Source organism: Rhizophagus irregularis, chromosome 22, assembly GCF_026210795.1.
Source record: "Rhizophagus irregularis chromosome 22, complete sequence".
Classification (NCBI taxonomy): domain Eukaryota; kingdom Fungi; phylum Glomeromycota; class Glomeromycetes; order Glomerales; family Glomeraceae; genus Rhizophagus; species Rhizophagus irregularis.
Window position 1 is genome coordinate 989988 of NC_089450.1, and position 117371 is coordinate 1107358.

Genomic DNA, 117371 nt, shown 5'->3' on the forward strand with positions numbered 1-117371 from the left:
TTCTACAGTCAGAATTTCTTCAATACATTAATGTTAATGTTAATGTTAATGTTACAAAAATTAGATTTCAAACAGTTTTCTTTTCAGGATTCCCACTACCCATTTTGGCATCAATTCACCTAATCTAAGTATCGACCTTTCCTTTTATATTTTTAACCTTTCCATTTTTTTAATATAAATAAACAATTAGGTAATCTTTTAATGGTTTAAACTTAGAAGATTGTGGGTGAACTTAACTTAGATAATAGGCATATTTAAAAATCAATTTAAATGGTTGACGACAATTAGGAATGGGAGATGAAGATGCAGGTAGAGCACATGATAGCAAGATTTTGATTTTTTATTTAATCATAACTTCTCAACACTTTTTTATGGTGATATCATACTAATACTGACATATATATGTCACCATAATATAATTGGTTAACCAGCTGTTTATCAGGAAAGTTTTTCTGATCTTTTTTTTTTAAATACTCAAGCGAATTTCTTTCCTCTACTGTACAATATCATAGTTTGAAGATGGAGGACAACTTTGACGAAGTTTTAACCACTTTTTCGCAAGTAAGTCATGTTATGTTATATGGTAAAAGGTCTCTATTCTTATGAAAAACATTTAACTAATACATTTTTTACTATTTATCCAGTAAAAATATTGAATGGATGTTATGTTCGTTTAACCTTAAACCACTGGAATTTTATCAACATCTGAATCGTAAAACAAAAAGTGTCACCACAAGCACATATTCTAGTACTCATAAAATGTTAATGTTTTAGAAAATTCAGGAAAAATGGAAGGTGAGAATGTGGATATACATAAATTACCTCTTATAATATGAATTTTAATACATTTATTTTATGCAGAATGGGGTTTTTAATAAAGATTGGAATATGTGTTGCAGAAAAATCAGCTTCAATATCCGTAATAGCATGTTTTAATGTCCAAAGAAGTTATAATTATGAGATTTCTTCTCACCTCTTAGTAAGTATGTTCCTAAATATCTGTATTATTGTTAAATTCTATTATTAATAATTTGCCATCATTATAATCAGAAACATAAGTGTAATTACCCAACAACACCAAACAAACCGATTATCCTATCAGACATGAAAAAAAGATATCCGCAAGTGCTTTTTACGAAGAAAGCAAGATTGTTACTTTTGAAGATAAGTCAAAAGAATCAGATTTAGGTCAAAAATCTGAGATTACTTCTATAAATAAGTTCAAAGATTCAGAAAAAGATGGTCAAAAAGTTGAGGTTACCTTTAAAGATGAGTTCAAAGGTTCAAAGAAAGATGATCAGGCTACTTTTGAGGATGGGTCAGAAGGTTTAGAGAAAAATGATCATAATAATCAAAGTCCATTTATATCTATAGATTGGCATGAGTGGTTAATAGAAAGAATTCTAGAAGTCAGTAAAGAGCTATCTATTTATAAGAAATAACTGTTGAATTATCGTTTATAAGCTGAGCTTTGTTATTATTTTTTTCTATTGTTTTTTTGTAGTTTCTGATTGAGATTCGAAGAAATTAAGAAATTATGATAAAGTATATCAGAAAAGTACTTATGGACTTGAAGTCATTTTTGTTTTTTAAACATGTAGTATGTACTTTAATCCATAAAATGTTGGTTTAAACAAAATAATTGATATTTCCAGTCATGTAATGACCATTGACGAAGCTGAAAGAAATTGGATTGTCATGTAAGCGATATTTGTAAATAAAGTTAAATTCCACTGATGAGTACTGTTCTTTTTTGAACTCATAAACTTATTTGTTAACTACTTACAAATTAATTTTATATTACCATAGGGTTGAATATGATATTGAACCATCATATAAATGACTTATAGCTAAAGGTAATACTACAAATAAAGACTGAATGAAAGCAGATATAATTGGAATACAGTTTCCAGCAGACAGGTTGTCTTTTTGGTGAGTAGTGTATCAACTGATTTTTTAAAGGTGATCCCAATTGGAAATACATATAATATGTGGAATTCTATACATTCCCATATATCCTACATGGATTTACATAGAATATTTGGAAAATATTGAAACTATTCAGATTTCTACATAATTCCACAATATTTGATGTGAATTTTCATATAGATTTTACATAAAAAAAATTTCTTGATAATGCTATAAAAGTGAATTAAATCTCTAAATTCAATGCTTTTAAATTATTTGAATTATGATGTAAGATTCATGGGAAGAATTTGTTCATTAACTATTCAAGGAATAAGTGAGTACTTTTTCTGCAAACTGCTATTTAGATCAAAAGACAAACTTTCATTTATTTGTTTTTAACTATTGTATCATAGCCTCATAGAAGATTAATTAATTCTTAGAACAATATTTTTAAGAGGAAAAGATGACTATAAGGTGTTCTGGTGCTATACTTCAAGAACTTTACCTGGATAATTATATCTTTAATATGGTATATACTGAATATTTAAGTTACTATAATATCAACATTTGAAATGATTAGTGTTAGTTAGGGTTAAGGTTAGAGTTAGGGTTAGGGTTAGCACTTTGTTATTGCACTTATAATGCTTGATAAGAAAAAATTTTCTGCAACTTTTCCACTTAGTTAGCTAGGATTTTTGGTTCTAATTCATTGAAATATTTGAATTGATAGAGTTTATAATCATAGAATATCCAGATGTCATAAGAGAACTAATTAAGCATTCAGCAACTTTCAATCCAAAACTATATTTCATAAATATAATAATTTTTGCAATCTTGAAATCTAAAATTCCTTCTAATTAAAGTATTTTATAATATTATAATATTAATTATTAATTTTAATTTGTAAATATAGTTTTTTGAATATATTTAATATAATTTTTTTTAAATTTATAATAATTTATTAGAAAACAAAAGTTTTACAATATATGATAATATTTTGATATAAAATAAAAAATAAATTTTTTAAAAGATAAATACCATCATTAAATATTATCTGTTATGAATCTATTTATTAATATTAATATTTTGCAAAAATTCTTTTTGTGTCTACACTCTTATAAAAATAATGTTAATGTTTTTAATTTTCAGATCAAGAAAAGAATATTTGCAATACATAATCATATATATTTTAACTGAATCAAGAAAGTAATATGAGAAGGTGATTTTGAAGTGAAGAAGGTAAAAAGAGCAGACAATTATTACATAACATTTCTTTTATTGTAGGAATAATAGATTTTTATAAAATCATTATTATGTCTTTCATGTTTTTTACCATTTTGTAATAATTTTTTTGATGGATCATAAGATCTTATAAAATCAGACTTTCTATAATATTTCTGATTATTCATATTTGATATTTGATAAAAGTTCAAAATACAATAAAATTTACCCTAATAATAAATATATCAAGTAAAAAATATTTATAAAATGAGTTAATGAAAAAGAAATTATATGTTAATAAATATTTTATAAAAAAATAACACCTAAGAAATCCATTTAGATTGAGATTTTAGAGACAAAAATCTCACAACACATGGTGAATTAAGTAATTGTAAATATAGTGAAAGACAACAAAGTATTAAAGTTTTTTTTAAACCTAAAAAAAAATAGAAGTGAAGAAGAAAAACTGCCAAAAAAATCACATGTAAAAAAGAAAAGTATCAAAAATATGTGATATGAGCATTCATTCGTAAAATTGTAAAGAGCATCCTCCACAACCTTTTCCATAGAAAAAACCCATTTTTAACTATTCTGAAACTTTAATAAGTATTGTTGCCACTTTTATTTTTATTTCTTCTCGATGTTTAATGACTATTACTGAGAGAGACTTTTCAAGTTCATCATCAGTCTGGCCTAAATCTTGATGGTCATAGTTTTCAGCATGAAAATTATTATTTCCTTCAGAGTCTGAATTATCAACCTCGCTCTGATTGTATTGCAAATAGTGATTAATTAGTTTTGATTTGTTAGTGTTTAAGTTGAAATCATATCCCAGCAATAATAAAACCAAATACCTTATTAGTTCTGGTACGTTTTGCCGTTTTTTCGTTGTCATCATCATAGAATCTTTTCGTGATGCCGGTGTTTGTTGATCTGGCATATTGTTGAATTTGTTCTATCGCCACTGTGGTAATGGTTACATGCTGATTCGCCTATGTATATAGAAGTAGGTCAAATGTAAATATCCCGGTCTAGCACGTTAGATGGTGGGAAAATTAATGATATACCTGCAATTTTAGAACTTTCGCCTTTGCCTTTTTCTCTTTTAACTTACTCCTCACCACAATACTTTGACTCTCAACTTGAAGTTTCCAAAAAACATTTACTACTGTCGACTGTTTACTTAACTACCAATGATAATATGTAAGTACACGTTCTAGATTTTGTTTGATAGTCATCTCACCCTATACAAGTAAGAATAGAAGACATCCCGAACAAGCAAGCACCCAGATTGTACATTATCTTTCGCGAGCATCATCGGTCTCAAAGTCCATGGAATATAGCTCACCAACAGACAAGCAGTCGTTCCCACTACAAGCGCGCGGGGTAGTTGGTGTACTCGTCTCCTGAACATTAGTATTTCCTGTCCAGGTTCGGACACTTCAGCATAGAATTTGCTGGTCTCATCAAGTTCTTTCTTGTAACGATTGTATTCAGTTTCTCTTATCCGTTAAATCGCCAGCCAAAAGTCGAAAATCTAAGAAATTCTTGAGCGAAGGCTCGTCCGTGCTTTCCCAAAAGACTACATAATCACAAGTATAAGTTATGAAATAAATATCACAAAAAAACATCGGCACAGTCTATCTTATCGCGGTACTTTACAGCGTTAAGACATTCAGGGAGAAGTTGCATTTTTTGTCTGTGTCTGACATTCAGGGAGAAAGTTTTTTTTGTCTGTCTTTTCAGCGCGACAAGATTTAAAATGATAATCAGCTGGTTAACCTGATTAACCAATCATATTATGGTGACGTATATATATCACTATTTTATTAGACATAGACTGGGCTGTAAGTTATTACCGTATGCAAACAGTGTGTGAATGATGAGGTGTTCTTCTAAAATAAACGTCCGGGTCGTTTATGATAGCTTGATCTTTCGAGGAAATAACATATCGCGCATTCGCGTTAGCTTTAAGGGTAACGTCTTCCATGATGCGGATTTCTTGTCGTTGTAAATAAAAGTTTCTGAGTCTGACAGCTTGTGCGTAACCGTAATTGTATTTGGGAATAGAGTTGACGTCGAAACGACGTCGAATTTTATAATCGAGCAGATTGATGTTGTAGGTAATTTTGTAGTAGATACGTGGATCACCCGGTGTACCAGGCGGTCGGTAAAGGAGGTAGTTTTCTTTTTCTTGTTGATTCTGATTCCAAGTATAATATCACTGATGAAAAGTTACAATCACGTGACTTTTATCCTACCAACTTACAATTTATTACAGATTTTAAATACATAACGTAACTAATAAAATTATTAAAATTATAAGGAATTAGCCTATTATACTGGATACTTTCTTAATTAATGGAATTAATTGAAATTAATTGAATAAACAAGCAATTAATTTTTAAAAAATTGAAATTCTCAAATTAGAATAGAATAAAGGAATATTTACATAACAGATGTCTAAATCAAAAAATAAAATATATTAAAAAATTTTTATAAAAAAAATTTTTATAGTGCCACTATTTAAATTTTTAACCAAGTTCATTAAGAACCAATCATTTATAAGAAACCGGATTCTTGTAATAAACGAGCTATCTTTTCATCTTCACGTTCCCTATTTATTTAAAATAAAAAAATTGATCAATTGATTTTTCTTTTGCAATCAAAAAATATAAAAAATAAGCAATTTACCTTGGCTCTAAAGCAAGACTCTGCTCATATAAATCCTTAACATCTTTACTTTCTTTTAAATGAAAATCTATAAACATTTGAATTTCTTGAACAGAACTAAGATTATAAGGTACATTTTGATATTGTTTTATTTCACGTATAACATCAGCCGTTTTCATACGTTTTGAAAAGTTTATTAATTTATTGGAACTTTTAAGAAAATCAGGATTACCATCTTCAATAAATGTAAGATCAGTCAAATATAAACCTAAATAAACAAATTAATATTATTATTATATTAAAGTAAATAAAATAAGATTTCTTTTTATTTCTTACCAAAGAATGGTACACATGGAGGATTTATACTATGTAACATCTCTCTATATTCAGCAAAATTCTTTGTTGAATTCATAATTTTACTGAGAGTCTCAAGTGTTTGTACGGTTTTTGAATTAACCATTTCCCAAGTGCGCTTCAGACGATGAATTGGTGCAGAATACAATCCAGAAATAATGGCCGTAAGCGAATTGAAGTTATTTAAACATCTACACTTATCGGCTATTCCAACAAAATGTTTAATATACATACATCTCTTTCTAATTTCTTTCTGATTTAACACTGATTCGGCAACCCATCCCGTTATCTAATAAATTATTTTAGTTAGTTGAAAGGAAATATACATATTTCCATGAAATTTTATTTTACTTGCCTTATTACTGTTGAAAATCATGGCCTTAACATTTACTGCAATATTATCACCCTCACTTTGACTCCAAGCTTTACCTAGGCATTCAACAGCCTTAATATTATTATATAGTTTACTTTCCATTAAAGTCAATTGTCTAGCAATTTCCAAGGGATCTATGTCTAAAAATTTGAGTTTCTTCATGTTCTTTGGTAAGATTGATGCCGGAGGTGCTGAAGCATTTGTTGCAATCAACTCTCTAAATTTAGCATCTTTTCGTTGATGTTGCTGCAATTAGAAAATAATTAGATTACTATTTTGGAAAAATTATGCAATTTACGTATAAGAAATACATACTCTTTTCTCAATCACTTTTGTTAAACTCACAGAAGCAAAGGCCATATGTTCATACATGGTTGTTCTTGCAAACTCTCTCATTTTTTCTAAACAAAGTAAATCTTCTTTATCATCTATATAATAAGTTTCTAACCAAGATTTCATGATATTAAAAACTCTCAGCCTAACAGGTGTCTGTTTCTTTTCTTGCCAAACCTCTAATTCTTCGTTAGTTAAACCTTCAGGAGGTTGAATCATAAATCTTTTAACTAACATATCAAAGAAATCATCCGTTGTACAGAAAGATCTATATGTCAACAAGAATGTTGCAATAAAATTATAATCCAATATATCATGCATAGTTAATCTTTCAACCAAAGCGGTAAGGGTTCCTCCCTTTACAGTAATTTCCTTATTAAATACTATCTCTGAAGTATCATAATCATAATTAAGGAACCAGGGTTTATCCTCTTTCAGTTTTTGCGATTGAGTGATATTAGGTGAACCATCTTCTTTCGTAACCTTAGATCGTACATTTGTTCCTACTGTATTACTTCCACTTATAACTTGAGAAGTTAAAGGATTTTCAGCTGAAGGGTGAGTATATGATCGTTGTAATTTGCCAGTAATTCTACTAGTTGAATTAGGTGGATCATCATCATTATTAAAATTACGATTATTACTACTAATCGTATCATCATTTGTCACGACACAATTCTCAGGTACAGTTTGTAATGATTTGGAACTTGTAGTATCTAATGAAGAAATTGTGGATTGATTTTCTGCAGAGTGTTCTGTATTATTCCCATTAATTTGATCCAGAGAATTAGAATCATTTGAGATAAATTGCGAAACTTCAAAATTTTCAACAACACTAGAACGCATTTCTTGAATTTTCAAAACTAGAGATTTTGTTATAATAATAATGTCTTTAACAGACTTATCAACCACATTTGCGCAACCTATAATTTGATCCATAGCATTTAAAGGAAATAAGGGATCAGAAGCCATTTGAATACACATAACTAATCCTGCTATATTATTATACAATGATTGTTTAGAAACATTGAATTCATTTATATTAACAAAACTAGATTCATCCAAGTCTTTCAGATTAATATTTTCAGTAATAAATAAAAATTGTCCAACTTGAGTAAGAATCTCCCTGGTTTGTGAAATAAGTTGAGGAGAAAAATAGCGTGGTGTAAAAGAATTAGGAGCATCAATTACTTTCCTAACATCATTAAGGAGCAATGTAATGGACTGAGTTACAATGCAAGAAATTTTATCCAACGAGCTAATGAGATCAGACGTTAAATGATATAATGGATTATTTGTAGAAGAAGTTGAAACACTAGTATCCTCTAGATTTATACTGGGTAATGTTGATTTATTTCCATTTGTTTGTGTTTGTATTAAATTGTTTCCATGCCATGAACCACCGGTAGCACTTTCGATAATTTTTGGGTCAACTCTTCTAATATCAACAGTTTTTTGAGCAATTAGAATAAATCCACGAACTGCGTCTAAAACTTCATTGACATCACTTTTCATTTTTAGAGTAGCATCTGGTGGAGACCATGTACTTGCAGCTACTTTTGTAGAAAGAGTTAGCTTTGAGAGCGAAGTCATAATATTTCTATGATGATTTTTAAGATTCCTATTTTTCTTAATTGCAACTGAGTCTTTTTCAACAGTACCAGTAGCGTAAAGCATAATCCTAACATTCCCAACAATTGTACTAGTACATTCTGGATAATCCTGCCTCATGTTTTCTTGAATTGCTACATTAAGGTTATGGATAGACAGATCAATACTCTGTGATAAAGTGTCCCAAGTAAGGTATTCATGTGCATTTTGTAACATAAGTATCGAGGACCCCGAGAATCTGATCGATTTGTTTGGTGTTATAACTGTAGGAGTTTGAGGTAATAGTTCGTTTGGTATTTCATCATCTGATCTGCTCTTTTCGTTATTTTCAGTTTTTATCTAAAATTGTATGATTTTAATTAGAAATCTTTAATTGATTCCTTTTTATATGAAATATGAAATAACTTACTAATTGACCATTAGCATTAATATTATCAAGACTCCAAGTTGTCTCATTTGTTAATTTATTGCAATAATATACTCTCCCCTGAGCTGTAGTTTTCACATTCCAATTTGGTGGAAGCTAAGTGTGAAAAACGGTTAATAAATAATTATGATTAAAAATAAGTCATAATGAAAATTTAATAGTTACGTTGTCAATAGATTGACTTTGTTGTAGATTTTTTTGTTGAATAACGTCAATTGAAGCTGTGTTTAATTGATTATCTATTGAACTTGTAATATTTGCTTTGTTGGCAGGATCAAATTTCTCTAAATCGTCTTCTACAAGAGCAGTAACATGTGAATCAAGTTCTTCGTCATCAATATAACTTGAGACAGGACCTTCAGAAAAAGTCCAATTAATTTTCTTAGTTTTTTTAGCATTAAAATAAAAATAAGTATTACCATTTTTAGTTGGTTCTTGATTTTTTGGAAACTGTTTTGACAGTTTTGACAACGAACTAGTGCAACTTGTCGTATCTCTTGCTGCAGGAGATTCATAATTAACAGGTACTTTCCAAGATGATTCACCTGTCTTTATGTTATAATAAAATATCTCTCCATCTAGTGTCTGCTGAAGAATCCAGTCATATAACTATAAATAGATAAACTATGTATTTAGCACATATACCAACAATTATTTTAAAATTATTTAATACTTACTTTTTCATCTTCATTTATCAATTTACCCTCTTTGTCAAATACGGTAACATAATTACTAGGAAACCAGCCGCGTTCACCATTACATAGTCCATCCCACCAGCCAGACTCTAATTGCATAAGCACTTGTATGATATCATTCGTTTTGAAGGACAAACTCGAAGCATCATTTGATTCAAAATCATACAATGCTCTTACAAATAAGACTGGTGACATCTCATTTTTTTCTTTTTCTAAATTCATGAAGAATTAATAAACTGGATAATAAATAAGAAAGGGGGGTAGCATGCTATTAAATTGTTAGGTTTCTAGACCTTTATTAAATACTGTATAAAGTTAAATATTTGGGGTTTCATAGGTTTCATAGGAGTTGTAAAGAAATATGTGATATTTTTTTTAAGGAGGAAAAAGAATTTTTTTTGGGTATAACTATTATTAAGCTCAGTTGCACAATCACACATACTCCTTAATTATTGTTAATTATGTAAACCATAAAAGACAATTTTTAAAAATTTTCAATCGATCATTGGTATTTTGTGTATTGAAAAATTTCCGAATTTGTGCTTAGAATGAGTTTAGAATGCAAATTTTGTGTTACTTTTCGATCCAATCAATACAATAAAATATCAATGTCACGTTTGTTGAATTTCGTTACGGACTGTACTGCCGGTAATAAAATTTTTCCCAATGTTTCCAGTTTGATGTTAATCGGTTCACGTTTTCACATGTCCACTTATATGGTTTTCCTAGACCCCTTGGGGCATGGGCCAGTTACGTATTTACGTTTTAGCTTCTTTAGCTTCTTTCTCATGTGTCAGAGTTATGTAGAGGTATTTCTTCGAATGATCTAAGCACTTGAACATGAATTTTAGATACACGTTAAAAATCCGGGTATAGCGAATCTATATTGCAAGATCAAAAGCAAATCAAAGCAAAAAAACACCCGATTTTTTTAATATTATTCAATATTAATGATTATTCAGCTATATCAATTTCCCATTAGATGAATGCCTTATATTTTATCAATGGATGGAATTTTTTTTGGATATAGCATTTTAGGTTTCCGAGAAATTTATAAATACCGGCAAAATTCATTAGTTCTAGTTTATATATTCTTCCAGAACCAAATTTTTTCCGAGATTTTTTAAGTGCTGATTATAAAAGGTAAATGATTTTTTATCTTCATTGTTCGAGTTATATTAGTTATATTTTAATATTAATTTAAAAAACAATTACAAATTGAAATTGTACATTTATTTATTTCCAAAAAAGTGAAATAATGTATTTTTTTTGATTCTAAAATTATATTTCTATAAAAGGAAAATAATTATAACTAAATTATTCTACTATGAAAAAGAATATTTGATAACATATCTCCCGCGGTGACCAATAGGAATTAATGCTACTAATAATTGGCCGATGTCTCAAAAATATCGGTCATTAAAATCCCAATCGACTGAACAATATTTTTTATAATATAAACATTTTAATATAGCCTATTGTAAATAAAGAAATAAAAATGATAGATATATAATTTTATTTAATAATATTAAATAAAGATGATAGAAATGTAATTTTATTTAATAATGTGAAAGATATATAACTAATTTCTCTTTTTTCAAAATTAGTAACTGATAAGTGTGAAGAGTAGGGAGGCGCAGTGATTAGGCGATGATTTCCCCTGCGTACCCTTCAAAAAATGTCACGAAAATTCACGTGACGTTTTTTTGTCACATCCGTCACACCCTTCCTTGTTTCCATTTTTCATAAGTATCTGAGGGACTTAGTTTTTTTCGAGTAAGTAAAACCCTATTCGTCACACCCTTATTCGTCACTGTTTATTTTCACGTGTTAGTGCATAACGCCGTAATGCCGGCCGTTTCGTGACATTTTTGAAGGGTACGCAGGGGTAGTCTTAGGTGATTGTGCAATTGCTGATGACAGGCCTGTGAAACAGAATAATTTCTCACTATTCTTTTTTACTCTTGTCATCAATATCATCAGAAGCAAATTCACCCGTAAATCAAGTTTTCTCAGCTCATCGGATAGGCGTAATAAATTACAAAAGCAGATGTAATAATATTCATTAAATAAATACACTTATATTTTAAAGATCAAATCAAATGAATTCTTTATTATATTTTTTCATGAAGTAATACATGAGAAAGGGCCAGCCGGCTAAATAAAAAATGCGTATATATTGTGAAATTATAACCATACATATTTAGATTATATTACAAACATGGAAAAACTTCAGCAAGTATGAACAGGTGATCACAGTTGAGTAAAATTTGATATACTCCAAAATCGGGAAAAATTTCAGTAGCTGTTCATACGAGTAAAATTTGGCGCAGTAAATCCAGCCAGAAAAATCTTTAAAGAACTAAGTTTCATAAATCTTTTTGGGATATTCACCCTTTAATTTATAACTATGCTCTCAATAGATAAATATTGTATCTATGAAATTGTGATCGGTACCTAACGAGAGAGGGATTATCAGATAAGGGAGTACTGTTTTTTTCTCTAGGCGTCTTGAGCGGTTCTGAAATCAGCTCGTTATTTTGTTCAGAATCCATCATATTGCTCTCTGGGCAATAGGTTTCGAAAAAAGATACTGTCCTGTTTTTATATCACTTGTAAATTTCGCAGGAGAAAACATTCCCAGATTTTCACTGCAATTACGCACTGCATTTCGTCATTACGCTATCTCCCTGCAATAGGAATTGGAATCGATTCCCATTATTGGAATTGATTTTAAAATTGATTAATCATAATTAATCATTTCACAAATATTGATTTTAAGATTCGATTTTCAATTTTTGATAATCGAAACTAATCGAATTTATATTTTACAAAAAATACAAATTATGGTGCAAATTTATAATTATACTTAAAAGATTATTTATAATAATAGAATTTTTATATTTTAATGAATTTATTCAATTAAAAGTAATATAATTTGAGAATGTCAAATTCACTGATTACACCCACATTTTTGATTGGTTATGCGATTACGTTATCATCAATAAATGTTTATTTGTTTATTATTTCTAGTACTTTCCCAACTTTAAACCCTTCGCTCAGCTGGTATATTTTTCTTTTTTTTTCTTTTATTGTTTTTATATTTTATTTCTTGCTAACTTTATTTTATTCTCTTTAAGTTCTTACTCCTTTCAGTCTTTTGCTCTTTGCAATTAAGGTGTGTTTAGTATTACAGTCAACTCTCTTTATAGTCACACATTTGGGACAGTCCATATTTGGTGATTATAAAGAGATGTGACTATATAAAAAATTTCTTATATTAGTATATCATAATTCCGGCCAAAAATTAACATAATTTTGGCCAAAATTATACTTAAAACTTTATTGTATCGTAACTCCTCCAATATTAATCATAGAAAGATGATCTTACCGCCATTCGATTCGTCTTGATGAGACGGTTCTAATGGTATAAAATACATCGAAATCCAATTACTAGATTAATTTCCGAAATTAAAAAAATATCAATGGTTTTTGTGTAATAACTCTGCCAATATTGATCCTAGAGAGACGATCTTACTACCATTCGATTCGTCTTGATGCGACGAATCTAATGGAATAAAATACATCGAAATCCAATCACTAGATCAATTTCCGAAATTAAAAAATATTAAATAGTTTTTAAGTAGTAACTCCGTCAATATTGATCATAGAGAGATGAGCTTACCACCATTCGATTCGTCTTGATGAGGCGATTCCAACGAGCTATTAATCGTCTTTTTACAATCACTAGGTACCGAGATATTTAGCAAAATGTTAAATGGCGCAGTAAACGTAAATCAAGGAATATAATAATGCCGATGCTTAACATTTTGTTGAATAACTCATCAGCCAGTGATCGTAAAAGGATAAAACTACCACCATTCGATTCGTCTCAGTGAGACGATTCTAACAAGCTATGGTACATCTTTGTACGATTATTAGATGCCAAGTTATTTAATATATTCTTTATATAACTGTGATTATAAACGGTTCTTTTTAATATAAGATTTTTGATGATAGGTGTGATAGTGACTATAGATAGATTGTGACTATATAGGATAGATTTTAATAATAAAGTGTTTTGAACATTCAACTGGTGTGACTATATAGTAGAATGTGACTATAACGGGAGTGACTATAGAGGGAGTTGACTGTACATAGTCACAATTTTTTAAAGTTTTTATTTTTTTTTATTTTGGTTCTTACACTTCGTTTCTTATATTTTGTTCCTTACATTTCCTTTCTAACTTTATTTTGTTTTCTTTTAGGTTCTTAGTTCTTCTCGGTGTATTCTTTCTTTTATTTTTTTTTATTTTTTTTATTTTGTCTATCATATTTCGTTTATTTTATGGTTTTTATTTGGTCAGTTGGTTTCCTTCATTTTTTTATTCCCTACTATTTTTTTATCTTTTGTTTCCATTGTTACTTTTATTTCCTTAATTTTTCATTCCTTTTTCACTCCACTTCATTTTTTTTCATTCCTTTTCGCTCATCCCTCGTTTTTTTCACTCCTTTTCATTTCCCGTATTTTATATCGCATATGCAAATGATTAGAAATTGACAGAGAAGTTGGCAAATTTTTTTCTGTCTTTAAGTGGGCTGAAAATATGTTATAAAGGCCTTCATTTTCTTTTTTTTCTTTCGCTTTCCTTCGTTTTTTTCATTCCTTTTTACTCCTTTATTTTTTTCGTTCCTTTTTATCCCCTTCGTTTTTTTTATCACTTTTTCACCTCTCTTTTGCTTTTTTCATTTTTTTTACTCCACCTTTGTTTCTTTCATTACTTTTTATTCCTCTTCATTTATTTTGTTCTTCCCTTCACTTCTTTTATTGATCTTCATTTATTATTTTTTTCATTATATTTTGTTTCTTACTCTTCTTTTTGTTATTGCACATTCTCTTCATTATTTCTGTTATTTCCATAAATAAATAAATAAATAAAAATTGTTAATATTTATATTTTTAATCAATAAAACGTATCTTTAATTGGTTATGGGTCAAAAGACCGACAAACAAAAGACCGATACTACATAATCCCGATCTACAAAATCGCGAAACTACAAAATTTCAACTAGGATAAAATATCGACTAGTTCAAAATCCCGAAATACAAAATCGTCTAATACAATAAATATTTTATAGATTGTAATTAATAGAATTGTTACAATTGTACAAACATATATTTACTATTATAGTTAAAGAACAAATAAATCAATATAATTGCATAATTATTATTTATAGTATATCGTGTAAATCATTTAATGTACATACAAATTAGTTAATATTCCATGTTCTCATGTTCTAACTTGCTTAGTAAATATAGCATATTGAAAATTCATATGAAAATTTTTTTATGGTTATGTAATTATTCTGATTAACAAATTGCGCGTTGCATATTATTATTTGACAAATTTGATTTACGCGTAATTATAAATATTTACTTCATTTCAATAAAAGCTTAACTTTTTTTTCTAGCCAAGAAACCTATCTTAAAAATGGATGAAGTCTGTGAGATTATACAATCACAAAAAGGAAATAATAAAATAAATGTTCGTGGTTATTTAATGATAAAAGAACGAACAAAAGGAAATACGTATTATTGGTGCTGTGAAAAAAAAAGACTGGAGAAATATAAAGGTTGAGCAACAACAATATTTCTTGATGGTAAACATTATCTTAAAAACTTTGTTGGCTATCATCACTCACCTCAAGCTAGTAAAGTGAAAGTTGCAAAAACTGTTGCTCAAATCAAACAACAAGCACGTGAAACAAGAGACAAGCCAGTACAAATAATTCAAAATAATATCATTAATATGTCACAAGATGATCACCCTTACATGCCATCTAAAAATGCTCTTAGGACAACAATTAAACGTGTGAGAAAAGCAGAATTGCCTCCACAACCACAAAACATTGGAGAACTTAATGTTTCAAATCCACTTTGTTTAACATTGAATGGTGATCCCTTTCTAGTCAAAGACTTGATGGTTGGTACTGATCGAATTTTATTATTTACCACACAAATGAATATTCAACGCCTGTCTCAAGTTCAATTTTGGTTGATGGATGGTACTTTTCGAACAGTCCCAACAATATTTTGTCAACTATATACAATACACACACCTGTTGGTTCAACAAATTCAAGGATTCTTCCTCTCATATATGCACTAATAACAAGCAAGACAGAACAAATCTATAGATGTTTGTTTGAAGAGATAGTTGACTTTGCAGCAGAACATAATATAATCTTACAACCTTCAACCATTCTAACTGACTTTGAACAAGCATCAATTTATGCTTCTCGTTATGTATTTCCTAATGCCAGAAATAAGGGATGTTTTTTTCATTTGGGACAGTCTGGGTGGAAAAAAATTCAATCATGTGGACTTGCCATTAGATATGGCAATGATGAACAGTTTAGTTTGATGTTGAGACATTTGTTTGCCTTAGCATTTTTGCCATCACAGGAAATCCCTGATGCCTTTGATACACTAAAACTTGTAATGCCACAAGAAGCAAATGTAGTTACTCAGTGGTTTGAAAAAAACTATGTACGTGGAAAGATACGTCGGCATCTTCGAAATGGTAGCACTACTCGGTCAGCTCCTTTATTTCCACCAAGTTTATGATCAGTATATGATTCAATGGAAACAGGTGTACCACACATACAAAATGTTGCTGAAGCTTGACATCATCGGTGGAATACATTAGTTGGGCAAAGTCATGCTGGCATTTACACAATAATAAAAGAGCTGCAAAAGGAACAACAAAATGTTGATTTTCAAATTGAATGTATTGTACGTGGTGAACAGCAACCAAAAAAAAAGTCCTTAATTGACAGAGAAAAAAGAATCATGACGATCATCAGTGATAAAGAAAACCGTTCAGTGATGGAGTAACTTCGTGGCATTGCTCATAATCTTACATTATAAGTAAATTTACAAAAATCTAGTTCTTTTATCTAGTTCTTTTATAAATTATAAATAAAATAAATGATATACAATATTTTGCGCAATTTACTTTTTTAATGTCTAAAGAATAAAAGATTTCCAAATAATTTTTACTCAATAATATATAAATAATATAAATATTCTAAATATTCTATTAAATTATTTTGCAAAAGACAGATTGAAACAAATTATTAATAGTATCTAATCTGTTGAGATTTTGAATCGTCAAAATTTTATATTTCAGGATTTTGAACTAGTTGATATTTTGTTCTAGTCGGGATTTTGTAGTTTTGCGATTTTGTAGATTGGGATTATGTGGTGTCGGGATTCTGGATTTCGCGATTTTGGACGGATCCCCTTTAATTAATAAATTATTATTAATATCATTATAAACGTGTAAATATTTAGTTTGCAAATAAAAATTTCATTACATTTTAAAAGTTACTCTAAAAAAATTTTTTGATATTTTGATTACAAATGATGTAATACATATTATTCTAACAAAGAGTTCGTCTGCTTCATCGCATGTCTGAAATATGTGCCAGGTTAGCGGTGCAGCTGCAGCTCCACAGCCACAATCACGTGATACAGTCAACTCTCTTTATAGTCACACATTTGGGACAGTCCATATTTGGTGATTATAAGCAAAAAGTCTTATGACTTTATCTTTTATTTTAATTTTTAAACGAAAAGTACAATAATCAAATTGAACAATATTACAAATAACAAATATAGAAAATAAACATAAAAAATAAAAAGAACTAGCTTCACAAATCATACAAGTAAAGAAATCTAAACAAAATAAAATTAAGTAAAAAAAAACTAAACTATTACAGAAACGCATACCCCAACTTTACCCGAAAGCCAGTGTGAGTCAACTATCCAGCATGTCCTAAGATCCAATCCGTTACCAAAAAGAAATCCTAAGTAGAGGCTGAACTGTTAAGCGGTGCCAAAAATCCAAGTGCGAAATCCAAGATCCCCTACGGCGGATTACATAAGAGGAAACCCAAGAAACTCAGGAATCCAAGGAAACTGTTACCAGGAAAGGTGTCGAAAAATCAGGAGAAATTTATGAGGAAGGATGAAAAATAGGAGAAGGTCCAATTAAAGATGTGATATGTAATTATTTTTAAAAGGTTGTAAGGTTGCAACTATTACAACATATATACAACACTTTTGTTGTAATTGCAATACAATATTATAATTATTATATAGTATTATAATACTATTAAAATTGTAATTATTATATAGTGTTGTAATTATTTTTAATTATACAAATATGTATTATAATATATTAATTATTTCTTTTTATAATGATATTTATTCTATAAAAACTTATTTTTGTAATTTTTATTTTTCAAAAAGAAAATTTTTGAATAATCATAAGTGTTGTAATATTACAACACTTTAACTTTAAAAGTAGTAATAGATTGCAACCCTTACTATTACAACATAAGGTAGTAATTATCAATTACATACTACATCTTTAGGTCCAATAGCGGACAATTTCATTTTATTAGTAATACCTTGAGCTGATTCTCAATGATGAAAGAAAACAGAACGGCATAACCAGATTTGAACATAAAGATCAAAATGAAAGTTGTGTAAAGGTGTATCAAAAATAGACCAAATAATGGATGGTGAAAAATAGGTTCCAAGAAAACTTGTAAGAGTAGTGTTTGGAATCGAATATATTCAAATATACTCGAGTATTCATTTAAATTTATAAAGTGTATTCGAATAATATTCGAATAAGTTAAATTTCCTTTTATAGTAATGATTTATATAATTTTTAGCCTGAATTATGATTTTAATTCAGTTAAATTTAAGGATTTAATGCCCAATTAGAATTTTAACTATACTATATCTGGCTTAATGAATACTCAAATAACCACTATGCTTATTCGAATACTCGAATATATTCGAGTTATTCGAATAACTGTTACATGCTTCCAAACACTATGTAAGAGACATCAGTATAAGTCCACGTGTGAGTCGCAGACAGGAATTTACATTTCCAACAATCAATAGCCATAAATTTCGCAACAAAGGAGTCCGGTAAAAGTTGCAAAAGAGTTGCGGAAAGAAAGTTCTCAAGACAAACAGTTTTAAGGTCCAGCAGAAGTGTTTTGAAGGTATTAATATAAAAGGACTAAATTCAGGTAAAATATAAGGACAAGTCCATAAGTGGTCTAAAGTTTTAGGAGAGGAGTTGCACTGAGGACAGGGCCAACTCGGATCATAGATATGAGCCTTTCGTTTTTGAAGAGTTGTGAGTATTGGAAGCATATTCAATAAAATCTTGATACAGAAGACACAAAATTCAGAGCGGCCATTTCGATGGGAAATTTGTAATTGTTTATTATTAAAACAAAATTTGGTACATATACAAGCCCAATCAATATCTGAAATAGAGGAATTAAGATTGAATCTTGGTAATAAAGCACGAGTCAAAAGAGTCTTGGCATTAAAAATTTCTCTAATGAATTTCCGGATATTCATATCCACTGGTAAAAAATTAAATTGTAAAATACAAGGAGCCAAAAGTGCAGGTGACTGAAGGGAAAGACGCGAGTCCGTATGAGCAGCTTTCGCTAAATTATCAACGTGATTATTCAAAGAATCGTCAGCGTGAGCAGGAACCTTGATTAAAGTAACTTCCAGATTCTTTTGTAAAATAATAGCTCATACCGAAGACTATAAAAGATAGTTAGATTCTTTAAGCATTCAAGGAATGAAGGGAGCGTCCACATACGTAAACCATAAGGAAATTAATTGAGTACAATCAGTGGCGACAGTAATGTTGAAATTCCGAGGGAGGGAATCCAATCCATGCAATAAGGCAAAAATTTCAGAACGCAATGCAGAAGGAAAAAAAGAAGGAATGGTATTATAATGAAATTCAAGAATAAATCCATCAGAATCGATAGCAGTCCATACATAAGCCATCGAAGGTATCGAATAACTAGAAAAAGGAAGGAAAGAACCATCGATGTAGAGTGTAGACACCGAAGAAGGAAGTTGGATATCGGAAATCTTAGACACTTGGTTGTTCATAGGAAGTGGTTGAACCAGAGCAAAAAGATGAAATAATAATAGAGATTTGGCATAGCCTAACGAGGCGGAAAGTAAAACTGAACGAGTATCCGCATGTATATATGTATGAGGCTTCGTAGGGTAACGGATAAGATTTGATAGAGGCACATAAGAGAAGCACTTTTCAGAGAGACATTGTTTAATCAATGTTTTGGAGGTAGAGGATCGCGGAATAGCAGAAGTACAACTTTGGTATGCAGTAAATTCGGATAATAAGTCATCGACAGATAACGCAATCCAATGTGAAATAAGAGCTTCATTTCGTGGAGCAGGATAGATAATGATCACACGGCCAACAAGGAAAGAGTTAGTATTACGATTAAAAGAAATAGCCCATTGAAGATTAAACAAATAATTTTGACTAATTAGAAAAAATAGAAGCTACAGTATAGGAATTAGGTATTCTAAATTGCGGTAAAACAAAAAAGGAAGAAGAATTAGGAATAACAACAAAATTAAATAAATAAGTAAACCAAGCAGGCACAGATCCTTTGTTTGAAACTTGTTTAAAAAAACGTAAATCTTTCCATGAGAGAAGTCAAGAGCCATACGGAATAACCAATTGTGCAAGGAAACGAGTACAAAAATTTTTTTGAATGTTTTTCATAGAAATAAATAATTCTTTGGGTAATATAGACCGGAGTGGAATCGCCAGATGTAGATCTTTTCTCGGAGGTCAGAATAATAAAGACCACATAATATTCAATCGAGAAGAGAACAATAAAGAATTAAATAAAGAATGTGTTCGAAGAGAAAAGGTATGAGACCATGGTTCTAAATCAATAGTAGAAGGACAGGCATCACAATCTAGAAAGCCTTAGAGATAAGTAATCATATAATTGGCAAAAATTTTGTATAAAGGGTGAGAAAAAATTCTTTGCTATGAAGCCACATGAAATGATAAAAAGCGACCAAATGCTTGTTGGATTGAAAATGGCAACAATGTGAAAAGCGCAGAAAGAGGAGTGACTGAAGTAAAACCAGCCTTCTGTCGAATAAGGGAAAGCATTGGAGAAACCATGCGATTAATGGTAGATTCAGCAAATAATGTGGTTTGTAGGCGAAATTCTAGTCTCGGAAGTAAGACAATATTATAAAGATAAGCCACATGTTGTGCCAAAAGTTTTTTAGGACTAAGTAAAGCAGCCATATCTTTGACCATAGAAGTACATTGATCGTGAACAAAATGAGAGGAAGCCGAAAGGCAAAACTAAACACCTAAAAAATGGAAAGACTTAGATAAAGCTAACGCCTTTAAAGTAAGGGAACAAATTGGGATTAAGGGAGATGGAAAAAAATCAAACACCATAGTTTGAGAAAATTGTTCAGAAGAAAGAAGGATATATTTAGCGAAATTTGCTTGAGTATTATTTAAAGTATAAAATTCAGCAGTAATGGAAAGGTGATCTTCAATTCCTCGTTTAGATGAAGCAATCAAAGTAGAATCATCCATAAATGTAATATGTGAAACAGGAAGATTATGTTGTTCATATTCAATCGGAGAATAATCCAATAATGCAGAGGATTTCAAAATAAAAGAATCACAAGCTTCTTGATTAAGTGTTATAAGCAAAGGATCTAAATAAATCACCCATAATAACGGGGAAATAATTTCACTCTGGTCAATACCTATTCTAACTTTGTAACCAGAAGTATCACCATAATGGGTAAGAATTTTGTTATTGCGTCTTGTAAAAAGATTAATGATAAATTTGATCAACAAAGGTGGGATATGTAAACGCATTAAAGCCAATTTAAGCATATTTAGGTCAATCAAATCAAAGGCCTTTGAAATGTCTTGGGAAACAATCCATAACTCTTGGTCATCAGTTTTATCAAAGCGGCGTTGATGAATAATAACATCAAGCATTTTAATAGGAATGTTAGTGGAACCGCCAGGTAATCCAACAAAATTACCACCTTGCAATACTTGGTTATCAGCTAGGATTTTTGAAAGACGAGTTGTAACGACCTTAACCACACATTTTTGTACAGTTTCTAATAAAGTAATAGGTCATGTATTCTTTAACTGGACGTCAAATTCATGAGGCTTGGGAATGGGATAAACAAGCGCTTCACGCCAATCGGCAGGAATATTTTCATGAATAAGGTAGGCATTGGCTAATACAAGGGACAAGTTGAAAGCTTCTCCAGTTAAATGTTTGAGCATCTCATAAGAGATCTTAGAAGGACCAGAGGCTTTGTTATTAGGCATAGACTGGATAGTAATCTTCCATTCTTCATCCAGAATAGGAGACATGACTGAGCTATATAAAGACGAGTCAATATCAGAAATAGGAGTATATGCTCTTTGCCAACATGGAGGAAATTCATCAATAGAAGAATATTGGACTAAAGGAGGAGTAACAACCGATTGGAAATGTTTAATGGCAGCTTGTTTGATGTCTGAAGGTTCAGTAAGTAATGTGGGTTTGGAGTCAATTACAACCAAGACTCTATCAAGAACGATAGAGCGATGTTCCATCAACAGAGCTGAAGAAATAAAAGAACCTGGTGACGTAGAGAAATGCTCGTCTCTAAGAGCAGTATAATATTCAATGGAATCCACACGATGTTGATGAAATTGCGTAGAAAGAAAGGCGGAGATCAAAGCTTTTTGTAAACACAAAAATTTGACAAAAGCAGGAAGTGGTGTTGTACTATAATCAGGTATAGTATAATCTGTAAAAAGAGATTTCAAAAGAATCAATTGTGTAGGTAAAGAATTAATCTTTGCAAAATTTGAGCGGGATGACTAATCCTAGATGTGGTCAATTTAAACAATAATCTGTCCAAGAATTTGTTGATAGCAATAAGCATTGTAAGATCGGGAGGATATTTATGGTGATGAGTATTGAAATGGTAGAGAATCAATGGCACCACCAAGAATAGAACATTTAAGAGCAGGGTTGGGATTCGTGCTGTACTGTACCAGTACATTTTGTACAGTATGTACAATACTGTACTGTACTAAAACTTTTTAGTACAGTACATTTTCATATATATGCAATATATTATATATGTAACTTATTAATTAATATTTATACAAGTTATGTAAATTTATTTATTATATATTATAAAAGAAAATTATACATTAAAAGGATTACACAAATTATCTTCAAACATAAATTCTAATTTCCATTTAGCATCAATATTTTCTGCTGGATGCTCAATATCTTCAACATTTATATCACTAAAATCTTTTTCACTTTCACTATATTCATCATGTTCACCATCATATTCATCATTTTCCTCTTGCTGTAGTTCTTCTAACCATTCGTTTAAATGATCGTTAAATTGAGAATTTAAATTTTCTTTTAAATCCATGCTACCTTGATCATTATTAAGATCATTATCATTTAATTCTTCATTTTGTAAATATCTTTCATTTTCATTTTCATCTCTGATTTCATTTTCATTATCATTTTTATTTTTATTTTTATTTTTGGTCATAGTATTATTAGCAGATTTTTGTTGATCATTACGTCGATTATAGTTAATATCAGCTCGTAATTTAGCCATTTCTAATACTTGAGTAAACTACATAATTAATATAAATATATAAAAAGATTATTAATTTAGTATTAATTAATTTAATGTAATTACGATATAATATAAATTTACCTTTAATCTATTTCTATTTTTTGTATGAAAGAATCCTATACTACTCCATAATCGCTCTACTGATGCTGCATTAACACAAATGCCAAACATATGCGCCACGACAGTTCCAATTTCTGGGTAAGTATCACGAACCCAACACCAATATTTGTGAATATTACCTTTAAATTGAGCAACAGATGCTTCATCAAAAGGATATTTAATTCCTTGCGAAAAATCATCAAATTCTGTAAGAATAGATTCAGGATTATGACCAATTTAAGCTTTATAATAGTAAACTAGCCATTTTTCCATGTGTAAATAACTAATTTTTGATTTTGAGGGCATTAGAAAATATTTCATTTTGTATGTAGGATGAAGTAACCAGAATAGTATGAAAATTGGTTGCTCCCACATCTCCCATCTTTTCTGTAATCGTAATAGAATTTCATCAGCCATATCATCATCTGGAAATTCTTTCCAAAATTGATATAAATAAATAAGCAAAACAATGCAAAACTTCATGTAATCTTGCTTTATCAGTTTGCAAGATATTAAGGACATGACAATAAGGATCTAAAAGAAATTCTAAAGTTGTTAACAATTCCCAAAAAGTGTCATCCATAATTATAGAATAAATTTCTCGTGATATTGCTAATGGCTCAGTTGCTCGATGTCGTTTTGAAGAAATAGATGGCTCAAATTTTGCAGCTAAAGACTATAAATAAAAAATTATTTAATATAAATAATATATATTATATTACTAGTAAAGATTTATTAAAAAAGAAAATTTCTTACACGCAAAGCTTCCTTAGTTGAAATTAAACTTTGACAGCAATTAAGATAACTGTTCCACCTGGTATCTCCAGGAATTGCAGGCTGAATGTATTTTCCATATATTTCCTTTTGAATGTTTCGAAGTTGACCTATAAAATATTTGTGATTTGCATTTTTAAAATAAGCCGCTAACTTTAGTGCTTGATCCGATGTTAATTTAAAATCTGGTAATGCCTTAAAGATATCCCCAACACACAAATTTATCTGATGAGCGAAACAAGGCAAAAAAACAATATTATGATATTGAATTCAAAGTCTTTTTCTAAAATTTTAATTTAATAAAATTAGTAAAATATAGTAAAGCATTTAAAAGTATTTATTAATTAAATAATTATTTACGTACCGTGCAGCATTATAAGCAGGTGCACTATCTGTAACAATAGCTAAAAGTGTTATTTTCATCTTGTTTATTTCAGATATCATTCCTTCAGTTTTAGACATAACTTCAGTAGTTGTTGCACGCTCACAACTTATATCTTTAGCTTGCCATGCAAAAGGTTGCCCATCAGATGTTACGAGCATAGTTCCCATCAATTCCTGTTCACGAACATTTGTCCAACCATCAAAAGACATCGTAACTCCTATCCGATCTAATTTCAATTTTTCTAGCATTGTCTTATCAAGCTCTTCAACTGCATCACCCAAAATTTTATTAGATAAAGTTTTTCAATCTGGTAATTTGATTTCTGGATTAAGAAATTTAAATAATTCAATAACTTCTGAATTATTTACCCAATTCAACGGAAATCCACAAGAAATAGTAACTTGTAATATCAGATGATGGAATTTTTGATTTTCTGCAGTTGAAAGAGGCCGGCAAATCCATTTATCTAAAGGTCCATGATTTGACTATTGGGATGGAAGGGAAGATAAAGAAGAGCGGGATGAAACTGAATCTCTTTGTAATAATAGTTGTTGATTGGATGAATCATTCGTATTTACTTCCATTAAATTACTCTTTTTCATGGCAAGAGCAAATACTTTACTTTTTTCATCATTATCATACGCATCATGAAAATTTCTACAATTTTTGAAATGAGTAATCAACCTTTCAGTTTTATCTATAATTGTTTTTAGCTTCAAACTATTTTTGCCAAGCTTTGTAAAACATGCTTTACAATAACATAAATTGTTGTTTCCGCTCTTTTTATTTGTTTTAACGATATAATTTTTCAAGCTTTGAACCATTACGAAAGTTAAAAAAAAGATGTAAATCATGATTATCGTCATATATAAAATAATGCGTATTACCATAAATAGTATGATACATGAGATACGATAAATAAATATATGCATTCTTATCATTTATTACTTTGCGTCTTGCATCTTTGGTTCAAATAAAAAAAATCATTTAAATTTTTTTTTTTCAAGATACTTCATTCAAATGAACAATCTTAAATTTCATCCCATCTGTTACTAAAAAAAATGAAAAAAACCGTTCAGTATTATTTTTTAATTTAATATTAAAAAAAGTATTCTTCCACGTCTAAATGGCCCAACCTATTACAATTTACCTTCAAACATCCACATATATCTCAGAATCTGAGAGCTAGTATAATAACATTAAACAATAATTAATGCAATTTCTTTAAATAAATATTAAAGAAATATATAAGTAATATAACTTTGCACTCCATCATTCGTATTTACCTTAGAATTATATCTCACCTATTATAACATTGGATTTTCTTAAACCAAATGAATAAATAATATTAGTGAGCTGAACTTTATTTTTTTATTTCATAAGCAGTCAGTTCTTCAGATCTTTAGAGGCAAGTATCAATTAATTTTTTTTTAATTCATCTTCTTAATAAATGGTAGTTAATATGGCTAATTTGTTATCTCACGTTCTTAAAAAAGAAAAAGAAATGACATTAATATAATTTCTTTAATAATTATTAAAAAAATAAAATCTAACTCAAAAATTACCTTCAGTTACAACTTATGAAATATATCATTAATATATTTTGAACAATTAGAATAATTATATTTTTTCTTTCTTATTTAAACTTTTTAAATAGCAGCAAAGATAATTAATTTATTATGTTAAAACAGATAGTACAAAAATAAAATATAGTTCATTATTGATACGGGAATAATAAAAAAATAGTTAGAAAAAAATAAAATAAAATAGTAGTTTGGAAAATCAGAGATAAAATATAATAAACAAAAAAAAAAATTCTGTATGAATATACGAAAATTGTACGAAGTACATTCGTACAGTGTACAACCTCATCAAAATGCAACTGTACTAAATTGTACTGAGTACATCGTACAATGTACGAGTACTGTACTTGTATGAAGATTTGGCTCGTACACCACATTTGGACAACTCTGTTTAAGAGCGTGCCAAAGTTTGTCCAATGAAAGAGCTGAAAGTGAAGATATGGAAGGATGGTGTGTAGCCAAATACAACTAAAGACGTGAGCTTACTTCATTGGAAAATGTGTCCCAAGTATCTTCTTTTAAATTCTTGTACAGAAAAATGGTGCGTTGTTCACTTTTCTGCTTTAATCTAACTTTGGCTAAGGTAGCAAAACAAAAGCTAAAGTCGAAGGCCGTAAAAAGAACATGGTAATCAGTAAATTAATTATCATTCAACTTAGGACAAGATTCAACATGAGAGAAAAGACCGGGAGCAGGAAATCCAGAGGATGACCAAATATAATCAAGTCTGGAAGAACCATTCTGATAATAAAAAGTAGGACTAGGATCTGAAATTGAAGAAGTATGGGATTGATGATCTGTAAAATATCGAAAAGAAAGTGATCGCAAAATTTTCAAATGATGTTGAAGAAGATGTGAATGTGAAAGTTCATCTGCATTAAAGTCACCAAGGATGACTACATGATAATTATTAGAACGGGCTTTATCAAGCCATAAATTAAATTGTGCAAAAATAGCATCCCGTTCTTTATAATGAATAGAATGATAAGGAGGAATATAGACAAAAATGATGGAAATTTTTGTTTGATGGAAAAAAAGATCCAATTTTAAAAGACGACCTTTCCAAAGATCAATCTTTTGAACATGTTTATGTAAAGGATGGTGAAGTAAAAGACCAACACCATCATGTGGTCGTGAATTAGAAGGGGAAGGAGCCCAATAGGACTTAAAATTATGTTGAAAATGTTCATTTTGATAAATAAATTTAGCACTAGAAGAAGTAAGACGAGTATCATTTAAAGATAAAACGCTGAAAGAAGAATGAAGAAAATAATTTAACAAATGCAATTGTAGAACGGGGGAGCACAAACCATTAACATTGATTTGTCTAAAGTTAATAAGAGGGGAAGAAAAAGAAGGAGAAGACGGATTGTTAGGACTATTATTATTAGATATCGTACTATTAGGGGGGTGAAATCCCTGTGATGCACCCGATATAAATTGGTGTTCAATCATTAGAAGGGGAAAGTTTTGAGAAAGAGAAGGAGTCCAATTTTTCCATAATCGAACCAAGTTGGGCAGAAAGATTCTTTTGTACATTAGTGACACTAGAAATTTCCAATTGCAGACAGGAAGCAATAGCATCGGAGTAATGATAGTAGGCGGGAGTTAGGTAATGGGACATATCTGCGTGATAAGACGGAGTTAGGATCTAGAGTTGAGAAGGAGGCATCAGGAGAAGTGTCCATAAGAGAAGGGGAAGTATGGGAAGAAAGATTGAATCCAGAAGTCATGTCTTGGGTTGGGGCATCATCCCATCCATTATCATAAGAATGATTTTGATTTTCATGATCATCACGAGGCAGATACAAATCAGAGTCACCAGGGGTGTTATAATTCATCATTGATTCAAGCTCAGAATGCCTATACTCATGGGCCATGATGGTATCATTCATCCAAGAGACAGTTTCCTCTAAAGTATTGAGGGTGTTAGCAATCTTTTCGATTTGCGCCTTTAACTCATCAATGATGTGTTGAGAAAGCGTACAATTAGGTTGTTACTTGGAGAAGTAGATGTAGAACTATTAGAATGAAGAGTGTACGGAAATTGGGTAGAACTAACAGAATTTGCATTGTTCCTAGAATTGGTATTATTGTTACTGGACTGATTGTTACAGTTAGGAACATTGGAACGGGAAGTATTAATGTTATTATTGTTATTGTTAGATCTGGATGAGGACGAATTATTACGGGATCTAGAGGTGGATCTTGATCTTGAGCGGGAAGTGGATTTATTACGTGATTGGCGTGAATTCTGATGACCACGTCGAGGACCAGCATTAAAGCGTGAATAGAGTTTGTTAAGGCGATCATCTACTTTACATGTGGGACGAGGGTTACATACAGAAGGGGAGCAGCCCAAACGTCCGCAAACATAACATAAAGTGTGAGCTTCATTAGGAAAGTGCCATGTTAAACCTTTACCGCGGAAAGCCACGGATAATTCTTTCGTGGCCTCAAGGGTATCAAAAGAGGAGAAGTTTAAATATACATAAGGTTTGGGCTTGTAAGAATTGATAGAAAGGGGAACATTAAGAGCTTTAGCGTTAACTTGAGTAGCAATTTCTAAAAGGTCAGCTTCTTTGATATTTTTTGGGATACCGGCAAGGATGGCGACATGTTCTCTTCGGCTGTTGTGTTGGGATTTCGAGAAAGATGTCAGACAGACACGTAAAGAATTACCTAGGCAAATAATCGCCCAGATATCGTTGAATTGGGTAATTGCATCTGCGGAAGAAAATTGGATATGACTATTATAATAATGTTTTTTAGGGGTGAGTTTGCACTTGATCACAGTGCCATATCGGGAAAATGCCTGGCGGACTTGCATCTCGTTTAGGAAAAGTGGGATGTCGGTGACAAACAAAGACTTCGCTTCATCACTGAGTTTAGCACAGCGCGGAAAAAAACCTTGGAAAAATTTCAGAAAAATTCCGGTTAAATATAAAAATTCTGGAAATTTATTTTTTCAACCGGTATGGAATTATGGAATTAAAAAAAAATTCCGGTTTTAGATGGTATTACCAAATATATAATAATCTTTTCTTTTTTTTATTCGTGCATATACAATATGGAGTAACCAGAAAAGACGTACTGGCTTTAAATAATCATATTGTAATAAACTACTGAAATAATAAATAATAAAATTAAAGATAAAAACTTTTTTGCGATATAAATTTATTAAATGAAATTTCCGGTATTTACAAAATATTCCGGAAATCTGCTACGCCACGACCGGAACAATTCCGGGATTATAAGATTTTACCGGTTTTATCAGAAATTTACCGGAAAAACCGGTTAAATTATAATGGATTTTCCGCGCTGGTTTAGCATCTGCAGGGAAGTAATGAGTAAAGATTAAATTGAGAAGATCTGCACGTGAGGAGCTGACACAATCGGTAAAATCATGCTGATCATTGAAGACGACAAGAATCTTTTTGTTATTGCCTGATCCATCGCAGCATGCGCGGGCACCATAGGAGGAATATCGGGAGAGTGAACAATCCACTTCGTCACACATAGAGCGATTGGTGATGAATTTAGCTTTGAACGCGTTAGGCGTATTACGTAAATAGGCTGCAGCATGATAACGAGATGGTGCGGATTTTATAGCGGCAGCATTACCATCGGAGAATGGCCGGCGTTCAGGAACATCGAAGGCAACAGATTTACCTTTGTCATTAAGGGAAGGGTTTGTAGAAACAGGAAGGGGTGGGCATATATAGAAGATTCTAAAGACGTATCAGCAGAAGGAGGTTAAGTTATAACAGGAACTTTATTAACGGGAAGTCCAGAAAAAATGGTGAAAATGTGGGTGGGAGCAGGAGCAGAGGGTGAAGTTATATTAACATTCATAGCGTCATCAAAGACAATACACGAACATTTGTTAGGCGCGCCAGCGGTATTGGTAGGAGACAAAGGTCGGTCTCCAGACGGAGCAGAAGTATCAGGACGTGGTGGCGGCAGAATATCTGGGTTAATAACAGAAAGAGCTAGAGGTATAGTCATAGTTTAAAGCTCAGTAAAGAGGAAGGCAACTGGGAAATTATTAGTGTTATGAACGAGCACTTAGAAATTTTCGAACGAAAATTTCAAAAATAAATTTTTTATTAGTATTTTCAAGTTTTCAGCAATGATTCTCCATATTTGGTGATTATGAGCAAACAGTCTTATGACTTTATCTTTTATTATAAATTTTAAACGAAAAGTACAAGAATCAAATCGAACAATATTACAAAATATAGAAAATTAAACAAAAAATAAAAAGAACTAGCTTCACGATTCATACAAGTAAAGAAATCTAAACAAAATAAAATTAAGTAAAGAAAAACTAAACTATTACAGAAACGCATACCTCATCTTTACCCGAAGGCCAGTGTGAATATTTGGTGATTATTTTACAAGTGTTTTGTAAGTTTAGTGGCCACTACTTTCCGCATTCTCTATTGAAGGCTATGGAGGTAGGTCGTTCATTGCATCATCCTCACTAAGCCATGATGTAACCATCCCCGCCAATATTTGGTGATTATAAAGAGATATGACTATATAAAAAATTTCTTATATTTGTATATCATAATTCCGGCCAAAAATTAATATAATTTTAGCCAGAATTATACTTAAAACTTTATTGTATCGTAACTTCGCCAATATTAATCATAGAGAGATGATCTTACCGCAATTCGATTCGTCTTAATGAGACGGTTCTAATGGTATAAAATACGTTGAAATCCAATCACTAGATTAATTTCTGAAATTAAAAAAATATTAATGGTTTTTGTGTAATAACTCTGCCAATATTGATTCTAGAAAGACGATCCTACTACCATTCGATTCGTCTTGATGAGACGAATCTAATGGTATAAGATGCATCGAAATCTAATCACTAGATCAATTTCTAAAATTAAAAAATATTAAATGGTTTTTAAGTAATAACTCCGTCAATATTAATCACAGAGAAATGAGCTTACCACCATTCGATTCGTCTCGATGAGGCGATTCCAACGAGCTATAAATCGTCATTTTACAATCACTAGGTACTGAGAAATCTAGCAAAATGTTAAATGGCGCAGTAAACGTAAATCAAGAAATATTATAATGCCGATGTTTAACATTTTGTTGAATAACTCGTCAGCCAGTGATAGGAAAAGGATAAAACAAAAACTAAAAAGGATAAAACTAACTCTCTCCCGTTGCCCTCACGACATTATTTACATAAAAATAAAAAATTTTTTTTTCAAAGTTTTTTATTACTTTTTCTTTTATTTTTATCTTTTCTATTCTTATTCTGGCCTATGGCCTCTTCTCACGACTTCTCAACCTTGAGTTGGGATGAAGTTCTTTCCAAACTTCGCGAAGTTGAAGACCTTTGCGCTAAGTGCGCCCTTAAACAAGAAACTCTTTTTGCTTGTTACAACTCTCTTCCTGATAACTCTTCCGCCAAGTCACTTGCTTACCTCGCTTTTGGCCCCCTCCGCCTTCTAGACGACTCTCTTTCTGAACAAAAACGCCTTTTACACTTGCGTTTGGACTCTCTTTCGTCTACTGCGGATTCAGAAAAGGATTTCGCTATCCCCCCTGTTGACGATCATCTATCACATGATGATCCAATGAATGATGATCCACCTCCTCTTCCATTAGCTATTTGGGCTTCTAAACACGAGGCTGATCCTAATAGTATCTTAGATTTATGCACCCCTTCTACACGACGCACCAATCATTTACGCCCTTCACGGCGTATTCCTAGATTTCTTTGTAAACGCGTATCCTCTATGATTTCCCCTGCATCTTTTAAACGCGCACAGAAAATTAAGACAAAATTGTCTTTTACGCGTCTGGTTTTATCCCCTTCTACAATACGTTTACTGGTTCCACCTTTATTACGTTCTTCCGAACCTAAAAGTTCCTTTCAAGATGATCTCCCGGACTCCTCTTTCATTACTCCCCAAATTTCAGCTCTAGTAGATACTGTTGAGTATGACAATAATGTTCCTTCTCCGGCCCTTTCTTTAAATAGTACTCCTGCGGAAATTTTTCCTGCAACTTCTGCTTCAGCCCTCCCTCTTGATCACACACGGTGTTCATCTTACATTTTTACAATACGTACCATTCTGGATGGACGGATACGTCCTGTTCGAAATGTTGGCTCTAACCGTTTATATTCTATTCGACGAGGCAACTGTTACTTCCTTTTGGACCCCACTCCTGATTCGGATAGTTGTTATTCGATTCATACCAATTCTCCTCTTCTTTCATCTACTGATCCATTTCAATTTACATCTGATCGTCCTTCTCCTAACTTAAAATTTATCTTATCCAAATTTTTAACCTTTTTCTTTTATCGACAAAACCGTATTCCCTCTCATGCTCGACGAAAATATTTCAATAGGTTACGCCAGCTTTTATTAACACAACGTGTTACCTCTCTTGCCCGTTGGTCATCTTCTCATCGTAATAATAGACGTACTCGTACCTTTATTCAATTTCGATATCATCAATCTTGCTTTTACCTTGGCCTTTATTTTGGTTGCCCGTTTTGCAAGACTCCTGCTGCCTATGTTATGTCTCAATTTCGTCATGCTTGTCATCTTCATGACAAACAACTTGTTCATACACCTCCCCCTCCTACTTCTCCTCCTTTCACTTTACCTTGTAACCGTGTGTCTAAACGACACGCTGATGGTTTTTATAAAGATGTAACTTCCCGACGTCTAGGACTTTCTTACCGCAAATCTTATGCTTTTCATCATCTTCTTGAAGACAATAATGGTTCACTTTCTGCACGAACTCTTGTCTCATATTCTGCTCACACTTCCATCTCCCACCCTACGAAGAAACAACTTGCTCGTCAAGCACGCCATAAAGACCTTTTATTAGACCGGAGTAAATTTTCACGACATGTTGTTCACCCCGATCTTCTCGACTCTTCTATGTGGATGGCCACTAAGGATCCTGCTATAGTCATTCCTCCTACCTCCTATAACTTGACTATGTCTACTACTGATTACTCTATTGTCCAGAATATATGTAATCTTGTATCCTCGCGTCCTGATGTTTCCTTCTGTTTGAAAAAACGTTCACATCAGTCTTCTGTTGCGTTCGTATCTTCTAAATTTACGGGTTCTATCCAAAAAGTGGTTTTGAATCCCTCCTCTGTAGTTGCAAATCATTTTATTACTGACAAACCCACCTCAGGTCCTTTTGTTGGTCCAAATTGTCCTGTTATTGATTATCAAGATTTTAAAACTCTTGGCTTTAGTCGTTTTATTATTGATATGGTTCGAAGGATACTCTCGAATAGTGCTTCCATTTATGTACCTTCTCACAATTTCCTTTGGTTAATAATTTCCAAGCACAACACTTCCTCAGTATCAAAGAAATATCTTCGAGATGCCATCCAATCTGTTATCACCAAATCGGCCTCCTCTTCGACATTTTCACAATTTTGGAATAGTGATACACGGTTTTCTTTCAAACTAGGTCGTGTTAAACCTTGTGATATCTTATCGTTATTGGACATTTGTGCACCTTGGTTTGATTCACATCCTTACCCTGCTCCTTCTGATTTTCGATCACAGTGGGTTTTACCCGCTGATTTTGTTCATCCTACCTTTTTAATGCGCTAATAACGCTGGTTCCCTTTTATTTAATTACTTTCTTTTATTTTTTTTTAATCGTTCTCCTTTTTCACTTCTTTTATGCTTATTTTAAGCTTTCCTATTTCCCTTCTCTCTATGAATACAAATTTTATCATTCTGTATCGGAAATTTATATACAGCGCTTTAGCGATTGATGAATTTACTTTATTGAACTACAAATTTTTACAACATTTTATGTCAGCCAGAATTTACACATAAAACTTCGGTTAAAGATTAATTCGACTAGCTTGCTAGTGGGGTATCTCAGCTGCTTCCAAATTACGTAGCCCATCTATTAATTCTTCTCCTAATACTACTTCTCCACGACAACACAACTCTTCTTTGGCGTCAGTTTCTCAGGATTCCTGGATTTCTTGGATATCCTCTTCTATAATTCGGGGTGGATCTTGGATCTCGCACTTGGATTTTCTGCGCCGCTTAACAGTTCAACCTCTTAGGATTTCTTTCTGGTAACGGACTGGATTTTTGGATGTTGGATAGTTGACTCACACTGGCCTTCGGGTAAAGTTGGGGTATGCGATTCTGTAATAGTTCAGTTTTTCTTTGCTTTAATTTTATTTTAGTTTAGATTTCTTTACTTGTATGAGTCGTGAAGCTACTCTTTTTATTTTTTTATTAGTTTACTTTCTTATTTTGTAATATTGTTCGATTATATTTTCGAAGTCCAAAAGTATAAATAAAAGATAAAGTCAAAAGACTGTTTGCACAGGAAAAGGATAAAACAAAAACTAAACTAACTCTCTCCCGTTCTGCTCACTTGACAATATTTATGGAAAAAATAAAAAATTTTTTCGAAGTTTTTTATTACTTTTTCTTAATATTTTCTTTATTTTAGATAACTACGACACTCTACAAATGGCTAAAGATAACAAAAAGAAAGATAACAAGTCTAACAAAGATACTACTTCTAAACGTCCTGCCTCTAGCTCTCCAGAAGGCAATGTTTCTGGTCAAGGTCCCTCTATATCTGGCCCTTCAAATACTCCACCTTCGACCACCTCTACTAATAAACGTACCAGAGTCAGTGCTGATGACTCTGTCATGGATGTTGATAAACCTCTCACGCCTTCTGGCCCTGTTGAGACAACTTCCGCTGAGACACCTTTTCAACCTATTACCTCCTCTCTTGACGCTTCTCTACATGCACCTGCTCATAACAACGATAAAGGCAAAAGCCCAGAAATTACTCCCGCAGTTTCCTTTCCCGAACGTGCTGGTTCCCCGGACGCGTCCTAAGCTGCAGTACAATCTCAACCTACACTTTTCTACGCTTCGGCCGCTCCTAATGACGTCGAAGGCTTTTGGAAATACTTCGCTTCGAACCGCGACGCGTGTGACGCGGTTGATCGACAACTTTCCTTGTTCTCCTCTTATGGTAGTCGTGCCACGTGTAGTGAATCCAACGATTTGAAGAGGATCATCGTACACTTCTGAAAAAAGGATGATCTTGACAAAGCCATAGCTTCCCCTATGGATTCTTTGTTTGGCCTGCATTTCCATGCATATGACCCCCAGGCTATTAAGGCAGATGAACACGCACGTACCCTGGTGGTTACCGATATCCCCCTTTTTATAACTGACGTTCTTTTGCGTGGTACCTTTTCCCGTTACGGCAATATTACTCGCTGCCATACCCGTTTATCTAAACTTTACCGTACTGCATACATTACCTTTAAATCTACTGGTGCTTTACAAAATCTCGACTCTACCTGGGGCGTCCTTTGTGGAGGACATTGTTTGAGAATCTGCCCCGCTACTTTCTCACCTGACTAACGCGCTGAAAGACGAGCTTATGTTGCTTTACTTGCCGGTCTTGCGCGTGGTACTATAGCGGTTGATCTTGCTGAAATTGCCGATGAAATTTCCGCTAAATCTATCAATGTTCCCTTCTCTATGAATTCTTACAATCCCAAACCTTACGCTTATTGCCATTTTGCCTCTGAAACGGCTATGGAAAATGCTAAATCTATTTCATGTGCCCTCAAGAAAGTTGGCCTTACCTGGCATTCTCCGGATGAAGTCACTTCTCTTTGTCATCGATGTGGTCGCCCTAATTGTAACCCTGATCGATGTGATTCTTCATCTAGACTTAATCGCCCATCTCGCCCTTGGCAATCTAATAATAATTACGTGCTTTATATAACAAGCATTTACCTCCTTCTCACCCTGCTAAATGACACAACCGTTTTGCCCGCCCTGATAACAATAATGATGGACAAAACCGTACCAGTGCTTCTCGCCATCGCTCTAAATCCAGACCTAATAACCGACAACAATCTCGTTCTCGCTCTCAACGTTGACCATAGAATCGCGATAATCTCAATAATGACAATAATAATCAACGTCGTCGTATTCCTGACGCAAATAAACTTGATCACTATGCTGATGGCATGGATGTTACATACCCTGCCCCTCCTACCGTGCTTACCGATTGGAAATCTATTGGTGCTGCTCTTGAAAAAGTAGTTGCAGAATTAGCCCTTCTTACCACACAATTTGCTACCATGAACAGCCGCATCACTAATTTGGAATCTGCTATGGCTGCTCGTGCTCCTGTTCCAGGACCTTTTGTTACAAAACCTCCTTCCTACATCCCTTCCTCTATGCAAGGATTAGATGATACAGTGAATCAAACTAATAATAATATCCTCGTCGATGTTAATTTTCCCCCTTTGCAATCAACAAGTGGATTTTCCCCGATTCCTCATTTTGCTCCTATTCCACCTACCAACGTCGCTCCTTCCTCTCCTATTGATATGGAACAGCGTCTCTCCTCTCTCTCTGATACCGTTGCCTCTTTGGCTGGCTCGATTAAAGAAGGAATTCAACAAAATAATCTCATCTTAGCTCGCCAAAACGGCCAAGCTAATCATTAATTGTCCTCTTTCTTTCCCTTTCTTTATTACCGTTTTATCAGTGTGTAATAATGATGGACAACAAAAAACACAATTTTTCTCCTCACCCTTCTCCCCTTATTAAATTTGGTCAAATAAATGTTAATGGTTTATGTTCTCCAGTTCGACAACAACATTTGCTTAATTTTTTTTTTCACTCTTCTTTTGGTGCTTTATCTATTAATGATACGCGTCTTTCCCCTTCAAATGCTAAATTTATTTTTAAAAATGAACATTCCCAACATCACTTTAAGTCCTATTGGGCTTGCTCATCTTCTTCTCGCCCTCATGATGGTGTTGGTATTTTGCTACGTAATCCTCTTCATAAGCATGTTCAAACAATTGATCCTTGGAATGGTCGCCTTCTTAAATTAGATTTGTTTTTTCATCAAACTAAAATTTCGATTATTTCTATATATTATCCCCCTTCTGGTTCTATTCATCAATCCATTTGTAATGATCTTATTGCTAAACTCCTTTCTTGGCTTGATTATGCCAGAAATAATAATTATTTTGTAATAATTCTGGGTGACTTTAATATTGATGAAGTCGCTCATTCCCATTATTCATCCAATCATTTTAAGCTTCTTCGCTTGCTTTCTTCTTGGTTTTTTACTGATCATCAAGCTCACTCTTCTACACATGGTCCTGATCCCACCTTTTTTCATGATAATGGATCTTCTAGACTGGATTATATCTGGTCTTCACCTGGTTTTCCTGCCCCTGGTCTTTTTTCACAAGTGGTTACTTGTTCGAATCTCCTTGATCGTCCTTTTACAGATCACAAAGTTCTTACAACTGTTTTTGACTTCAGCTCATGTCTGGCTATTTTAGCCAAATCTCGTCTTAAACAAAAAAAGGAAATGCGTACTATTTTTTCTTACGCTTCCACTTCAGTTGAACAATGGAATAATTTCACCACTGAAGTAGATGATTCTCTTGGAGTTTATTTAGATAGACAATATCAATCTAATTTTGATTTCTCCTCTCTTTCTCTTGATCGTATGTGGCATGCATTGAAAGCTGCCATAATCAGTGCTGCAATTGCAACATTACCCTTTCAAAAAGTTTCCAATACACACCGACATTCGTACTCTCCTGAATTAACTAAACTTATTGCTATTAACAAGTTTTTAGATCGATTTTTATATCGCCTTACTACTCGTCGTTCTAATCGGCCTACTCAGATTGCGCAAATGACTGCTGCTTTGCCTTCCCATCTTGAAAATTTAGCATCCTTACTTCCTGATTACTCAGTTTCTACCTATTCTACAACCCCTGCATCTGTATTTAAATCATTTTTACGATCACAGAAGAATTTAGTTTCTGCCTTTCTATCTACTAAATTCGCCCAACATCTCGCGGACTCTGTAGAATACTATACCGCATTACGTGACGAACACTTTTCGAACTTGCTCGGTACCTTTATAGACTCTGCTCTATCAGTTGAAAAACGTTCGATTATTCTTGATCGCGTCCTGGTTGTCCTGGACTCAACTCCTACTTTATTAACGGATCCTTCGGACATTAAACAAGCTGCTATTTCTCATTTTCAGTCAATTGTTTCTCCTCCGTTGGTCTGCTACTCTTCCATCACTTTATTTCCCGCCCGATGGCAACAAGCTTACACTCCTCTTGCTAATGTGTCTGCTTCATTATATGATCCTGTTTTGGTACCTATTTCCCTACAAGAATGGTCTGCTGTGATTTCTTCCATGCCTAATAACAAAGCTTTCGGCCCTTCAAAAATTTCTTATGAGATGATTAAACATCTGTCCGGTGAAGCCTTGGATTTCTTTTACTTGCTAATACCTGCCTTTCCCGCGGTGATATTCCTGCTGACTGGCGTGAAGCTGTGGTTTATCATATTCCTAAACCTCACAACTTTGATGCCCAACTCAAGAACACTCGACCTATTACTCTTCTGGAAACGGTTCGCAAATGTGTAGTTAAGGTCGTCACTAATCGTCTTTCCAACATCCTTGCTGAAAATAAAGTTCTTCAAGGAGGTAACTTTGCGGGCCTACCTGGTGGTTCTACTGATGTCCCTATCAAAATGCTTGATGCGATTATTCATCAACAAAAACATGACTCTACTGATGATCAGAAACTATGGATCGTTTCTCAAGATATCTCTAAAGCTTTTGATTCTATGGATTTAAATATGCTTAAATTAGCTTTAGATAGATTACATATCCCTGCACTTTTAGTGCGATTTATTTTGAATCTTTTTACATGACGAAATAATAAGATAATTACTTGTCATGGCGATACAGCTGCTTATAGAGTACGTGTGGGTATCGATCAAGGAGAAATCATTTCTCCTCTTCTTTGGGTTATTTATTTGGATCCCTTACTTACTGTTTTGAATCAAGAAGCACAAGATCCTTTTATTTTAAAATCTTCAACTCTTTTAAATTATTCTCCACTTGAATTTGAACAACATTCCTTACCAATTTCACATTTAACGTTTATAGATGACTCTACACTTATTGCTTCTTCAAAATCTGGAATAGAAGATCGTCTTTCCATCACTGCTGAATTTTATACTTTAAATAATGTTCAAGCCAATTCAGCAAAATATGTTCTTCTTTCATCCTCTTCGCCTTCTTCGAAGATTACTTTTGAACTTTCACCTTCTTTCTTAGTTTCCAATACCTTTCTTTCCCTTTCTTCTTTACCCCTCAATACTTCCTTTCGCTTTTTAGGCGTTTGGTTTTCTTTGTCTGCCTCTTCTGATTTTGTTCTCAAACAAGCGCGCTCCATGGTTAAAGATATGGCTGCTCTCCTGGGACCGAAGAAATTATTAGCACAACATGTGGCCTATCTCTATAATGCTGTCCTTCTTCCGCGATTGGAATTCCGTCTTCAAACTACCCTTTTCTCTGAAAGTACTATTCAATCGATAGTCAAGCCTATATTTTCAGTACTTCGAAGAAAAGCTGGACTCGCAGCAACTACTCCGTTGGCTTTGTTATTTCTTAAACTTCCCTTTTCGATTCGAAATGCTTTTTATCGATTCCTTTCTTACCATATCGCATCTTGGCAAAAAATTTTCACTCATCCTGATTTCAAAGATTTTGCCCTTTATGCTATCTCCTATCTTCAAGGATATTTGGGTGCTGAAAGTTGCCCGACTACTATTAACTTAGAACCATGGTCACATATCGTTTCTTTGCGAACGCACACTTTGTTTAATTCGCTATTGTTTTCTTCGCGTTTAAACATCACGTAGTCTCTTTCCTTCCGGCCTCCGAAGTGTGATCTACAACCTGCTCTGCCTCTCCGATCTATTCTACCACATTCCATTTTTCAATTGAGTTGGAAATTTTGGAAAAATTTGAATATATTTGTGCTTGCCCAATTGGTTTCTCCTTGTGGACGTTATCTTATGAATTGGCCTGACCTTCGTTACCTTGGCATCGTTGGTCGTAAAGGACGGATTCCTAATTGGTTTACATTTATAAAAAATAATTTTCTTTCTTCTTCCTTTTCTTCTTTACTTTTATCTTCATATTTTATTAATTCTTCTTTTACTTTAGCTTCAATTTGTTTATTAGATCATACTGTTAAAGATTATCAATTTTATCCTCAATGGGCTATTAATCTTGATTCCGCTACTCAAACTTTATCTGTTGGTCGTGTGTGTATCACTTATAAGAAACAAAACTCGGCTATTATGTCTCATTGGCTTCCTGTCTCTACCTCGGCTGATGAACGCTCTTATAATCCTTGTCCTGGTTGTGCTTTTAACGTTCCTGCCTTATCCAAGAAATCTGCTATCAAACAACGCTGTAATAGCAAAAAGTGTTTTTTCAATGTTACCCTATCAGAAACTGTGGGCTACCCTACCAGAAATGCCAAAGTATTTGCGGCTTACCTTCCCATAACCTTATCTACTTCATGGAATTATGCTTCTTCTTTGGCTATTGTTCACTTGACGAACTCGTCCTTACCCGCTTTTTCCACCCTTTCTCCGCCTCTCAAGAACAGGATTGAAAATGATGTTTTGCCATCTTCTGTGCAATCTTTGTATACTGATGGTTCTTTCCATCCTGCCAAAGAATCTTTACCTTCTTCTATGACTTCTGCTTGGATCGCTCTCGATGACGATGGATTTATTCTCAAATCTTCCTCCATGCATCTTCCCTCTTGTTTTCCTTCAGCTTTACGTTCTGAGATCTCGGCTGTTATATTAGGACTAAGTGCCCTCTCTCATGATTCTTCAATCACAATTTATACTGATTGTAGTCAATTAATTTCACTATGAACACGTTTTGTTAATGCTCCTTTTTCACCAAAATTGCTTCGAGAACCTAATTATCTTCTTTGGCTTTCTATTCGACAACTTATCATGGATCGTAATCTTAAAGTCGATTTGATTAAAGTCCCTGCTCATGGCGATGATATGTACAATATACAAGCGGATTCTCTGGCAAAAGATGCTCATTCGTCTTTACAACCACCCACTGTTCCACCTTCAGCATTTTGTAATACTCCATGCTTGTTAACTTTTAATTCTTTGCCTATTGACGTGAATATTCGTCATTTTCTCCGCTCCATAGCTGATGCTCGTGCTCTTTTATCTTTTTATTCACTGGCACGTTTTACTGCTCTTGGTCCTCCTTCACACTTTGATTGGGCTGGTATCTATTTTTGCCTTTCACAAATCAAAGGTTTTGCTTCACATAAGAATGGTCGTCCTGAATTTTGGACTTTCCGTATCAAACTTCTCCTGGATATGTTGCCTACCTTAACTACTCTTCAACAACGCAAACCTTATTTATATTCTCCTGATTGGCTTTGCCCGCAATGCAACTCTACCCCTGAGGATTTAAACCATCTCTGGACTTGCCCTTATATTCTTCCTGATCTGAATCCATGTTTAACACATCGTTCTGAAGTCATTAAATTTAGAGATTTTTGTTTATCTTCCTTTTTATCTTTGAAGTCTTTGGATATTTCTTTCCAAACTGAATTTTCTGCTTTAGATTGCTGGAACTATGAAACTCCTTCTCCGTTCTGTCTCTGGCTTACTCGAGGATTGTTGCCTGCGCATTTAACTACATATTTGAATCAACACTTTCCTCTCTCTGTTATATACAAGACTATTTCTCCTCTTCTTAATGACTTCCAAGTCGAATTGTATGGTGAAATTTGGCTATGTCAGAATGTTCTTTTCCATGCTTGGGAAGAGTCGCAGGGTATCTCGGCTGCTTCCAAATTACGTGGCCCATCTACAAAATCTTTTTCTCTTGTCACTTCTTCACAAATCAACAACTCTTCTTTGGCGACAGTTTCTCAGGATTCCTGGATTTCTTGGATATCCTCTTCTATAATTCGGGGTGGATCATGGATCTCGCACTTGGATTTTCTGCGCCGCTTAACAGTTCAACCTCTTAGGATCTCTTTCTGGTAACGGGCTGGATTTTTGGATGTTGGATAGTTGACTCACACTGGCCTTCGGGTAAAGTTGGGGTATGCGATTCTGTAATAGTTTAGTTTTTCTTTGCTTTAATTTATTTTAGTTTAGATTCTTTACTTGTATGAGTCGTGAAGCTACTCTTTTTATTTTTTATTAGTTTATTTTCTTATTTTTGTAATACTGTTCGATCATATTTTTGATGTTAAAATATAAATAAAAGATAAAGTCAATAGACTGTTTGCACAGGAAAAGGATAAAACTTATAATGGTTGCCCAGTGAAGATGATAGGATACAGACCCGAGATTAGTCTCATAAGAGGCAATGGGTGGTCTGGCCGTAAACACTAGCAAAGAAAAAGGATAAAACTACCACCATTCGATTCGTCTTAGTGAGACGATTCTAACAAGCTATAATATATCTTTGTATGATTATTAGATGCCAAGTTATTTAATATATTCTTTATATAACTGTAATTATAAACATTTCTTTTTAATATAAGATTTTTGAGGATAGGTATGATAGTGACTATAGATAGATTGTGACTATATAGGATAGATTTTAATAATAAAGTGTTTTGAACATTCAACTGGTATGACTATATAGTAGAATGTGAATATAACAGGAGTGACTATAGAGGGAGTTGACTGTATATCCAATCAGAAAACTTATGATCGTCGTGTCGCACTGATAAACATATCTACATATTACGATAGATTTTTTCACTTTTTTCTCACACTCTCCCAAAATATTTTTTGATTTACTATTTATGATTATTAATAAAATTTAATAAAATTTAGATAATAAAAATTCATTAAAATTTGTTAAAATTAGACAAAATCCATTAAATTTCGTTAAATTTGTTAAAAATTCATTAAAATTCATTAAAATTCAATAAAATTTCCTTAAAATTCATTAAATTTTAGAAATTAGATTCTATACATTGTGTAAAATATATGTATAATTATTATTATTAATAAATTCAATTCTATACATGATACATCGTGTAAATAATTATTATTAAAATGTTAAGAAATATTAAAAATTGTATAAATATTATTTTAAAATTGCATAAAACATTAATACAAACGATACCTCACTTCAATTTGATTGATTTTTTAATATGTTCTTGCTCGGCAGATTATGCTCCTTTTTGCCGGCTTGCTTTGTTTTTCAACTAGGAATAGCTTGAGGGTCCAAATTTTTACATGAATCATAGGACCACTTTTAATCTTAATTGTTGGATCTAAATCACAGTTCATGTCATATAGAAAGGAGACAAGCCTAAGTACGGATTTCATCTTTGCCACTTTATAATGTTCTGCAAGTCTATTTAATGCAGTACATAATTGTACGTCACCGTTTTAGTAGTCTTCTTTGATTTCTTCTAAGAAATCAATAAATGTGGAAGTATTATCGACTTTTTCAATTGAATCTCTAGTGTAAAAGTGCTTAAAATTTAGGATTTTCACAATACAATGGCAAATTATCAAGAAAAAAATTTACAAACCTAAATTCAACAGACGCGTTAGATGCATTGCTACCTGATTTTTTTATTGTTATTTGTAGACTTTCTTGATCTTGTGGAGTAAATTCTGCGTGTAATGATGCGTAAAAAGAATTATCTTTTGCGGTATAATCTAGTAAAGAAATACATAACAAGATAAGAATAGAAAATACTGCGAAAAATATATATAATTTTTTAAAGGAGAAAAATTATACGTTACCCAGTGCAATATAAGCATAAAGTATACGATCATTGGAAGTTAAAGACGGCAGAAAATTGAATGTTGATATATGAAATTTAACTAAAACTGCGCCCTGATGTTTGCAAGGAGTACCAGACGCGCTAATTGGACATGTACAAGTACCGATTTCACTATTCACAGTGTAGAAAAGATTAGCATTATTTACACTTTTTACATAGAATTCATGTTCCACATTACTTTTTTGAATAGTATCTATATTCACGGTGTCCCAGCCAGGACATAAAAAATGTTTTGCTATTCGCAAATGTCCCGTGTGTCTATGTACCAAACTAAGCAATTGAAGTGCATAGAATCTCTCCATAGTCGTTATAACAAACTGGAAAACCTGCACACAGTTGTACGCTTGTGATCTTGCAAACACTATATCTTTAAGTATGCCGAAGCTTCTCTCAATATAGTTGTTTGTGTTGTTTTTGCGCATATGTAGTTCAGAACGGAAAGAGAAAGTCCAAAAATAACGATGTTCCCATAAGAGCTCGAAATGTTTGCGTAGTTGAGAATAATGATGATAAAATTGTTGTTTGAATTCATCGTAATGAGTATACATGTCTAAGCCAGTTTGTGCATAAAGTATTTTTTCATCTTTGCCATAATGGTCACCTGGTCTTCTTTATTAATGTGATGTTTCAAATTATAGAGCCATCTCCAAAATGCCTGTAAAACGTGGAATGAGCACAAAAGACGGATCTCTTATATATTTCAGTTGAATAAATTGATAATTTAGTTAAATTAAATATATACAAATTAATTTAAAAAAAATTTCAATTTGAATTCTTTATTTTCTGGCCAATATAATTCTAGTACATTACGTTCAGCACTTGAATCGTCAGTTAGAATAACCTTTAGACCAAGTAGCGGTCCACGTCCAAAGAAGGCATGTTGTGGACACAGGTCGAAGGGGCGCCATTGTCTAAAATTCAAAAAATGCAAATTCCCCATTTTCCTGGAAAATGGTGGGAAATTGTGGAAAATGCTGCATTACGCTGAGCAATTTTTTGGAATAGCATTATTACAACATTATCCGATTTAGCAAATCTTATGAAATTTTGGGAAAATGCTACATTATATCTCAAATGTAACATTTTTGTAACATTTCGTAACATTGTTATAACATTGTCATTAAAATCAAATTTTGCTTTTTTTTTGTTAAATGTTCCAATTTTCTTGCAAATGGTGCATTTTTATGAAAATTTCACATTTTACCTCAAATGTAATAACATTTAATAAAATTGTTATAACATTGTCAATTAAAATCAAATTTTGCTTTTTTTTTGTCAAATGTTCCAATTTTCTTGCAAATGGTGCATTTTTATGAAAATGCCACATTTTATCTTCAATGTGATATCATTGTAACAACATTTCATAAAATTGTTATAACATTGTCAATTAAATTCAAATTTTGACAAATATTCCGATTTTCTTGCAAATGGTGTATTTTTTTATGAAAATTCTATATTTTCTGTCAAATGTTGCATATTTTCAGCAAATTTTACGTTTTTTTGGTCAAAATGTTTCATTTTCGTCAGAATGTTAAGATTTTACATTTTTTTTTTTGGAAAATGCTCAATAATATAGCATTACACTGGAAAATGTAGCATTTCACCAAATTACACTAAAAAGTATCACAATTATCACATTTTTTGGAAAATTCCACATTACATTAAATTATACTAAAAAATGTAGCACTATACTAGATTATGTGGCATTGCACTAAAAAATACCACAATTACACTAGACAATGTAGCATTACACTAAAAAGTACCACAATTATCATTTTTTTTTTAAAAAATTTCGCGTTATACTGGAAAATGTAACATTATGCTAGAAAATGTGGAATTGCACTAAAAAACACAAAAAAAAATACTACAATTACATTGGATAACGTAGCATTACACTTAATTACATTAAAAATTGATGATAATTTTTATTTATTTAATTACGTACATTATTAAATTTATAATATTTATATTTTAAACGCATTATTTAACATTAAACACATTGTTAATATAACACGATGTGTTGTGATGTAATTTAATACTAAACCTTACTACTGAAGACTCCCTCTTTTTGTCACTATAAACAGGCGGAGGGAGCAGCAATGGCTCTCTCCCTATAGGTACTTTATGACCTCTACCTGTTTACAGAGGAGAGGCTTTTCGTAAAGTATTAGTTAATAGATATATATATATGTATATATAAGCATATATATACATCTATTTAAAATTATTAAAATAAAAAAAAAAATTCCGGGGCGGGGGAAAGCCCCTATTTATATAAAATTATATATCACATGCGTCACGTGATATTACTTAATAATTACCGCAGCTTCAGCTGCGGTATAACGAAAAAAAAAATTAAGCTTTTTTTAGCAAAAGCTTAATTTTTTTTTCTCACGTCCTCTTTCTTTCTTCCCTTTCCCCTTTCCCTTTCGTTCCCTTTCCCTTTCCCTTTCGTTTTCCCCCTCCCTTTCGTTCCATTTCCCCTTTCCCTTTCTCCTCCTCCCTTTTCGTTTCATTTCCCCCTTTTCTCCCCTTCATTTTCCCTTTCCCTTTCGTTCTCTTCCTCCCTTTTCGTTTCATTTCCCTTCCCTTCGCCCTTTTTCTCTCTCTTTCTCTCCCCTTCCTCTTTCCCTTCCCAGAAAATTCCAACGAAATGGTAAGTTTTGAAGCGTTCGCTTCGAAACTTTTAATATATTTTTTTTAATTTCTTTTAGGAAACGTTTCTAACGCTTCCTATACTCTCTTTTTTTTTAGATCTCGATATTCGATTTCAGAAATTTAGGAAATTAAGGGTAAGTTTCGAAGCGAGTTCGCTTGTTTTTTTTTTAATTTCTTTAGGAAACGTATCTAACGTTTCTTATTTTTTTTTGTGTAGGTCCTTCGGCATGCTTCTTTGGGATTCGAAATGGTAAGTTTCAAAGCATATGCTTCGAAACTTTTTGAAAATTTTTAATTTCTTTAGGAAACTTTTCTAACGTTTCCTTTCTTTCTTTTTTTGTGTAGGTCTTTCGGTATTCGACTTTGGGAAGCAAGGAACCGAAAGGGTAAGTTTCGAAGCGTTTCGCTTCGAAACTTTTTAAAAAAAATTATTTTTTTTTTAATTTTTGTAAGGAAACGTTTCTAACGTTTCCTATTTTTTTTTTGTAGAGATTTTTCGATATTTGACTTTAGAAGGCGAATCGGTAAGTTTCAAAGCGTGTTGTTGTACGCTTCGAAACTTTTAAGAAAAAAATTTTTTCTTTTTTTTGTAAGGAAACGTTTCTAAGTTTCCTTTTTCTTTTTGTAGGAACGCCGGACGTTTGAATGATGAGTTCGAAATGAACCGGTAAGTTTCGCAACATTGTGTTGCGAAACTTTATTTTTATTTATTTCTTTTTAAGAAACGTTAACTAACGTTTCTTTATTTTACTTTTTGTAGGTTCCGGACGTTAGGATGATGCTAAGTTTCGCAATGTTACATTGCGAAACTTAATTTTTATTTTTTTTATTATAAGAAACGTTTATATTAACGTTTCTTTTTTACTTTTTGTAAGTTCTGGACATTAGAATGATGGAAACAAACCGGTAAGTTTCGCAATGTTACATTGCGATACTTAATTTTTTATTTTTTTTTATTAAAAGAAACGTTAACTAACGTTTCTTTCCTTCTTTTTGTAGGTTCCGGACGTTTGGATGAAATGACCCAGTGAGTTTTGCAATGAATCGTTGCGAAACTTAATTTATTGTTTTTTTTTAAAGAAATGATATTAAATGTTTCTTTCCTTTACTTTTTGTAGGAACGCCGGAACGAATTCACGAACCGGACTTTGGGTGGAAGGTAATAAAGGGAATTTTGTTTTTGTTTATATTTTTTTCTTTATTTCTTAACAAAACGTTAACTAACGTTTCAATTTTTTTTATAGATCACCTTAACATCCACTTCTGCCAAATTGGAACTAAAATGGTTAAGAAGTTCAAAAAGAAAGTGCTTGGCAAAGGTGAATGAATTGAAGAACCCATTCAAGTAATTGGAAGAGACAAAGGAAACTCCGGGCATTTGGTGGGGTGTTCTTTTATTATATAACGAAACATTATTTAAATTTCGTTTATTTTTTGTTTTTTTATAGGTTAAAGGAATGAAAGGAAAAGGTGAGAATGAAAGAAAAGAGAAAGATGAGAACGAAAGGGAAAGGTGAAAAACGAAAGGGGAATGTGAAAAATGAAAGGGGAAGGTGAAAAATGTAAAGGAAAAGAGAAAACGAAAGAGAAGACGAAAGGGAAGGGTAAGAACGAAAGGGAAAGGGAAAATGAAAGGAAATATTTCGAAGGTATACTTCGAAATTTTTTTATTTTATTTTTCAACGAAGTGTTTATTAACGCTTCATTTTTTTTTTTTAGGTTCAGCGGCTATTGGACAGACCGGAATTCAATATTTTGAAGGTATACTTCGAAATATTTTTTATTTTTATTTTTTTCAACGAAACGGTTATTAATGTTTCGTTTTTTTTTCTTTTTTAGGTTCAGCAGCTCATTGGACGTATGGAATTCAACATTTCGAAGGTATGTAACTTCAAAATGTTTCTTTAATTTAATTTTTTTCACGAAACATAAATTAATGTTTCATTTTTTTTCTTTTTTAGGTTCAGCGGCTTATTGGACATGCATATGGAATTCAACATTTCGAAGGTATATAACTTCGAAATGTTTCTTTAATTTATTTTTTTTACGAAACGTATATTAATGTTTTGTTTGTTTTTTTTTTAGGTTTTCTATTTTGGCACTGGTGCAGATTATCCATAGATTATCGGATATCTGATAAATATAGATTATCGTTAAATAATAATAATTGTGCATTTATTAATAAATAAAATTATAATAGATTATAAATCAGTGTTTTAAATTGTCATGGCGTTTACACTAAATTGTTTAAAATTATTACTAAATTTCGCTCAATTGCCCGAAAATTTCACTTAATTATCTGAAATTATTGCAAAATTTCACTAAATTATCTTCGAAAATGTTGCATTTATATCGTTTACACTCAATTGTCCAAAATCGGTAAAACATTTTCACTCAATTGTCCGAAATTATCCTAAATTTCACTAAATTATTCAAAAATCTAGCTAACATTTACCAAAAAAATGCAAAATTCACCACAATTTTCCACAATTTGTATTACGTTTGCACAACATTGCTGAAAAATTTACCTAAATTTTCAACAATTTACATAATATTACTAAAAATACACTACAATTTACCACTATTTGCATTACGTTTGCATAACATTACTAAAAATTTAACTAAATTTACCATAATTTGCACTTCGTTTGCATAGCATTACTAAAAATTTAACTAAATTCACCACAATTTACATTACGTTTACATATAATTACTAAAAATTTAACTAAATTCACCACAATTTGCACTTTGTTTACATAACATTACTAAAAATTTAACTAAATTCACCACAATTTGCACTTCGTTTGCATAGCATTACTAAAAATTTAACTAAATTCACCACAATTTACATTACGTTTACATATAATTACTAAAAATTTAACTAAATTCACCACAATTTGCACTTTGTTTACATAACATTACTAAAAATTTAACTAAATTCACCACAATTTGCACTTCGTTTGCATAAAATTACTAAAAATTTGCCTAAAATTCACTACAATTTACATTACGTTTGCATAAAATTACTAAAAATTTAACTAAATTCACCACAATTTACACTTCGTTTGCATAACATTACTAAAAATTTGCCTAAAATTTCCCACAATTTAATGATAATTTACTGAAAAATTTCTCAACATTTGAATTAGGAATTCTGTAGGAATTCCGCCATTTTGACAAAATTTGCCAAATTGTAAGTCCTCCATTATCCCAAAATTGTAACACAATTTACCTCAATTTACCGGGATAATTCTCAATTTGCCAGAAAAATTCCAGGCAAATTTTGTGACAATGACATCTGTTCGACCTGTGTGGAAGAATCGATTTTAGTAGGTTAAGTGCCTTTTCTAGTGTGATTTCAAGCTCATCTGAGATTATGAACAATCCAAGAGGGAGTGCTCCGACCGCACAACTGGTACAAAGAAGTGTAATCGACGTATTTAAAGGTTCGAATGATGCTGAAACATCTACATAACATATTTCACCAGATTGTGGGATTTTTTCGTGCACGCGACTCATTAATCCAGTTACCACACATAGAATAAGTGCCTTTTCCGTACGTGAATCGTATTCTTGAAGGATTGCTTTTCCACGACCTGAGCTGTTATATTCGTTTACAATATCTACGAGACATCTAAATATTAAACTACCATTACAATCACCAAGTGAAGTTTCTCGATATTTTTGAAATAACTTGGCAATATAATCGTAGTCAGGATTATTTGCCCGATCTGCAAGTAGAACTAATAGATCCTGTTCATCCATAGAACTAAGGTACAACTCATCTTCATGGACATTTATCGCCGATGCAGGCGAATATCCATCTTTGAAAAGTTGCAAGAACTTCTCGCAGAATTTTTCATTGACACGACGAAAGCTTAACGATTCTGCCGAATTAATTACATGATTGTGCGTAAACTTTATATTAACCTCTAGGAGATGATTAAGTTCAACGCGCCAACTCTCTAACCGAAGATGAATTGTTGCTTTGCAACTGGTATTTCGTAATCGAAGCAAATTTTGGCGTTTAACTTCTCGACTTCCTTGCTTTTTCTTCACTGTATCGCTATGTATACAATGTCTAGTCTCGCAAAAAAGAACATATTTTCCCTTGATTTCATAACGCTTGGTTTCCAGCATCATTGTTTTTGACCAGAATTGAAACGTCACAAACCATTTGGATGCCTTCTCTTTATCATTGACATCTACAAATACGTCTAGTTCAAATTGTGGTATCACAAAGTCCTCAGCAGTTTGATACGATGGTAGTTCGTTAAAGTTTATAATTGAATATGTGTAGTGCTGGGGAAGTATCGATTTTAAAACATTGGGAAGAGAATTCCAAGAAAAGAACTACAAATTTAATTAATAACAATACTGAAAAGATAAATAAATGATACTTGTAGACGATAAAAAGAACTATATTTTAAAATTTAATACATGATAAAAAACAATGAAAATTCAATGATATTTAATGAATAGCATTTAAAAATAATGAAATCAATAAAATATATGCTACATGAAAAAAAAAACAATGAAGAATCTGATATTTAAAAAAAAGTATATTTAAAATCAATGAAATATGATAAAAAAATTAAAAATTAAAATACAAGCTTAAACTATATTAAAGAAATGATATATTTTCGTTATATTAAGTTAAATAGATATACACTATATTATAAATATATAATTATTATAATTGAAATACTTGTTTTGCTCAAAATCTCGGTTTTTTTAAATATATTCCATGTGATTATATTATCAGTCACCGAAAATGTCACATGCAGATCATTTTCATAATAAATCAATTTTGTGTAACATTAATCCAACAACTTTATTTTATAATTAAACGTCAAATTCCAAATGTACCACGCTTGTGTAAATTACAAAATTTATAGATAATCATGTGTTCTATAAATTTTATCATTACTTTCCATTTTAGTAATTTTTTTTTTTCGTTTTACATTTCTTGCAAAAAACCCTTAAAAAAAGCTTTTCTTCGAGATTAAAGTTGAGAAATGGAGTAAAAAATATTTTTAACAATAGTAATATATGCAAATTCACGAGAAGAAAATGTTTTTTTAAGTTATTAATGACGGTCAGTTAGGTAGTTTTTGTGTAAAACGTAAAAAATTGGATTTTTTTTTATTATAAGGAGCTTTTTAATATAAAAAATGAAAAAAAAGTATATTAAAATCATTTATTTTTGTAAGTTATCAATATCCTCTTGTATCTACAACTCTTCAATTATACTTGTTAGTTATACAATACTATATACTAATACTAATTTCTCTTCTCTAGGCGGTCTGGAATTATTTTTGATGATTTGGAATTTCTTATTTTTTCAGCTTAGAAATTTTGCCTAAAGTAAAGATAATTATTTTTTTTCTCATACTACCATTACTTATTTTATAACTAATATGGATTGTTTGTCCTTTTTTTTATATAGGTTTAATAGTAGTTAAAAATTATTTTTGACGATTTCTTAATTTTCGTGATGGACGTCAAATAATATTAATTAATCAGATGAAAACAAGTTGATTATTCATGTGAGTTTATTTTTTGCATAGATAATTTTGTATTCATATAGGATAGATTTATTTTTATGTAGAACAATTATTTTTTCGTGTATAATAGAAATTTTTTTATCAATTTTCATAGATAAATAAATATAAATTTATTTTTTAAAATATTTTATGCTGCCATCAAAATTTTTTTTAATATTTTAATTAAAAATAATTTATTTTTTTTACAAATTACTATAGCATGAACGTATAATAGTTTGGGATTTAAGTATCAGTTGCTTCATCATCATCATCAGATAGCATGTTTGTTTCTTCTTCTTCCTCCTCCCCCTCCCTCCCTTCCCCTTCCCCCTCCCCTCCCTCCCTCTCCCTCTCCCTCTCCCCCTCCCCCTTCCCCTTCCTCTCCCTCCTCTCCCTTTTTCTTTTTCTTTTTCTTCTCTTATTTCTATTTTTTTTTCTTTTTTCATTTTAGTAATATCAGCAACTGTAACCCGTGTGATATTTCTTGCTTTCTTCCAATAGTTGTATAACTTTCTGTTAAAAAAATTTCTTGATTTGCTATTGTTTGTAATCTCTTAATTCCAATATCATACGCAATAATTAATTGATTAACTCCATCATCATTTAAATTGTTACAGAATTCAAATACTGGATTTTCAAGAGGATTTAAAGATTCAAAAGCATTTATCAATAAGTGTGCGAGCTCCCAAATCTTTTCCTTTCGAGATTGAACATTACGTGGTCGGGAACTTTGAACAGAATCTCCAATGTAATCACAAATCAGCATTTCTGTTCGTTCCTTTTCTAGTTGAGTAGCTTTTATTCTTAATTTCAACTCTTCTTTATCTGCTGGAATTCTTGTTACATTTTGTTTTACAAATTTTACTCCAAATGTTTCTAGTGCTTCGTCATATGCAAAAAAATGTCCAGGACTTGTTAAATTAATGGATGGTGCTGTACGAAGCATTTTACGAAGTAGAGGATTATTTTCTATGCAATGTATATGATACGTTACAGATCTAGCATAATTTGATTTACCGGCAATGGGAAATAAAGGTGAAAAAGCTTTTAAACTTTCATGTTGTAAATCAAATATTCCCCATCTAATACTAAACCAATGTGCACGCCAATAACTAGCCCATTGAAAATATAAATACCAAACTTTTACACAATTATTTTCTTCTTTTAAAATATTATCTAATGTCTGTTTTTTCTTTTTTACATATATATGAATTGCTATTCCTACGGAAATCCAAATCAATTCCAATACTCTTGAAGTTGCTCTGAAATCTACACCTTTCTCTAATTTATCTAGAAATCGTATACCTAATATTCCTGCCATATTGAATATTCCGTAACCAGAAAAAATTGTAATTAATGCCATCATCATATCCTTATTGGTATGCCATTGTCCAAGGATCATTTTTGTTTTTTGATTTGTTTTACAATAACTAATACCTCGTCTAAAAATAGCTTCATCCGCAACTACATTAATATATTCATTATTTTCCATACCAATTTCATTTTTATACATTTCTAGACATTTATGCACAGCGGAATCACTTGATGGTTGATCTCCAGCATCAAGAATTATAACATTAGGAGGCGGAAGATTAAAACTAACTTCAAAATGTGTCATAATTTGATTACGTATATCATCTTCATTAAAATCTGAACGATAATTAGGAGTGAGATTTTCATTAAACGTAAGTAATTGTTCAAAAACTGAATTAAAAATATTAAATGTTTGTTGTGAAAAATTATTTTGCCCAATAATTTCAGGTAATTCATTAGGTAGTTGGTATTGAAAGAGCATCCGTAATGTAGCGTGTGAATTTCCTCTAACAGCGTCAAAAATGTTTCCATAACCAAATGTAGTTTCTTTAAAATCCACATTATCAATAATACCAAGATTCCAAATATTCTTTTCATGGCAAATTCGATCAGTTGGGTCTACTAAGAGAGCACGAATTTTTTCCAAATTTCGTTCATGTCTTTGAGAGTGGCTTGTAATATTAACAACTTCTAAAATTCCCTGCAATGATGACAAAAGTTTTGGTTTTCGGCAAAGACTTGCCATTGTTCGAGGTAACCAAATTTTCCATCTTTTAAATGCAATGTTTAAAATTATTGAAATAAAAAATGTGGTTTGTTTAGTAATTTTTTCATAATTTAAAGGTTTTAATGGTTTTTTACGATATTTTCTTTGTCTATCTATAATTTTTTTTTTGTTTCATATAAAGTTTTTAAAAGACCATCATAAAATTGTACTAAACATGAAGGAAATATAGAACGATATTCTTCTATAGAAGTAGGTGATTCAAGTAATTTTTTGTGAATTTTTAATTCATTTTTCGCGAGTATTATTGAATGTGCTAATGCTTCTCCAAATTCAAAAAAATGTTTTGACGTAAGATTCTTAGGATTTAATTTTTTATCAAAATTGTAATTAAATTTGACTAAAATAAGAATAATAAGAATTATAAATAAAGAAGGTACTTCATTTTTTATATTTTGTACTGATAGTAGCGTTGATGATGTAGTCTCAGATTTTTCTTGAGTATTAATAATACATAAAATAGGAGCTAAATGTGCTAAAATTTTTTCTTGAAATGCTAAATTATCAGAATTAGCAATATTAAGAATCCAATATCCAATTACTTCTAATGCCTTTTTGGTATCGTTTTTATGATGTGACAGGTTATCACAATTTGGATCTTTTTTTATACCTTGTCCAACACGTTGATAAATATGCCCACCCTTTTCTTCATAACAATTCATACATATATATCGTGCATGTTTACTCGAATTTGTTGGAATTACAAAAGAATGGTATGTTTGCAATGCACCACATTTCATTTGCCTTATACAAGGTACCTCGATTATTTTTACCTATAACTTTATATGAGTGATTTTCACAATTAGGACCACGACTAAAAAAAATTTTATTTTTATTACAAAATAAACATCTGCGTCTATGAATAATACTTTCCATATAATCTTTAGTTTGTTTTAAATTTGATGAATGCAATTGATTTTGATCATATAAAAAATGCGAATAACAAACACCTAAATCTTCAATTAAAAAATTTTTTGCTTTAACTTCTTCATCGTCAATTTGCCAAGTTCCAATCATTTGCCAAAGTCGTCTCAATTTTTTTTTTAGAGTTGCACTGCTGAATTTTACCATCTAACATATCAATTACAACGCATGGAGTTAAATTTTCATTATTTGGTACTTTAGTAATTATTTCATCACGCTCATCATCAGATTCTGTCTCAGAAAAATTACTTCCTATATCACTCAGATCCTCCCAATTGTCTTCTTCCTCTGAAATATTTTGTTGAACTAATTTTTTTGCATTTGTAAGCATATTAAAATCTAATTCAAATAAAGATTCTAAAGATTCATTTTCCTCTACATTATCGAAACTCTCATTTTCATCATATTCACTATAAAAAGTTTCATTCTTATCCGTTAAACTTTCCTCTAAATTCTCATATTCTAAGCTTTTCTCTAAATCCATTATATAAATCTAAAAAAAAAATTTTTTTTTTAAGAAAAAAACACGTTATATTTTACTAGTTTTTGTTTAAAACTTTAAATTTCTTGTTATCTTTGGTAAATTTCAAGTTTTTCTTACCTTTTATTATTTTTAATATCAAAAATACAACAACTTCCAGCGAAGATTAAAGTTGAATAACAAAGAGTATGAGAGATTTTTTTTAATAAGGTTATAGAAGCGGTCAATATGTTCGTTTTTTATTATTTAATTTAGATCGATCATATTGTGTAAATTTGGTGTTACATATGATTTAATTTTTTTTAATTTAACAAAATTTAGGCCGGCATTACGGAATTGGCCAGAATTAACAAAAATTTGGCCAGAATTATAAATTGTTGATCGGCAAATTTAACCAGATTTAATTAATTTTGGCCAACTTTAATTATATATTTGTATTATACATTTGAAGAGGGTACTGCGCCATAAATTTTTTTTTCTCGACCTTAATAAAAAAAATTTGCCTTTTTTTATTGTGACATTTCCAGTGACTGTTATAGGATATACTCTAAAAGCTTCGATAATACAAAAAAATATGCAAAATTAACTAACCTGTGAGATATTTTGTGAAGTATTTCCTATGGTGTCCATTGCTGTTTCACGAATCACGCCGTAAGCTGTGTAACTTTAAGCTTTGTGATAAATCAGATCATTAGACTACTTAGCCAAAATAAAAAGGTGAGAAAAAAGTGAAAAAATCTAGCGCGATATGTAGATATGTTTATCAGTGCGACATGACGATCATAAGTTTTCTGTGCTGCTTCATCACGTAATGACGTAATACTTCCGCATTTGGGGGACCGTTAAAGCAGAGTAGAATCGCGTGACTTTCGAAATTTTTCTTTTTTTTAAATAAAACTCTTTATTATATATAAAACCTTCCAAATAAATATATACTAAGTGCATTTTGACCTGTTCTGCAAGTTTACTTAGAGCACAAAATGAGGTTTAGAACACCGTTTTCGATTTATTCAACTTTTTCAATTTCGTTAAAATTGATCTATCCTTTTTTGGGTATGATCAGCAAAATTCGTTTGCTCATATGTAAAGTCAAAAACATTGTTCTTTTTCCACTTTTTCTCCCTAAGTAAACTTGTGGAGCAGGCCGAAATACACTTATCTAATGATTTTCAAGTTCACTTTAATTTTAGTTTATAAAAAATTTATCAAATCATAATAATTTTAAATCACGTGATTCTATCCCGCTTTAACGGGCCCCCGCATTTGGTATAAATATTATTGTTGTTTAATACTAACTTGTGTCATTAATTAACGATACTGCGCCACAATAAGTAGATTTGATTTTTATTCGATAATCGATTTAAAATCGATTCTTGTCGATTTTCGATAGATACGATTTTAATCGAATCTTTTCCAATCCCTACCCTGCAAATCTATAAAAATGACTTCGTGATTAGCATACACATCCTCAAATCCCATATGCGAAATAATGATTGTTTGAAGAAATGTCTATATCCGAATATTGTTTTATTGATATGATAATAGCGTGGCCGGAGACATGACATGCAAAAATAAATCATGCGAATATATATGCCAATCTTACGTCGCACAGCCGGCAAGAATTTTACCGATATCTTCTGCGCATTTCAGGTGATCATCGATCTCACATGATTTATTTTTCTCTACTGTTGAGCGATCAAAAATATACAATGCCGTTACGCACACTTTAACACTTCCTCATCTGTACATATGTAAAAAATTATATCCCCGAGGGGCGAAACTTTATTGATATTTATATATGTGGAATACAGATACATAATACTAAGGATAACAATCGTATATGACTTGTGGCGCAATAGCATACTTTATTAGGTTAAAAAGATAATGTGAGTAGTTAAGATACATTTAATTTTTTAAAATAATGCATAATTAATAATTTTAATCATATTAATGATACTCTTCACCCCGAACTTTTGTCTTTCTTGTTTTACGTTCCCCTTATTGTATCAAACTGGAAGAAACAAGCTAGAAGAAATAGAACAAAAATTAAATAAAAAATGACAGCAATCAAATGTACATATCACCATAACAACTTTTTGCATACTTACGTTGAGGTTTCTTAATATACATATATACATTTCCATTCTCCACAAACCATCCCAACTTATCTCCTCCTATTGATCTTTTTGATGCTTCTTCAGGGGAACCCCCAAGTGGAAACACCATTTGACCTTCATCTTCCCACACAAAAACACGACCATAACAATCTAAAAAGACAATTCCAGAGTAAATCTCCCCAATAATAATTATATGATTAAAACCAAATTCTGAAACGCTTGTTATATAGCTAGTTAGTTCTTTTGGATCACTATCCTTGAGAATCTTAAAACCAATAAAAGCTCCAATACGAGATCGTCCAGATTTCCCAAAAGCATCAACTAATATGGAATTATTGTTGTAACGCAATGTTTTTCCATTCTGGACTGCACATGCTGGCACTTGGGACACGGTTCCTTTATCTTCAATGGTTGATGATTCTTGGGTAGGGAAAGAGTGCGCGTGTATAAAACGACACGTTTCTGAAGGGGTTCCATCAGTTGTCCACGCATTATTTCCCAGGGTACCGATTCTGAACAATTCCCCAAATCGTGTCTGCAAAATTCCAATTGATCGTCGGTTAGGACATTCACCACATCTGATGCCCGATACAACGTCTGCATATTTTGTACTCTCGAACTTGTCACCTTGCAGTTCATTGGTACTCTGCAACGAACTGAAGCACCCATCATGTACTTCACAGCTATTCCTTTTTGAGTCTCTCTTGAGTACGTTATGTTTACAGTTGATGGTCGTAAATTTTGATTCGGTTGAATTGTTATCAAGCTTTCTGCTAAGCATTCCAGACTTCTCATTAAATAATCTATTTGCGTTTTTAATTTCATCTTCCCTGAAGGCGGGTAAGCATAGGTCCAAAGAATAGACCAAGCGTCCCAAATGGTGAATATCAATATCGGACGAAAGTCGGTTAAGGGTACTCTTCTTCCCCTCTCGTTGAAAGGTGTTATTATTCCGTACGTTCTACATAAAATACGTTTTATGAACTTGTTCAAGCATCTTTTTTGTACTCACTCTCCTTACCTGAAAGGTTCCACGAATTCCCTGATCAAACGCCTCTGCCATGGTTCTTTCAGATTATTTAGCCAAATATATGGACTAGAGAACTGTGTATAAGTACCGTATATGCTAAATTAGTGAAACAAACTAAACGTACTTGTTTCTGTCCCAAGTCACCATTTATACATAAATCGTGTTACTAACGGCCAGTAACGGGATTAAGCACGTTGATAGATAATTAGTAAATCCTTATCTTTTGGTCTTATATGTTAAAGATTTACAAGTGTGAGTCATAATTAAGTATTTCTGTATTACGTAATACACGTTTTAAAAATAAATCCTACTGTGCTGGGTGATAGTTACTCCATATGACCGGTTAGTGAGTCTGGAAACACTATAGGTAACCTGATTAACCATATGCCTTTAATCTTTTTCAGAGTTATAGGATCGTAATCATATCCAAATAGCTTATTGATCTTCCTTGCTTTGCTTGTTATCTTGCGCAAATATTCATCAGAAACGCCTGAAAGGTATAGTTTCATTTCATTATAAATCTGGGACCTTGCTGTCTTATCCTTAAGATTTTTATCCTCGGATCTGAGCTTCATGACCTTATCTTCGAATCTTTCAGAGTAGCGACCCCAAGATGAAATCTCTTCCTGCTTAGCTTTGATCGAATTTTTCCTTGCTATACTCGCTTGATGAAATAAACGGGCAAGCTCTTCTGTGACAGGTGAAGAATTAGAATGCTCTCTATCAATAAATTCGGTATTAATAAATTCTCTCTGGAAATCATCCACCAGAAATCCTTGTAATAAGTCTCGTACAATTTCAGTTACTAAGCCTGAATCCGGGAAACATCCTCATTAAGTCTTTCAGGCATTTTTTGCACAGAGTCTTCCAATGAAATCTTTTCTTGATCGTGAACAATGTTCACGGTTTTTGTGTTACTTTCGTTTTCATCATGATTTCTTAGAGAAGTTTCTGTAACACATGATAAGTCGGAAGGGACAGTTGACTCACGCTGAATTTTCTTCTCTTTGTTACGTTGCCTTATCTCATCACTAACCCTTTTCTTACGTACCTCATCCAAGAAATCATCCGTCCCTTTATCCTCCAATGACTTAGTTTCTGTGCGAATAGGTTTGCATACATTAGAATTAAATGTGCTATCAGATGTATTTGATGGTTTTGCCATCTTTTCTAGTTTACCCAGGCGAACAACATTGTTTGGGTTCTCGACAGAGCTGGCATTGGCCGATGATTGTTTGATTTCCTTGATATCATCATCCATTTTGGCAATAAGGTTGGTCTTTTCTTTATCTCTCTGCTCTAGTCTCGTGAACCTAGCTTCATGTTCTTCCAAAGCGCACCTTAACTTTGCATTCTCAGCCTTGACCTCTGCATTCTCATCCATAACCTTGATATATTTGGCCTTAACCTCAGCATTCTCGGCCTCAAGCTCAATGATGCGTTGTCTCAATGAATCAAGTTCGGTTGACATGATAATATTTTAATGCTCTATAATGCTAGTATTCAAAATCAGAAAACTATGTAGGCCATTTTGGCTGATCGTGAACATTGTTCACGGTTTTGCCAAGAATTTTTTTTATTATTATATGCAAAAAATAATACATAGTTTGGGGCAAATGTTTAAGACAGCACCAGTTAGTACTCTGGAGTAATACATCCCTTTTGGCTGTGATAAGACTCTAAGCGGGTGCAGACTCGGCCACAAGTGCTCCCATCCTTTCTAATATGTGGGCAGGTAAGACGATCCATTTATTATATTCTTGCACCTTTCACATTATAGAATTCGAATTTCAAAATGAGAAAATCCTAATTGAACTGTGGTGGAAAAAGTATATCGTAAACGATTAATCATATACCACAGCATAAATCATCATCTATGGACGCGGAAAAAACAGTACTCAACATTCTAACCGGCCGATGGATCGATCCAAACAGAAAGCTATTCCAGAAGTTGATTCGTGAAGGCTATAAATATGTTGATAGACTCTCAGATTATTTAGAAGACATTGGAATCATATATGTAGGTGAATTTGAATTAGATCCCCTAGCCGACTTCTACTATCCAGCCTTAATTCCGCCTTTATCTGTCTTAGCAATTAGAGCAGATATTCGTGAAAAATTTATTATTAGTGTGGAGTCTGCTGTTATGGGAGGAATGAGTCTATTTATTCTAGAAAAAAATAAATGATCTTCGCTCCAGAATCTAATCCAAATGAACTATTCCATTGATAACTTGACTACGTTAATAGGAATAACTTGGGAGCAAGAAGAGATGAAAACTTGGAGGAACGGCGTGCTTATGAAATTCCTCCATCATTCAAATTTAGCTCCTTCGAAGCATAGACCGGGTGCATTATATGATGCATTTACCAAGACTAGTGTTTTAGGGCCAGAACATATATTGGCTCTAGCGCGAGCATTTTGCTAAGGCGTGATTATGATATAAATAAATTGTTTATAGTCCTGGAATGGCAGTTTATTTTTCGCTTATCATATATACCTGCAAAATTCAATTTTTTTTTTTATTATTACATGCGAAAAATAAATACGAAGTTTCGGGACGTAGCCCGGGATACATGACGTCTATGCTAGTGTCCTATACAATTATTTTTTCTTGATTATCTCTTCTACACGGCGCTTCTTAGTTGCGGGTTCCTCACTACCTACTGCTCTATCCTTTAATAATCCTACGATCACTTCTAAAACCCTCTTCACATTCTTACGCAATTCTGTATCATCTTTGAGAGCGCCTTCTGTAAGTGAAATTCGATACTCGGTCCTGCTCGTGCTATAGATGCCCTCAGTACTATGCAGGATGAAGTACCAGTCTGTCCCAGTACTGACTATACCATAGACGTAGTCATAGTCGGGATCGAACGCCTCATCAACCTTCCGTTTTTTCTTGTTCATATTTATATTCATCTAGAGGGAAATAGAGAAGTAAGTTAGCAATAGCCCATGATCATCCTATAGCGAGCGAGCTAGTAGAATTTGTTATACTTACATCACAAGCGCTTCGACATTGTAGTAAGTTTTGGCAGATACCCATAGTTGCTTGATTCTGTTTGCCTTCGGTTATGCAAATTATTTCCTCCAATAACTCGCTGATAATTTTTTTGATGGCATAGTCGACACGGCCTGTGTTTTCTTCACCAATTATATTTGCCTGAGGTGTGATTACCAAGTCGCCGAGAATACTTACAGCCGTATGTAAGATCGTTGAAATATACTCGCACCGCATAGCTTCGTTACTATCTACAACTGGACCCATATTTTTTATTCTACGAAGGATGTCGTCAATACATAGCTTAAATTCGGGGGCGCTTTCGTTGATAGTGTGGATGGCTATATTATGATATGTGAGCTCGAAATATATAAAAAAGAACTCCTTTAATCTGATATTACTTACGTGGTATGAACTGTGGAATGCGAGTTATATCCCCGCTAACAATCCCATATTTCTCCAACACCTCACTCAACTCTTTCTTAGTCTTGTACGAGGAGAACGACCTCAACTTTTTATCTTTACACTCCTTAGCGAACTTCACGAGTCTCTTAGCTGGCCCCAATTTCATTCCATGTCGCTCAAGCTCTTCCTGAGTCAAGTCGAAGAAGTCTTGCCCACCCACTCTCTCATTTTCGATTATATCAAAGTCATCCTTCACAAGGTTTAGGTTCTGTTCCCGCAAATATTCTATAAGCTTGGCCGTGTCATATTTTTTAATTTCGTCAGCCAGCGAGACCGTCTCATTATTACCAAAGGTAATGGTGGAAGCTGGAGTATAAGGTGTACTAGTTTCAGACATAGTGTTACGTTTTTATAGGGATATTTGGCTCGGACAAAAAAATAGTGTTACTTTCCGGAGTGAGATAAAATTTTATTTCTGGGATGGGAAAGAGAATACTGGCCATTAATATAGGTTTTTATGTAGCACAGGCATTGCATCATCACACGTGACCCGTTTCTCATATACGTTCGATAAAATAATACTTTATTTATGAAATAAAACGTTGCCGGAACCCGGCCTACAATACATAAAAATTGCGACTATATCGCATACTAGTTATAATAACCATATACATCCTCCTCTACAAGAATATGGCAAACGTCCGCAGTGAGATTCTCATCGAAAAAATCAGAAATCAAGCTCCCTTCTCGCATAGCAACGTATTTTACAGGTCCAAGGCGATATGCGCGAAGATAAAATGGAACGTTTCTGAATGGCTGTGGTAGCAGTTGCTGAATCTGAGTGTGGAGGTTTCTGACCGCATTTCCAAGAGGGATTGTAACTATTAGAGTGACATTATTGTTTGGAATTCCAGTGAAGCGACCGGTGGGAATTATAAGGCAGTTGAGAGTAATATTGGCCATATTTTCGTTTTCTGGAATGTAAGGGCCCGTTGTGAGAAATTATCGCTTGCAGTAAACATGACTTCTGGCATATACATACCTCAATTATTTTTGCGGAAAGTTGGCTGAACTTCCACATACCTCTACATGCTTTATATCTTGCTGGGAAAAAGAGCGCCAAGCCGAAGTTAAGGAGATAAGAATAGTGATTAGTATTGTCGTATGATGCCAAGAGTTCTTTGAAGGCACATGCAAATGGAATCTTCATACCTTTTCACATGGAGATCTACCGGAGAGACGCAAAAGTAGTTAGTTCTTGTAGATCTCGAAATTCCAAATTCCTCAGCCTTTCATAACATATGCTTTTACCGTAACTATTTACTTTTGGAGTTGGTCCTGTGTTGTAACTAGACCTCCTTTCACATTTTGTTCGGGAAAAAAATAGAGGTACTAGTTAGCTTCTTTTTAGAATATATGTGAAAATTATTATGTCGCACAAGACCTGACTGATGATCCTATTTTTCTGTCGCACAGGAGTGGCCCAGCAAATTCTTCCGAGCTGGTGATCACCGCTCCGGACTAGTTGGATCGAACTCCCAGATATTCACTCAGCTCGGGATAATCGAACACGCCTACAATCCTATCCTTTAAACCCACTATACCAGTTGTCATTTTAGTGATTTATTCTATAACTGAATATTTATCATGCCAGAAAAAAAAAATCTAATAATTATGTAAATACTGTGATTTGCCTCCTCCGACTTGCATATATGCACCATATCACTAGTCTAGCCATGGCAGTGACTTAGACTCGATGATTTCAGTTGCAAAGTAGACAAGTGAGGCGTACATTCCCTTTGATATGCCCCAAACTATTGTGGATTCGATCTACTGTCCACTGGGATATATCTCCTGGCCGATCCCATTCAAATTTCATTTCTATGAGACATAATGCACATCTGTCTTCTTGAATACGTTTTAATGTAAGGATATAGTCAACTGTTAGATCGAATTCACGGCCTTTTTCCTTATCCTGGCCCATATATCTGACAAGTTTTTCCTGAATAGATGATCTCAATTCATGCTCTAGCCATCTATTCTTTTTTGCCTCCTCAATCTCTTGGGCAATTTCAGGAGGTAATGGAGGCGCCTCAACCCGAATGAGTTGACTTAAATATTCCACACAACCAACTGCTAAATATATTAGGTTATCCCAAGCTAGGTTTTCATCAATGACCCAAACACGCTGTAGAGCTTTGAGAGTCATTCCTTAACTAGTGTGAATTTTCATAGCATATCCAAGCTCACAATCTATGACTTTTTTGTCTGCTAACACATCTTTTAAGAATTTGTCAGGAAGTGTATTTAAGGGTAAGTGTATTATATCATTTTTCACTAGTTCCTTTTTTTCGGATAAGCCGGGAATCTGGACAAGGCAATTTTGTTTACGTCCATCTCTTGACCTATAGATTAATGGGATCGGCACATTAGGATATTTTGCCTGATGAAGTTCTAAGCATTTTTGGGAAGCAATTCTTCGGGAAAGTAGGTGTGCTGATAAGATATGATCTGATGGCTTCCATTCACCTTCAAGATATTTCCATTTTTCTGTGACCAGAAGTGCTTCACGGAATAGATTTGACTGCACTCTTTTATTTTGCCATCGCATTTTTTTCTTAAGCTCTTGTAATCTAAGACATTTAGCCCAATAGTCAGTCAAGACTTCCTCATAATAATCAGCTCGCTCTTTTAACTAGCTATGAGGCATCTCTCCAAAGAATGGTGGAGGCTGAGCATCGTCTTCACAACAGATTACTTGACACTTCTGTTCTAGCAAATAGTTAATAAACATTTTGAGAATATGCCTAGGTACCATACATACACTAGTTGAAATAGTTCAAATCAAATAGAAATCGATCATCTGATTTTAATCTGATTTATAACTCAATTTTGACCAATTTTTTTAAAAAGGCAATATTCCATTTGGGTTCTGAGTGGTTGCCACTCAGATATAATTCAGAATAAGAAATCAGATATAAATCGGATATAAATCAACAAATACTACTAAATTTGACATTATTAATTAGACATAAATCAACTAAATTTATTATATAAATCGGATATAATTCAGATATAATTCAATTACAATTCAATTTATAAATTCAGATATACTATAAAATATATTATAATACGCAAAACTAAAAATTAGAGTAAAATAAATTCATATATGCTATAAAAAATATAATATAATATAATACGCAAAACTAAAAAAAGAGTAAAATTAATTCAGATATGTAATAAAACATACTATAATATGCAAAACTAAAAAAAGAGTAAATTAGTAATAAAATAGAATTCTGAAATTCCAACTATTAATCTTCTTGCATAAAACTTTCTGATTTATCCGCTTTATCTTCCAAAATTGCATCTAAATCTTCATCATCAATATTTAAATCGTCTGTATATTCTGTGTCATATAACATATCCGGTTGATCAATATATGACCAATCGGGAGCATCATCTGGTGATACTTTATCATAGCATTGTATCTCGTTATCATAATTCCGAGATCGCAATTGCTGCGCCGTTTGTTCCACTTTTAAATATTTATTGAGAACATTTTCTTAATAAAAGTCTCAACTAAAATGTAAAAATAAATAAAATTGGAAAATGTAAAAATAAGTAAAATTGGAATTAGTGAAAATAAGTAAAATCGGAATTAGTAAAAATTTATAGCAAAATAAATAATCAAGATAAAATAAGTAACATTTTCTAAGCGCCACGATAGATCATAAACATTAATGACCGATTTTGAACTTTCATCTTCGGTTTCACTCACTTCCGGTGAATGATATGCACGATTTGCCAGAATTTTTAACAGATCCTATTTTTCATAACTCGTAATTCGGCTATCCTTTTTATTAAAGAGATCTTTCGCAGCCTTTATCCTTCGCAATTTTTTCTGATTGATAATTTTAAAATGAGTTAATATGGATTATTAATTTGCCGCTGGATTACATTACATACATCATTTAATCTATTGTTGGCATGAACTCGTCGATTGTCTATGCTTTCTTTACCGGATATCCTCAAACTCAACTTAGATCGTCGAGATTTATGTAGGCTACTTAACCACCTTGTTACCTGGTTAAAGGATAGTTGATAATTCGGAGCAAGTGATTTTCGAATTTTGGGAATTAATTTACGTCAAATTTTAATGTTTTTTGCACTGTTAAATGTTTCATTGTAGTTTAAGTTATATTTCTCATTAAGTGTTTTTAAGATTGATTTCATTTCGATCTAATTGATATTTAGAAAAAGAAAAATTAAAGAAAGTATTATGAAATAATAAAATTAGCAACAAACAGATATGTTAGTAGAAAATTCAGTATAAATTTGTGGAACCAAAAACGTTAGTTATTGAAATTAATAAAAAATTGGTAGTTCGTAAAAGTTAGTATATGAATTTGTGTTGAAATTAGTAAAAATTAGTAATTGTAAAGTTAGTATACGAATTTGCGTTAAATTAGTAAAAAATTAGTAATTCATAAAAGTTATTATATGAATCGCGTTAAATTAATAAAAATTTGTAAAAAATTAGTAATTCGTAAAAGTTAGTATATGAATCGTGTTAAATTAATAAAAATTTGTAAAAAATTAGTAATTCGTAAAAGTTAGTATATGAATCGCATTAAATTAATAAAAATTTGTAAAAATTAGTAATTCGTAAAAGTTAGTATATGAATCGCATTAAATTAATAAAAATTTGTAAAAAATTAGTAATTCGTAAAAGTTAGTATATGAATCGCGTTAAATTAATAAAAATTTGTAAAAAATTAGTAATTCGTAAAGTTAGTAGTATATGAATTGTGTTAAATTAATAAAAATTTGTAAATTATCATAAAAAATGAAATTAGTATTGAAATCAGTTGCAAAAATTAGTATCAAATATGATTGTCAAAACTCAACAAACCCTTGCTTCTCTTTCGTTAGGCTCTTTGGGTAATTCTTCGGTTGCATTTGATTTGGAATCCATCAAGTCGTCATCAACATCTTCGTCTTTATCGTCATCGTCATTTATTTGGACTACGCTTCTTTTGCCCTTAGCTTTTTTAGAAAGATGCTTGGATTCGATATCATCGATCTCACTTGCTCTGATTTTTCTTTTTAATTCTTCATTTTCTGTACCGAATGCATCGTTAATTTCCATAAGCATATTGAAATCCTCTTTTAAGCCTTTTAATTTCTTAGAAATATCTACGTTTGTTTTTTCCAACTTCGTGTTTTTATTACGCAAATTGGCTATTATCGTACGTAATTTATGATTTTCTAAATTTATTAACCAAATTCGAAAACAAACAAACTTTCAATGTAAAGCAACCAAAATAGCAACCAATTTTAGCAATTTTGTTACAATTATACCAGTTTCCAAAGATGGATTATCATCATAAAGGTCTAAATTATGGTGAAGATCCTTTTGCTATTCTAAATAGGAATCTAGAACCTTGAAATTTTTATATTGTTCTTTCATATGCTGAATTTTTAATTTTGAAGTAATGGTCGATTTGCTAGTGGTAGCAGGCGCAGAAGTAGTTTCGTTGCTAGTGGTGGTAGCAGGAGTAATTTCAGAAATTTCAGAAGCTCTTTTGCTAGTGATGGCTGCGGTGGCAACAGGAGTAATTTCAGACAGATATTTATAAACTTTGGTAATTTTTTTTTTTCTTGTTAAGACATGGTGAAAGTAAAAAATTAAGAGAAAGAGAAAGAAAAGAGAGATGAGAGAGAAAAATTCAAAATTTAGACTTTTATAGCTTAAAATCAGTCGAATTAGGCTTTTTTCTTATAAGCTTAATCACAATCAAATTATCATGATATTGTATTTACCGTTAATTCTTTAAAAAATTTTTAACAATTAAATTTATCCCTTAAATGATTAAATGATCTTTTTTATTCTTTTGATTATACAACAAATTTCTTATATTGTTCTTTAAAAAAGGATCTAATTTAACTCCTATGTATTACTTTCACTGGTCAAAAACTAGGCAAACGTGGCATAGTAGCCTTTATCTTTATTAAATTTATTTGAACTTTACAATTTACAAAAAATAAAAAGAAAAATATAAAAATAAAACTAATTAAAAACAAAGCTATATAGTCTCCTAAGAAAAAATAAAGTAAAAAAAATTAATCTAAAAAAGAAAAATCGCATTACACTAAATTTCCCCAGATCTTCCCCCTTGATATATTCTAACCAAAGTAGAAGCAACTATGCTAACAAAATAACGAACAGCGCGCCCACTATAAAAATCGACACTCCATCCTGCAAAAGCTGTTATTAAGTAGCACCATTAGACGACCCATAAAACCTGAAAAGTGATTAAACCAAGGCAAACCATATTTCATCGAGTTCTTCAACCAATCAGTTCCGGAGTCACGTGAATCATGTAGGTTCGGAGGAGGTAAAGATGAGTAAGGTATGTACGTTGACAGTGGCAAATTAGATGGCTTCGGAGTAGTTTTCAACTTATAGGTAATATTCATCGCGTTTTCCCATCTACTTTTTTCATAAGAACGCGGATTTCAAATTCGTTTTCTGAATTTCTGAACAAAATTGTTATGAATAGCAGCGATAACCTTAATCGCGGAGATTCTTGGAATAGATAAATCGACAAATAAGTCAATAAAAAGTTTGGGTAAACAACCACGGACAAGGGCATAAGAGGACCAATTTGTAGAAGAAAAGGACCAGCATGAAAGAGAAGTGAGTGTTACTATAAATGGAGTAGGATCAATATCAGCCAATTTTCCAGCTTCTTGAATTTTAGAAATCAAATGGTTTTGATAAGATTGGAGAATTTGTTGCATAGGTAGGCGACGTCTTTTGCACATAAAAAGGTGCATCAGGTCTTCCATGTGGTCGATACAAGAACGGCAAGTTAATTCATCCATGTATAAGTCTGGTCGAGTCCGCTTAAGCTTTTCCAATGTGGGTAAATCATCCAAGAAAAGTTTGAATTTAAAGGTTAGGTGTCTTAAGACATGCTCAAAAGTAAAAGATGCATCATGAGAGGGCTTGAAATTCAAAGTAAACCAAGTAAGTTCCCAGTCGACAATATAATCTATATTAGATGATAATAAAGAAGTAAAGTGAAATCGCGTTAAATTTAACAATTCACGCATTAACTGCGTTTGATAATATTGTTTGAGAAGGTGTCGCGGGTTAGATTCACAAACGACGTCGTTGTCATAAGTCAAAACAAAATCATGGGCAGAGGCAAGGTCCATGCCAGAAATCAAAATACTGGATGACGCAGTGTGAGCAGTGTTGGCCAAGGAGTCAGCAAAATCATTTAAATAATTGCCAGAGTGAGCTTTAACTTTGACAGGAAGAACTGTTAAATTCTTGGAAAGGATGGTTCGTTCAATAATAGCCCAAAGCTCGAAATTTGTTGTTTTATAGTAAAGACGGCTATTTGAGTAGACATAGGAAGAGCAACTTCGAAGACCATCAATGGCAGTTTGCGAGTCAGTATAAATAGTAACTTCTGAGTCGCGAGGTGAAATGGTTAAAACTGCGTAAATAGCGGCAGCTTCAGCTCGAGAAGAAGAAGGATTATCTCGTATAAGGCCGTGAGCATAAGTGGCAATGAAGTTAGGAAAACTAGCATCTGGAACAATTTGCATCCAGGACCAGCCCATAGAAACATCAGGAGTGCCTAGATTAATAAGAGACCCATCAGTGAAAAAGATATAACGTGAGTCTGAAGACACGACCAACGGGGAATTTGCAAAAACAGCAGCAGCTGAGGATTCAATAGTGATAGGAGGAGCGAGAGCTTCAACAATGTCATCAGAAGAAGAGTCAAAATCAAAATCCAATCGACTATAATAAAGACGGACACCATCTTCTATATCAGCCCAAGTAAAAGAAGAAGTCACTTCAAAAGTATTATGTCTAATTCGCTCATTGATGGTGGGCAGAATAAGCGAATGTTGTAGAGAGACCGTAGGCGTACAAAGGGTTAAATCAGCATTCCGTTTTTTGGAAGGAGGCAAAGGAATATGAGCAGCACAACCAGGGCAAGGAGAAAGTCTAATGAGATCACCAGGCGAAGATTCGCAATCAGGGGAAACCCAGTGAACAATAGAACAAGTACCACGACTTGCTTGGACCAAAAGTTGTTTGCCAAAAATGGGAGAGCCGTAGTCATCTAACGTAACAATCCAATTTTTTGTAGTGGGAGGAGAGGATAGGCAAGGAGCCAATTCACAAAATGAAGAGTCAATCGTAGGTGTAGTAATAAACTGAGCCAGCAAACGATTGTTGGTGTCAGGAATAGTGGTAGCTTGCTGGATATCTTTATACCAATAAGGGATACGACCAGGGCCACGTCGTCCAACCAAGTTGTCATAGTAAGCCTTCCAGGAAATTAAATGAGTTCCTTGAGGAGTAACAAGCTGAGATAGATAAAACAATTGTCATTTTCGCAAAATAGGGAAATAGGCTTTAAAGGCCTTAGGTGTCATGCATTCAAATAAAGGAACGCGTCCATCCAACAAATTTAGGTTCGGAAGCTTCGAAAGTTGAGTATACTGGTCAAAAACTAATATATCGGGTAGCAGATATATATCAGATATGTACCTGATATGTGTAGTATTAATGCTGAAAATCGGGTACCTGATATGTGTAAGATATGTGTAAATATATATATCATATACATATCGGGTACCGATATGTATATGATATGTAAATGATATGTAGACGATATATATATTTACATATATCTTACACATATCAGGTACCTGATTTTCAGTATTAATACTACACATATCAGGTACATATCTGATATATATCTGCTACCCGATATATTAGTTTTTGACCAGTGTTTGATTATATGGCGAATTTTTTATATTGTTCTTTAAAAAATAATCTTAATTGAATAATTGAAAACATATTATGGTGATTTATAATGTAAAATTGAATTTGTTCGATTTGTAGCGCAGCAGGAATTTACTTTTTAAAAAGAATTAAATTGACATTATTTAAAAATATATTGAGATAAATATTGTAAATTTTTTATTTCATAAAATGAGTAGACGAAAGAGATTAGTTTCTGCTTTACTTAGCAATGATAAAGAATCAATTACAACTCGCTCTTCTTGTAAAAGTAGAGCGATTTCTAGAGTAATTGATGAAGAATCTGAAGAATCAATTTCAATTATACATACACATGACAGAAGAATGGTTTCTTGCAATTATTCTAAATGTAACAGAAAAATAGTAGATGTTCGTACAAAATTGAACCATGAGGCTAATCGAGATTCGGATGATGACCAAGATTCGGAAGTTGTTCAAGATTATAGTAATCCTTTACCATCATTATTTGAAAATTACTTTACAGAAACCTTGAATTTTTAAACAATACCGAATTAATATAATAATGATGTTAAATAATCGTGGCGATATCAATTTGCAAATGATATCATTATGATATCGCAATGATATCATTTCAATATTAATTCAATATATCGAAATGATATCGTAAAGATATTTGTTTGAAAAAATATCAGATCGATATCATTTCGATATTGTTATAACAACAATGAATTTTTTGAAAAATGGGAAGTAAATACGATATTAATATGATATCGTTCTAACATTAATTCAATATCAATATGATATCGTAAAGATATCACTTTATAATTATCTAATCGACATCATAACGATATTGACAAAACATCAAATCGATATCATATCGATATTTCGATATTGTTATAACAATAATGAAAAATAGAAAGTAAATACGATATTAATATGATATCGTTCCAACATTAATTCAATATCAATATGATATCGTAAAGATATCACTTTATAATTATCTAATCGACATCATAACGATATTGACAAAACATCAAATCGATATCATATCGATATTTCGATATTGTTATAACAATAATGAAAAATAGAAAGTAAATACGATATTAATATGATATCGTTCTAACATTAATTCAATATCAATATGATATCATAAAGATATCACTTTATAATTATCTAATTGATATTGACAAATAACGAAACGATATCATTTTGATATTGTTATAACAATAATGATTTTTTTTTAATAAATGCAATATCAATATAATATTATTTTAATATTAATTCAGTATCAAAATAATATCAAAATGATATTATCTATAAAAATATCAAATCAATCAAATATCGTTAAATTCAATTTTATAATATTTTAATAATTTGTAATCTAATTTAAAAGTTAATTTCAATAGATTTAAGTTACCGGTTATTTATTACAATAACAATTTTAATTACAGATAAAGTATACATTAGTTTAAATATTATATAACAGATAAAAAAAATATCAATAAATCTATAATAAACTAATTCAATAAATTAGAATTATGAGTTAAATTGGTAATGTAAGTCAAAACATTATGCCTTAATACTCCAGAATCATAACTCATCAACCCAAAGTTGAGGATTAACCGGGTACCTTGCTTTAGATTCAGCGACACTGCCCAAGTTGGATGGGGTGTCACAGGTACGCTTTAAGAAGACTCGCTACGACTCTATTGCAAAAAGGATAAGTATATTCGAAAACACCAGACAAATTCACCTCAGAAGTTTGGCGGGAAACCCCTATAAACAACTGCAGTTTCATCATTACCAAAATCATTGAACTTAGGGATACAATGAAAAAGTTCATGAGAATGACGGCTTTAAAAAAAAAATACAAATATATTCTCAACTTTGACAATGCACCCTTATTCTTTGGCCTGGAATTCTCATATGACTAAATTATTGTTGTTTGTAATTTGATCCATTGAATCCACTATAAATTGCCAGGCAAAGCGAACTTTTATTAGACAACCATAGCTTCATCAACAAACGTTGCAATGTGTTTGGACGAATGACATCCTGTTTAATAAATTTTAAATGGGCAAACGTGGACCTAAAACCCATTAGAAGATAGGCTGCAAGAAGTGCAAAGCAACCTACCTAACCCACGAGTGGGTCTAAGGGTTAGGGAATAAATTAACGCCCAAACACACACAAGTTGGTATGGAGTTAAAGTCTTACAAACTAAAAATTATTTTTGCCACTTAATTCTCCAATAATCAATGTTATAAAAAAGTTACTTACGACTTAAGCCTACTTAATTATATATAAAACGACACTTCGAACAGACAGAGCTCATGATATATGAGAATATCCCATCATGCCTATTTTAACCCTTGATTAAAGGATTTTTGTTGCGTTATCAAACTGATTATATAAGTTTTACGCCTATATAACATAAGCTTATGCCCATATAATCAATAAAACAAGTCCGCCTTTTCCTATAACACACTATGCACGACGGCAAACGGTATAGGAGGAAGACTCTACTTTTCAGAAAGAAAGTTTTTTTTTTCAAAAAAAAAAACGTACAAATAAATAGCGGTTAAATAAAATGGTGGTTGAATTGACTTTTTAGGAATTAATAGGCCTTATAGCCTTATAATATACGCGATCATTTAATATACGCGATCATTTAATATACGCGATCATTTAATATACGCGATCATTTAATCAGACAATTTATTAAATTTGGTATTACATGAACTTGATCAACCTGATAATTGTTTAGTCTCTTTATAGGTGGATATTTCTTAAATTATCACCTGAACTTTTCAATTTTTTGCAGAATCGAAGATGGAAACCGGAAAAGTATTCTGATTTAGAATTTTTTTTTAAGAAATGTGTTTGTTATTTTGTAAATTACCAGTCAGAATTGGCTTAAACTTTAAAGTTCTTACTTTACGTAAATGTTACGCAAATGTATTCTTTTTGATCTGTATAAGAACGTCAAATATATAGAGATATTTAGGTCGTATATACTAAAGAAGAAACGTCATATAATAACCATTCCATTTTTAACAAAACAACAATTACTTTTTAAACTTGAAAATGTTATATCTTAGACAAACATTTTATAGTTTTATACATCCATTTTATTTTATATTATTATCACTCGACATTATGGTATAATGTTTATAATAATGATGTTTCATATTATCATTTGCTTGTAAAATTTACTAAATTTATTCAATGTAATATCGTTATAAAATGCATAATTTTATAAAAAAATTAGAGCGTTTGCTAAGATTTATAACTATGTATAATTTAATATTATTATTAATAACTATGATTAAAGGATATGAAGTATCAGTACAGTATAAATAAAATAACTTACCGATAAAGAATCGACGATCTTATTTCCGCTCCTAGAAGGGATCGTTAATTTTTTGGTCATATTATCTAATTCTTTAACGGCGGACAAATTTTTTCCGTTCCACGAAACCTTAAAGGTTTCTCTTACGAAATCAACCAAGGTATTGAATCCTCCATTTCTTGTTAATTCTGAAATATTAACAGCTACAAGCTGTCGGCTTAAAATCTTTTGGACAAATTCTTCATCAACGTAATCTATAAGTTCCTTTTAAGATAAACTTCCAGTAGATGCTCTATAATTAAATTAATAATTAATACAAACAGCACTATTTGGTTAGCTACGAAACAATTAAATAAATACCTGTTTTTTCTTATTTCTTTAAATTCTTCTACAGAAGTTAAAATAATTTGGTTAAACTTATTTCTGAAATCGATAAAAAATTTTCAGGTTTTTTCGAGGTAGCTTTTAGCTTCGTTCGAATGTATTTTTATTTTGAAAATTTTTGTTATCAACTCATCAAAAACTTCACCACGCGGACTTCTTGCACGTAAAAAAAGACACTTGACACTTTCGTCCCATAGACGAATTTTATCCTAAAATATTAAAAATACATTATTTAAAAGATTTAGACATAATAAAATCATGTTAATTTAATACTTACGTCCGTAATTTTACTGGATGATGAGATAGCAACATCCGTATTGTTCATTTCTAGTGCCAATCTTAAAATTTCCGGATGGTCGACGAGCCAAGCAACTATTTCTAAATTTGACTTTGATTGAAATACTTCGGGTTTTTTATGATCTTTCGTCTTACTCTCATCATCATCATCATTATCATCATCATCATCATCATCATCATCATCATCATCATCATCATCATTACTTCTTTTTTCATTTACTACTATAACTTCTTTATCGGCAGATTCGGCAGCTTCTTTATTACTATTTTTACTTTTTTTCATCAACTGATTGGCTTTCTCAATGTCAATATCTCTTCTTTTTTTCGTAATTTGTTTTCTTTTCGATCCTATTATACATATTTTTGGTATTTATTAATTATTCTTCTTATTACATATAACTATATAAGCAAAACTTACTATAAATTTACAAAAGAGTTATATCTACATACCTCCTTCAACTTCCATTTCTTGATTATCATCAGACAATTTATTAGGTAATTTACGTTTAGTCGTCATAATATAAAAAAAATATGAGCGAAAAAAAAAGTGGAACAACCTTTTTGTTTAAAAGTAGGTGATATTTATCGAGAAAATATGAATGAATAAAAAATGTAGAGCAACTTTCTTGCTCAAAAAAGTAGATGATAAATATTGAATGAACAAAAAAAAGGGCGAGGTTATCATGATATAATTTTGAGATTTTAGCTATTGTAATTATGATTGTAGTATTTAATTGGAAAATATACATGATCTTAATATCATTGTGTATCGTGTAGAATGCAGGATCAGTTAAAAATATCAGGAGATGGGAAAACTAAAAATTATGATTTCTAGAAGATCGAAAATTAAATTTAATTAATATAAATAAATTATTACAATATCGAATTTCATTCAGTGAAATTTTTTTTTTACATGGAAGATTACCTCAAATCGATTTTACGGTTTCAAATTTATTATATTTTTCAGGCTATACGTGGAATGAGAAGAAAAATAATGGAAAAATGAGAAGAAAAATGATCGGTAGAAGAAAAGGAGTGAGAAGAAAAATGATTGGTAGAAGAAAAGGAGTGAGAAGAAAAATGATCGGTAGAAGAAAAGGAGTGAGAAGAAATTAATGGAATATTACGTTTTGAATTTCCATTTTTATGTGTGATATGATGACATGCAAGAAAAAAAAATTTATAAGATCCTGGTACTCTTGACGGAAAAATAACTGAGCCAATGAACCATGTGATGATCCTATCTAACTAAGCCATATCTATTTAGTGTAAGCCTCTGGATTGATTACATAAAAAATAGATGGGATCTACAGTAGTCGACTTACAACGATATTTGAAAAATACCGATATATTGATTGAAATTGTGAAATTACTGATAGGAAAGAGTTTTAATACATATTGGTGTAATCAAATATCGGTATATAAAGTATCAACTATTCAAATAATACAAGTCATGTGCAACTAATCATTTGTTTAATTGTTCGATAATATTCCTAAAACGGAGTAAATTAAGATCGAATTAAGTTTGTTACGGTGTAAATTAAGGTTAGCTTAAAATTCAGTATAATTGTAATATATCATCGCAGTGTAATATGAAATATAATCAAGGACATGCGTGATTTAAAATATTATATTTTATAATTATAAAGTATAAAGATAACATTTTAACTCATTTTTTATTAATAGAATTTGTTTATTTATTTTTATTTATATATATTAATTAATGCAGTATTACTATAATTATATTTTTAAAATAAATTGATAAATCAAAAAATTGAGTGTATTCAATGTTAAATAAATTAATTAAAGATGATTGCATTAGAACTAAAAAATTTAGGCAAGATCGTAAAAATAAACTCAAAGAAATCAAAAAAAAATATGTGCGTATTCAATGTTAAATAAATTAATTAAAGATGATTGCATTAGAACTAGACAAGATCGTAAAAATAAACTCAAAGAAATCAAAAAAAAATTATGTGTGTATTCATTGTTAAATAAATTAATTAAAGATGATTGCATTAGAACTAAAAAATTTAGACAAGATCGTAAAAATAAACTCAAAGAAATCAAAAAAAAATTATGTGTGTATTCAATGTTAAATAAATTAATTAAGGATGATTGCATTAGAACTAAAAAATTTAGACAAGATCGTAAAAATAAACTCAAAGAAATCATAATAAATTTATTATAAATATAGAGCCTTTTCTTGACATTTTCCCCATCAAACTAATAATATTTAATAATGGCAGCATTAAACTTAAACGCAAATCTTCCAGTATACATTCAATGGCCTGATGACGCTGCTTTGACCTTAATTCAGCGTCGTCGGGCCTATCAGCCCTTATTCACCACAACGAGGTTACATGACCAAAACCAATTATGGCGTGGAATTGCTCGTGATATACGAAACAACCACATATTCAGGCCAACTAGAAAACAATGTGAGAGAAATGGAATGCGCTAAAGTCGGGGTACGAGAATTTAGAGAGATTAATAAACAGAAATCCTGAAGGATATTCCACTCGTACCCCGACTTTGCATGACGAGAGATTCCACCAGGAACTCTCTGACGAGTTTTGGAGAGTGGAGCGTAAGTATTTATTATTTAACTGATTTTTTCATTAATTCATTGCATTTATATTAATACTTGCTTTGTTTTAAGCATTAGTCCGGGCCGCCCCGGAGAAATAGGATGGATCATAGGACATACGAGTATAGAGAGCGCAGGCGCTCTCGCTCCCGATCCCCCTACTACCACCGGAGCGCAGGCGCTCGCGTTCTCGATCTCCTCACCCACCGAGAGCGCAGGCGCTCTCACCGACGTCATTGATTTTTTATTTTTTATTTTATTATTTTAATATATTTTATTTTATTTTATTATTATGTTTTATTTTATTTTAATATTATGTTTTATTTTATTTTATTATTATATGTTTTATTTTATTATATGTTTTATTTTATTTAATTATTATTATGTTTATATTATTATATGTTTTATTTTATTTTATTATTATGTTTTATATTATTATATATTTTATTTTATTTTCATTCAATAAATGACTATTTTCGATAATATTATTTGTCATACCAATTGTCATTAACCATATACAGCCGGTATAATTGACCCTAAATTTTGTGTAGCCAAATCGGCAGTAATTTAACCGAATTGATTACTTAATTGCATTTTTTTTTTTGCCGACACACTAATAGTATTTAATAAATTTAGTTCTAATTGAATTTATAAAATTCTAATTAAATTTGAATTATTTTAAATTGTTATAAAGATGAGAAGACGATATAGTCACAACAAGCCAATAGAGCCAATTCGAATTCGAAATCGGTTTTCTTACAGCAAACCTAATGAGACAACAGATTCTGATGAGAGAGTGGCAATTCGTTCGCCTGTACGTTCACCTGATAATGATAACGATGACATGGACTTTCAGTATGATCATAAAGATGATTTAAGTTTTCAAGACATTAATGATGACGATAATGCATATGGATCAGTTAATCCTCAAGACTACAATGATGAGATGATATTTTCGCAAGATAATGTCAATTCATCTGATACTGAAGAGGAAGAAGAAAGTGATAACGAATACAATTATGAAGAGGAGGAAGAGGAGGAAGATAATAATGAAAACAATGACGAAGAGGAGGAGGATGAAGGTAATAATGATGATAATAATAATCAAGTGGAAGAGGAACGTAATAACGATGAAGAGGAACGTAATTACGATGAAGAGGAACATAATAACGATGAAGAGGAACGTAATAACGAAGAGGAAGAAATACATCAAATCGTTGAAGCGTTAGATGAAGACAAGATACCGTTCTGCAATGGTCAATTTGCACCGTACTTTGATAATTATACAACTACGGCATTATTTTGCTGGCTTCAGAAACATAATGTTTCTACGAAAGCATATGAAGATCTTGTCGATATCATTCACAATTCTCAATTTGAACCTACCCATGTGGTAAAAAATATCCAAAGATTCCAATCATGGAGAAAACGTCTTCCTCTCCTACCAATAATAACAAAGTCTATTAAAATTTCACCAAAAAAAACTCCATCAACCTCACGAGGATCAAAACTTTCGTATCAACTCTCAATTAGTGAAATTATATGGCGTATTCTTAATAATCCGATGCTAATGAAGCATATGTATTTTGGACCCGGCATTAATTCTGAAGAAAAATCAGAATTTTGGCATGGAAATTTATGGGGGGAATCCCCACTTTTTGGACAACACGAAATATTAATATCGTCGTCGGGCTGGTAGTGTAGTCACTACGTTCCTCCACCTCGGCCTCACGGCCTCGCAGTACCTACATCCCCCCTTCGTGGGGTAGAGAATTCCCCCATATATACTAACGCTACGCCACAGCGCCATGGCTGGTACATGTACTTTCCAACTTCTTTTTTTCTCCATTTTTTCTTATATATTAAAACTCAGCCAATCTAGCCATCTAAAAAGGATAAAAACGGAATAAAGCCGAAATCGAAAATATCCTTCCCCGTTCAAAAAACTTAGATAATACTATGACCACCGAACTATGACCACCTTAGTAAGCTCCTCAGACTCCAAAACCTGATTTATGCTATGATTATCCTTTATACACTCACCTGGATCCCAAGTATAACCACCGAACTATAACCACCGAACTATGACCACTTGTCTCGAACTATGACCACTTGCCCCGAACTATGACCACTTGCCCCGAACTATGACCACCGAACTATGACCACCGAACTATGACCACCGAACTATGACCACTCTATATCCCGAACTATGGCAGCTGAACTATGGACACTTTAGTAAGCCCCTCAGGCTCCAAAATCCGATTCAAGCTATGGACACCTGCCCCTCTATCTCACTCGAAAAAATATATTCGGCAATTGAAGATTAGATAACTATAAATTAGTACTCGATTTAATAGAACAAAAAATGGCCGCTCAAGTTCCAGCAATCTTTAACCCCAACAACCGTTTCTTCTACGATGACCTTCTTAAAAAATGTGTAGGTACACACACGAAAGAAAGCGTCAATTCAGCAATCTCGGCTTCTGTGGCTTTTATCACCACAAAATCCGGCATGTGGATTAGAAAAAAGAAGGCTTACAATGGAAGCATATACTTCGAGTTCGCCGCAGATCTCAAGGGGATTTCTACTAAGCACAAGGTAATTATTCGGTCAGATACCGGAGAAGACAGTGACGCGACCACATCCACCAAATTAAAGGATCTTCTTCTCCAAGCCTCAATCGCAAAGATCTGTTATACAGATGTAAACTTCATGCCCTACACAACGCAAAGTATAATCCTGAATTCTTCAATCTCTTCCTAGGTTTCAGGGCCCAACCCGCTGAGCACATCAAACCAAACCTAGTTAATCCAATCATCCAACACGTTCATGAGGTATGGTGTGCAGAGGACAAGCAATTAACCATATACATCCTCAACTGGCTCGCATTTCTAATTCAAAATCCAGACAAAAAACCCGGTACAGCAATTATCATGCGCAGTCTCCCCAGATGTGGTAAGAATATCTCAACCGATTTTATCGGAGAACGTATTCTCGGCCGTGAAAATTTCCTCTCCACTACCCGTCTTGAAGATGTAATGGGAAGGTTCAATGCAGCTGTTCGTGCCAAAAAACTTATCATCCTCAATGAATGCGATATGTCAGGCCAAGGAATCGGCGCGGCAAACAACTGACTCAAGAGTTTAATCACCGAGCCTTACATCTCTATCGAGGAAAAGGGGATAGATGTGAAGGTTATTGATGACTTTGCTGGCTACATGATCCTCAGTAATCATGCTATGCCAATCCGCATAGAAATGGGAGATGAAAGATTTGTAGCTCTCAACGTCTCAGCCAAATATAAGGGCAATAGAGAATACTTCGGTTCTCTCGTAAAAGTATTAGAAAATCCGGATACAGCCAGTTCCTTCATGTCCTACCTACTTAGCCGAGACTTAACTGGCTTCAATCCCCGATCTATTCCTGATACTCAAATGAAACGAGAGTTAATCGAAGCAAGTATCCCGAATCCCCAGCGTTTTATACAATATTACCTTGAAATGATGTGGCCCGACAATTGCGACACACTTGAAATCCCGTGTACAAATTTCTATAGCACTTACCAGAATTGGTGCAGTGAGAAGGGCGAAAACAAAACACTTAGTGATAATAAGTTTGGCATGGAGATTAAACAATTCATTCCTAAAACCCGCCCAAGACGTTCAGGTGCCCGAATAAACTATTACATACTAGATAAAGCAAAAATCGTGGAGAATTTTAGTAAAGTAATCCAAGATGTACAAGACGTACAGGAAGCACCAGTAGAGGAAATAGAGTTAGTTGCCGAGAAACCCACTGAGGAAAAACCCGAACCCGCTGAGGAAAAACCTGAACCTGTCGAGGAAAAACTCGCACCTGTAATTCGCAAGACTCCTCCACCACTTCCACCCAAGCCTGACCACTTAAAAGAACGTCCACAAGAGTTAAGAAAAGAACAACCGGATCCCGATGAAGATACTAATGAGTCAGACACCGATAAACCTATAGATAGCTTCTCAGATTGTTATCTATCTGACGAGGAACTCGACCAAGAAGAACCTATCCCCGAGCCAGATAACTACGACGTTTTAGATGACTTGCTATCTGACTCAGATTTTACAACTGTGAACCCAGCTCCTGAACAACAACCCGAGTATCCCGCAGAATCTTCTGCATCTGTCACTAAGCCTGACCCAGAACCGGCTCCCGAAGAGCAGCTTATCCCAGAACTCGACACAGAACCAGAAGTTGACCGGGATCCTGAACCAAAGGAAGGCACTCGAGCGCACTGGGCTTGGCAAGAAAGGCACCGATGGGATCGCAAACCATGGGTTAAAAATTCAAAGGACCAGGTCTTCAATGATCTTTACAATACAGGTAAGGAATTATGGGCCAAGTACCAAGACGCGTCAGACGAATATGACTGGGAAATACTCGCGTTTGAAATAGAGGAATGTCCCACAACGCGTATTGAGGATGAGTACCAGTATTACTTTAAGGAAGTAGTAGACCGCTTCAAGGACTGGATCGAATATAATGGATACTTACCTAAAATACCTAGCCGTAAAGAACTCGCGGATTTTATAAGAATATACAAGGATAATCGTGATGCCGAGATTATCCCCACCCCCTCTGGTTATGAAACTATGAGGGCAGATAAGGTAAAAGCGCGAGAGATCCCCGAGGAACGTCCAAAAACTGATATGGAACGTGAATGGGAGGCCGCCAATGGAATCATCGATGACTGGGACGAAGAGGATATTGAGGGCGCTATCAACGACATATTGTAAGCGCTATTTGAGATTATTTCTTTTTTTTTTCGTATATATATATAGAAAGATATTATTTATAGTTGAATACAAATCATATACATAAAAATGCAATACTCAAGAATCGCCTGCACTTTACCAACACGACCTGACATCAAGGAACTTCAGTATTCCGGTGCCCGCTTTTCCAGAGGAGCTATCGCCAGACTCGGTCAGACTCTCCAGGCACGATTTCCAGATAGAAAGTTCCAGATTCTACTTCCCTATGAAAACTGGAAACCCGGTGGATGGACATCAAGAAACCAACCAGCCAGCCTCTTTTCACTATTAGACCATTATGATGAAGCACAATACCGGATGACGCAATTGATTATTTTGAACAATTCATAATTTATGCGAGAGATAGTCCACCGGCCGCAGGAGGATGCAATGGGGAGCTAAATGATTGCCTGTATGAATGCCTAAAAAAAATTTACGGCACATTCTCTAAAATGCCAAAGTCAATCGAAAAGCCCGAGTATATCAAAAAGGCATTAGATCTCAATCGCGATGCTCCCATCCCAGTTTCATGCATAGACAAGGTTGAACAACTCGCAGGGAGTCTCGCAATTAATATTGTGGGGGATATTACCCGAATCTCTAAGAGTAAGTCCGATAGATGTGTAACACTCATCCTATCAGAAGGCCATTACTCCCTCGCGTTAAATCCCGGAAGACTCCACCCCAGTAAAATAGATAAAAAGCGTAATTTACCCATTGTATACCATGAAGATGGAACCAATAATGTAGTCACAATATACAACGGCAAAACAGTTAAGTCTTGCACAATTGGGCAGTTTCAAAAAACTAAGAATTCCAAGAGTTCTTTCATTCCCGTCGAAAAGAACCGTAAAACGGGAATATATGAAACTCTTGAAGAAGCATATCAGAGAATTCACGAGGAGCGGGATGTCTTCTTACAGACTACAAAGAAGTTCGGTTTAGGAATCGACTTATCATACCATAACTGGTCTTACAAAAGAACGGCTCTCTGGTTATTCGAACGATTAAGTGTAGGGATTCCAGCCAACGATCCTCTCGACCCGATAGAAGCAGAGTGGTTAAGTGATGCAATGATGGGAGGATTAATCTGGGCAGATAACGAGTGGAAGGGCTATGGAAGACAGTACGACGCAACAAGTTTATACCCGAGTATCCAACAATCAAACGCGAACTTTCCAATCAGACGGGGTAAATTCCAGACACTTAATGACTTTGTCGACCACAGGGGTTATGCCTTGTATGGATTATTCCGTGCTAAGGTAAGTGGGAATAATATTCTCTTCCGACAGAATAAAAGGGGAATCTATACATTCATCGACTTACAACGAGCAAAAAAACTTGGTCTCAATATACAGTTAATACAGGATGGGAAGCCAAATGCATTGATATATGATAGAGAAGCGAGAATCCCTGGAACTGTAATATTCGATGAGTATGTACACTTCCTCTTCAAAATTAAAAACCAGGGAGGCGTAGCTGGCCGCGTGGTAAAGCGAGTCCTCAACACATTATGGGGAGCATTATGCCAGAGGAAGCGTAATTACAAGACACTCACCACAGATCAAACAGACCCATTTACATTTCCAGAGGGCCATACACTCGACTCTATCATACCAGTAGGATCTGACCAGTGGCGATTCCAGTTTACAAACCTGGGTAATCCCTTCAAAGGTGAGTATCCCAGGATCGCCCCATTCTTATTAGCACGTGGTCGCAAAATCACATCTGAGGCAATTCAACCATACAAGGATAAAGTACGACATATCCATACAGACGGATTTATTTTAGAAGAACAGCCAGATAACCCCGCGCTTTTCACTTGTTCAGAGAATGCAGATACGACTCTAAAGACTTTCAAGTTTGAAACCGCGGGATACTGCCATGTGAAAAATGCGAACAAGGTTATCTGGACATGATTGCTAGGGACCGGTATGTGTATTTTTTACTGACATACCGTGATGGCATAATTGAATAAACCTATGGGATATGTAATCTTACGAGATACCCAAATGCAAAACACTGACGGATTAGGTAGACAAGACGATGAAAGTTTCCACACGTGGCTAGGCGCATTCAGAATGCTGTGCAATATTATGATACTTGTAGTAGAATAGGTTATAAGCGGCCACCTTATCCAAGGTCTCGTCAAGCTGTATATGCTTATGTTGTGCACATTAGGAGAATAGTATCACGACTACCAAATAGGTGGTACTGTACCTACTGTAAATATTTTATTGATCGCGGATGGGGAGCCGACGCTTCTATGGATCAAGCGGTACGACTACATTTATATAGTTGCCCAAAGCATTTTAATTTCGACTATTATACTCATCATGCTGAAATAATCCAGAATGCCTTTAGGAGATATATAGAAAGAAGGAACAATAAAGCGGCTAGGATTATCCAGAAAGTCGCTATCCCCTGGTTGTATAGACCAGGCTCTCCATTGATGCAAAAGGCCGAGCAACGCTTCTACTGCCTTGCAGTATCCCAAGTGTAAACTCCGAGGTTCATATTTATTTTTTCTCGTTTTAATGAACAGGTAACTGAAGATTCATATTTATTACAAAGTACAAAGAATCATGTCAACATATACCGAATTCGCAAGCATTGTTAACAGCACTGACAGCACTAGTGAGGAGGTTATTTACGAGGCATCGCGCATTCAGCCTAATGTTGTCTCGACGAAACTGTCCCCAAGATTATCCGCGCATTAAAAGATACTATAGTAGTCGCATTAGTATCTGGGTTTAGTAAAACCAGTTACCTCGTCCAGGACCACGTGAAGTATATCAAGCGAATCCAGACGGCAAATTCTCCTGTATCATATGTGAAGTTCGTGGCCAGAAAACTCTTCCCAGATAATGCGGCATATACTGCGCATAGCAAAAATCCGCGAATCATACAAGAATAAATAAGCTCTCCTAGATAAGCTTGAGGGCCTCTTCGAATTGTATTATAATGCGACTAAGGACTCATCAACCGGTCCCCCAAAGCGAGCTATTACTAAAAACAAGGCTGAGAAAACCTTAACAGAACTTCTTGCATAAGCGGCTCCTGTGGTCACTACGATCCTAGTACGAATTTAATATCTATTTTTTATCAGTATAGGCATACAGTAATTGAAGATAGCTATAGTATAAGTAACATAACATCATGTTGGACCGATTACCAGTAGAAATAGTCGAACGCATTGTCGCAAAGATTCCGGATACTGACCTTATTGCAGTGAGTAAGGTAGATAGAGTGTGGTGGCAGGAAGTTCGTCGAGAGGCATATAAGAGGTGGAAAAATTATGCCACTACACTCGGGGATATGTACTGGGAAATCCGAGCTCTCGGAGATCAGTATGGAGAAGGGAATATTGACTGGATAACGTTTGAAGATGTACACGACCTCTATAAAAGATGGATAAACCGCTTTACCGAGGATCAGCTTTATATTATGGAGAAAATGCTTAGGAATGGGATGGTCGTGGACTCCCAAGAGAGGGAAACCATAGAGCATGCATTAAGTGAACATAGATGGGGAGGCGATCCTTGGGGACTGGGAGTGGAATGAATGGACTCAACAGGAGTAAGCATTTTGTACTTGACTTTCGTAGGAATTACCCTGCAGAGTCATATTTTTTAGATCCGGCCGGCATTACCGCGTAATCCCGAATTACCGAAAAAGGAAATTTATGTTACACAGGGTTCCAAACGCATTCTTACCAAATCGATTTTTTGTGGAACGGGTATCGCCCAAAAAGGAAATGATCTACGTACCGCATGAAATCACGTGACACTCTACACATTTGTTCAGGGTATCACGTGACATGAACTCCGTTCACATTTTCTGTAATATAATCCATAGTTTTTCCATGAATGCATTCTAGGCCAATAACCCAGTAACTTATTTATCAGGTATTCTTGCATTTTTTTGACAAGGATTGATGACCATGTAACCTTATCATCAGGTATCCTTGCATTTTTGATAAGGACTGATGACCATGTAACCTCATCATCAGGTATTCTTGTATTTTTTGATAAGGACTGAAAGACTGATAGATCTCTTACCGCTGATCTATTAACCAAAAATTTTCAGAAAGAAAATTTTATATCTTCGTACTAACAACTCTTATATTTTACCCAACTCATACCTTCTAACATGTCTAGAAACCTTGCTAGAAGAGGTGGCGGCAGCTATAACCCTAACAGTAATAAGGCTGCTCGTCAAGAAAAGAAAAATAATAAAAAACAACTCTCTGACAACTCTGGTTCTGATAGTGATAATAATTCCCAAAAACGTTCCCGTATACTTACAAAGGACTCCATGGATGAAGACTATGAAGATTTCGTTGCCGACGCGCCGGCTGACGGTGGTTTAGTTGGTTCAACTTCGACCGCTATTCCTCAACAAAATAATTCCCGCAGCACTGCCCAAGAAAATACTCAAGCTTCTACCCCGAAAAATTCTGCTGCGCCTACTGCGCCTGGCCAAGACGCGTCTTCTGGAGCTAACGCGTCTATTCATGCACCTCGAAACAAAGAAATTAACCCATCCCCTAACGCGTCCCCTAATATGGACGTTAATGATGGTACATCGCCCGATCAGGCTGTTGATCCCTCCCCTACCATTACCATTAATCGTCAAGATTTCCTGGCTGCAGCTGCGCCCAACTCCGCTCCCCAAACTCTTGAGAAACTTAAAACCAATAAGGCAATTATAGAAGCCGTTAACAACTTATTCTTGGAAACGTATGAATCATATACCGGTCGTGCACGTATGACTGGCTCAGGGGACGCTAAACGTCTTATCATACATTTTCATACTGCGGAAGCTCGTGACTTGTGTGTTGGTAGCACACATTCCGACTTTCCGGACCTTCAATTCCACCTGTACGATCCCAAACAGCTCCGGTCCGATGAAGACCTCCGTGCAATTCAAGTAACAGATATCCCGTTCTTCATTACTAAACCGCAACTCCAATCCTATTTCAAGAAGTTTGGCAACCTCCTTACCATCCATCTTTACTCGGGAAAGGTGCTAAGATGCAACAAGCCCGCATTGTCTATGATCATGCCGATGCCATTTCCCGTTTCACTACTCAATGGGCAGTTTACTGCTTTTCTACCTGCTTGCGTGTTACCCCGTGCCACTACTCCTTAGATCAAAAAGCCGCTCGCAGCGTTCGTGGCTGTTCTCTCTGGACTTCCCGCTAATACTAAAGATATTCATCTCGCTCCTCTGGTTAAAGAACATGGAGCAAAAGCAATTAACATTCCCCTTTCCCTGAATTCTTATAAACCTAAACCTTGGGCTTATGTCACCTTCAACTCGCAGGAAACAATGGATGCCGCTATGGAGCAAACTATTGGTTTTCAAGGTCGTACTCTTCGGTGGGGTTCATCCAATGATTCGAAAGCTCTTTGCCATCGTTGTGGTAAACTTGGTTGTGCTCCTACCTCTTGCCCGCTTAATCAACGCCGTGGTCGCTCACGTACACGTGACCCTGTGGCTGCTCTTAAAGAACGTTTCAATATTGGCCAAAAGCCCGTCAATCAAAGAACGCCGCGCAATAATTCACGTTCTCGTTCTCGATCTAAATCTCGGGATCGTTCTGCTTCTGCTCACCGTTCTAATTCCAATTCCAATAGTTCTAATACTAATGGTAATAACAATAATAATAACAAACCCCCTCTTCTGGTTCACCTGCCCATGGACGCGCACCTTCGATTACCCGAAAAGGCAAAGATAGATCTGTTTCTTTTTCGTCCAATGCTCGTCTCCGCTCTCTGATTCGAACTTCTTAGTGCCCTTGAGGCCGCTCTTAACATTCTTAATGTTCTAAAGAACCTTCAACAAGATGTTGCTCGTGTGGAATCCCGCATTTCCTCCCTTGAACTAAACAACCAACGGCTTTCTGCTATAGAAGCTCATTTAGGCATTAGTCCTCCCTCTGTACCTATCATTAATTCTGAACCTGATCGAATGGAAGAAGATCCTCCCGAAATCACTGGCACTTTAATCCAACATCCCAATGCTCCCTCATCATCTTCTGGTTCTATGAAATCCCCTCCCCCTAAATCTATTTCCAACAAGGCTCCGCACTCTACTCCCGCTTCTACTTCTAACCCTTCCCCGCAAGACGAATTGAACTCAGTTATTCAAGATCAAAAAGCGATTAAAGATACTTTACAATCGCTCACTGGTTCCATTCAAGGTTTCATTGCTTCTCTTGGTGGTTCTCCCTCCGATCGAGCTTCAGCTCCTTCGCAATAACTGACTTCTCACCTTTTTTCCCCGTACTTTATTATCATTGTGCTCTAATGTCAGACAATTTTAATTATGATACATTTGTTCGAAACCCACCCAACCCCGTAGATATTTATATCTTTTCTGAACATGAATCTTTATTTACTACCCCAAATTCTTCCCCTATCCCTAATTCCTTTAATATTTCATCTTTTAATGTTAATGGTCTTCGCCATAATAGTCAAATTAAATTTGAACAAATCTCAAACTTTTTTAATCTTAAACATATTACCTTTGGTGGTATCGTTGATACCCATTTAACCCCTAAACAAATTCATTTCTTATCTAAACGCCTCCCTAATTATACTGTCTTTTCATCTGATATAGATAAAACCAAACAGGTCAATTCTACTGGTGGCGTTTCCCTTTTCATTGAAAAATCCCTTGCTTCCCATGTACAAGATTTTGTTTCACATTCCTCACGAATTTTATCTGTTGACCTTTATTTTAAAGGCAACGTTAAATTTCGTATTTTTGTGATCTATATTCCCCCTATTTCTGATTCTAAATTACGATCAGAAACTATTGATCTTCTTTTACAACTTTTGGTGCAAACTAAACAACAAAATTTTTATCATGCCATTTGTGGTGATTTTAATATGCACCTAGATACCTATTACCCTATTTATTTTAATCGCCCTGCTACCGCTTCGCAACGATCATATCGTTTGCTACATCATCTTTTATCTCATGGCTATGAAGAAACTATTCCTGTTAACGCTTCTGACTCCTTAGGCACCTTTCACCGTGATGACCAAGTTACTCGTATAGATTATGTTTGGTCTTGCCCAATGCTAAAAGGCTTTGCTCTCACTTCTTATATCTTTGACGCCCAAGACACCTGCTCTTCGGACCACAATCCTATCATCACGTATTTTGATGATTCACTCTTGGTTGCGTCTATCAAGGTTGCTCGTGCTAAACAACTTCAACGACAGACTCGTCGCATTTTTAAATTTGATTCCGTCACTACTCAGCAATGGGAATCCTTTTCTACTTGTACTGACTCCTTATGCAACGTTTCTCCTTCCACCTTTTCAACATGGCACATCAATCAACAATGTGAATATTTACATTCCCGTATCGTGAAAGCTGCTAATGCCTCTCTTCCGTCTGTCACGGTTGGCAACCAATTTACACCTACGATGCCTAAGGATTTGGAAGCTTTAACTCAACATTATCGTTTCCTCAGCCGTCTTCTGCATTCGATACGTTTATTGCGAAAATATCCTTCCACATATTATAATAGATATGAACGTACTTGGTCCGCTCATTTCATTCGACTTCAAAAGATTCTTCATCTTTATAAGAAGGTTATTCCTTCTCCCCCTATTTTACCTACTTCTTTATCCACATGTAGGCAAGACGATTTTAAATGTTTATTGGAATCTTTAAAGTCTATCTCCAATACCCTCCATGGTTTCCTTCTTCTCAAAGAAAAAGACTTTCAAGACTCTTCCATTCGTGCCAAATTGGACGATCGGGACAACAATTTTGAAACTGACATTTCTTCCTTTATTAATTCTGCTCTTTCAAGAACTCGACGCCGTATCACTCTGGATCGTGTCTTTATTGATTACCCTACGCATCCCAAACTTTTAACGGACCCACTCGACATTGATAACGCTGTTATCAACCATTTCCAAAATTCCGTACCTATCAAATCGACTCCTCCTATTAACATTTCTGCTTTACCGGAAAGATGGTCTTCCGCTTATCGCCCTATGGACGATGTGGATTCCTCCATTTATAATTCTTTATTGGATCCTCCTACTCTGGACGAATGGTTGTCTACGGTCTCTTCTATGCCTAATGACAAAGCTCCTGGTCCCTCTATGATCACTTATGAGATGCTTAAGCATCTGGGCCCTAACACTTCCGCTTTGATCTTAATCCTGGTCCAATCATGTCTTTGTACTGCAGATATTCCTGATTTATGGCGTCAAGCTATGGTTTTCCCTATCCCTAAACCTCACGAATGGAAATGCCAACTCAAGAACACAAGACCTATTACTTTACTTGAAGTAATTAGGAAATCTTTGGTTAAACTTTTTTACAATCGTCTCGCTTCCATTTTGGCTTCAAATGAAGTGCTCAGAGGAGGAAACTTCACTGGTCTGCCTGGTGGTTCTTGTCGCGACCCTATTGTCGTTCTTGAATCTATTATCCATGATGCTCATGTCAACAAATCGCCGCTTTGGATCCTTTCGCAAGATATTTCGAAGGCTTTCGACTCGGTTGATCTCAAGATGTTGCGTTTCGCTCTTGAACGCATTAAACTTCCTGCTTCTGCTACAAAATTTATTTTATCCCTTTTCATGAATCGCTCCAATCGCGTTTTTACTGCTCATGGAACTACTCCTTCTTACCGTGTTCGAATTGGTATAGATCAAGGCGAAGTTATCTCTCCCTTACTTTGGGTTATATATATAGACCCTTTGTTAACTGTTCTTAAGAATGAAATGATGGATCCGTATACGCTTCATGCTCCTTTATTATCTAATCCCTTGGCTATGACAAATTCTGATGGATTACGTATCAATAACTTGGTCTTTATGGATGATTCCACTTTAATTTCATCATCCAAATCCGGAATGGAATCGATGCTCTCTATTACGGAAGAATTTTATCAAATTAATAATACTTCCGCTAATCACAACAAATATGTTTTAATTACTAATTCGTTGCCTTCCACTTCAGTTTCTTCACCTTCTCCTGTCGTGTTTGACTTACATTTATCTGGATTGAACAAAGTTCCTTCCATTTCTATTGTGCCCATCTCCATGAATAGCTCTTTCCGCTTCCTGGGCGTCTGGTTCAATGTCGCTGGTTCTCGCGATTTTGTTAAAAAGCAAGTTGCTAGAGAATGCAACTTTTTCGCTGCTACCGTTCGTCCTGCCAAATTATCTGCTAAACAAGTAGTCTATTTGCACAACACCGTCCTTATCCCAAAATTGGAATATCGCATGCAAGTCACTCACCTCTCCGAATCTGAATGTGCCTCGGCAACCAGTAGTATTCGTTCCATGGTTAAACATAAGGCCAATTTTTCACGTGTACTCCCAGATTCTATTTTGTTTTTATCTCAAGGCTTGGGATTGATTAATTTATTTTTTCACCAATCACAAACACATTTAACTAATTTATTTTTATTAGCTAATTCTTCTTCTTCTTTTATGAAAAATTTATTTTTCTATAGATTACGTTTAATTCAATTTTCTTTTTGATTCCTATTTCTCCGTTGTTAGTTAAAGATTGGACTATATGGTCTAAACTTTTTTGCTTTTAAGCAGGATTATATCGCTTGCACTATTGCTCTCCCTGACTGCCACTCCTTTCAAGTTGTCATGTTCTCCACTTTCAACTTTGCCTAACCTTACTGTATCCGATGGTCATACGCCTTTATTTGAAATAATGACCCCAAAGATTTTTATCTCTTACTTCCGTCGTCTAAGAAGTCTGCAACTCTATTACCTATCTCAATTTATCACGCCTCAAGGAACCCATATGATCACTTGGAATGTTTATCTTTCCAGCTTATCAAGTAGGAAAGGTCATCGAGTCCTCCCCGCATAAGTGGTTCAATGACATTCATCAAAATGTCACCGTTCCAAATTCCAATTCTCTACTCTTGGATCAATTCTCTTCCGAAGCCGTTCCTTCAGGCGTTGATTTGGTTCCTGCCTTTGGTTCCTCTAGAAAATCCATGAAATGGATCGTGTCTTTGGACGAAGATGGTTCCCCTTTATTTGGAAAACAGCTCAGGCAAACAACAATATTCTTGCAAGATTGTCCATTGGACTTCTGATTGTGTGTACTACGTACCAATGATGTTATCACGCTCGCTCCTTGTCCTGGTTGTTCTAAACATATACCGGTTACCCATACTAAAAGTAATCCTACAGATGTTACTCCTTTATGTATCATCCCAAAACTTTCTCCTCTTAGATCTTTAATTCTCCCGACAACGCAGGAGCGTATTAGACATGATACCACTACTATTACTTCTCCTTTCACTTGGGCGGACCTTGATGAAACTGTAAGATCATATTATGGTCGTTTGGACACTCAACCTAATTTTTCACAAGTAAAGATGGTTACTCTCCCTACTCCTTCTCTTTCCTCCTCTTTGGGCTCGGCTGCTTCTCTCGCTTTTGCTGCCTCACCGTTAGCGACTCCTCCTAATAACCATTATTGTTTTTATACTGATGGTTCTTTAATTAACCTTGGCACTCCTGATGTTTCTATGGGTTGGTCTTGGGTTCAAGTCCTCGATGGCGCTGGTTTTTTCCAATCTATCGCTGCTTACGCTCATGGAATTATTCATAACTGGCCTTCCTCTACAAGAGCTGAAATTGCCGCTATACATGCTGCTCTTACAGTCACTCCTCCCTTCTCAACGGTCACTATTTATATGACTCTCAATCTGCCATAGATGGTCTTCGTCTATGTGCTACCTTTTCTTATTCCAATAGTAGGCTCTATTACAAGACCACCAATTTTGAACTTTGGGCTATTATTGAACGTCTCATTTTCTCTAAATTTTTATCTGTCACGGCTGTTAAAGTGAAAGGTCACTCTGGTAATTTCTACAACGACTACGCGGACTCATTGGCCAATTCTGCGCATACTTCCTCTTCAGCAGTTCTTCTTTCTGATTTGGATCAAGTATCTCCTCACGATTTCTTATTAAAATATGATGATATTTTATGCGAATCCAACCCACGACGCCTATTCAAGCAATATTCGCAAATGCTGTGGATGCATAGACTAACGCGTTTATCACGTTTTAATTTCACCATTGATTTATCTTTTACTTCAGATTTCGTGATTGATTGGGATCTTACCTGGTTTTCGCTCAATTCTGAACCTCAACATGATGCCTCTTTTACTCGAGCTCATGCTTCCTCTCATCGCACCTTCAAATTCAAACTCTTTTTGGAAGATTTGCCTACTTTGGAACATCTTAAAAGAATTCGCCCGGACTTGTATATCGACATTTTATCATGTCGTTCATGTCTCGACTCCAAGGAAGATTTCATGCACCTTTTTATGTGCAAATGTAGACGAATCGCTATGGAACAGATTCTCCTCTCCTACCAACATCATTTTATCAACAAACTTCAAGAAGCTGGTGATCTCGTTAAGAAAGATCCCTCTTTACTTATTAACAAATTTAAATCTCTTCCTTGTTGGTCCTTTTCTTCTTCAAATTGGACTTCATATAGCCTTGTCCGAGGCTGCCTTCCGAAATCCTTTGTTGAAATTTTTGAAGAACTTTCTATCCCACGTAATTCTGCGATGAAGGTTATCTCTGCCATCCATAATCACTTTATCCAAAAGATCAGAAAACGAATTTGGCTACCGCGTTCCTATGACAAATCTAAATGGGAAAATGCGATGAACATCACTCAAAAACTTAAACTTTCTCGGCCTTCAAATTTGCCAAAGTCTACGTACTTACCTTTCTCAACTTTACCTCCTCCGACCCTTTCCGACGCCGCACGTGACTCCGACGTTGATTATTTAAAGAACTCGATGAAATATGGTTTGCCTTGGTTTAATCACTATTCGGGTTTTATGGGTCGTCTAACGGTGCAACTTACTAACAGCTTTAGCAGGGTGGTGTGTCGATTTTAATAATGGGCGCATTGTTCGTTGGTTTGCTTGCATAGTTGCTTCTTCTTAGGTTGGAATATATCTAGGCGGGGGATCAGGATAGTTTTAGTGTTATGCGATTTTTTCCTTTTTGAATTAATTTTATAGCTTTATTACTGTTTTGGAGACTATATAGTTTTGTTTTTAGTTAATTTTATTTTTCTTTTTTGTACTTTGAAAATTTTATTTTATTTTTTTGTAAGTTCGTTAAATAATTTTAATAAAGATAAAGGCTACTATGCCATATTTGCCCTTGATAAGGACTGAAAGGACTGATAGATCTCTTACCGCTGATCTATTAACCAAAAATTTTCGGAAAGAAAATTTTATATCTTCGTACTAACAACTCTTATATTTTACCCAACTCATACCTTCTAACATGTCTAGAAACCTTGCTAGAAGAGGTGGCGGCAGCTATAATCCTAATAGTAATAAGGCTGCTCGTCAAGAAAAGAAAAATAATAAAAAACAACTCTCTGACAACTCTGGTTCTGATAGTGATAATAATTCCCAAAAACGTTCCCGTATACTTACAAAGGACTCCATGGATGAAGACTATGAAGATTTCGTTGCCGACGCGCCGGCTGACGGTGGTTTAGTTGGTTCAACCTCGACCGCTATTCCTCAACAAAATAATTCCCGCAGCACTGCCCAAGAAAATACTCAAGCTTCTACCCCGAAAAATTCTGCTGCGCCTACTGCGCCTGGCCAAGACGCGTCTTCTGGAGCTAACGCGTCTATTCATGCACCTCGAAACAAAGAAAATAACCCATCCCCTAACGCGTCCCCTAATATGGACGTTAATGATGGTACATCGCCCGATCAGGCTGTTGATCCCCTCCCTACCATTACCATTAATCGTCAAGATTTCCTGGCTGCGGCTGCGCCCAACTCCGCTCCCCAAACTCTTGAGAAACTTAAAACCAATAAGGCAATTATAGAAGCCGTTAACAACTTATTTTTAGAAACGTATGAATCATATACCGGTCGTGCACGTACGACTGGCTGGAGGACGCTAAACGTCTTATCATACATTTTCATACTGCGGAAGCTCGTGACTTGTGTGTTGGTAGCACACATTCCGACTTTCCGGACCTTCAATTCCACCTGTACGATCCCAAACAGCTCCGGTCCGATGAAGACCTCCGTGCAATTCAAGTAACAGATATCCCGTTCTTCATTACTAAACCGCAACTCCAATCCTTTTTCAAGAAGTTTGGCAACCTCCTTACCATCCATCTTTACTCGAGGAAAGGTGCTAAGATGCAACAAGCTCGCATTGTCTATGATCATGCCGATGCCATTTCCCGTTTCACTACTCAATGGGCAGTTTACTGCTTTTCTACCTGCTTGCGTGTTACCCCGTGCCACTACTCCTTAGATCAGAAAGCCGCTCGTAGAGCGTTCGTGGCTGTTCTCTCTGGACTTCCCGCTAATACTAAAGATATTCATCTCGCTCCTCTGGTTAAAGAACATGGAGCAAAAGCTATTAACATTCCCCTTTCCCTGAATTCTTATAAACCTAAACCTTGGGCTTATGTCACCTTCAACTCGCAGGAAACAATGGATGCCGCTATGGAGCAAACTATTGGTTTTCAAGGTCGTACTCTTCGGTGGGGTTCATCCAATGATTCGAAAGCTCTTTGCCATCGTTGTGGTAAACTTGGTTGTGCTCCTACCTCTTGCCCGCTTAATCAACGCCGTGGTCGCTCACGTACACGTGACCCTGTGGCTGCTGTTCAAAGAACGTTTCAATATTGGCCAAAAGCCCGTCCAACAAAGAACGCCGCGCAATAATTCACGTTCTCGTTCTCGATCTAAATCTCGGGATCGTTCTGCTTCTGCTCACCGTTCTAATTCCAATTCCAATAGTTCTAATACTAATGGTAATAACAATAATAATAATAAACCCCCCTCTTCTGATTCACCTGCCCATGGACGCGCACCTTCGATTACCCGAAAAGGCAAAGATAGATCTGTTTCTTTTTCGTCCAATGCTCGTGCTCCACTCCCGGATCCGAATTCTCCTAATGCTCTTGAGGCTGCCCTTAAGATTCTTAATGTTTTAAAGAATCTTCAACAAGATGTTGCTCGAGTGGAATCCCGCATTTCAAATCTTGAACTTAACAATCAACGGCTATCTGCTATTGAAGCCCATTTAGGCATCAATCCTCCCTCTGCACCTGTCGTTAATACTGAACCTGATAGAATGGAAGAAGACCCTCCTGAAACCACTGGCACCTTAATCCAGCATCCCAATGCTCCCTCATCATCTTCTGGTTCTATGAAATCCCCTTCCCCTAAATCTATTTCCAACAAGGCTCCGCACTCTGCTCCCGCTTCTACCTCTAACCCTTCCCCGCAAGACGAATTGAACTCAGTTATTCAAGATCAAAAAGCGATTAAAGATACTTTACAATCGCTCACTGGTTCCATTCAAGGTTTCATTGCTTCTCTTGGTGGTTCTCCCTCCGATCGAGCTTCAGCTCCTTCGCAATAACTGACTTCTCACCTTTTTTCCCCGTACTTTATTATCATTGCGCTCTAATGTCAGACAATTTTAATTATGATACATTTGTTCGAAACCCACCCAACCCCGTAGATACTTATATCTTTTCTGAACATGAATCTTTATTTACTACCCCAAATTCTTCCCCTATCCCTAATTCCTTTAATATTTCATCTTTTAATGTTAATGGTCTTCGCCATAATAGTCAAATTAAATTTGAACAAATCTCAAACTTTTTTACTCTTAAACATATTACCTTTGGTGGTATCGTTGATACCCATTTAACCCCTAAACAAATTCATTTCTTATCTAAACGCCTCCCTAATTATACTGTCTTTTCATCTGATATAGATAAAACCAAACAGGTCAATTCTACTGGCGGCGTTTCCCTTTTCATTGAAAAATCCCTTGCTTCCCATGTACAAGATTTTGTTTCACATTCCTCACGAATTTTATCTGTTGACCTTTATTTTAAAGGCAACGTTAAATTTCGTATTTTTGTGATCTATATTCCCCCTATTTCTGATTCTAAATTACGATCAGAAACTATTGATCTTCTTTTACAACTTTTGGTGCAAACTAAACAACAAAATTTCTATCATGCCATTTGTGGTGATTTTAATATGCACCTAGATACCTATTACCCTATTTATTTTAATCGCCCTGCTACCGCTTCGCAACGATCATATCGTTTGCTACATCATCTTTTATCTCACATATGAAGAAACTATTCCTGTTAACGCTTCTGACTCCTTAGGCACCTTTCACCGTGATGACCAAGTTACTCGTATAGATTATGTTTGGTCTTGCCCAATGCTAAAAGGCTTCGCTCTCACTTCTTATATCTTTGACGCCCAAGACACCTGCTCTTCGGACCACAATCCTATCATCACGTATTTTGACGATTCACTCTTGGTTGCGTCTATCAAGGTTGCTCGTGCTAAACAACTTCAACGACAGACTCGTCGCATTTTTAAATTTGATTCCGTCACTACTCAGCAATGGGAATCCTTTTCTACTTGTACTGACTCCTTATGCAACGTTTCTCCTTCCACCTTTTCAACATGGCACATCAATCAACAATGTGAATATTTACATTCCCGTATCGTGAAAGCTGCTAATGCCTCTCTTCCGTCTGTCACGGTTGGCAACCAATTTACACCTACGATGCCTAAGGATTTGGAAGCTTTAACTCAACATTATCGTTTCCTCAGCCGTCTTCTGCATTCGATACGTTTATTGCGAAAATATCCTTCCACATATTATAATAGATATGAACGTACTTGGTCCGCTCATTTCATTCGACTTCAAAAGATTCTTCATCTTTATAAGAAGGTTATTCCTTCTCCCCCTATTTTACCTACTTCTTTATCCACATGTAGGCAAGACGATTTTAAATGTTTATTGGAATCTTTAAAGTCTATCTCCAATACCCTCCATGGTTTCCTTCTTCTCAAAGAAAAAGACTTTCAAGACTCTTCCATTCGTGCCAAATTGGACGATCGGGACAACAATTTTGAAACTGATATTTCTTCCTTTATTAATTCTGCTCTTTCAAGAACTCGACGCCGTATCACTTTGGATCGTGTCTTTATTGATTACCCTACGCATCCCAAACTTTTAACGGACCCACTCGATATTGATAACGCTGTTATCAACCATTTCCAAAATTCCGTACCTATCAAATCGACTCCTCCTATTAACATTTCTGCTTTACCGGAAAGATGGTCTTCCGCTTATCGCCCTATGGACGATGTGGATTCCTCCATTTATAATTCTTTATTGGATCCTCCTACTCTGGACGAATGGTTGTCTACGGTCTCTTCTATGCCTAATGACAAAGCTCCTGGTCCCTCTATGATCACTTATGAGATGCTTAAGCATCTGGGCCCTAACACTTCCGCTTTGATCTTATTCCTGGTCCAATCATGTCTTCGTACTGCAGATATTCCTGATTTATGGCGTCAAGCTATGGTTTTCCCTATCCCTAAACCTCACGAATGGAAATGTCAACTCAAAAACACAAGACCTATTACTTTACTTGAAGTAATTAGGAAATCTTTGGTTAAACTTTTTTACAATCGTCTCGCTTCCATTTTGGCTTCAAATGAAGTGCTCCGAGGAGGAAACTTCGCTGGTCTGCCTGGTGGTTCTTGTCGCGACCCTATTGTCATTCTTGAATCTATTATCCATGATGCTCATGTCAACAAATCGCCGCTTTGGATCCTTTCGCAAGATATTTCGAAGGCTTTCGACTCGGTTGATCTCAAGATGTTGCGTTTCGCTCTTGAACGCATTAAACTTCCTGCTTCTGCTACAAAATTTATTTTATCCCTTTTCATGAATCGCTCCAATCGCGTTTTTACTGCTCATGGAACTACTCCTTCTTACCGTGTTCGAATTGGTATAGATCAAGGCGAAGTTATCTCTCCCTTACTTTGGGTTATATATATAGACCCTTTGTTAACTGTTCTTAAGAATGAAATGATGGATCCGTATACGCTTCATGCTCCTTTATTATCTAATCCCTCGGCTATGACAAATTCTGATAGATTACGTATCAATAACTTGGTCTTTATGGATGATTCCACTTTAATTTCATCATCCAAATCCGGAATGGAATCGATGCTCTCTATTACGGAAGAATTTTATCAAATTAATAATACTTCCGCTAATCACAACAAATATGTTTTAATTACTAATTCGTTGCCTTCCACTTCAGTTTCTTCACCTTCTCCTGTCGTGTTTGACTTACATTTATCTGGATTGAACAAAGTTCCTTCCATTTCTATTGTGCCCATCTCCATGAATAGCTCTTTCCGCTTCCTGGGCGTCTGGTTCAATGTCGCTGGTTCTCGCGATTTTGTTAAAAAGCAAGTTGCTAGAGAATGCAACTCTTTCGCTGCTACCGTTCGTCCTGCCAAATTATCTGCTAAACAAGTAGTCTATTTGCACAACACCGTCCTTATCCCAAAATTGGAATATCGCATGCAAGTCACTCACCTCTCCGAATCTGAATGTGCCTCGGCAACCAGTAGTATTCGTTCCATGGTTAAACATAAGGCCAATTTTTCACGTGTACTCCCAGATTCTATTTTGTTTTTATCTCAAGGCTTGGGATTGATTAATTTATTTTTTCACCAATCACAAACACATTTAACTAATTTATTTTTATTAGCTAATTCTTCTTCTTTTTTTATGAAAAATTTATTTTTCTATAGATTACGTTTAATTCAATTTTCCTTTTTGATTCCTATTTCTCCGTTGTTAGTTAAAGATTGGACTATATGGTCTAAACTTTTTGCTTTTAAGCAGGATTATATCGCTTGCACTATTGCTCTCCTGACTGCCACTCCTTTCAAGTTGTCATGTTCTCCACTTTCAACTTTGCCTAACCTTACTGTATCCGATGGTCATACGCCTTTATTTGAAATAATGACCCCAAAGATTTTTATCTCTTACTTCCGACGTCTAAGAAGTCTGCAACTCTATTACCTATCTCAATTTATCACGCCTCAAGGAACCCATATGATCACTTGGAATGTTTATCTTTCCAGCTTATCAAGTAGGAAAGGTCATCGAGTCCTCCCGCATAAGTGGTTCAATGACATTCATCAAAATGTCACCGTTCCAAATTCCAATTCTCTACTCTTGGATCAATTCTCTTCCGAAGCCGTTCCTTCAGGCGTTGATTTGGTTCCTGCCTTTGGTTCCTCTAGAAAATCCATGAAATGGATCGTGTCTTTGGATGAAGATGGTTCCCCTTTATTTGGAAAACAGCTCAGCAAACAACAATATTCTTGCAAGATTGTCCATTGGACTTCTGATTGTGTGACTCGACCTAATGATGTTATCACGCTCACTCCTTGTCCTGGTTGTTCTAAACATATACCGGTTACCCATACTAAAAGTAATCCTACAGATGTTACTCCTTTATGTATCATCCCAAAACTTTCTCCTCTTAGATCTTTAATTCTCCCGACAACGCAGGAGCGTATTAGACATGATACCACTACTATTACTTCTCCTTTCACTTGGGCGGACCTTGATGAAACTGTAAGATCATATTATGGTCGTTTGGACACTCAACCTAATTTTTCACAAGTAGAGATGGTTACTCTCCCTACTCCTTCTCTTTCTTCCTCTTTGGGCTCGGCTGCTTCTCTCGCTTTTGCTGCCTCACCGTTAGCGACTCCTCCTAATAACCATTATTGTTTTTATACTGATGGTTCTTTAATTAACCTTGGCACTCCTGATGTTTCTATGGGTTGGTCTTGGGTTCAAGTCCTCGATGGCGCTGGTTTTTTCCAATCTATCGCTGCTTACGCTCATGGAATTATTCATAACTGGCCTTCCTCTACAAGAGCTGAAATTGCCGCTATACATCCTGCTCTCACAGTCACTCCTCCCTTCTCAACGGTCACTATTTATACTGACTCTCAATCTGCCATAGATGGTCTTCGTCTTTGTGCTACCTTTTCTTATTCCAATAGTAGGCTCTATTACAAGACCACCAATTTTGAACTTTGGGCTATTATTGAACGTCTCATTTTCTCTAAATCTTTATCTGTCACGGCTGTTAAAGTGAAAGGTCACTCTGGTAATTTCTACAATGACTACGCGGACTCATTGGCCAATTCTGCGCATACTTCCTCTTCAGCAGTTCTTCTTTCTGATTTGGATCAAGTATCTCCTCATGATTTCTTATTAAAATATGATGATATTTTATGCGAATCCAACCCACGACGTCTATTCAAGCGATATTCGCAAATGCTGTGGATGCATAGACTAACGCGTTTATCACGTTTTAATTTCACCATTGATTTATCTTTTACTTCAGATTTCGTGATTGATTGGGATCTTACCTGGTTTTCGCTCAATTCTGAACCTCAACATGATGCCTCTTTTACTCGAGCTCATGCTTCCTCTCATCGCACCTTCAAATTCAAACTCTTTTTGGAAGATTTGCCTACTTTGGAACATCTTAAAAGAATTCGCCCGGACTTGTATATCGACATTTTATCATGTCGTTCATGTCTCGACTCCAAGGAAGATTTCATGCACCTTTTTATGTGCAAATGTAGACGAATCGCTATGGAACAGATTCTCCTCTCCTACCAACATCATTTTATCAACAAACTTCAAGAAGCTGGTGATCTCGTTAAGAAAGATCCCTCTTTACTTATTAACAAATTTAAATCTCTTCCTTGTTGGTCCTTTTCTTCTTCAAATTGGACTTCATATAGCCTTGTCCGTGGCTGCCTTCCGAAATCCTTTGTTGAAATTTTTGAAGAACTTTCTATCCCACGTAATTCTGCGATGAAGGTTATCTCTGCCATCCACAATCACTTTATCCAAAAGATCAGAAAACGAATTTGGCTACCGCGTTCCTATGACAAATCTAAATGGGAAAATGCGATGAACATCACTCAAAAACTTAAACTTTCTCGGCCTTCAAATTTGCCAAAGTCTACGTACTTACCTTTCTCAACTTTACCTCCTCCGACCCTTTCCGACGCCATACGTGACTCCGACGTTGATTATTTAAAGAACTCGATGAAATATGGTTTGCCTTGGTTTAATCACTATTCGGGTTTTATGGGTCGTCTAACGGTGCAACTTACTAACAGCTTTAGCAGGGTGGTGTGTCGATTTTAATAATGGGCGCATTGTTCGTTGGTTTGCTTGCATAGTTGCTTCTTCTTAGGTTGGAATATATCTAGGCGGGGGATCAGGATAGTTTTAGTGTTATGCGATTTTTTCCTTTTTGAATTAATTTTATAGCTTTATTACTGTTTTGGAGACTATATAGTTTTGTTTTTAGTTAATTTTATTTTTCTTTTTTGTACTTTGAAAAATTTTATTTTATTTTTTGTAAGTTCGTTAAATAATTTTAATAAAGATAAAGGCTACTATGCCATATTTGCCTTGATAAGGACTGATTTACTTTGGGTCATATATATAGACCCCTTATTGACTGTTCTTAAGAATGAAATGATGGATCCATATATACTTCATGCTCCTTCTTTGTCTAATTCCTTGGCTGAGACTAATTCAGGTGGACTACGAATCAACAACTTGGTCTTTATGGATGATTCTACTTTAATTTCGTCCTCCAAATCTGGAATGGAATCAATGCTCTCTATTACGGAAGAGTTTTATCAAATTAATAATACTTGCGCTAATCACAACAAATATGTTTTAATTACTAATTCGTTGCCTCCCACTTCAGCTCTTTCACCTTCTCCAGTCGTGTTTGACTTGCAATTATCTGGACTGAACAAAGTTCCTTTCATCTCTATTGTGCCTATCTCCATGAATAGCTCTTTCCGCTTCCTGGGCGTCTGGTTCAATGTCGCTGGTTCCCGCGACTTTGTCAAGAAACAAGTTGCTCGTGAATGCAATTCTTTCGCGGCTATTGTTCGTCCTGCTAAATTATCTGCAAAACAAGTTGTTTACCTACACAATACCGTCCTTATTCCGAAATTGGAATATCGTATGCAAGTCACTCACCTCTCCGAATCTGAATGCGCCTCGGCAACCAGCAGTATCCGTTCCTTGGTTAAACATAAGGCCAATTTTTCACGTGTACTTCCTGACTCTATTTTGTTTTTGTCTCAAGGCCTGGGATTAATCAATTTATTTTTTCACCAGTCACAAACACATTTAATTAATTTATTTTTGTTAGCTAATTCTTCTTCTTTTTTTATGAAAAATTTAATTTTATATAGATTACGTTTAATTCAATTTTCTTTTTTGATTCCTATTTCCCCATTGTTAGTTATAGATTGGACTATATGGTCTAAACTTTTTGCTTTTAAACAGGACTATATCGCATGCACTATTGCTCTCCTAACCACCACTCCTTTCAAGTTGTTGCGTTCACGTCTTTCAACTTTGCCTGACCTTACTATATCTGATGGTCATACGCCTTTATTCGACGTTATGACTCCAAAAATTTTTATTTCTTACTTCCGACGTCTTAGAAGTTTGCGACTTTATTACCTATCTCAATTCATCACGCCTCAAGGAACCCATATGATCACTTGGAATGTTTATTTATCCAATTTATCAAGTAGGAAAGGTCATCGCGTCCTTCCGCATAAATGGTTCAACGACATTCACCAATGCGTCACTATTCCAAATTCCAATTCTCTACTCTTGGATCAATTCTCCTCTGATGCTATTCCTTCAAACATTGACTTGGTTCCAGCTTTTGGTTCCTCTAGAAAATCTATGAAATGGATCGTGACTTTGGATGAAGATGGCTCTCCTCTTTTTGGAAAACAACTTAGCAAGCAACAATATTCCTGCAAGATTGTCCATTGGACCTCTGATTGTGTGACTCGACCTAATGATGTTATCACGCTCACTCCTTGTTCTGGTTGTTCTAAACATGTACCGGTTACCCATACTAAAAGCAATCCAACAGATGTTACTCCTCTATGTATCATCCCAAAACTTTCTCCTCTTAGATCTTTAATTCTCCCAACCACGCAGGAGCGTATTAGACATGACACCACCACTATTACTTCTCCTTTTACTTGGGCGGACCTTGACGAGTCTGTAACATCCTATTATGGTCGTTTGGACATTCAACCTAATTTTTCACATGAAGATGTGGTTACTCTTCCTTCTCCTTCTCCTCCTTCCTTTTTAAGTCCGGCTGCTCCTCTTGCTTTTGCTGCCTCACCGTTAGCGACTCCTCCTGATAATCATTATTGTTTTTATACCGATGGTTCTTTAATTAACCTTGGCACTCCTGATGTTTCTATGGGTTGGTCTTGGGTTCAAGTTCTCGATGGCGCTGGTTTTTTCCAATCTATCGCTGCTCACGCTCATGGAATTATTCACAATTGGCCTTCTTCTACAAGAGCTGAGATTGCCGCTATACATGCTGCTCTTACAGTCACTCCTCCTTTCTCAACGGTCACTATTCATACTGACTCTCAATCTGCCATAGATGGTCTCCGTCTGTGTGCTACCTTTTCTTATTCCAATAGTAGGCTTTATTACAAGACCACTAATTTTGAACTCTGGGCTATTATTGAACGTCTCATTTCATCAAAATTTTTGTCCGTCACGGCTGTCAAAGTGAAAGGTCACTCTGGTAATTTCTACAACGACTACGCGGACTCTTTGGCCAACTCTGCGCATACCTCTTCTTCAGCAATTCTTCTTTCTGATCTGGATCAAGTATCTCCTTACGATTTCTTATTAAAATATAATGATATTTTATGTGAATCTAACCCACGTCGCCTATTCAAGCAATATTCGCAAATGCTGTGGATGCATAGATTAACGCGTTTATCGCGGTTTAACTTTACCATTGCTTTATCTTCTACCTCAGATTTCGTGATTGATTGGGATCTTACTTGGTTCTCTTTAAACTTTGAACCTCAACATGATGCTTCTTTTACTCGTGCTCATGCTTCCTCTCATCGCACCTTCAAATTCAAACTCTTTTTGGAAGATTTACCTACTTTGGAACATCTTAAAAGAATTCGCCCGGACTTATATATCGACATCTTATTGTGTCGTTCATGTCTCGATTTCAAGGAAGATTTCATGCACTTGTTTATGTGCAAATGTAGACGAATCGCTATGGAACAGATTCTCCTCTCCTACCAGCATCATTTTGTCAACAAACTTCAAGAAGCTGGTGATCTCGTTAAGAAAGATCCCTCTTTAATTATTAACAAATTTAAATCTCTTCCTTGTTGGTCCTTTTCCTCTTCAAATTGGACTTCATATAGTCTCGTCCGTGGCTGCCTTCCGAAATCCTTTGTCGAATTTTTTGAAGAACTTTCTATTCCCCGTAACTCTGCGATGAAGGTTATCTCTGCTATCCACAATCACTTTATCCAAAAGATCAGAAAACGAATTTGGCTACCGCGCTCCTATGATAAATCCAAATGGGAAGACGCGATGAATATTACTCATAAACTCAAACTTTCTCGGCCTTCGAATTTGCCAAAGTCCACGTACTTACCTTTCTCAACTTTACCTCCTCCGACCCTTTCCGATGCCGCACGTGACTCCGACGTTGATTATTTAATGAACTCGATGAAATATGGTTTGCCTTGGTTTAATCACTATTCGGGTTTTATGGGTCGTCTAACGGTGCAACTTACTAACAGCTTTAGCAGGGTGGTGTGTCGATTTTAATAATGGGCGCATTGTTCGTTGGTTTGTTTGCATAGTTGCCTCTTCTTAGGTTGAAATATATTTAGGCGGGGGATCAGGATAGTTTTAGTGTTATGCGATTTTTCTTTTTGAATTATTTTATAGCTTTATTACTGTTTTGGAGACTATATAGTTTTGTTTTTAGTTAATTTTATTTTTCCTTTTTGTACTTTGAAAATTTTATTTTATTTTTGTAAGTTCGTTAAATAAATTTAATAAAGATAAAGGCTACTATGCCATATTTGCCTTGATAAGGACTGATGACGATGTCACTTTGTTATTGTAAATTGAAGATAACATTAGGTATGTAGACACGTACAGAAAAAAGACATGTCTTACACTTATATAATTAATCCTATAACCGGACGTCCAATCCGTGTTGGTGGAGATACCTTTAATCGAATAGTTATGGAATCCCATGATTATATCGATGGAAGGCTTGTCCGTAGACAAACCGCACCGCCTCCACCCCAGGAACAACCTGTATATTTAAATACAGATACAGGACGCTATATTCAACACGGTACTAGAACGTATCATAGACTGGTTGAGAGTGACTACGAGGTAGTTGAGGACTACTACCTTGTTCATTCTGAAGAGGAGGAGCTTATAGAGGAAATCATCAATGAAACACGCTATAATGAGGAAAATCTTGATGGCCAGCAGTTAACTTTCAATGTTATACAACAAATCAGGGCCGCTATTCAGGCTGACCAAGATGAATATGATGATTTTATCTTACAGCAGGATACGACTAACGGGACACCTTCCTCCGGTCCTTCCGGTCGTCCACGAACTTTGGAGGACCATGCCCCGAGACTTGCAGAGCTTAATATTGAGTTGTGTAGGGAATGTCTCATGCCTGTAAGCCCAAATGACTCAACAGACAAGTTGTGCAAGGATTGCGCTTCCTAATGGTTAGTCCTCTGGTCCTCTGGTCCTCTGGTCCTCTGGTCTTTCCAACGGTTGATCCCTTAATGCCAGTTATTTTTTTTTCTACAAATGACAGGTATTTAAAGATAACAATATATAAAAAAGATTGTGAAGAGTACTAAGTGAGCGAATAATCAAAGAAAGATAGCCATGTCAACATCAATCGTAATAAACCAGTGTCAGAACTGTGGAGTATTCTCTGCAAAAGCGGCATATAGAGGATTATCCAGCGTGTTGTATAGACAGATTATAAAGAAGATTGGTGACGAGAGTGAACCTTTACAAGCCTTGGGACTTGCCAGGGATAAGTTGGTCCAGATTATTCGTCGGGCAAGTAATGCGGATTTTACGCAATTATTCACACAAAGACTGGATATGAAAATTATGGACGGAGATTCATACGAGAATACTAGGAAGTGGCTTCTTGAACAGCTTATAGCCATTGGATGTGACAGTGGGGAAATTGCCTTATATCAGTTCTTACGGAATACATACCCGGATGGTATCGACGAGCCTTTCACTACATTCTATGAGAACTATGTAAGTCATGTAAGTAATCCAATGACTAAGAACTTTGCTTCTCGAGCCTTAGGAGCTATTGGGTTAAAAGCTAGGATGTTACGGATTGACTTCGAAGGACGTAAAAAAAGCGCCATGATTCTTAGGGCTTCTGCGGAAGAACTTCGCGAGATTCTTACAAAATACTATTGATCCCTACTCGTAATGCTCGACGGTCTATATGACCTTTAGAAAAGATCTGTAAAAGGACCCCGATGCCTTCTATTATTTTTTTATTATCCAAAGGGTGACTAGACTTCAGGACTTCATATCGGGAGAATAACTCCTTTACGGTCTCAGGTTTTGGAATTTCAGTCTTTGTGGTCCTATCCCGTACTTTCGCTAAGAAGTTTTAGAAGTCTGATCCCAGGGTCTTACCAGATAGTCCGTAGGCTTCCCGAAAGACGTACTTAATCCAGGTATCTGCGTTCTTAGCTATAACACCGGATACGAGGAGGTGTTTTCTCTCTTTAGGCGATGGATATTCCCGAGCAAACTCGATTAGCTGGGAGGACTTTTTTGCTTCAGCTACGGCTTTCTGGCCATAAGGACTAAACTTCGATCGAACTGGGTTCAAACTCGGATTGAACGGGGATCGAACTGGGTTCAAACTCGGATCGAATGGAGATTGAACTGAGATCGAACTAGGATCGAACTGAGATTGATCGGTGATCGAACTGAGACTAGTATCCCATCTAACCCGAATGGATAACGGATCGCTCTTGGATCTTCTAAGATCAAATACTATAAATTCGCGTTGTAGAGTAAGGTCATCGATTACTGGAGCTAGTGATTCCGATTCTTCTGTATACTGGTGGATGATCCTCTTAGTATCGGTCAAACTTCCGTGACCTCCATGTAGGGCAATATAATTCACATTTTCACGAATAGCCTTGGGAATGGTAAAGAATCTTTGGGCCACATAGATACACGAGATATTTTTATGACGCCCGTGTGTAAAAAATCCAGTGATGAGATCCTGGGTTTTTTTAGGCGCATCCATCAAATCCTCGAAGATTACCACAGTAGCCTGGGTGGAATTGAAGTCCTTAACATTTGGAATCTCACTATGGGATACTGCGGTAAACGGAATTTCTTCTTCTTTGAAAAAATCACGTACGACTGCCCACTTCGGTTCATCGAGGTATCTGCCAACTAGAATTACCGCATCACATAATATGTACCTTTCGCCATCCTCCTTTGCCTTCTTGTCTCCCATTAACAAATTAATGATCATAGTTGTTTTACCCGAATCAGAACTTCCTGCTACGGCAAGACGGAAAGGCCATGATGGGGCAAACTCATTACCCTGTCTCGAGTCGGTCGTGTACTCGTCCAAATTGTATACATAAAGATCCATTTGAATTTTATTCTAATTTAGTTTAAATACGATGTCGACACCAATTGCAATTTATACTCCTTCAGAGCCTACTGGACCGCCTCCAAGAGATTTGCGTGATATGAATAATATACCATTAGTTGCGGTAATTAAGGATCTAACAGATTTTTTAACTGTCAGTGATCGCATGGTTGTTAATCGAGATATACAAAATGCAAACCATCGTCTTAAACATGCTCTTAATTTATTAATTCATCGCTGTAGAGAAACATATGAAGAACGTGATATATTAAAAGCGGAACGCGATCGATCTTGAAAAGAACGCGATGAATTACAAGACGAACTCGAGGTTCAAACAGGTTTGTTAGGTCTTACACAAGATGAGCTAAATATCGTACAAGATACTATTACTGGTTTGGAAGCTAATTTGGCTGAATTGGAACGTGAGTTTGGTGGTATGCGGACGACTAATCGTCGTCTTCAGCAGCAATATAATCTTATGAGAGGAGAACGTAATAGAGCTATAGGTGAACGTAATAGAGCTATAGGCGAGCGTGATGCGGTACGAAATCGGCTTGTATATGCCAATAATCGGGTTCTTTTTGGAATTTGGACATTGGGACGTCTTAGGAATCGACTTTTCCAACAAATAGCCGCTCTGCGTATCCAAGTACAATGGTTTCGGATTAGACAATTGAACCCTCCTCCACCTCCTCTCAACCATCCACAAAATACGATATGGCTGCCGTTGGTATAGCTGCCCCCATATTTCATGGTCGGGAAGATGAAGATCTTAATCTTTTTATTAATAACTTTTTAGGGTATATTAATACCGTTGGTATTGATTTATTGGACGATGCCGGTGCACCCCCTGGTCGGGTGCGAGCGATGGGGGTTCTTTGTAGCTGTATGAGAGATGAAGCGGCGAGGTGGTTTGATGCGGAACTTACTGGAAAAAATTGGGAACTCTCGAATATTCGGTTAGTAGCTGCTGCAAATGGTGGAGCCGGTGCTACTCGCCAAGCATTCAGAGCTTTGGTTGTTCCTGAAAATGCTGGTGCTGGACGACTACATCCTAATACTTATGTGCCTGGATCTGCTGCTCATGCATATTCTCTAGTTGGGGTTAATGCGGCGGTAACTATTGGAGACGCATTTTTCCCGTCACGCGCTGATATCGTTAGAACGAATTTTAAAGTTGAAGAGCAGTGGAGGCGTGCGGGCGAACGTCCTACTCATCTACCCGTTAATGGGTTGGGAGATCATGGAGGTCCATTCAATGCTGCTGCCCAGAATCAACCGATAGTCTTACAGGGGATTCTCCTGGATCAAGCATTTATGCATATGCGCACAAATTTTCCAACCGTCGTGGAAGAAAGACTTCAAATACGATTTAGTAACCTTTACCAGGAACAAGGTGAACCTGTTCGATCTTACTATAAGCGAGTTGAGAGGGCTGGGGATATTGTAGGATATAATCGAATTATGGTTACTGACCAGTTCTATAGAGGACTTTTGCCGGAAAATGTTATTGAAGCTTTCAGAATCGGGGCGGCACCTCTTAATACATTAATCGATAGATTGAGTGATCTTGAGCGACGAAAGGGCGAAATGTTCTATGGATTACAAAGGCGTCAGGGTATTGAAAAAGCTAAAAAAGAGGAATTGGCTGGCTATACTCATCCCGTGACTCCACACAAAGGTGCTGTAATACAAAGGTCAACAGACGTTATTACTCAAGAACGATTACAAGAATTGCTCAAGGCACAAGCCGAGGAACTTACCAAGAATTTTCAGGCGCAATTTAAACAATTACAAGCATCTAAGCCAGTTCGTAAACCACCGGTCTATAGACAACAGATTAAACCTGTTCGGCCGAAGCCACAGCCACGCGTTGTTCAGGGATATCAGGGATCCGATTGGGATGATGGTTATGTAGATCATGATGTTGGTGATGAACCTGATCTTTCTGAATGGACTAGTGAGGGGATGATCAACATGTTATTGATCTTATTATGGGATATGAGACGTCTAAAAGATTTCCAAAGCGACTTCAGAAGGCTAAAGATAGACGCGATGATCTGGAATTAGCCCGAGCAATGAGAAACCTCGATCTTAATGATGATGCTATGGATATTGATACTAATACCGCGAGTTTTGATGACTTGAAAATTGTTCCCGATGAGGAAGGTGGTTTTCGGATTTGTGCGGTTCGAAGTACAAAAAAAAAGTAAACTCGGATAAGGGTGTAAGTATCTCAAAACTTCTTAAATCTGTTCCAAAAAAATCAGTTAAAATGACTCCTATTAAGATTCCTGTGAAGGTTACTAGTAGTAAGCCCACACTTATAAAAGCCGTCACCAAAAATGATTCATTAAGTTTATTAAGGTCTGCAGATTTTAGAAAATTACTCCGCGAGATTCTTCGGGAAGAATTAAAGTCAGCTCGTAAAAGTACGGAGATTCCGGAAGACCTAGTTGAGGAAAAACAAGAAGAGGATATCAAGGAAGATGACCCGATGGATATTGACATAGCTCGTTTGGAGAATACTAAAGATCTTTTAGCGCTGGATGAGGAGGTCAATGGGATAGCAATTCAGTGTTTAGCAGACACTTGTGCTAACGCGTCTTTTATTCAGAGGGAAGCCGCTGAAGAATTAGGGTTGTATATCGACAAGAGTATTACACATAACATATCCGGCGCTCTGGGTTCTGGTAGGACATTCAGCATGGTAAAAGGTGTGTCAATCAAACTAACCCCTGATTGTGTAATCACTGAGAATCTCGCGGTTTTAAGCGATTACAAGCATAGGGAGATTGGATTGAGCCGGACGTGTCTGAAACGTTACAATTATGATGTCCATGAATCACGTGAACATATCGCCCTTACTTGTAATGAGAAGAATGTTTTTATCCCGATAGTTTCTGACGTGAATCGAGGAGACAAAAAATAGGAAATATTTATTTTTTATTCCCAAAACTTGCGGATTAAATCAGGGACATCCTCCTCCAACCAGTCAGCGGGTTCCCAAGTGGCTTCGGTATCTGGGTATCGTTCCCACTTGACTAGATACTGGTCTTGACCCTTCCTGATGCGATGCCGGAGTATCCGCTCAGGTACAAATCTTTCGGGTTGCCCTCTTATCACGGAGTTAGGTGGGGGATATTCATTTTCTGGAACAATCTGCAACTCTTTTCGGGTGTACGCACATCTGGATACACCTAGTCGTCCGTATAGTCCATCAAGAAGATACGTAGGAGGTTGTTCGGGTGAGAGTATCATTTTTTTGATGACACGAATATTGGGATTCCATCTTATGTCACCTGTATGAAATTTTCCATGAAGTTTATTACCGAGTACTGAGATAGGTTCATCTAACTTTACTCGGACACGCGTTCCTTCAGAGAGAAGTTCCGTCTTTTTTGACACCTTAGGTGACCCAGTTGGAATGTCTGGAGGATTTCTTTGCCAGATTTCATCTATTTTACTAACCACATCATGGAAATCTTCTGACCATTCCACGGATGTCACCCCAGTCTTCAACTCCTGTGCTACCATTCGTTTGAGAAGGGGTTCTTGAATAGCTTGGATAGCTCGTTCAGCGTATGATTGCTGTTTGTGTCTTCCTGGTTCTCCGAACCTCATCATCACCCCTAGGCTGTTCAAGAAAAAATCACGTACCTGATCATTGGTGAATTCTGATCCGGAGTCTGTCTCTATTCGATGTGTTGGTGGCTTAATGCGATTTCTTCTGTAGATTTTAACAAATCCATTGAGAACTCTATTTGCAGTTTTATCCTTTAGGGGTTCTGCGTCAACTCGTTTACCCGCGACTTCCATCACTACGAGGAAATAGTGGAATCCTTTGGGGTCAACTGGCATCTCTGCGAGATCTGCCTGATGCGTCGCATTTGGTTTCCATACAACTACTTGTGGACGCTCTGATGACTTCTCCTTTAGGGGCTTTTTGTATAGGTTGTAGTGCTCCTCACCTTTTAGAATTCGTGCTGATACTCCGGAGAGATTGTAGTATTTGTAATAATTCTCTAAATGCGACATATTACGACAAATTAAAGGAAAGATTTCGGACTTCAAATCTTAAGATGACACGATTTTACTGCCTAAAGTGTAAGAAAGAAACCGAGACTGCTAGTGAAATACAAGATATGACCACAAATGGCCGCTATCGTTTACATGGTGACTGTGTAGTTTGTGGGATGCATAAGAATACTTTTACTGGGATAGACTGGGTTATCAAAAAGAAAACCAAGGAGAAGAAAAAAGAAACCGCGGCTAAAAGACATCAGACGGCGTATAATCGGCAATGCAAAAAACTTGGGCAAAAAATTTTAGAGGCTGATGACGCGTGTAAACAGTGTATTGATAAATGCCTTAAGGAAGCAAAAAAGAGGAAGACGGATTAGTACCGCCTTCTAAAAGTATTCCTCATCATCCGAGTCATCAAGAGTGCGACCTTCTTTAAGCAATTGGATGTTATACGTTATTTGAGTCCATTTCTCCCAGTCGGACTCTTGCGTTATAAAGCCACATCTGAGGAGGGCTCTTTCTACTGCCACCATTCCTGCAAACCTAGTGTATTTTTTCTGATCGGCTTCATTGAAATTGTCAATGGCCTCCCTGTAGTAGTTTACCGCCTGTTTGTATACCTCCTCGGCTTCTTTATGCCGCTTCCACAACTCGGCTTTACAACAGTTGTACCAGAGTCTGTTAATCTTGAGATGCTCTCTGAATTCTTTAACCGGAAGGTTTCTGACCATCTCTCTTACTATGTCCAGGTCGTTGAGGGGCGAAGCCTGCATTTGGATCCATTTACGGATTCCATAGATGTCTACAAGATCAAGCCCGAGGTCTTCGGCAAGAGAAGTGGCGGCGTGTAAGTTTATCATTGTATGTTACTTATAGTTACCTAATCTTCAATTGCCGAATGTATTTTTTCCAAAGATCCGCGCTCCTACCCGGTCACCCTCCTGTGGTTCTACAGTCCTTCTAGGGGCTATTAACCTACCTGTTAACTTGGTTTGCTATCTCATTGCCTCCAATGAGAAAACGAATGGAATCCTGAAAGAGTAACGGATCGTAACGAATGTAACAGATCTGGGGGGGTAAAATCAAAACTTTTTTCTGAGGGGGTGTCCTCTCCTAACTTTCTGAAATATCTGTTACATCTGTTACATCTGTTACTCCCTTCTGATTCTATCGTATTTTCCTCTCTTTTCCCTTATTTTATCTGTTTTTTAGTATATTTTTAGTAACAGATGTAGTAACGGATAGTAACGGATCTTGGGTAAACCCGCCCCACGAAGGGGGGATGTAGGTACCGCGAGGCCGTGAGGCCGAGGTGGGGTGAGCGTAGCGAGACACACTACCAGCCCGACGACTCTGAACGTATGGGATCTCGGTAAAGAATCACCTTTCGTTTAATTGGTTTTAATTTTTTTTAATAAAACATTGCTAATGTTTTGTCTTCTAGGTGAATCATGCGCATTTAAGAAGATAAATCACTCAAAAAGTATCACAAAGCATATCAAAACTAACTGATTGAGAAACGCGTAGGATTTTGTGGGTCATTCACATTTTTTTTAATTTGTTTCTTTTAACAAATTCTTCTTTTTTTAGACAGGTTTAGAATTATGGAATCTTTACACGAATGGTCAAAACAATTCAAATGTGATACATTGTATTGTTGCTATTTGCATAGATTGGTAGAAATCGGTCCAATTTTTTTTAATTTTTTTTTTTTTTGTTGAAATGATTTCTAATGTTATTGATTTATCTTTTTTTTTAGACGACTTGAGAACTATAGGATTTCTGATGGGAAATGCTAGAAGTCTCTTTAAACATGGATTTTTTTTAACAAACTTTATTAACAGTTTGTTTTTCTCTCTTTTTAGGTAGTGGTATCCTTAAAAATATTGAATGCAAAGTAGTATGATTTGGGCAATGGCTAGATACCGGACATGTGATATCTTTGGTAAAGTATTGACCTCTTTTTAGTTATTTTAATGTTTTTAATATTTTTAACAAAATGTTTGTTAACATTCTACACTTTCTTTTAGGTGACTTTTTTGGATCTTTTTTGAATTTGGACTTGTATAAACAAGTTATATCACTATCCTCTAACATAAGAACCAGTAAGAATAAATAAAATTTCGTGAAAGACATAATTGATGCATGTTTTTGAAATACAATTAGGTTACGAATGAAAGACTGGCAAAAGTCTTTTAGTAGTTTAATGATGAAATATCAATTTTAGATATAATTCATGTGCGAAATATGTATTTTTTCTATTTATTTTCTGAAACTTCAAAATTTCAAAATGAACAATTTAATAAATATTTAATATAGTTTACTATTTATTTACAAATTATTTTCTAAAACTTCACAATTTCAAAATGAATAATCTAATAAATATTTAATAATAGTTTACTATTTATTTACGAATTCGAAAACACAATTTTACATTTATTTACAAATTTCAATAACCCATTTTTACAATTTCGATCAAATCAGCTGACGATCGTCTTAATGTGCAGTAAAAACTTCGATACTAAATTATAACTTTATGAGACTAAATCGTGACCAAATCTTGATTAAAGGTTTCACGATAAATTTTCGATATGGTCAATATATGGTTTCGATTTTAAAAGTTTCTGTAAAGTTCCTTCACAGTATATTAATAATAATACTTGAGATAAACTTTTAATTGCTTCAATTATTTTTGGATTTATTTATCTAAGCTTTGAAATCCATCAGTTTATTTATAATTCTATTAAATGGTTTAATGATTTTTAGAACTATATTGGTATATATATTATTTAGTTTATTTAATTCTTATATTTAAATAAAGATTTACTAATTGTGTTATTTAATATTGTAGATATAATTGCATTCTTGCTTCCAATTTACATTTCTATTTATTGGCTTCAAACAAATAATAGGAATGTTAACTTAATTTCTTTTATATACTTATTCTTAAATATAAAGTTTTTAATATTTTTAAGAGTATTTGAATCTAGTGGTATATTTTTTGCAATAATTATTAGTGTTGGAAAACAGATTATTTTTCTTTTATTGGTGTTGTTAATTATTTTAATTAGTTTTACACATGCACTTTACATTCTTTTACTACCAGAAAATGATTTTTCTTTTAAAGAACCTACAAATAATAATGATCAAAAAATTGAACTGGAAATCCCAACTAAATAAACTAAATAAAAAAAGCTTGCTATAAAAATATTATTTCAGTAATTAATAATTTTGATGTAACATGACTTGAGAGTCATGTAGTTTGTTTATATTATTAATATTTGCAATTTTACATAATCATGAGTTGGGTCCCACCCGTTTCTCATTCTTCTTCAAGGTCAGAAGTCATCGCATACTCGGCTTCACAGTGATAGAATTACTTTCGGCTCAAAATATTTGTTGTCCTTGTGATTTGTACTACAATTTGGGTTTTCTGAAACATAAAAATAAAAATAAAAAATAAATCATGATGTTGTGTGTATCAAATAATTGTTAAAAAAGGCAACTTTAAATGAAAAAAACAACTTTTAAATATTTATTTTTTGGCAATTTGTAAGAGCCATTAAGAAAGATTTTTGATGCTTTTTATATTTGGAAATTGACATAAATCTTGTTATCAAATTTGCAGTAATTGAATAATGTCAAAAAATGTTAAAATTTTAGAATTAAAACAGGTAAAGGAAAATATCTGCGTTATTTAGGGGATGAAAATTTAAGTTTTTATTTTTTGCGATTTACACGTTCTTATAATCCGTAGGTGACACCAAAAGGGTTTTTAAGGGCGGTCGTTTCATATGAATCGAAGTAATTCCATGTAAATCACATGACTATCAAAAAATAATCATATGTTGAAAAGTTCATATAGGAGATCCGGACTGAATGATTTTTGGATTTTTATTTTAAATATATTAGTTATTCAAATTGAAATTGGATTAATAATGCTGGTTTTTGTAGTATTTACTACTTGAAATTATTAAGGAGTTTTGGAATTCGATGTTCAATTAAATTAACAAAAATGAAATTTTCATTTTAAAAGCAAATATTTTATATTATCCAATGCTAAATAATTTCGTTAAAATTTCTTCAATCAAAATTAAATAATTAAAATATAATTCATGAATATTTTTATTTGAAAATTTACAAAATTTCAAATAATTTTTTTAATGTACAAGTCAAAAGAACATGGTTTTGACGTATGTAGCGTAGATCCGATCAGAATCTGGAAATATATCAAAAGAGTTATTAATCATATATATAACGATGAAAAAAAAAAGTGGACATAAAGGAAAAGATCGGTAAATCATATGTTTAATGAAAGGGAAAATCCCCCAGCAAATCAATCTAATCTCGTAAATTAATTTAACTTCAAATAGATAAAGTTTTGATAGAGTTTCATCAATAACAATAAAAAGCAATTTCTAGATTTTCATAATGAAACCATTTCAATCAAATTGTGTAAAACTTTTACGCCAATATAATAATAAATTAATGGTATAAATGGTATTTATAATGATTTTCATTTAATATAAAATTATGACCATACTTTTTTAAGAACAGTGAATACACATAAGAATAATGGAA

General features: G+C 34.3%; 28 protein-coding genes across 30 annotated transcripts; 11 read left to right on the plus strand and 17 right to left on the minus strand.

Moving 5' to 3' along the window:
• Positions 1-519: 519 nt before the first annotated feature.
• Positions 520-1442, plus strand: OCT59_014482 (uncharacterized protein; the record flags this gene model as incomplete). The annotated part of the gene is made up of 4 exons (XM_066150048.1): positions 520-561; positions 775-795; positions 881-979; positions 1116-1442. 4 exons carry the CDS (start codon positions 520-522, stop codon positions 1440-1442), a joined length of 489 nt encoding a protein of 162 aa, XP_066002259.1.
• A 2273-nt stretch (positions 1443-3715) lies between these two features.
• OCT59_014483 (uncharacterized protein) lies at positions 3716-4543 on the minus strand (the record flags this gene model as incomplete). Its single annotated transcript, XM_066150049.1, has 4 exons — positions 3716-3895; positions 3984-4121; positions 4197-4316; positions 4478-4543. The coding sequence occupies 4 exons, from the start codon at positions 4541-4543 to the stop codon at positions 3716-3718; spliced, it is 504 nt and encodes a 167-aa protein (XP_066002260.1).
• A 1148-nt stretch (positions 4544-5691) lies between these two features.
• Positions 5692-10010, minus strand: OCT59_014484 (uncharacterized protein; the record flags this gene model as incomplete). The annotated part of the gene is made up of 9 exons (XM_066150051.1): positions 9578-10010; positions 9320-9509; positions 9066-9256; positions 8883-8996; positions 6845-8812; positions 6512-6775; positions 6139-6445; positions 5824-6070; positions 5692-5746 (listed from the first exon to the last, which is right to left on the minus strand). The coding sequence occupies exons 1-9, from the start codon at positions 9815-9817 to the stop codon at positions 5692-5694; spliced, it is 3576 nt and encodes a 1191-aa protein (XP_066002261.1). The 5' UTR covers positions 9818-10010.
• A 12718-nt stretch (positions 10011-22728) lies between these two features.
• OCT59_014485 (uncharacterized protein) lies at positions 22729-24690 on the minus strand (the record flags this gene model as incomplete). Its single annotated transcript, XM_025330687.2, has 2 exons — positions 22729-23181; positions 24418-24690. 2 exons carry the CDS (start codon positions 24688-24690, stop codon positions 22729-22731), a joined length of 726 nt encoding a protein of 241 aa, XP_025170628.2.
• A 237-nt stretch (positions 24691-24927) lies between these two features.
• On the minus strand, positions 24928-25266 carry OCT59_014486 (uncharacterized protein; the record flags this gene model as incomplete). The annotated part of the gene is made up of 1 exon (XM_066150052.1): positions 24928-25266. The coding sequence occupies one exon, from the start codon at positions 25264-25266 to the stop codon at positions 24928-24930; it is 339 nt and encodes a 112-aa protein (XP_066002262.1).
• A 6050-nt stretch (positions 25267-31316) lies between these two features.
• Positions 31317-33052, plus strand: OCT59_014487 (uncharacterized protein; the record flags this gene model as incomplete). Its single annotated transcript, XM_066150053.1, has 2 exons — positions 31317-32307; positions 33042-33052. The coding sequence occupies 2 exons, from the start codon at positions 31317-31319 to the stop codon at positions 33050-33052; spliced, it is 1002 nt and encodes a 333-aa protein (XP_066002263.1).
• Positions 33053-43361: 10309 nt separating this feature from the next.
• Positions 43362-44313, minus strand: OCT59_014488 (uncharacterized protein; the record flags this gene model as incomplete). The annotated part of the gene is made up of 3 exons (XM_025327564.2): positions 43362-43434; positions 43508-43637; positions 43725-44313. 3 exons carry the CDS (start codon positions 44311-44313, stop codon positions 43362-43364), a joined length of 792 nt encoding a protein of 263 aa, XP_025170626.2.
• Positions 44314-47963: 3650 nt separating this feature from the next.
• On the plus strand, positions 47964-48560 carry OCT59_014489 (uncharacterized protein; the record flags this gene model as incomplete). Its single annotated transcript, XM_066150054.1, has 5 exons — positions 47964-48072; positions 48143-48184; positions 48263-48304; positions 48385-48430; positions 48509-48560. The coding sequence occupies 5 exons, from the start codon at positions 47964-47966 to the stop codon at positions 48558-48560; spliced, it is 291 nt and encodes a 96-aa protein (XP_066002264.1).
• A 1091-nt stretch (positions 48561-49651) lies between these two features.
• OCT59_014490 (uncharacterized protein) lies at positions 49652-50566 on the minus strand (the record flags this gene model as incomplete). The annotated part of the gene is made up of 1 exon (XM_025327562.2): positions 49652-50566. The coding sequence occupies one exon, from the start codon at positions 50564-50566 to the stop codon at positions 49652-49654; it is 915 nt and encodes a 304-aa protein (XP_025170624.2).
• Positions 50567-52411: 1845 nt separating this feature from the next.
• OCT59_014491 (uncharacterized protein) lies at positions 52412-54028 on the minus strand (the record flags this gene model as incomplete). The annotated part of the gene is made up of 1 exon (XM_066150055.1): positions 52412-54028. One exon carries the CDS (start codon positions 54026-54028, stop codon positions 52412-52414), a length of 1617 nt encoding a protein of 538 aa, XP_066002265.1.
• A 134-nt stretch (positions 54029-54162) lies between these two features.
• OCT59_014492 (uncharacterized protein) lies at positions 54163-54807 on the minus strand (the record flags this gene model as incomplete). Its single annotated transcript, XM_066150056.1, has 1 exon — positions 54163-54807. The coding sequence occupies one exon, from the start codon at positions 54805-54807 to the stop codon at positions 54163-54165; it is 645 nt and encodes a 214-aa protein (XP_066002266.1).
• A 254-nt stretch (positions 54808-55061) lies between these two features.
• OCT59_014493 (uncharacterized protein) lies at positions 55062-55475 on the minus strand (the record flags this gene model as incomplete). The annotated part of the gene is made up of 1 exon (XM_066150058.1): positions 55062-55475. The coding sequence occupies one exon, from the start codon at positions 55473-55475 to the stop codon at positions 55062-55064; it is 414 nt and encodes a 137-aa protein (XP_066002267.1).
• A 1984-nt stretch (positions 55476-57459) lies between these two features.
• On the minus strand, positions 57460-58766 carry OCT59_014494 (uncharacterized protein; the record flags this gene model as incomplete). The annotated part of the gene is made up of 5 exons (XM_066150059.1): positions 57460-57497; positions 57581-58124; positions 58217-58550; positions 58611-58685; positions 58744-58766. The coding sequence occupies 5 exons, from the start codon at positions 58764-58766 to the stop codon at positions 57460-57462; spliced, it is 1014 nt and encodes a 337-aa protein (XP_066002268.1).
• A 179-nt stretch (positions 58767-58945) lies between these two features.
• On the minus strand, positions 58946-60090 carry OCT59_014495 (uncharacterized protein; the record flags this gene model as incomplete). Of its 2 annotated transcripts, XM_066150060.1 has the most annotated exons (2): positions 58946-59430; positions 59538-60090. In XM_066150060.1, 2 exons carry the CDS (start codon positions 60088-60090, stop codon positions 58946-58948), a joined length of 1038 nt encoding a protein of 345 aa, XP_066002269.1. The 2 variants fall into 2 exon arrangements, with proteins under 2 accessions (XP_066002269.1, XP_066002270.1); XM_066150061.1 differs by having other exon boundaries at positions 59425-60003.
• Positions 60091-60495: 405 nt separating this feature from the next.
• Positions 60496-60807, plus strand: OCT59_014496 (uncharacterized protein; the record flags this gene model as incomplete). The annotated part of the gene is made up of 1 exon (XM_066150062.1): positions 60496-60807. One exon carries the CDS (start codon positions 60496-60498, stop codon positions 60805-60807), a length of 312 nt encoding a protein of 103 aa, XP_066002271.1.
• A 24-nt stretch (positions 60808-60831) lies between these two features.
• On the plus strand, positions 60832-61047 carry OCT59_014497 (uncharacterized protein; the record flags this gene model as incomplete). Its single annotated transcript, XM_066150063.1, has 1 exon — positions 60832-61047. The coding sequence occupies one exon, from the start codon at positions 60832-60834 to the stop codon at positions 61045-61047; it is 216 nt and encodes a 71-aa protein (XP_066002272.1).
• A 490-nt stretch (positions 61048-61537) lies between these two features.
• On the minus strand, positions 61538-62781 carry OCT59_014498 (uncharacterized protein; the record flags this gene model as incomplete). The annotated part of the gene is made up of 5 exons (XM_066150064.1): positions 61538-61541; positions 61624-61680; positions 61850-61964; positions 62029-62063; positions 62681-62781. The coding sequence occupies 5 exons, from the start codon at positions 62779-62781 to the stop codon at positions 61538-61540; spliced, it is 312 nt and encodes a 103-aa protein (XP_066002273.1).
• Positions 62782-62960: 179 nt separating this feature from the next.
• Positions 62961-63238, minus strand: OCT59_014499 (uncharacterized protein; the record flags this gene model as incomplete). Its single annotated transcript, XM_066150065.1, has 2 exons — positions 62961-63002; positions 63071-63238. 2 exons carry the CDS (start codon positions 63236-63238, stop codon positions 62961-62963), a joined length of 210 nt encoding a protein of 69 aa, XP_066002274.1.
• A 552-nt stretch (positions 63239-63790) lies between these two features.
• OCT59_014500 (uncharacterized protein) lies at positions 63791-64639 on the minus strand (the record flags this gene model as incomplete). Of its 2 annotated transcripts, XM_066150066.1 has the most annotated exons (2): positions 63791-64188; positions 64279-64639. In XM_066150066.1, the coding sequence occupies 2 exons, from the start codon at positions 64637-64639 to the stop codon at positions 63791-63793; spliced, it is 759 nt and encodes a 252-aa protein (XP_066002275.1). The 2 variants fall into 2 exon arrangements, with proteins under 2 accessions (XP_066002275.1, XP_025170619.1); XM_025330686.2 differs by lacking the exon at positions 64279-64639 and having other exon boundaries at positions 63791-64237.
• A 703-nt stretch (positions 64640-65342) lies between these two features.
• OCT59_014501 (uncharacterized protein) lies at positions 65343-66215 on the minus strand (the record flags this gene model as incomplete). Its single annotated transcript, XM_066150067.1, has 3 exons — positions 65343-65566; positions 65994-66114; positions 66177-66215. The coding sequence occupies 3 exons, from the start codon at positions 66213-66215 to the stop codon at positions 65343-65345; spliced, it is 384 nt and encodes a 127-aa protein (XP_066002276.1).
• A 719-nt stretch (positions 66216-66934) lies between these two features.
• OCT59_014502 (uncharacterized protein) lies at positions 66935-67186 on the minus strand (the record flags this gene model as incomplete). The annotated part of the gene is made up of 1 exon (XM_066150068.1): positions 66935-67186. The coding sequence occupies one exon, from the start codon at positions 67184-67186 to the stop codon at positions 66935-66937; it is 252 nt and encodes an 83-aa protein (XP_066002277.1).
• A 7282-nt stretch (positions 67187-74468) lies between these two features.
• OCT59_014503 (uncharacterized protein) lies at positions 74469-75399 on the minus strand (the record flags this gene model as incomplete). Its single annotated transcript, XM_066150070.1, has 5 exons — positions 74469-74493; positions 74562-74589; positions 74731-74794; positions 74863-75230; positions 75333-75399. The coding sequence occupies 5 exons, from the start codon at positions 75397-75399 to the stop codon at positions 74469-74471; spliced, it is 552 nt and encodes a 183-aa protein (XP_066002278.1).
• Positions 75400-77124: 1725 nt separating this feature from the next.
• OCT59_014504 (uncharacterized protein) lies at positions 77125-77346 on the plus strand (the record flags this gene model as incomplete). The annotated part of the gene is made up of 1 exon (XM_066150071.1): positions 77125-77346. One exon carries the CDS (start codon positions 77125-77127, stop codon positions 77344-77346), a length of 222 nt encoding a protein of 73 aa, XP_066002279.1.
• An 820-nt stretch (positions 77347-78166) lies between these two features.
• Positions 78167-80607, plus strand: OCT59_014505 (uncharacterized protein; the record flags this gene model as incomplete). The annotated part of the gene is made up of 3 exons (XM_066150072.1): positions 78167-78865; positions 79914-80071; positions 80175-80607. 3 exons carry the CDS (start codon positions 78167-78169, stop codon positions 80605-80607), a joined length of 1290 nt encoding a protein of 429 aa, XP_066002280.1.
• A 123-nt stretch (positions 80608-80730) lies between these two features.
• Positions 80731-82242, plus strand: OCT59_014506 (uncharacterized protein; the record flags this gene model as incomplete). Its single annotated transcript, XM_066150073.1, has 1 exon — positions 80731-82242. The coding sequence occupies one exon, from the start codon at positions 80731-80733 to the stop codon at positions 82240-82242; it is 1512 nt and encodes a 503-aa protein (XP_066002281.1).
• An 87-nt stretch (positions 82243-82329) lies between these two features.
• On the plus strand, positions 82330-82611 carry OCT59_014507 (uncharacterized protein; the record flags this gene model as incomplete). Its single annotated transcript, XM_066150074.1, has 1 exon — positions 82330-82611. The coding sequence occupies one exon, from the start codon at positions 82330-82332 to the stop codon at positions 82609-82611; it is 282 nt and encodes a 93-aa protein (XP_066002282.1).
• Positions 82612-82712: 101 nt separating this feature from the next.
• On the plus strand, positions 82713-84179 carry OCT59_014508 (uncharacterized protein; the record flags this gene model as incomplete). Its single annotated transcript, XM_066150075.1, has 1 exon — positions 82713-84179. The coding sequence occupies one exon, from the start codon at positions 82713-82715 to the stop codon at positions 84177-84179; it is 1467 nt and encodes a 488-aa protein (XP_066002283.1).
• A 1240-nt stretch (positions 84180-85419) lies between these two features.
• On the plus strand, positions 85420-85824 carry OCT59_014509 (uncharacterized protein; the record flags this gene model as incomplete). Its single annotated transcript, XM_066150076.1, has 1 exon — positions 85420-85824. The coding sequence occupies one exon, from the start codon at positions 85420-85422 to the stop codon at positions 85822-85824; it is 405 nt and encodes a 134-aa protein (XP_066002284.1).
• Positions 85825-117371: the final 31547 nt, after the last annotated feature.